Genomic DNA, 144,179 nt, shown 5'->3' on the forward strand with positions numbered 1-144,179 from the left:
TGTCCTGTTGCTCTTTGTGGTCGAGACCTTGTCATGTTATTGCAACATGGTGTATGTTCCTGAAGATTTTAATCATTTAAATATTCATATAAACATAAAATCTTGATTAAAATATTTATATGAATATATAAAACACTTAAAATGTATCTAACATTTAAATTCATAGAAATACAAAATGTTGGGGTTAAAGTTTCTTATTCTTATCAAAAATACAAGAAAAATAGTAATATTGTGAAATATTATTACCATTTAAAATGACATTTTTAAATATATAATTTATTCCTGATGGTAAAACTGAATTTTCACAGCCCTCAGATAGTCAGTGTCACATGATCTTTCAGAAACCGTTCTGACACATTGATTTGGTGCTCAAGAAACATTTCTTGAAACAGTTGTGCGGTTTAATATTTTTGTAGAAGCACTGGTCATTTTCAGCATTCTTTGATGAAAAGAAAGTTCAAAAGAACAGCATTTATTTGAAATAGAAATCTTTTGTAACATTATAAATGTCACTTTTGATCAATTTAATGCATCCTTGCTGAATAAAAGTATTAATTTCTTTAAAAAAATCTTACTGACCTTTAATCTTTGAATGGTAGTGTATATAATTGGACGTGAAATTCTTCACCTTTTTGCCTTCACTAGTTCACTTCAAATGTGAAACTACTCATTTTTAAAAGTCTTTAAAAGACTTTCAATTACTATGGCCCTATAAAAATGAGAAAATGCTGCTTAAAATAGTTTTGAATGGAATAAAGCAAGCCACACCGCAGGACACGTCAACCTCCCGCCTGCATTACAGCTAGAATTGCAGGTTACCGTGTAAGAGTTTAGACAGATTTCACTGACTGAAACACTGAAGCAGATTTCTGAGATCTTCATGTGAACACACACATAACAAAAGATCCAAAGTTTGCATTTTCTGAGTCTATGAAGAATATCTGTGTCACGATCTGGCCAGCTGGCAGGTTTCTCCTCCAGACTGTGAGTGACACACAAAGCTGTCATGTGTAACTGGTGACACAGTTCTCCATGCATGAGCGATGACGGGTCGTCTGTGTAAAACATAGCAGTCGCCACTCAGCACAAACAGACCTATTATCAGCGGCCTGTGCTTTTAGCATAGCAAAAGAAAAAAAAATCTATTGCCATTTACTGATCATACATTTACCCTGGGGTGGAATATTTTCTATGCTCTGATCCTGGACTCGTTTTCCATCACTCCATGGACAGCAAAACTGATCCCAGATCAGAGGGAAAACGGAAAACAGCACTTTAACCCAACAGAAACTGTGTCATGATCCTAAAACACTTCCTGCATCATATGACTATAACTTTTGCCAGAAGACATCTGCAATGAGGACAAATCCCTGCCAGCGGGGAGAAAGAGACGGTGGCCCTAAAATCTGGTCTAAAAACACAATGCTGAATACAAATAATATAAAGTAACAAACCACATGGTTGCATTATGTGCATTTTTAGGATTGTAAAATAAATTAGCTTATAAACACTATAAAGAAAATGCTTACAACATATTTTGTTGCTGATGTCCAAGACATTGTCAGCTTTTTGGCACAAAAACATCTGGTCACATTGCAGACACAAGGGGAAAAACAAAAGTTACAATACAGACTGCATTAAATGCTATAAATATAAAAAAAAAATTAACAAATTATTTATAATATATTAATATATTATATATAATACTGTGTTGGGTCACCACTTGATGTCCGATGTAAATTCTTGTTCCTGAAGCAAGGGAAACACTGAAGTAAGAGTCATAGAGGAATAGTTCACCCAAAAAATGAAAATTTGCTGAAAACATACTAACTCACTTCACAAGATGTTAATTGATGGACTCCAGTCATGTCGATTTTTAAATTACTGTGATGTTTTTATCAGCTGTTTGGACTCTCATTCTGACGGCACCCATTCACTAGAGGACCCATTAGTAAGCAAGTAATGCTAAATGTCTCCAAATGTGTTCTGATGAAAAAATTTTCATTTTCATTTTTCGGTGGACTTTACATGTGCTGAATCTTAATTTGATAAGCATTTATTTTCAGTCAGCTGTAGCTACATTATCCATTAAATATTAACTCAAATCAATATTTAATGTAATTATTTTATACTGCCAGGAGGAAGAAACCACCAATTGATAAGAGACATAAAACTAGCATTGGACAGCAGTCATTTATAGGCTACACTTCAGCGGTCAGTCATAATATAAAAATATCTGAATGCCACAGTTGTCCAATCGGAATCAAGTATTCTAGCAAGCGGCGTATTAAAATGATACATTATTAGGCTGGAAATTAGAGATTTGTGCTTTTTATATGCACTTCCATATGTCCGCCCCCTTCCCCCAACTCATAAATGGTTTTCTGAGCAAAGCTGAAATTGGAAATCTAATAAGAGCACTTTTCATTGACAACCGCTGGCTGAGGACTGAAGCGATTGGCTGCGTTACAGCTGTGAGAGTCAATCTCTTCAAGTGGAGTGAACGGCCACTGAGAGTCTTAGACAATACCACGCTGACAGAGAGACTATTTCAGTGTGGAGCGTGCCGTGGTGGGCTGATTGTCTCCGACTCGTTGTGGACGTGTTCATTAACCTCTGAGATCTCTCTCTGCTTCCCACAATAGCAGGACCATTCATTCACCAGCTGCGGTGTGATAAATGAAGGGCAGAGATAAACAGAAAGAAAGCACTGCTCTGACAGGATGAATGAAGCTGCAATGTGTCCAATCGGGCGCTAAAAACAAGATGCATCTTCATTAAATCTGTAGTATGACAAAACACTGGGACAAAATGGGAATAAATGTCAATGAATGGGGATTTGAGAATGTAGGTCACTTGTTCTTTCTTTCGCTCTCCATCTCTCACGGCATTGTCCTCTGAACTATACAATTCTTAGCTTCTTTCTCCCGTTTGACCCTCACATGACAGAACACACAGCCCTCGGATCTCCGGAGGAAATGACAGGAGTCGAATACTGAATTAATCTTCAAAGTCAAGTTATAAATGAATAGATAGATGTTAAAATTTGAAGGATCTAAAAGGACTCTATGTGCTACAAATAAAAGTCTGACCTTCTTGATTTTATCATGTTTACATGGCTGGCATAAATAGTCATATGATCACAGCTGGATAAATCCAGTTTGCCCCTCTGCAAAATGATGCCTATGTCAAAGCTCAAAAAGCAGCATGTGACCACTGAGAAAACAAAGAGCTACATTTTTGAATATAAAACGGATTATTCCATTCTAAAATTGCAGATTTCAAAGAATTGTTATTACACAGTGAGATAAAAAAAGAATAAGGAATGTATTACTGGTTTATGGGTTTTTCCCCTCTAAAAAAAAAATTGCCTGCTGGTTAAACAAATATTACAATCATGTTACTTTATTGTTTGCTATTTTCTTTTGGGTCTTATTGAGCAGCTGAGCAAATTTTTATTGTTACTCTTTGTAATTTCCCACCGGTTACAATTGTGACCAAGAATAAACCACATACTTTCACTAACATCTTTAAAACTTTGTAGGCATAAAGTTTATTGCATCAGTTGATCCAAGGAGAAAAATACATGTGCTCACATAGCATTTAACTAAAACTGTAAAAAAAAAAAATTTAAGTAATTAAAATAAGCGGAAATAAATTAAAAATATATAATAAATAAATACAGATATTAGATAAAGTATTTTAATGGAAATGAAAATAAGAAATGTTGGTCTGGCTATAGAGATTTAAAAGTTAATAAAAATGAAAAAATGTGAACAATAAAACTGAAAATATAAAAATAGCATACAGTACATAATAATAAATCACACCGTTTGGGATCAAGTGGGTTAATTAGCGATTGTTTAATTATTAGAGCTTAATGCTAGAATGCTTATATTGAGCTTACTGTAAAACTCAAAAAATATTAATTTCTTTCTGCATTAATCAATGTTTCTGTTCCGTCTGTGAACTAACCCAGTTCATCGAGCCACTGATTCAGGGACAGTTAAATGTGAACCCACTGGCAGAACGGTTGCCTTTACATCTCCTGAATTTGCTTTCCAAACCACATTTGCTCCCCTGCACACTACTTTGTCTCCGAGATGAGCCTGTCAGCCTCTCCTGCAGTGTGTGTGTGTGTGTGTGTGTGTGTGCGTGTGCGTGTGCGTGATCTGCCCCAGGGTCAGAGTAAGCCCTTTTTCATTTACGAATTTTAAACCTCAAACTCAAGTAAAAACATCTTCTATGCTGAAACACACACACACACACACCAAACCTCTCTGCTCCTCGCAAAAACTCATAAATACTTAAAAGAACTGGAAAAAATTAAAGTCAGGAACGTCTGGATATTGCTTTCGGGTGCCAGGGAGAAATATTCACTGGGTTTTATCTTATCGTTTATGTGTGAGAGAGAGAGCACAAGAAGAAGAAAATAAATGTGAGAAAAAAGAAAAAGTGTGTGTGTCCGTGTGTGCAATTAGCACATCTGTTGCTAGGTTCCAGGTGAGAGTGGCACCTTCAAACATCTGGAGGAAGGACTGCTCCATCTGCTCCAGTCCAGTGCTCTCTGCCTCTTTCTTTCTCTCCCCATCTTTGTCTTTCATTCTTATCCTCCTAGCCCCTTAAAATCTGAAATATTAGTTTACACAAATAAATACACATATATGCATAAATACATATTTACTTATTTATGTGTTTCAGTTGCTGCAGGAATTGTATGGAATTTAATGATTACACTTGATTACAACTCCAGTGAGCTTATTGTACTATTTAGCCAAAATAAAAAGAATTGTATACTATTTTTCAAATGTTTTGGGTCAGTAGGATTTTTTTTGACCTGAAAAAAGTAATAATTTTCAAAAAAATATGAAGCAGAATACAGAAGAGGATTAGGGCCAAGCAATAATAAAAAAAATAAAACCATCTCGAGAATAAACTCATAAAATGTTGAGAATAAAGTCTTTATGTTTCAAGAAAAACTCGTTCAATTTAAAGTAAAAAAGTTAAAAAAAAATCGAGAATAAACTCATTAAATTACGAGAAAAAAGTCCAAATGAAATGTTGGTAATACACTCATGAAATTTTGACAAAGTCTTTATGTTTCGAGAATTTTTTTTTAATTTCAAGTAAAAAAAGTCAAAATAAAATGTAGAGAATTTAAACTCATTAAATTACGAGAAAAATGTCGTTAAATTTCAAGAAAAAAGTCAATGAAATGTTGAGAAGCTCATTAAATTTCGAGAATAAATTTGAGAGTAAATACACTCGTGTCATGTTCATTTCATCTCATTGGAGGGTGTTATTCAGCATCTGCAGTGGCGGAGGGTGGAGAGCATCTCACTTTTGCTCTCCATTATTATATTTGTATTCTAACTGCATTGTTGTCACACGGTGTTTCTCCTATTTTCTGCGTCAGAACTAGTTTCAATCACTGATATCTGTGGTTTGTTATTAGCTCTGCTTAAAGAGCTCAGAAAAAATGCGTTTACTCGCAGGTCTCGATCAAACGACCACTAAACAGCGCTGCTGTGAGAAGCGTTCACCAAATCACCAGACTGGAATGATTTCTGAAGGATCATGTGACACAGAAGACAGAAGTAATGATGCTGAAAATTCAGCTTTGCATCACAGGAATAAATTACATTTTTTAAAATAGAAAACATTTATTTAAATTGTAATATTTCCATTATTTTACTGTATTTTTGGTAAAACATTTTTTTTTTTTTTTAATCTTACCGACCTGAATCTTTTGAATATGTTAATTATATTATCTTGTGGCATATATCTTGTGGCATCAAAAAATATCTTAAAACATACAGTAATTTTAGCACAGAAACGGCATCAGAATATTTTAGTATGTTTACATCAAAATTGTTAATGTAACCAAATGTGATTTTCTTTTTCTTCCTGAATAAAAGCTAGTTTCACATTTCTTATTTTAATTTGACCATTTTTAGGCATAAACAGGAGTTTGTTATATCTGGAGGTAAGCTGAGTGAAAGCTCGACAGACTTTCTATTTTGATTGACCTCTGACCTTCTCTCCTTCATCAATGACAGAATGACTAATTATGCAAAACAATTGAAAACTGTAGGGAAAAAAAGTACAGAAGGTGGAAACAAGATCAGCAAAATTTCTCGATTAAGAAAGCAGGCATCAAAATAACTCTAGCGCACACTCAGACTCAACTTTTGAGGAGGAAAAAAAAGTCTAAAGACATCAGACTCCAGAGGAAAGCGGATGATTAATGAACACCGTAGATCTCACAAACACTAAGTGTACGGCAAACAGAAGAGCATCCCCTTCCTTTATTTTACAAGAGTTTTGTACAGTCCAAACAGCTGCTGTGTTTCTAAACATCACTGATTTCTGAACAGCGTATAAACGACACAAAATAACAGACACAAAGGCAGAAACCAAAAGCAAAAACCCTGTACAGAGTCCTGTAAACAAACTAACACACAAAAAATAAAGAAAACCGGACATGAATCCACGGGAAACTCATATCTCTGCCCGCTCATGACCTCTGACCTTTTAGAACAGCATATAGAGACTGTTGCTAGGATACAAACATAAATAAAAGAATCTGTGTCAAAGGCTCCACATATTTAATGCTTCTTCATTAAAATTGTTACAATCTGTAAATCTGACATTTAAAAAGGTGCAAAAGAGGTTTTGTTCATTTGAAAAGGTTAAAAAGAAGACAAATGTACAAAACAGGATGAGCAGGGCAAGATCACAAGCTAATTTCCATACTAGATACGGAGGAACAAAGACGACAAAAACCGAAATGTCTTGATTGTTTAGTCGTGTCGTACTGAAGCTCTTTTCATGTTATCCTCTTGATATCCTCACACACACACACCAAACGCACCCAACCATCTGTGCCTGGGCAGTAGAGTGTGTTGCGCACCATGTGTCCCACTGTTATGTGTCAAACGAGCATCGGCTGGCTCATATGGCACTGCCCCCGCGCACGTACACACACGCACACACACACAGCGCTGACCTAGCCTCTTACACTCCAGTCTCAGAGTGTCTCAGCTCAACGGGAGCCCTTGATTCAAAGCCCAGAACTTCCACAGATTCAAAGTTCTAGTTTGACATCTCAAAGTGTCATGTAGATTCACCATCTCTGCAGCCGTTAGGGGCGGAGCTGATATGGAAAGAGGCGGGCTTCAGTGACCCTTCCAGTACTGGCTATAAGAACGTGAGTAGTTCAAGACTTTCTACTTAAATAATCAATAAAGTCCATCCATCTGTCCATCTATTTAAAGAATGGTGTGTGGCTGTTTTTGGAAATGGAATTTTAAAACACTGCATACTATTCAAATATACACACATACACATATGTATATGTGTGTGTGTATATATATATATATATATATATATTATATATATATACACACATACACACACATACATATATTAGTGTTGTCAAACGATTAATCGCATCCAAAATAAAAACAATTTGTATATTTATTATGTATATATAAATACACACACATGTATGCATATATTTAAGAAAAATATGCCATGTTTATATATTAAATATATTTATAACAGATTATATGTATATAAATATATACATGTAAACACATAAATATTTTCAAAATATGTACTGTATCGTGTGCATTTATATATACATAATAAATATACAGAGAACACACACACATTATGTAAACAAAAACTTTTATTTTGGATGCGATTAATCGTTTGACAGCACTAATATATATGAAAGATGAGAGTTTCTTAAAACTGGACTATTATTACTATTATATATATATACACACAAATATAGAATTAATTTTAAAAAAATTAGTATATAACTATTTTAAGCTCACTCTCTCTTGCTCCCTCATTATATTATATATACTTAATTATTTTTAAGCTCACACTCTCCCTACATGTGTATAATCACACATGGGGGAAAAAAGATACACATTTAATTACTTCCAAGCTATATATATTTGATATTTTTACATATTTTATAGATAGATAGATGTAGTAGTGCTAGTGTGGTATTCCAAACACAGCCTCTGTGTGTGTGCATTTATGCACGTTTAAGGGAGACGGAAGACAATCTTTTTGTCTGTGCTATGACCTGTCAATATAGGGGCAGCTGGTGTGTGTGATGAAAAATTCAGTGTGGGTCATCTGGGAGACAGGAACTCTCACACACACACACACCTGGCAGGCAGCAGTGGGTTGTGGGTTCTGTGTCTGTGTGCGAAAGAGTTCTGAAAATTTAATGAGGAGCATCAATTAATGACCTGCTATCTGTGACCCCATTTCCTTTCCTTCTTTTCCATTGCATTTTTGGGATTTTCTCTTTTCGCTGAGTTCCCAGGAGTCCGTCACTCTGACTGTGTGTTTTGTACCTAGATTTGTTGAGTTCTTTAAACATGTGACTACATCCAGTGGCGTCGCTAGTTTTGCTGGGCCACCTGTACTCAGTCTCACTTTTTTCCCCCCCTACTAGTGACATCAAATACACGTTTAACTGACAATTTTACCTGATGTGTAAGAATTCATCTGATAAATCTTAGTAAAAAAAAAAAAAAAAAAAAAAATCTCTACGTCACAAAACTTCATCAAAACCTGTGCAAAGCAGGAAACTGCTCATTTTGATCGAGTTCTACGTGGTTCTACAGAAGAACAGGTCAGTGTCAGGCTGATTGTCAGAGCATGAAGATCTTCACAGCGAATCAAGAGACTTCTTGCCTCTGGACACACCAATGAGCCGTCAGATTGGGTGGGGCCAATGTGACCTCAAAGAAAAGGCACTCTGGGAGTCTGTGTACAACTGGCACACAAATAAACGTTTGTATCTGTGAGCCTTTTGCCTCTTTGAAAAACAGGAGAAAAGGGACTCCCTTTTCATCTCATGACAAAAACGGGCGTGTTTTCTCAGGTGTGTGTATGCGGCTGAGCCGGACAACCTGGGAAGGGGAAGGTCCTTTGGAATCCTGGGATTCGTAGTCCAATCGAATTGACGGGCCTCTTCCTTTCATTTCCTGTTCCCTGCGTCTCTGTTCCTGTCGCAGGAGCTCCTGGGCCTCCAGGAGGACACGTGCATTATAGCCACCACCCACTGAGGAACTGCTGGATGCTGGGGGAGCGGAGAGGCCATTCCTGCATCCAGGACGAGGAACGGTGCGTGGGACAGAACGAGGTCCCTGGTAACTGGAATAACGGCCGCTGTCTTTAGCTGCCTGGAATCCGTCTCCTGCTGGACACGTCCTCTCCCACTCGCTCTCTGAGGCCGGGGTGGGCATCTTACGAGGGTGGCTACACACAGGGAGAAATGGGTAGGGTTTATTCCTACTGAAACAGGAAGTAGGGCTGGGACATATCATTTTTTATTTTATTTGCCAGTATCTTCTAGTTTACATCACAGTCCATCAAAACCGCACAAAATTGATAAAATCGAGCCAATTCCTTTGTTTATTAAGTATTAGGAAGATGAATTTTACTGGATGAAATTTTATTTACTTATTTTTTCCCTATTTTGCTTAAAGAGAAAAGTTGTTCAAACTGAATTATTTTATATTAATATTCAAATATACACTACTATTCAAAAGTTTTTTTTCATTATTTTCAAAAGAAGTCTCTTATGCTCACTATGTCTGCATTCGTTTGATCAAAATACAGTAAACATGATTTTTTTATTTATACAAATATAGTGAAACATTAATACAATTTAAAATAACAGTCTACTATATTAATATAATTTAAAGTGCAAGTTATTCCAGTAATGGCATTTAATTGTTTCTTTTTTATTTGCATTTAATTGTTCATTTTCATTTTAGTTAGTTTTAGAAATGTTTTTTTGTCATTTTGATTAGCTTTTGGTTCTTTTATAATAAATCTATTTATTTCAAGTTAAACAAAAAATATATATTTTTCATATTTTCTTTTATTTTAATGTTCATTTTATTTTATTTCAAATAACAATTTTTGAACAGTAGTGTTGTTGTTCTCATAGTAAATAGACAACATTTTATGAGATTGTTTAAATGTTTTACTCAATAAATAACAGCACCATTGTGTTACATTTCACAAACTCCCATACCGTGGCAGAGAGCTGTACTGTCTCTGAGCATGTGTGAAAGCATCTCTGGCTTCCTGCCTCTGTACCTGCACCTCCACAGACACTGAATGACGGCCAGATGATGTCTGCGAGCTGCAGTTGGACTGTAACACAGACAGGAGTTATTAACAGGTCAAACTAAAACAAACAGGTAAAAACTGAGTAGAGACAAATTTAGAGGAGAGAGAATTTGAGTTCTGGAAAGATCATTATGAACATACAGACACACAAACTAAGCACTTACCAGGATTCGGAGGTGTTTTTGTGTAGAGGTCTGTGACATTTGTGCAGAAATGTGTGTTTGAATCTGACATTATTACCAGTCCTATGACCTTTGGCGCATTACTGCTGTTAATGAAACCATTAGAGTAGATTATAACCCATAAAATATTCATGGAGTTAGTTATTACTCTTCATAACAAAATTACAGCTACATTATGGTCCTCAATAATTATTATAAAAAATATTACCCGTTATTCAAATGACCACATCATTAAAAAGACAAGCAATTATTTCAGGAACTATTTATCTCTATATTCTGCTTGACAATAATTGCCAATGCACAATATGCAAATGAAAACAAAAACTTGAGTACAGGTAAATGTCAGATTTTTCTGGTTTTAATTAAATTAAAATTTAAGTATATTCTAAAAAATATAAGTATATTTAAAAAATATTATCAAAATGTACATCCATTAAAATATTATTTATAATAAAATTATGTTTAAAATATATTATAAAATATTTTTATGTCCAGTGGTTCTAGTTTTATTCCTCTACGATCCAGTGATTTAGAGTGCATTCAAGGTTTATGTTCATCAGTTTATATGATCCGTGGAAATCAAACTCATGACCTTGGCGTTGCTAGCGACATGCTCTACCAGTTGAGCTATAGAAGCTCATCTAACATACATTATGGACACAAAGGAGAGGCTGGAATGCGGACACACAGCAGACGTTAGATGAATGTTAGATTAATGTTAGCTGGATGTTAGGTGAATGCTATGAACATTAAGTGAATGTTAGTTCATTTTATGGTGAGGGGATTTGCGGTGATAACATAATGAAGCACTTCTCTAATGTAATTCATTAAAAAAAATCATACACACATTTACACTTGGTCGGCACAGAACATAAGGGTGTAATTATAAACAATAAAAGACTCATTTAACACCACCTCTCTCTCTCTCACACACACACTGACAGCTTTGTTCCATACTCAGAACAGTGTAACTGCGGTAAATTGCTCATGACCCATAAGAATCCATTTCTTTTATGGCAACATTTACATTGAGTTCCCTGCTCTCGTCACGCTCAGTCAAACAGATGAATGCTGTCCCAAGCATGCTCAATCAAGAGCCGATCCACACGGAGAATTCCATTAACTCTAATGAAGGAGAACAGCATGCTGGGATTGATTGACACAGCTTGCCAGCCATGTTGCTGTGGAGACAGAGGTGTTGAAGGATGAAGGATGTGTGGAGCTGGGTCATTTAGCCCAGTTCATTAACACGCAAGCACACTTCACTGCCTAAAACAACATCAGTGTCACAGGAACGTACCATTTGTTTGCTAAACAGATTATGGCATTAAATTTCTGGTATGAGTTCAGTAACGGTATGAGATTTATAACAAGCGATGATGTTAATGCTGGCACACAAACACTCACGAAAAATGGTTAGTGATCAGAAAAAAGTGGATTTTTTTCTATTTATTCTCACCTCATCTCTCTGAGAATAAAATTCCATGAAGAAATGATGGACGTGTTTGAAACACCTGAATTGGATTTGATTCAGCTACAGAAACAAAACTGACTCATTAAAGCAAACCACCCATCTTTATTCTGTTGCCTTTTGTTTTACAAAAAAGGTTTTTAGGCAGAGTAAAAAAAAGGACTTAAGTTTATCATGGGGGTTTTGGACATTTGAAGACTAGGGAAAATTTGGGGACGAAAAAGGGGAAGGAAAAAGACATTTAATATAGTTACATAATCACTACCATTACAAAACAAAACAACAAAAATAATTCCATACATTAAAGCTGAGTGAATGAAAAATTTAAAAAGAGAAATTTACATTAAGGAAAATACACATAACACCGTGTAACAGTTCATCGCAACTCTCTCCCTGGAAAGATGATTACAAAAGAATATGTTAAAAACACACAGAAGAGATCCTGAAATTATAGTTTACCAAAAAATTTATATTCAGTCATCGTTTACTTTCTTCTGTGGAACAAAAAAAGTAGGTATTTTAGGAATGCTTGTACTAGGATAGGGAAGGTTAAATAGGGTCCAAAACAAATGATTTTCATTGTGTGGAAAAAAAAATAAAAAATCTTATTTTGTATCCCACAGAAACAAAGTCATGCATATTTGGAACAACATGAGTAAATCATGACCGAATTTTAATTTTTGGGTGAACTATCCCTGTATTAGGACTTTCTGCTTCATTTTATAGGCAAAAGAGGTTTAAATTTTCCTAAATTCAGATCATCATATTGAGTTCACACTCAATCCAGATTCGAATGATCTGGATTCAAATTCGATATCTTAAATACTAAACAATTTCAGTCTAAAAACATTGATTTTTAATCTCAGACACACACACACACACTCTTTCATCTTGCACACATACATTCAGCCAATCGTAGTTCTTGCCTTAATTCATGATCTGCTGAAGTCATGGCAGCGGTGATATGGTAGAACAGATGAATGGATGGGGGAACAGTCCAGATGGATGAACACATGGTGATGTTAGCATTGTTAGCGGATAATGTCAGTGTCAGAGGTGACATGCTCCTGCATGCAGTGGTCTCAGGTTAGCGGTTAGCATTAGCCTGTTCCTGGAGGTCGTATACATAACCGCCCCAGTCCTTGGACTTAGTCTTATCCTTCCTGGGAGCTCCCAGAGAGCATGGGGCGTACGTCCAGTGATCATGGGTGCATATACACAGCTCACACACTCACCCAGGGCTGCTCCAAGCTGTAGGTGCGGTGGCGATCATCTGGCTCTGCCTCTTCCTGCCGGACCTGCTGGAACTCCTGGCGTAAGCGCTGGATTCGGTCGTGGTTGCTGGGCGTCAGCCTGTTAGGAACAGGAGGAAGAGGGCACATGATGACACATTAGAACATTACATCATAATCCCTTTGATTCTATACTCTCCGGAATGACAGGTGTTGGAAGTGCGACCCTGTGTAAAAGGTCACCTAGTTATGCTCCACTACCTTTACGAGAACAAAGGTCAAGGTGTCACACACAGTGCACAGATGGTCCAGATACCTAAATGGGCAACAAACACGGCCTCTCCTACACTCCACAAGATCAGATGAGGAAAGCCTGCTGCAGAATTCACCAGAAACGGACAAGTGGCAGTTTATATTACAGTACAGACGTGCATGTGTGAGAAAGAACCAGACAGATTTCCTCTTATTAAAATTCCATAATCACATGTTGAGTGTTTACGATATAGAAGACAGCAACTGGGGCTTTTAACACATGAGCAGATGTCCAGTTTAAAACACACAGATGCAGTATAAACTTTGTCACAGGAGATGACTAGAGATAATTTAAGAACGCAGACTAATCCGAAAACATGCATGTGTCCCTAATATGAATATAAATATATATAGAAATGGTGTAGAACAATGTTTACTAGTAATTTCACAAATAATTACAGAAAAACATTTGAACATTTTCTTGTTAACTGTGCACCAATAACCTTTGTTTTATTTACAACTCCTTGTTTTATCTTCTATATTTGTATATTTTTTTAAATATATATTTATGCTTATGTATATACAGTATATATCTAGTTAAAAAATAACTATAACTATATATAGATGGATCTTTAACCACACACACACACACGTGTGTAGTTTGTCTATCTATCTATCTATCTATCTATCTATCTATCTATCTATCTATCTATCTATCTATCGCTTTGACATATTTGGGATAAGTGATTCATTTTACAAACTTAAATCAAATCAGCTGTAACGTGAGAGTCCTTCTGTGCAATTTCTTAAAAGAACTGGCTTATAAGAGTCATTTGTTTGTAAGTCAGAATAAACTAGTCACGATATAGGGTTGTTTTTGAGTCCAGCAATGCTTAACATAATTTCGCAGCATCCACGCCTTTGTATCCCATCACATTTCAGATTGCAAACTCACAACAGAAAAATAATTTCTCACATTTGCCGTGGCGGTGCAGATTCAGCATCGGCTCAGCGGCGCCACTGACACATGCACATAAAAATACATATAGGTCAAACATTCGTTCTAAAACCACAACTGAACTGTTTCTCTTGCCATTAAAACACTTAGACCTGATCTACAACATACACCAATCAATACAAACTCATCAAAAACACACAAATACATCAACACCATGGAGCCATTTAATCTAATAAGAGAATCAATGAAGAACTGCTGTAATGTTTCCTGAAAGGCTAAAAGAATAACCTTGCAACATCTAAATGCATTACAATGCCCAGATGAACAAAGAAAGCCAGCGTGAGTGTGTGTGTGTGTATGTGCTGACACGGCAGTAACAGTACCTGTGTGAAATTACATTTCCATTGTCAGCTGCATTGACTTGAACAAATTTGTTCTGTTCTGACATATTTCTTTTTTTACCAGGGCGAGTGCGCACATGCATACAGCATAAGCCAGACAGGATGTCCCTCTGACCCCATCATGAGATTACTTATTTCACTGCCAACAGCTGGAGCCATTTAAAACAGTGGCATAACTCTCAGATCAGACCGAGAGACTCACCGGAATTACACACACATTCACTCATGACACATAGAGGAGCTTATTTAGCGGTCATGTTTGAGTAGAAAGGTTTGTTACTTTACAAACTTACAAAACAACACTCAGTAGTCCATTCAATACTTTAAATCTGACGGACAACCATAAAATAATTACGAAAGCATGACACAAAGCCAGAAAATCCAATATAGTTATGAAAATGCAACATTCCTCAAGTGTGTTTGCCCATATAACTAGTTTCTTTATCATAATAAAAGTGATCTATTTCTGAACTCGAGAGCAAACGGCTTTCACAGTAGATCTATTGTGTGTGTTATGAATGACTGCAATGTACATTTGTGTGTACCTATGATTAAATGCTTAAAACTAATTCAAAATGTATAAAAATAGACTAAAATTACAGCCAGAGGGGTCAGGTAAATCTGAAAAAAATCTAACTTTGGTGACATCTTCAAAGGTAAAAATGATTCATACATTATTATAAAAATGCATGAAGTTCTCTTTTAGGAGCTTTAATGATTTGACTTCGAGTTAGTCTGTGTTTATAATAATTAGCTTCTATTAAAGGCATTTTATATATTGAGGTAAAGGTGTATGAGATTCAAAAGTAGAATTAAGAAAACAGACCCTCTTAAAGGGATATTCCACCCAAAACTTCTGTGGAACACAAAAAAAGCTATTTTGAAGAACGCTGGGAACCAAGCAACACTGGATCCACTGTATAGACAAAAACACTGAGACATTTCTCAAAATCTCTTCTTTTTTATAAGTTTGGAAGAACATAAGGGTGAGCAAATGATAGACTTTTCATTTTGGATGGAGTATCCCCTTTAAAGAGCATCACTTTCAACAGCGTTCCACATTCTCCTGGCATTTTTATCTAACAGCTGTGAGCTCAAAGCACCAGAATCAGGTCAAAGTAATCAATACACACCAAGCATGGATGAAAATGACAACGTAGTAATAACTTGTCTCTTTTATTACTTTAAATGAACAGAAAAGAGAGTTAGGAGTGAGAAGGGATGAAACCAGATATGTTTAAAAGGACTTTTCACAGGTAAACACACGTTTATGTGGGCACTTGTTGTTAATTTAGCCCATTATTTTTCTCCAGCTCTCTATAAGGGCTGCCATTTTGTGGTCAAGAAAGTGCGTCACAATCAAAAGTGCACTTCACTGTAAATTCATCGTTTATATGATTAAAAGGCCAACCCAGTGTAACACACCATCTGACATTCATCCTCTCAGAGCCTCATCTGGCATTCATCCTCTCACAGCCTCATCTGACATTCCTCCCCTCACGTTCTCATCTAGATTTTTTCCTCTCACAGCATCATTAGACATTCTTCCTCTCACCACCTCATCTGACATTCAGTCTCATCTAGAATTAATCCTCTCACAGCCTCTTCTAGAATTCATCCTCTCACAGTCTCATTTAGAATTTATACTCTCATGGTCTCATCTAGCATTCACCCTCTCACAGCCTCTTCTAGCTTTCACTCTCTCATAGTCACATTTAGAAATCACCCTCTCACAGCCTCATACTGCATTCATCCTTTCACAGCCTCATCAAGCATTCGCCCAGTGCATATAGAAGTCTGATTATAATGACTGGTATGATCTGCAGGACTCATTACCGAAATGGCTCATCTAGAGGATGCAAAGTCTCTGCGTACAGTCATGCAGCAAAGCTTTTAAAACCACTGATACACAAAAAGATAGATATGAGCAGATAAAACCTTTCTCTCTGACAGATCTCTTCATAAAAGGAATGAATGTTCCGCCCGAGCATATAATGCAGCATCTAATATCAATATGTAAATAGCTTCTAGCTTGTGAAAGGAGATTTGGAGACATATGGTCTCATCACAGCTCATAATTTGTTCTGAGAACAGTGTGCATGTGATGTCAGGAATTGTGATAATGTCAGTTTTAATGTACTTTAAAAGACCTCCAGTCGCCATTAGAGCATATAAGAGTCACTATCGCCGTGGTAACCATGCTTTCCTGCTGAAATGGACAGACCACATTATTTTGGGCAGTTCAATGCTTGCTGTAAGTGCACAAATGGAAAGAGTGTCACAAATGCTGCTGTGCACTCAACACCTTGTGAGGAAGATAAACATAAAAGCATAAAAACAAAGCATTCACTATAGACATACAAAATATCAATAATCACATCAGTAATGATCAAAATCATAATTATTTTTTGTTTAAATTACTGGCATTAGGCTGATATTTGAAGCTAGATTAGAAGTCTTGTTTCTTCCCCCATTTGAAACAGTACACCTTCTCTATGCCAGGTTACTGGCTATATCATAAACGTTGCATATAAATATTTTAGTTATCTGTATTCACATACTGATGTCAATATTGGTCAATATTCACAGTCACTTTAAAATGTGGATACAAGCAACAACAGAAAGAATATTATAAAAATCTTACTACAAACTTATTTCAAACAAATATAAACAATTCAGCACAAATGACTAAAACATAAAAACTATATCGTGACATATACACAGACCATTACCCTGATAATGTTTTTTTATTCTTAGCTTTTTATTCTATTAGTTATACTGTCTACATCTAAACTCCTTGCAAAGCTTTTCCGCAATTCACAGCTAATGGGTCTCTCTCAATCTCTTGAGTAAAACAAACAATATGTGCAGACATTACTGTATGGGAATATAGCCACTGATACACACTTAAACACAAACAGATGCATATCTCACTGCAAGCTGTGCATGTGTGTATTTGCGCTCACTGTAAACTGAGAACAGGCATAAAGTCCTGCCAGCTAACTGTTCTGCTGAGCGAGGTGACATGTAGACATGAAGAAAAAAAATAAAAACAAAACAGGCGCCAAGACTGTGGCAAACAATTTTACAATGCAGACCAGCTTACACACACACACTAGATACATCAAACAGGGATTCTGTTTGAATATTTATATTGTTCAAGCAGCTTTTACATTGATGAATTTTCTAATCCAATAAATGAAGCCATGGTAAGCACAAGGGATGACTTTAGAAAACATTACAATACACCCATCGCAGACTTTTTTAGTTAATTTTCTTACATTTCCTCCCTTACGTTTAAACATGCAAGCACATGAAGTTGTATTTCAATACTGACAGCTTCAATTAACTATTGTTAAGTCATTAACTCTTGGTAATGTTAGAGCTGTCAAGGCTTTAATTGTGGTTCTACACCGTACAGCACTCTGAAATAAACCACTTAGTTTTATTAAGGCGTTTAACTCCGCATATGACTTTCAGAGAGTCGAGTTACGTGTCGAGATCGATGTTCGTTGACACAGTAGGAAAACATCTTTAAAGGGGTTTGAAGGTTATAGTGAGTATCTGTTTAAATGATGGTGTTGTGTTTATGTCAGATGCGCTGCTAATTTGAAACATACGGGAGCATAAACTCTTCAGGCAGTGTGTGAGGAATGGCTCTAGTGGCCCATTGAGCCTTGAGTTTAAGTCACATCAAAAAACGACCTTCACATAAATACACTCGCACACAAACACACAGATGGTCGAGGTCCAGAGGTGCAGTTTAGGCTTGTGTGGGATCTGTCTTGTAAACGGCTCAAGAGGCCTTTGCGCACAGAGTCACAGAGACCTGTGTGTGTGTGTGTGTGTGTGGATAAACAGTTATGATTGATTTCAGCACCGTTGGAGGCAGTGGGGTTCAGCTCCCATGAGACACTGCGTAGCAAAGTGGCAGACAGACTTCACCTTTGAAGATAGAAGAATGTTTACGTGTGTGTTTCTGATCTGTGAACACTTGCAGGAACCACTCACTTTATGTCCAATTAGCAAATAAATCAAAAACAGGTTCAGGATGAGTTTGCATCTTCGTGTGTTTTTTTTTAAAACCACAGACAGTAAAAAATGAGAATATACAGACTTAGACAGTTGGAAACCATCAAAGAAACACAATAAACACCAATACAGTCACCACAACAAATAGCATATGAAGAAAAACATTTTTTATAAACCCACAGAGGCCATTTTGTTCATCCACACAGACCTACAAACACTAATGGTCAAAAGTTTGGAATAACTGCGATTTTTTGTCTTTCTATGTTTTTGAAATAAGTCACTTATGCTCACCAAGGCTGCATTTAATATAAAAATAACACTAAAAATGTGGGAAAAATTTTACAATTAAAAAAAAAGTTTTTAGTTATTAAGTTATTTGTAAGTTATTTTGTAATTTTTAGAAGCCATTACTCTAGTCTTATGTGTCACATGATTTTTCATAAATCATTCTAATATGATTTGCATTCTAATAATGTACAAAGGCATACTGCCATAGTATGTTTCTGTAAGTGTAATATTCTTTGATCCACACTGTTTTGTATGTGTTAAACCCCAAAGTGACTAAAAAAGTAGCGCACCTTTCCTCAAAAAAGCTGCCCAATTTGAGGTAGCACAATATTTGTAGCACAAATGTCAATGACACCTTAAAATTTAATACTTAATACTACAAGCAATAATGATGCAAGTGGTATTAAAATGGGAAGGAGGTGGACTGCTTCTAAAAAAAAACCCTGACTAGAAAATGTAATTACATTTGAAAAGAATTCAATGATTATAACCGAAAATTCCCTCCAGTGTGAATTACTCTCATATTAGTATACTTATACGTCCTCTGGGGGACAATATGATCTTTAGGAGCAAGAGAAATGACATTTCCGCAAATACGTCCATCAACGCTGCTTCCTGATGTGTCTGAGAGACTGAGAAAGAGCAGAGAAAACATAGCTGCCCTTCTTTCACCCTGACTGGACTAAAGTCAGCAGGAAACCCCCAGACCAGGCAACTATCAAGTATACAATGCTCAATGGACACACACACACACCTGAATATACAAACAGACAGGAATTCTAAATTGCCTGAAATATCCGGGTTTTGGCTTTGTTTTCCTATTGCCCTCTAAAGGCCTTATACCTTCTGTGTATTTGTATTGCTTTGACCGCTTTTTCTAGATCCCACCTCCTCACATGGCACAATTGGTAGATTATGTACAATGCCAGCACACTATTGGTCAATTACCATTTAATGATTAATTTCAGCAAGTGTACCACCACATTCACATATCGCATAAACTTGTATTAACAGATTACAAGAGCGAAAAACACCTCACTCGGTGCAGTTTTAGGTACAGCTGACTGAAATGTGAATGTAAAATGTAAAATTACACAAAATTTCCATGCTTTCATCCCAATGAGGATCACAATAGCTTAACCCTTAAATGCATGAATGTTTCGCCAATCATTATTACATATTCGGGTCTTTAGCAACCCGATCTCTAACTGCTGCAATAGCAAAAAACTCTTTACAGAAGAACAAAATAAACCATATTTCGTTACCTTTTGAAACTTAAAAGGGTTCAATTTGAGCAGATGATTTTACTATCGCTGTCATTGTCAGAGCGCACTTCTGGCTCATGTTCACGGTCTCAACCATATTCTCAAAACTATCGTTTTCAATCATATTCAATATTTTGATCACTGGCAGCTTATTCACCACATCCAGCATCAAATGACAGTGACATTCATATTTCATTACGTATAGTAATTGCTCTGCAGTAAAGACATTCAAACCAGTTAAATTTTTGCTGATGATATTCGTTTGTTTTATGCCTGCGGTAATTATGAGTGAAACACGACATCATTGTGTATCAAACAGTGCCACCTCGAGGAAAAAAGATGCATTGCACATATTGAGTCATCAGATATGTAAATATAATTGAGCAGGAAAAAATACTTACACATTTACATACCTCGGGTCTCTAGCAACCCTATACACTAAAGAGCCGAGGTATGCATTTAAGGGTTAAAAGTGAGTTTGTGAGCTAGTAGTTTAAAAAAGCATTCACACTAACAGCAATTTGCAAGTAGATTTGGAAGCTAAATTAACTAAATTAAGAACCTTAAATTAAGAGTTACCTATAGCTTACTTATTTTATACATTTATAAATATAATTTCATGGTAATTTCTACATAATACATTTAAAAAAAAAATTACATATAAAGTATATTGGCAGAACCTAGTGAAAAATTCTTTTTTTTACCATTAAAAAGTAATAACTCTTTTTAACTTTTTTTTTTTTTGAAAACACCAATATGGTCACCCTAAAACACAAAGAAAGTCTGACATACAAATTGACAGTGTGCCATGGTAATATTATTGGATTTTACAATGCTATTTACAAGTTATATGAAATGCACATGATTTTCATGAGATTCCAACATGCATCTAGGAATACCATATAATACCATATCATGTAAATTTCACACTGGCATCATACAGTAGTTTACATGTGGTTGCCATGGTTACAGGAATAATGTGAGTGAAGGGTGTGTGGTTCCCATGGTTACAGACAGGCATAGGTGAGCAGATGTGTGTGGTGTGGTTGCCAGGGTGCATTGTGGGTGAAGAGCTTTCATTAATGTGACCAAAAGATAAGGCTAATGGACTGGCGGTTTACGGGCAAGGAGTGCGTGTTTGTGTGTGTGTGTGTGTGTACTGCTGCATACTGACTCCTAATAGTATTAATCCTGTGCATTTAAGGGAGTCAGTACTTATTGATTTCTCATTACTTCTGCTAACACAATCATGTGTGAGATGTGTGCGTGTCAGATCGATAGCAGCAGAGTGATTCCCCATTCTGATCATTAGATCTGCTTTGCCGATCAGTGCCTTAACATTGGAAGGGGGGTTTATATACAGAAACATGTATATGTCTACGACACAGACGTGTAAACTAAGCATGTCAACATGAGGCTCAACACTAAAGAAAGCAAGACAAACAGATGCAAAGTGAATGCAGTAATAAAAAAAGTATTAGGTAAAAAAGTAAGCTTTGTTCTAAACATCTATGATTTCTTTAGGCAATGGTTAACTTCAATAGAGTTTGGAGTTTATATATTTCTAAGTTAATGGCACAGTCGTCTAAAAGAGCATTCACACTGAAAGCAATTTGAATTTGGATATGGAATTTACAAAATTCAATTAAAAGAAAATTTGAAAAGTCGAAATGAAATGTAAGTGGCAACAGAACGTATCGGAATTGACAAATCTGAGTGTAACAGATCCTCAAAAAAAAACAAAAGGTTCTATGCAGTATTTGTTGACTAAATCTTGCAACGTTTATGTTGCACTCAAAAACAGAGGCAAATAAATGTGAGTTTAAATGGACTAAAAGATCGGAGAAGCAGAGAAAGAAGTCTGTTGTTTCACTGGAAAATCAAGTTAGTTTCAAAATTATGAGGTCAGAATAATTACACAGATGAACCATTTGCAATAAAACCAACAACAAGGATTTGTAAAATAAACAGGGTGAGATTTTATTTCATGCTGACTTTAATGGCATTCTGGTAAAAGGGTAATAAAGTTCTTCCCACAATGATCTATAAATCTGCAAGGACAATAAAACGTGCAACTTTAAAGTTTTTCTTGACAAAAAATAATTTTTCTTGGTAATTAATGGGATTACATGGATTTTAATTTCATTTTCTTTAAGTTAAATTGAAATAAAGTGTAGTTCATGCATACTAAATTAATTCCAATTCAGGATTTGGATTGAAATTTTAAAAGCATTCTCAATTCACGTCCGAATTTAACATTAAGTTCCTGACACATTAAGCCATGGTACTAATGTGGTTGATGGAGGTTTGAGTTCAACCTGCAACATGTACCGATCCCTGTCCTATCTTTCTCCATTAACCATTCTCTAGTTTCAAATAAAGAGATAAAAGTCAACAAACCCACTCCTATTGCATTCTGGGAATGCCTTTTACTTTACCTGCATGCAACACTGCCTTAAATTTGAGCCAAAATCTTAGCATCTTAGAAAGTTGCATAATGTCAAAGTAGGCAGCTTGCTAGGGTTTGGAACAGGGCTAATGTCTTCACAGGAGAGATTGAGTAGGTGTGAGTGTGTGTGAGAGAGATCTGTTGCTATGAATGCTCTAATTGGCACACTGTTCTTCCTGTAACTCCAGCAGCCGGCCTGTTAGCAACACCTTGCACACTTCACTGTACCTTTCCACGTGTCAGTCAGGTCATGTGCTAGTGTGAAGAGACCTACAGAAAACACCCTGTTAACTGTCACACACAGGCTGAGGAAACTCCTACCAAGTGCTTCTGACAAAATCAGCTCATATTTATATTCAAGTCATGATTATGAGTTACAGCGTTCGAATATAAACTCCTAATGACTCATTCATCTGAGTGACACGTTCTACAGCAGCCATTAACAACACAGACAGTGAGATAATATTTCTAAGCTAATGTCTTATAAACGCACAAGCACACGCAGAGCTCACAGCGTGACTGAGCGTGAACGCCGACAACAGAACCAATTAAATCTGAACATGTAGTCGTGCACGCAGGGGGCCATTTTTAATGTCACACTGGAGTCACTTCTTCTCTCTGAAATATGAAGTTGCCTATCGCCAGTAAAACTGTCTGCAGCTGAACGTGGTTTAACGAAAAACCTCTGACTGCTATAAAAAAAGGCAGCTCACTAGGTTTTAGTTGCTTCAAATTCTTCTACACGTTTAAACCTGGTGTGTTTTGCAAAAGATCAAACGGTCGCACCTGACACCCTAGAATAAGAAAGAGGAGAACAAACCACACACAAACTTGATTCTTAATTATAGAATGCTAAATGCACCGAGAAAGCAGCCTACATACAGGGAAACTATATCCTGAAAGAAACAGAGGAAAAAGGCAGGGAAAGGAGAGGCGCGTTCACGACAGAAGAACAATGTTCTGTCAGAAAAGTAGGTCATCTTGTTGAGGGGTCAGAAAAAGGGCATCCACTCAATTCAGAGGAACTCTTCGATTCACTCTCTCTCACACACAGAGCTGACAAACCATCATTTCACATGCAGCAAAAATATTGCACACTGTAAAGGAAAAACTCCAAACACTGTCAGAGCGGTGGCACAGTGATCCAGGTTTGAGTCCAACATGCTACCGATCATATTCTACCTTTCTCCAATAATCATTCTCTAGTTTCTAATAAGTCAACAAACCCACCCCTATTCCAGAAACACTGCAAAGCATCTCTCTTAGGCCATGTTTGCACCTTGTATTAACCGTTAGAAAATGCTCATCAGATGATGTCAAATTAAAATGATATATATAGATAATAACTGGGAAGCAAAAAACAGTATGTTGCTACCAGGTATAAACAGGCCACATACCTCCTTTAGCAATTGCTTTCTAATAAAAGCTACAGAGACAGTCCCAGAAGCAATTAGGGACATAGTGGTGATCGAGGAGGTCTGGGATCTCGGTAACGTTGGTTTTTGGGTCACCCTGACTCGGTTCTGAACTTTCGACCTCTATTTGACGTCACGTCTCCAGCGAGTAAAATGTTAAGCATAAGAAGCAGAGAAGATCTGAAACCATATGTCACATTACACAAAATACACAATCTGATGTCTCAGTGGAATATTTAGCTTTTAACAGATGGTTATTATCCGCTAATGTCTGTTTATCGCTATACTCGGATTGTCGTCTGCATGTGTGGCCTCGTAATTAATAATCAGAAGTTGTGACAGATTAAATCCATTAGAGAACATTGAAAATACAGGATTTAGTTACATTACGGGAGGCCTGTTTGAGTTCACAGAGCGAAAGAGGAAGATTTCTTCTGTTTGTGTCAATTGTTAAATGTTAATTACACAGTATTTTCATTAATAACAGACACACAAGCACACAGACAGAGTTTTCCATGAGAGATGATTCTTTCTTTTGTGTTCCATAGAAGAATACGGGTAATAAATGATGACAGAATATTCATTTTTGGCTGAATTATTCCTTTAAATGAGCATTCATTTATAGCCAGAACAAGAAAGAAAGTGAGGGAGAGAGAATTACTGAGAAAACATATCCTAGTAATTGTCTCAGAGATAAATCAACATGAAAAGGGTAATGTAGCTCTAGATTGTGTTTAATGTCTTTTGATCCATTCATCATTAGAGCATCTAACTTGGCCCAAATGAGAGCTGGTTCAACCACCAGCGCTGTGGAGCTTCATTAAAGTCACCCCACTGCTGTTCATTTATAAACATCAGACCACAATCAGACACAAACTCTCAGTGGCTGAAACCACAGACCACCAGCTACTACAAACACACTGACCCCTCAGCAGATCTTTCCAAAACAAACCATGTGTGCAGTGTGTGGATGAGCCGCAGGGTCTGGAATATCAGCTGTGTTATGATAATGGATAAAATAACTTCCAATATAAACCCGAAAGACACATATAGCATCAAAAAACAGATTTTTTTTTTTTTTGCTCTTGACCTAAGAATTTGATGTGCTGTAACATTCACAACACAAGCTCCACCCAGAGCCAAATATTTAAACTTTGGCCTGTTTCATGGAAGAGTTAAGGTCTATTTTTGCCTCAGAAACACACTGAAATAAAACAAATCTAATTAATCTTTTACTATGTAGGATTTAATGAAGCGCTAGACAGTGACAGGAAAACAAACACTTTCTGTACTCTACTCAATATAGTTAAGAACCTTAAAATTCATTTAGCAAATGCTTACAATCCTCAAGTTGTGTTCATGTCTTTTCCCCAAAGACTAATTAATTCATCAAAGACTAATTGATTAATATTATTGAACTGGTCTAAAACGTCATACAGGTTATACATTTTTTGCTTTTACACCAGTGGTGTTCATGGACAAAAATGAGCAGCCTACAGAAACCCACTCATAATTGTCTTATGCTGTTATATTATTACCCAAATAATGGATTCAACCGTTTTGTCAACTTGTTTTCTTTCAATTGACCCTTTTCAGAGAGTTTGATTGCCATTTTTTAACGCTGGTGGACTTGAACTTGAAAAATGGTGTGTACTGACATCTCCCTGCGTTTGAAACAAGAAACCTTCTGATGTTCATTCATGTTTATTTTGTGCTATAATTAGAAAAGAGATGATCAGTTCACATGCTGCTTGAACTGAAGAGCTAAAGCAATCTGTCACGACATATTAAAGAGCCACAAAACAGTATTTATTGCTTGAATTTCTTAAAGACAATCTGAAAGCTGAGACTTTTTTCATACCTAAAGTAACCTGCTCTGTCTTGTCTGTGCGCACAGTTTTCTCTTTGCGCAATGTATTTTTCACTGCGTGAGAAGAGAACATGATGTGTGGCGTGAGAGGCGTGGTTTGCTGGACATAGCAACAGTAACGAAGGGGGGCGGGTCTTTGCGAAGCATCAATTAGCACAGGCTTTGTATTTCTTTTTGGAACTGATTGATCATAGGCCTCAATGATCTAAGCTTGAACAATGATCCAGAAATGTTTTTTTTTTTCCACTGAGAAAACTGTCAATGACCATATTAACACCAATTTTTACATAACACTTATTAATATTCAGCAACTTGGCTTATCTTAATTACAGGAATATTTTTGCTCAAAAATGAAATTCTGTCATCATTTATTCCCTCAGTCTGTGTTCACTGGACTCCAACGTTTGGTTTACAACGTTCTTCAAAATACCATCTTTTATGTTTCACAGAGGAAGAAACTCAAATTTGACATATGAGTGAGTAAATGATGACAAAACATTTTTGTGTGAACACTGAACTAGGCCAACACATGGAGGACAGCCAATCAAAAGTCAAACAAAAGCAAAAGGTCTTCTCAACACAAACAGCTAGAGTTCAGAGGGGAAACGATGATGATCCTGTTAAACCTCATTGGAAGAAACCATAACATTATCACTCAACATGAGATAAAACTAAATGCGTATCAAGTGTTCAATATGCCGTTTGTAACTGAAATCAATCTATTTTCCAAACCACAGAGGTGGCCTTTTTCCTTACAGTGGCACATCTAAATTGCTACCACTCATTGCTCTCCTCTTTACTCATTTATTTCTTTTAATTAGCAGTGGTGTCACACTCTCTTTATCCATCTGTGAGCTGCGAGTTTGTTTCTGACGCTTTGGTTTTTCTTAATCCGCACTTTTTTTTCCACGCAGCGTGCCAGGGAATGCTGATAATGAGCTTAAACTTGTGTGTGTACGCGCGTGTGTGTGAGTTCTCAGCATGAATGCTGTGGGATTAGTCAGATGTTTACCCTCTGTGTGTGTTTGGCTGTTTTAATTGGCCTCTGCAACGTTCATTCTTTAAAATTCCCTACAGGGCTCACAGTCAACTCAGCAAGAGTGCACACACACACACCGACACAACTAAAGTACGTCAGGAGGATTGTTGATTACACAGGGGCTCCTTTGCTGCGGTGGGAGACCAGAGACACGGGCAGTGGCCCCATGGTCATCAGCTCAGATGTGAACAGGAAGGGCTTAGCTATCTTTGCTCATAACGACAGAGAAAAAAATATATGCAGAAACGGGTTGTGTGTGTGTGCACGTTGTCGCTCTCTCACTCAAATCTAAGAAGTCAATTTAATAAAACCGGAGAGAATCAAATCCCAGCTCAGAGAGGAGGGGTTATGAGTGGAAATGAATAAGAGAGATTGAGTTTAATTCATTTAAACTGCCCGTCTCGCTCTCACTCACACACACCTCTCTTTTTTCTCTGATCCTTCCATTAACAATGAAATCCTCTGAGCAATTCAAGAAAAAAAAACATATCAACAGATCACAAGAACACAGATTAAACAGATTACAAACACACACGTTCTAACAAAGCCACATCAAACCTGGTGGGTGGACAGAGACCCCGCATAGAGAGAGATTTATAATTGAACTGACAACCTCAGACATGAGCCACATGCATTGCTTCATTAACTGTTGTTAGATTTATTTAATTCCATTGTCTTTCATTTAATTAATCATTTTTTTCTTTTTCGTCACCATTTTGTGTGTATTTTGACAGTTTTAAATACACACACACACACACACACACACACATATTTATGCATGTAATAAAAAGTAAATAAACATCAGACATTAGTGCAAAAACTTCATACACAGACATTCAAATTATATATACAGATATATAAAGAGATAGAAACCTTCACTATGCACAAATATCTCTCCCGAGACTCCTTACTTCGCATCTTAGAATCATCATTACACCTCAGCTGGACTTGAACTGGGTTTGTGTGTGTATAAGCCTATTATCAGGTTTCAAAAAGAAGTTCTGCTGACTGAACAGATATTTCTTGTTTACTTAAACGTTCTGCACTGAGGGACTTACTGGAACCATACTGAAGCTGACAGCCAGAATGCTACAACACTCTGATTTCTAGGTCAGATACGGTGTGTGCGTGTATGTATGTGTGTATAAGTGTGTGCCCGGCTAAATCTGTGACATTGTAAAAATGATTCTATTATTGTAAGGTTTCCACTATAACCTCTTTCACAACTGATATCGGGAATTGTTGTGAGCGTTCAGAGACCAACCGATGCCTCTAGATTGCTCATGTTCTGGACCTAACTGTGCATTTCAAGTGTTTACACAATACAAGTTTAAGCAAGAAAAAGGACTCGCTTTAGTTTAGGGCCAAATGAAAATGTGAAAGAAAAAAAAAAACCTCTTGAAATGACTTTATGGGAACCCTCGCTAGTAGAAACGTTTTATAAATGTGTCAAAAATCTTTACATTAAAAAAAGTCGTGTGCATAATGCTGATGCAAAAAACTAAATCTGAATGAGAAACAAGAAACATTATGCTCTGTTCAACAACCCGACTTTAAGTGCCACACTGAACTGTGAGAACATTCTCTCTAATTAGGGTGATTGATCAAAGAATTATTAAAAGATTAATATTAAAGGAAATGGTAAAAGACACTGTTCACATTTGTCACAGTTGAAGAGGATTTGCATCTTAAAAGTAAAGATAATGTTATTTTCCTACCATTATAAAGACACTAAAGAATGACTTCCTGCTGATGTCAATGTCATCATCATGGCATAAAATAACAGCTTCAATCAGTCTCAATATCTTCTCGTATCAGGCATATCGGAAAGGGGCTTTTCCGACGTCCACAGCTGTTTTAGCTACATGGTCTCAACTAGTTTGATCTGACAGCTTGCAATAAAGCTGATTGGCTGAAACTCAGAAAACAGGAAGCTATAAGATCACTATATATGCTATACGGTTTGTATAACACATCACACACACAATCCTACACAATGTTTCCTTCTGAAGCCCATAAAAACACACCCTCCCACACACTGTGCCCTCTTTAAGATCCACTTCCCATGCAGATTTGTGAGGATAATTCCCACAGTTCCATTCTCTGCATCTCCCTGGAATGACACCCATTTCCTGTTCCCTGAGGGTTATTACAGGAAGTGGCCTTCCTGTCTCTCTCTGCCTGTATTTGTTTTAGTCTCAAGAAAACATGCAACTCTGACACAACCCAAACAAAACATTCTCACAAATCGGGTTTTATGAAAGCCCTTGAGAATGCTTTCAACACCTTACACAACTCAAGGAGAGTGTTTAGAAGAGCATCTTAACTTCAGAATCTCAGGTTAACTCATTGATCGCTCAGGAAGTGGAAGGACTATTATATTTAAAAGTGATTGTTGTTACAGTAAATACCTGTCTGTTGTAGAAGGGTGTCCGTTGCGGGCGTTCTGTTTGTGTGTGTACGGTGAGTCTGGAGGCGTGTGGATCCGGTGGTACCCGCCGTGTTCCAGTGAGCCGATGCCGGCATATGGGGGCTCCTCAGGAGGAAGTGAGGTCAGGGTGGACTGGCTGAAGTCCTGGATCTCTGCATAATCTCGTTCTCTGGCCTGACGCTGACGAATCTCTCGCGTTTTAGCCTGGATCCTACAAAGACATACATTAAAAAAGGAATATGCACAGATTAAAAATAAAAATCAGAAAAAATAAAAAAACAACAGAAAGACAAGTAATAATGGACAGATCCGGATGAACATAACACTACAAATGAAGAAATGTCTTGATCTGGCGAGGAAAACGTGATTTATTCCAGTATAAATTAATGAAGTTCAATTTAGTTCAATTGGGCGTTAACCTAAACACCTGCTTGTTATAATGTTAATGCTATTAATATTAATTATTTTATTAGCATTTCTGGCATTTTTTTGTTTGTTTTTATTGATGCATTGACAACACTGTATACAATAATATATACAATATAAATAGACAATCATATTAATATATAAATATTCATATGTATATTAATTAAATAATGTTAATATTACATTATTTTATTAGCATTTGTAGCATCTTAATTTAAAAAAATTATATATATACACATATATATACACATACATACATACATACATACAAGACAACAGAAACTTTATAAAAACACAAAGAAAGATATTTTGAAAAAATATAAATAAAAAATATTTATTTTTCCCCCACTGACTGCAATTGTATAGACAAAAACAATCGTTTTTTTGTGTTCCACAGAAGCAAGTCATGAAGATTAGTAAACTAGTAAACGATGCCAAAATTTATTTTTTTATGAACTATCCCTTTAAACCTGAAACCAGTAGTTTCTTCATAAAGGACCTAAAAACATACTGAAACACCTTTCTAACCCCCATCAAAAGCAAGATGATAAATGAGTGCGTACGAGAGAGAGAGAGAGAGAGAGAGAGAGAGATTAAGGAAAAGATTGAAAGAGTGGGGATTTCTCAGCAGGGCAGAAGGGAAAACGGGAGGGGGTTCACATGGCATTATTAATAAAACAACATGAACATGCACACACCTGCAGGTGAACATTCACATGATGAACTTAAAACAACTAAAACATATTAGGCTTAGCTAAAGCATTAGTTTGCAAACACACACAAAATATAAAAGCATCATAATGCTTTAACAAAACACAATGATGACACAAACAACAGGACAGAAACAATCATTGAGGAAGAAGGTTAGAGGAAGTGGGTATGGTAAAGTGTCAGGAAATGCCTCTGATTAGAGGCTGATGATAGTTAAGATTAGCTCTGACTCTGTGTGTGTGTGTGTGTGTGTGTGTGTGTGTGTGTACCTCTCTTGTTCTTGTCTCATTCTGCGCATCTCTTCCTCCGATACATGAGTTTCCTCTGCCTTCCACTTCGGACCATCCAGACGCTCGTCTTTACGGTATTTCCCAAACCTTAAACACACACAAATGCATGTCACAAATTAATGGTATGTGACAATTCAGCAGTCTTCTCGATTAACTGTTCAAAAGCCCAATAACAAGTAAAAATATAAGTACATTTTATGTAAGTTGCATTCAAAAGCTTACTGCTTCAAAATACTAGTCACGTGTCCCTTCAATTGTAATGGACATTATGCTTCTGAAAAAAGCTCTTAAACCTGTCTGCTCTAATTAAACCACCGTTAAAGCTCTTAATCCATCTATTCTAATTCATTTAACAAACTAATCACTGTTTTGCAACTCTGCAAAGCAGAGAGCGCAAAAAGTCTTCTCTTCTCTGCAAATCTTTGTTTTATCAAGCATATCGATTCATTAATATTCCGCTGACATGTGCGAGGACTGAAGTGTGTGCGAGGAAGCTGAAAGGAGTTTCAATGCCTTTGTATGCCTATGAGTTCTGATATTCGGTGGAGCTCATTAATATGTAGAGCGCTCATTAATATGTAGCAGGTATCTTTGGCTCAGTGAGGCAGATGACAGCCATTAAAACACTCCACTGCCCCAGAAGCAGTCTAAAATATTCGACGTTTTCAAAAATGATTTATCTATTGCTGACAGATTGAAAAAGCTTCAAATGAGTTGGCGTTCTTGCTTTCTCTCCCCTCCAGTCTTCTCGTATCTCTCCCCTAAACTTCATGGAAACAAACTTTTACTTCGTGTCTTGGATGTGATTGTCCATTCTGCCTAGAGCTCAGGAACATACCGTCACTCCACAGAGCACAAAAACACACAGTCTATCAATATTAATTTAGATTTCAATCCCATTATTTTTTTAATATTAGAACAGGAAGTCTGAATACTAGTGAAATGCACTGCTGTCTACATACTGCACTATTTCAAAAGGTTTAAAAAAAATATATATATTTTTTATTTAATAAAATGCATTTAATTGATCAAAAGTTATATTTTTTTAAATACTAAACAGCACAACTACTGTTTTCAACATTAATAATAAGAAGTTTCTTGAACACAAAAACAGCACATTAAAATGACTTCTGAAGGATCATGTGACGCTGACTGCAGTAATGATGCTGAAATTTCAGCTTTTCCATCACAGGAATAAATTACATTTTCAAATATATTTAAAAAAGAAATGTACTATTTACAATATTTCACAATATTACTGTTTTTACTGTATTTTTGATATAAATAAATGAATGAAAATAAATTAAATAAATGCAGGCTTGGTGAGCCTAAGTGATGTCTTAAAAAAAAAAAACTTGGAAAATATTACTGGTGCCAAACTTTTAAATGGTAAAAAGCTTAATTAACAGTTTAATTAAACTTTAATAATGCTGTTTCTAGCTATTATATGATGCAAACACTGTAAATTAACATTTTCAATTAGATGTTTTCTATCAACACTTTTCAGTAATTAATATTTTCAAATCAATATATATTAATTTCATGCATTCTGGGACTATAATCGGACATCTAATGTTTTGGCTAAAAAAAAAAAAAAGAGTTCTTGATTTCAGTAAATGAGAATAATGAAGAAACTCTGTGATGTTATTTTGAACACCCTAGCAACCACCTAACAACACACCAGAAACCACCCAGAACACCTTTGCAATAGCACTGCATCCTGCCACCTTAGTAATGTGCTGGTGAGATTTGCCTATCCACACACCACTCATTTTCTTCACTCACATCTTTCACCAATTTTGTTGCTCTGCCTATTGTTGGCAGAGTCTTTGAGACGGAAACACGCCTATGATGCGTCGGTGGGCAGCTCACTAGGCTTTTTATTCTATTGTTGGGTTTTGAGGTAATTAAGGACATGAATAAAAAGTGCTCGGGGCTCATCTGCACTCTTATCATCATTATTCTTAGTCTCTTTTATCTGACACAAAAAGCTGTTCAGATCTGCTTTTAATTACCTGAACATCTCTCCAAGACCCTTGAGCATTCCTTTCTTTGTTTTACCCTTCTCTTTCTCTGGCTTCTTTTTGTCCTTCCCCCCTTTTTCTTTCTTCTTGTCGTTTTGAGGCTGGTTGCCATTGATCAGCAGTTGCTCGGTGACGGGAAGCGGAGTGAGATCAGCTACCGTGGAAACAGAATCCCGCCCCGATCGAGAGCTTCCTTCAGTATCCTCTTCCACTAATAGAAAAAAAAGAAAGGGAAAGCTGTTATTAACAGTCATAATCAACAAACTTTAAACCAGTTAATCAAATTAACAGCCGTTATCTCAACATGTGCCAAATATTAGTGCATTTCCTGATTAAACCGTACATGTGTCCATGCACTCCTCTTCATCCTCATTGGCTGTTGGCCTGTCGTACGATTTGTCAATTGCGGCTCGGAAGCTCTCGTTGCAGCCCCGCCCCCGTATGATGCGTGGCCGTGGCCGGTGAAAAGGCATGTTGCCGTTGAGCATCACCTCAGCGACGGCAGTCTGTAAACTTTCCAGAGAGCTGGACTTCTTTAGACCGAGAGACGGGCCAACATCATGTGAGGAAGAGCCTGAGGAAGAGTTCGCTAGTTAAACCACAAAGCACAATCAACTAGTCATGCATGCAGTCTGTCTGCCACAAATCTCAACTGTAACCCTGATAAAAGCAGCTATATTTATCTGAACGTTATGTGGAGTGGAGTGTGTGTATGTGTGTGCGCGCATAAGCTGCTATCGTGTGTAGTCAGCCATGAAGACGTGAAGATGCGTTTCTGTATTAAGTGATGAAGATAAATGAATGCAAGTGGAGGTAACGAAAGATTGCGTGAATTTATCTTCATCACGCAGCGCTGTCTTATTGAAGCGTGTCAGACCTCCCCTGCTATTTTTAAACATAATACAGTTGTGTGTTTGTAATATTGCAATATTACAATAAAATTGATCACATTTAATACGATTTTCAGAACAAAATGCTTTACAACACCACTACAACCTGTTGTAGCTCCATGGCAATAATATATAAAAATACAATAATTTATGTAAAGAAAATATATGTCAAATTGAAAATAAAAAGGGGGTCAGTGAGATTTTTTTTATTTTTTTTATATAAATTAATATCAATCAGCAAGGTTGAATTAAACTGATTAAAAGTGACAGTAAAGACATTTATGTTACAGAAGTTTCTATTTCAAATAAAATTCTGTTCTTTTGAACTTTCTATTCATCAAAGAATTCTGAAAGCAAACATATTAAGCAGCACAACTGTTTTCAATATTGATAAGAAGAAATTAATTAACTGATAATAAGAAAATTCTTAAGCACCATTAGAATGATTTTCAAGCATATTACAATGATTTCTGAAGGATCATGTGACACTAAAGACAGGAGTAATGGTTGCTGAAAATTCAGCTTTGCCATCGCAGGAATAAATTACATTTTAAAATATTCAAATAAGAAAGTCATTTTAAATTGTAATAACATTCCACAATATTCCCATTTTACTGTATTTTTAATCAAATAAATGCTGGTTCTATGAGCATAATAGACTTCTTTAAAAAATATAAAAATTGATTTATTTATAAATATCAAGTGTGTATTTTAGTGATTTCTGGATAATTTCATTGCTAAATTGCAGAGTATGAATGCTGTAACCTGTTTTAAGCTGTTCTGTTTATGAGAGTGGTGACAAACGGGACTAGGAAAGTAATCAGTTATGAAAGAGCAGGAAAAAATGATCTCAGCACTGAAGAAAAACAGGCAAGGATTAAATAATCCTTCAGTGTGGAATAGAAGTGAGTGTGTGTGCAGGAATAGAAGTGCAAGAGTGGTCATGCTTACCTGGGTGGTTTTCTGTGTAGTGTGTGAGGTTAATCTCATCAGCCACTGAGGGGCACACACACATACACATACATTGACAGGACGGTTAGTTTGACCATTCAACATGCAGCAAGCAACCAGGCAAGTATCACCATCAACAAATCAGACGACAGAAACAATCAGTCAGTGCTCATTAACAAAACGGTGTGTTTCCACAGTGATTCTGCTGATTCAGTTATCACTTTTCCACTGAGACCGTGCCGGTGCCCAAACTGACGTTTCCCTCCCTCCCTCCAAAAAAAAAAAAAAAAAAGCAAAGCGGGAAATCACTAACGTCAGACACCAAAATTATTCAAAACCCCAAATAAATGCAAATGCGAAAAACTCCAAATAAAACACACAAGTTGTCGACTGGCTCTGGAGTCAGTGGAAACACTGAGCAGATGTGCAGAAGGTTCTGCAGGATCCCTTGTCTGCACTCTGGCACCAGCTCCATTTCAGTGGTAAAGCGGTAAGTGAGCAACATCTAGCAGAATTGGATGAGTGGAAACAGTGTTCAGATTAGAAAGCACATGCACAAGGGAGACCAGTGCAGACTTAGTGACGGTGGAGTGGTGAATGGTGATGCCCAGAATGAGAGGCATTCTGAGAAGTGCTCTTATAAAGAGAGGAAAGTAACTTGAGCAATGGATTAGATTTCGGGGTGGGAATTTATTTACTGGGACCGACCTTTAGAGTATCTAGGCCCAAGCACTGTGTTTGGGACTGATCTTTATAGAGTATTTAGGTCCAATTACTATGTTTGAGATGGAGCTTTAAAGCATTTATGTCCAACCTTTAGAGTATCTAGATCTAAATAATGTGCTTCGAGTAGATTTTTTAGAGTAATTAAGTCTAATTACGTGTTTTGAAGACTGACCTATCACAACTACTGTTTTTGAGATTGACCTTTACAGTACTGAACTCCAAGAACTGTGTTTGGGACAGACCTTTGGTGTATCTGAGACTAAGTAATGTGCTTTGAGTTGATCTTTAGAGTAATTATGTCCAATTGCTGTTTTTGAGATTGACCTTTAGAGTATTTAGGTACAATAGTTGTGTTTGGGGCTGATCTTTTGGTCCAAGCACAGTGTTTGGGACTGATTTTTACAGTATCTTAGTCCAAGAACTGTGATAAGGACTGGCCGTGAGTGTATTATAGATCCAATCACAGCGATTTGGTCTGACCTTTAAAGTATCTAGGTCCAATCACTGCCTTTAAGACTGACCTTTAGAGTATCTAGGTCTAACTACTGTGTTTACTGTGCTCTTACAATGTGACTAAAGGTCATTTTTAAGACTGACCTTTAGAGTATCTAGGTCTAACTACTGTGTTTTGGGGCGATGTTTAAAGTATTTAATGCCAATCACTGCATTAAGGATTAATCTTTAGAGTACCTAGGTCCATGCTCTTGGACTTGCGGGTCTTGATGATGTCAAGTTGGCTCGCGTCTCCATACTGCTTGGTGCGTTTCTCAGACATGCTTTGCCTGCCAAAGCCTTCCCTCTGAAACACCCCCTCGTCATTAGCACTGGAAGTGCTGAGGGAATGAGAGAGAAAAAGAGAGAGATTAAATCCCAGCACAGTGTCCAGCCCTTGGCCCTGTTCTAATAACCGAGGCTCCTTTGACAAACAAAGGAAAGGCCATGGAATCAATTACAGCAGGAAGATCGTCAGAAGAGTCAGAGAGTTGATGCTAGAAATAGAAACAAAAACAATAGATACTTCAATAAATAAATTACAAAACTTTCTAAACTGTCCACTTTTATTTACCTGTCAGGAAGCTCTTGGTCCCAGGGTGGTGGCGGAGGCGTCTCCACAGCGAAACCCATGTCATCATGAGAACTGGATGAGGATTGGTCAGACAGCTGGGTGGGGAGAACATGTGGCCTGTCATCTTCAATTATGACCACGTCATCCTGAGGCATGTTCACCGTCGGCGAGAGCTGATAATGATCTACAGCGAGATAAGAGCAGGAAGGGGTGTAGGGACAATCAAATTATGTTATTATTATACAGTAATCAAGTAATACAGCTAATCCTGATCATGGTGGGGGGTTCGTGATGTGCAGATGGTAAAAATAAAGATGACAGTGTTATTTATAATTCATGCAAAAATAAATCACCTCATTTTGAGCAAAGCAGGTCACAGAGAATCACGAGCAACAGTGAATCATTTGTGTCGTACTCTGCATGTTGAGAGATTTACAAATTAAAGACATGGTGTAGTCCACTTCCCTTGGATATGCTTGCTTGCTCTTACATGCAGCCTGGAAGCAATTTGCATGGCTGATTTTCTATATCATCTCATGCAAAAAAAAAAAGGCCCTTTTTCCAGTAAATACAGAGAGAAAGTATGCATTTTAGAGAGATTGCTGTTAGCTTGTTTGTGTTTTTAATCTGCTCAAATATTTCCCACCCTAGTCTAAAATAAAGCCCATGAGAAACACTTTATTTTTTCCCAGTACATACTTCAATAAGTGAAACCGTGTGGGATACAAGCAATCACAAAATGCACTACGGTTGGGAACAAAGTGCTTTTTTAAAAAGAAATACTGTAATCAAACGATTCCCTTCATGCTCTTTAGCTTGTTAATGGTTCTTGAGTATCTTTTTCCGTTAAACACTGCACTTTTATTTTTCCAATAGAGATTTTAAGAAAGGTTTCATTAAAGCATAATAAGCCATGAATCAAACAATAACATTATAAACTTGGATTTGAAGGAAAAAAAAGACAAGAGTGTATACTTTACAGCTTTAACAAGGGAAAGAACTACAAACCCATAAAGCATTGAAAATTACATTTTTTATTTAAAAACAGTAGAAAAACATAAAAGTATAGGTGCATTGGAGATTTCTTTACAGAATCATAGGTAATGTAGTTTTACCTCATAGTTCACAGTACCTGCTCTTTAGGGTTTACAAGTTATCAACAAAAAAATTTTTTTTTTAGCAATGGCAAAAATGAATGGGATTTTTTCTTCCAGAAGATAACTAATGTATTCTAGTTCTCTCCACCACACAAATACCTAATACACTAATTAATTCAAAAACCAATTCAAACCCTCATAGCATGAGACATTAACCTGCTGTATGTTCATAGAGAACCTCACTCAAGCAGATCCAAATCCAATCAGCACACAAACAACAACATTACCCCATTACTAACACATTTGCTATGGAGGGTTTAAAAACATGTCTTTAAATGGATGGTCACATTCTGATCAGAGCGAGTCTGCATCTTTCTGCAGGAGTGCTTGTGGAGAGCGAGCAAGTGAAAGCCTGTCTGTGTGAGTGTAAATGGATGGTATGGTATGAGCGTGATTCTGCATATATATTGAGGAAATGCAAAAGCATATGCACGTCTGTGTGTGGCACCCTGCTACTGTCATTTCCCATGAGTGGATTCAGTTGTTGACAGGCAGGATAACAGCTCCGGCTGGGCTCTCTCTCTCACACAGAGAGCTTTCAGTGAACCTCCACAGCTCTGCATCTGTTTGTCCAGGGTAACACTCATATGTTTTGTGTTAGACCACATGTTTCATTCACACTGCAGCCCAGAGATGCCACTTCTACATCTGAAACCTGATGCTGCGTTCAAATGTGATTGCAGAGAGCATCTGGTGATGGTTAACTTGCAAAATAATGCAAATAATTACTTAATTGGGGGAAAAATTTAATAATGAATACCCAAACCCATTTGTTCTGATATACACTATATTGCCAAAAGTATTGGGTCACCCCCTTCTAATGAACATGTTTGACTACTTTAGTAGTTTCTATGAGTACAAATCTTAATGTTTAAGCATATAATGATATTCTAGGGAATTGTGTGCTTCTAATTGTATAGCAACAGTTTGGACAGGACCCTTTTCTATTCTAACATGACAGTGCCTCTGTGTATAAGGCACGGTTCAAAAAGACATGATTGATTCAGTCAGTGTGGAAGAACTTGACTGGTCTGCAGAAAGCCAAGTCCTGATCCCAGCTGAACACCTCTGGTGTGACTTTATATGCAGATCTTGAGCCAAAAACTCATCACCAAACACCAATGACTTGTATAGACACTATAAGGAGAAAAGTGTTGGGACACCCCCTTCTTTAGAACAGAAAAAGGCACTAACAAAACTGTGGCAAGAAAGATGGAAACATAATTCATGCATTTAAAAATTATATTTCCATCTCTGTTGCAACAGTTTTGGACATGTCTAAAATGACTGTACCTTTATGTACAAGTCATTGGTGTTTGGTGATGAGTTTTTGGCTCAAGGTCTGCATTTAAAGCTTGCTTACGTATGCGTGTCATTTTAATGAAGATCTGTCTATCCATCTATCTATCTATCTATCTACATTATAAAAATAACATTAATTCATTTAATTTATTATATTTGTTACTTTATTTTATATATAGTGAAATTGAAATATATGAAAGATGCTAAAAAATACTTATATTAAATGATGCATTTGATTAAAAATAAGATATTTACACACATAAGCTTTTCTCTAAATTTAGTTACATATATGATTGATCTTTTAAAAAGAAAACCATAAAAAAAATTGAAAAAGACATTTTACATGGCTTTTGAAAAGACCAGCTTAAACTGACAAAAAAAAAGCAAATCAGGTTACACTAGCACAGAAATGACAGATTTAGACCTTTAAGTGTGCTGGTGTTGTAACTCACTCATTTTACGATTATTTGTGTTGGCTTGTGGCCTCAGGTTGTCATCAAGCCCCTCGATTCCGTATAGCGAGTGTGAGATCCGTCGCTCATGGTCATCAGGAGACGGGCTCAGGGTCCGCTCTAACCCTCGAGGACTGCATCGGCTCTCACCCTGACAGAAACCAGAACAACAAGAACATCATAATTCAAATCACACAACCTCTGAAATTAACTTCTAAGAGATTTAACTGGCTACGATTTAAATTCTGGTTTATGTTGTGGTGACCAAGCGGTCAGAATCAGCTCTGGAGGGCTCTGGCTCATTCAGATGCAGACACTGAACACCTAGCATGATGGGAAAATCTTGCGCAGTTATGTCCTGCTCTGGCTAAGACAATTACCATCATTATCGGCCAAACTTTAATAGGCCTGCGACACAAAAATGCATGAGTCCATCATAGTTTTCCCTTCAGAATTACAGAAAATACTTCTAGAAAGCCCTTGTGGATAAATTCACGAAATGCAGTGACCTCATTGCCTGGTCTTTAAACGGATCAGACGTTCTCTAGAGAGAGAAAGAAAGAAAACAGCACATGGTCGACCTTAATGTATGCTGAAGTAGGTATGCTTTTTCTGCCTGTTTTTAAATTCAAAGCAAGATTAGAGGAAAAAAAATGTGGCATAACAAAATACGACCAATAATGAGAGAGAGTTGAGATGTAGCAAGTTTATTCCTAATAAAATGTTCTTAAGATGTTTTTAATGGAACGGCCGTTTCATTTCATCTACATAACTAATACATGAAGCACTATTCACAACTTCACATGAACCGTGATCAAAGCTGTCAGACTCTCATCTGCTTGACTCTTCTCTCTTTACCTCGGGGCGTTTGTTGATTCGTCTTGCCACAATCAGATGAATCATCCCTCGCTTGTTGCCCTCCGTTGACATGGACTTGCGCAGCGTTTCCATGGCGTCCTGGTTTGTCTTCCCTAACAACGACTCCCCATTGACTGCGATTAGCTGATCGTTTACTCGCAGCCTTCCGTCCTACACCAGGGAATGAGATTATGAAGACCATTCACCATTCAAGACATTTAATATACACTGTGCTACTCATAACAAAACTATAAAGACAACGACCGATTAACTGGTCAATCATTTATATAATAATCTTATGAACATGAATCAATTACAAAGAATACCATTTAAAATTCAGTAAGATCAGCAAGTGTGCGTGAAATTGATCAAAAGTGACCGTGAAGACATTTATAAGGTTTCTTTTTTTAAATGAATGCTGTTCCTTTGAAGTTGCTTAATCCAAATTAATTATGAAATTAAATTATTGCCGTTTCCACAAGAATACTGGGCAGCACAATTGATTTCAGCATTAATAAAATTAAGAAATGTTTGTTGAGCCCTAAACTTGCATATTACAATGATTTCTGAAACATTATGTAACACTTAAGACTGGAGTAATGGCTGATGACAATTCAGTTTGCATCAGAGGAATAAATTATATTTTAAAATATATTTAAAAAATAGTTTTTAAATTCTAATAATCTATATTTCACATTATATTTATTTTTGATCAAATAAATACAGCCTTGGTGAGACATGGACACTTGCTTTAAAAAAAAAAAACAGCCTCAAACTTATGAATGGTTGCGAATTTATATTAATATTTTCATGATGGAAAAATATAAAAATATCTCTAAAAAATTATAATATTAAAAATATATAAATATATATTCAAATATTTTTCCCTCAAAAATGTGTGCCATAATCATCAAAAAAAAATAATTCTAACCTTGCATGCTGCTCCTCCATTGATAATAGCCTTGACAAAGATGCCCAGGTCAGCGTGACTCTCTTTTGACCTGTTACCCTTGACACTGACTCCTAATCCCGCCGAGCCAGAATCACTCAGAGGCACTTCCAGCGTCAGGAACTCACGCATCCCGTCTGGGGTTAAGACCAACTCCTCGTCTTCTACCTTCTACAGAAACAGACAGAGACATTACTGTAATTACTGACTGTATAGAAAGAAATAAAACTTGGTCGTCAAATAGCGGTTTCATTTACTTTATCAAAATAATTATTTTGATAGAAAACGGGAGAACAAGGACAGCCTGGAGAAACGGGTTCATTAGAAAGAAATTTATATCTTCATGTTAAGACACTATCATGTTCATGACCTCTTAGACCGAGCGCACACTAAAAAAATCGGTTGTTCAGAGACATTATATAAAGACATTTTCTCACCCTCATGTCGTTCCAAACCCATATGACTTTCTTTTCTGCGTGGAACACAAAAAGTGCAATTCTCAGGAAGCCTTATTTGAAAAGAGTCACTAGTGCAATTCTTCAGAATGTTCTTTTTGTGCTCCACAAAAAGAAATAAAGTCACACAGGTTTGGAATGACATGAGGGTGAATAAATGATGACAGAATTGTCATTTGTGGGTGAATTTTCCCTTGAAAACATGACAGGATAGCTTGTTTCTATCTCGCAGTGTACAATAGACTTTAAACACTATGAACCTGTTTTACATTCAAGTCACTCTCCTGTCCATGATGTATGTCCCTGACACACACAGCTGCCATTTTCACCTGCTTCTGAAGGAAATGCAGCACATGTAAATGAGGCAGCTTTCATAATAAATGATGCCCGCCAAACCTCTGCTCTCTGATTCAGACACAGATAATAAACCCATTACTTCTGATGCTCTTCTGACCTCTCCAGTGACTCCCTCATGTTAGCGGCTGTCAGTGCGTGAGTGTTTGTGTGGGAGAGAGATGAGACAGCTTTAACAACCATCTACTGAGTGACTGCTCTATAAAGTCTATCTTTATTGAGCTTTAATCACCTTCACTGTAATGGAACAACCTCCGACACACAGACACACACACACTTGTGTTCAGAAGGAAATGGATGGCTTTCATTTAGTTCTCTCCTGCTCTCTGGACCACCACTGTTAACGCAGATCTTATCAGCCTTGAGAGGTTAATGCACAAACAGTGGCGGGAGAGACAGAAAGAGGAAAACAGACAAAAAGAGGAGAGAAACAGGATGAGCTCACAATGAGCTTTCACACTCACAGTGTTTCTGAAGCATAACAGCTGCAGCTCTATACAGACCAAATGTTCGAATTCAAGGTGCGCAAGTCACATTTAAATCAAATAACTGATATTAGATTTAATAATCACAACCAGATGAGCATGTGATAATAATGAGTAATTTACAGAGAAAATCACAGCAACATAAGTCTATTAATACAGCAGAAAGATACAGAGGTAATTAAAGGCTTATAATCATCCATAAATGACTGAAAATGAAGTGAGAACATGAATTTTAATTTTTGGGTAAACAATCCTTTCAAGAAACTGCAAGTGCTGGATCAGGATCATTAAAGAACATCAGAGACACATGCACATTCTTTACTGAACAATTCCACCGAACCTCTTTGTTAGCAGTTCTTCACATGTACAGATGTAGAGAAGTATGAGCGGGTGTGAAGATGTGTGTGCAGTTCTTACCCATTCTCTTGTGTTCTGCACTGCTGGTTCTGTGTTCTAAAGAGAGTGAGGAAGGAGAGGACTATGGTAATACTGCAACTGAAAACCCTTAATGGTAAAAACAAACATGCACACAGCGCAACCAAAGACGGATCTTAATATCACTCCACCTGGGGTTAATATCATATAGGGCGAATTCAGTTAAATTGGATTTTTGCCTATGATATGAATGTGAAAAGTGACCCAATTTTACCTGGATTGACCCTTTTCGAACTGAGGTAAACCAATGACATTTTTAAAACACTAGTAAAATGAAGAAAGTTGAAATGAAAATGGCTTAAAAAGCTAACCGAAATAAAATAATCAAACAGAAATAGTCCTCTTTATAGGGCTCTCATTGAAATGCAAATGGCAAGAGTGTGTGAGGAAAATTGCAAAACTTAACCTTGACTCAAACACACCACTTGTCAAACAAGCGTGGTGAGACTCTAAATGTCAGAGATGCTGTTCAATATAGTGATGGACAGTTTTATGAAGACATTAGCAGAAGTATTTCACACCTCGACACTCTCACAACTGTCACTCAAACACACACACTTCCTCACCATCTCTCTGGGTAGAAAGGCCTCCTCCTGTCTCAGTACCAGAAGAGTCACAGTCCCGCCCATGGGCGTCGCCCTCAGCAGAGAAACCACCTCTTCCTGACCACGCCCATTAAGATCCACCCCATTGACCTGTAGCAACCACAAAATCACTCGTTTGTGATCTGAGCGTCATCATGATAAATAATAATGTATCATATATTTACACTTTATTTATTTAAAATCATTTTATTATTTAAAAAAACATAATAAAAACGTCTTTATTTTCTTTTCACCTCTAGCAATCTATCCCCTGCTTTCAGTCTCCCATCCTGTATGGCAGCTCCTCTTGGCAGAATGTTCTTCACGTAAATAGGGGCAGAGCCTCCAAGAGGGACATCTCTTGACGTGATGCTGAACCCGAGACCTTCAGGCCCTGACAGACACAGAAAACACACAGTTAAAAGACAGACCTAAGGATATATACACCTATCCATTTCAACCTTAGAAACTGGTGCTGTATGATTAAAACCGTGTTAAATGACCATTCATAGATTTAACGCTGCATAACACATGTCTGCTGGTATGATGACACTGGTAAAGCCAAATGATGAGAGGGATAGCATAATATAAAATAAAAAAAAGTGAATACATTACACATGAATTAATCCAAAAATAAATTCATTAATTTAAAAAATTGAAAATGAATAAGTAAATAAATAAATGTAATATTAAAGAAAATCTGTGGTGTCTACATTCAGGTCAACTGCTTGTTCAATGATCAATTTGGGGGGTTCGGTGCCTTGCTTAAGGGTCTCGCCTCAGTCGTGGTATTGAGGGTGGAGAGAGCGTTGGACATTCACTCCCCACACCTACAATCCCTGCCGGACCTGAGACTCGAACCTGCAACCTTCGGGTTACAAGTCTGACTCTCTATCCATTAGGCCACGACTGCCCCCAAGAGTGCAATGCAGTAACACTTTACAATAAGGTTTCATTAGTTAACATTATTTAAGTACTTTAGTTAACATGAATTAAGAATGAACAACATTTCTACAGCATTTATTAATCTTAGTTCATATTAATTTCAACATTTATTAATGCATTATTAAAATTAAAAGTTGTGTTTGTTAACATTAGTTAATGCACTGTGAACTAACATGAACTAACAACTACTGTATTTTTATTATTCTTAACGTAATGTATTGATCGTTTGTTCATGTTAGTTAATCCATTAACTAACATCAACAAATGACACCTTATTGTAACGTGTCATACCAAAGATGCTAAATACTTTTTTTTTAAAACTTATTACATTATATTATTACAATATTGTTATATTATAAAAAAAAATATTATGCTTTAGAAAACCTTAAATGCAGCTTTTGTTATTAACATATGTGACCATGAACCACAAAACCAGTCATAAAGGTCAATTTTGTGAAAATTTACCCTTGAGATACATAATCTGAAAGCTGTATAAATAAGCTTTGTTAGGATCGGACAATATTTGGTCGAGATACAACTATTTGAAAATCTGGAAACTGAGGGTGCAAAAAAAAAAAAATCTAAAAATTGAGAAAATCACATTGAAAGTTGTCCAAATGAAGTCCTTAGCAATGTATATTACTAATAAAAAATTAAGTTTTGATGCATTTATGGGAGGACATTTACCAAATATCTTCATGGAATATGATCTTTACTTAATGTCGTAATGACTTTTGGCATAAAAGAAAAATCTGTAATTTTGACCCATGCAATGTATTTTTGGCTATTGCTACAAATATGTGACCTTGGACCACAAAACCAGTCTTAAGTGTCAATTTTTTTTAAATTACGATTTATACATCATCTGAAAGCTGAATAAATAAGCTTTCCGTTGATGTATGGTTTGTTATGATAGGACAATACTTGGCTGAGATACAACTATTTGAAAGTCTGGAATCTGAGGGTGCAAAAAAATTTAAATATTGAGAAAATCGCCTTTAAAGTTGTCCAAATGAAGTTCTTAGCAATGCATATTACTAATCAAAGTTTTGATATAGTAACGGTAAAAAAATGTCAAAATATCTTCATGGAACATGATCTTTATTTAATATCCTAATAATTTTTGGCATACAAGAAAAATCGATAATTTTGACCCATACAATGTATTTTTGGCTATTGCTACAAATATACCCCAGCGACTTAATACTGGTTTTGTGGTCCAGGGTCACATATCACCTCTGGTCTTGGAAATAGTATTTTTATATTATATTATATCATTTTTAAGTGCCACTGTCAATCTGTAATCTGTACTGTTTTACTACATAATATTTCAGTGTCAGTTGAATAATTCAATTTAGAGTACATTTGAAAGGACTGCAGTGTAAAAGCATTCATTTAGCTCTCTAATTTTTATCCCACACATTTTTGAGTCTGCTTTCTGTGTTGAATTTTTCTCTGTCTGCACGTGAGTAACATCAGAAGCTTGCTGCTTAGAGAAACAACAGGCTACAGCTTGTTGATGGAGACTACAGGACTGGAACAGAAGCCACCTGGACTACATGGGGTCTGAAAGGCAACACAAGATCGCGACCTATCGACCCAACAGACTGGGCTTAAACCTTCCGAGGTGCAGACATTGGAGACTATGTGAGAAGGCTGAGATAAGAGCATCTGAGCGTGAGAGAGAGAGAGACTGAGAGTGAGAAAGAGAAAGTGGCCCCACAGGTTGAGTTCAGTCACACTTTTCAAAAAGAACACTTGCGAGTTTTCCTGTGTGTGTGTGTGTGTGCGACTCGGGTCCAATAAAACACTGAGAGAATCAGACAGCCATATGGAAACACATCACACTGACACGCGGCGCTGCCTAGCAACGCTCCCTGCACCGCTGTTCCGTAACCTCACCACCACCCCGTGCACCCGCTGGGCCACCTGTCCACACACAGGTGCCAAGACTTGTGCCAACTGTTGTCAATCATTTCACATCCCACACCTTTACAGCAGGGACACACACACACACAAACAGGAAGGAGCTGTTGGCAGATAACAGAGCAACATTCTCCCAGCTGAATCAGTACAGCAGACTCTGCAGGATGGGAAATATGCTCAGCAATAGACATCTGGATTCATTAGCACAGCCTTAATCATAAACAGGGCATAAACCATATTTTAACACAGCCACATTGCACATTAACTCATTTTAATACAAATAACAAACAAACATAATTAAGTTATTAAAAAAAATTATATATAAAAAAAAATGTTACAATAAAAAAAATTAATAAAAGGGCTTTTACAAGTTAATTTAGCACAATTAATTATATTAAAGTGTGTTAAAATTATAATGCCTATTCAATCATTTAATTGTCTAAAACAATAATTACATGTTTTCATTCATCTTCAAATTAAGCTTTTTAATATATGCTGTAATCAACCAGTATAATGTGTAGTTTTTTTAAATCAAGTGACAGTCATTTATTATTAATTTAGAGAACACAACAGGACGCCTTTACTGATACCTTTTCTAAGCTGGATTCCAAGTCTCCGCCCAATTTTCTTTGTGAAGCCGGATGTGGGGGTGGGGCTTAATCCTCTTTGGGGAGAGGAGGCGTGACCTGATGGAGGTTTCCCTGATTGCCCAACAGGATGATGGATAGGGGAACTGGTGTCCAAATGGTTATTCGGTGGGTGTGGCCTGTGTTGCGCCAATCGGTGAGCGGCGTGATCAAGGTCGATGGGGTCATTGGTGAGGGAGTCAGGGCTGAAATGTCCAGAAAGGTCAATGTTTGCTCTGGGGTTGTGTTCATTATGGGATATCTGCTCGTACTGGGATCTCATGGTGGATGGTACCACGTGGAACAGGATGACGGGAGAACACATTGCCTGACGAAACATGTTCTGAGCTCTGAGAACAAACAAAAACACACAAACATTCAGGTTTATGAAATAATACCATACAATTAATATTCAGTATTAAAAATGTATTTAAAAAAATTAATAAAACGTGTGTATTTGTACATTTATGTGAGAGTGGATGGGTTTTAATCAGAATGTCAGAGAAAAGAAGAAAGATGAAAGATGGAAAGGATGGATGAACGAATTAACAAGTGTAAGAATGGATGTATAAACGGATGAACAAATGGAAGAATGAATTAAATGAATGGATGAACAGATGAGGATGGAAGGATGGATGAATAAATGGATGAATGAATGGATGGACATCTGGATGAATGGATGTATGGATGAATGGGACTGATAGATGAACGTCAATGGATGGATGGATGAACAAACAATGGATGGATGAACAGATATGGATTGATGGATGGATGAAAGGATGGATGGATGGATGGAGAGATAGATGGAAAGATGGATAGATGCACGAATGGTTGTATAAATGGATGAATGTGTGGATGAACAGGACTAATAGATGAATGTCGATGATGGATGGATTAACGTAAATGGATGGATGGATGGATGAATAGATGAACGTAAATGGATGAATAGATGTGTGGATAAACAGGACTGATAGATGAATGTCAATGGAGGGACAGATGAATGTTATTGGATGGATGAATGAAAAGATAAGAATGAATGGATGAACATAAATGGATGTGTGGATTAACAGGACTGACAGATGAATGTCAATGGATAGATGGATGGATGTATGGATGAGAATAAAATGATGTAAGGATGGATAGATGAATGTAAATGGATGGCTGGATGAATGCATGGGTGAATAAATGTTGACTGACAGATTGATGAACGGAAGGATAGATGAATGAATGGATGGATGAACAGATGGAGGACCAAATGACCGAGCAGAACAAATGAATAGATGACATGAAGAGTAAGGAGTTAAATGGACAACAAGCACTCTGTACACATCAGATGTCAAAGGTCAGAGGTCAGGTCTTACTGCTCAAATCTGACATTCCGCAGGTCTCCATTGTTGATCCGAATGATGCAGTCATTCTCCTGAAACAAACCCTGGACATCAGCCTTTCCTCCACGCTCCAAACGCTTCACCAGCAGACCCAACGTCCTGCAGCACACACACACACACAGAAACACTTAATCTAAAGATTTCTGAGATGTATTATTTATTTAGTCATAAGCATCATCCATTTGAAATGAAACATTAATTTGATTGATATCGAATCGAAGAACTTGAAATTAATGCAGCATCATAAAGCACCTCTGAACGAAAGCTAATTCCTCAAGATAAATAACGTTCTCCATCTTTATAACCCTGCGTCCTGTTGCTGCAGCAGCTCGCCCGGAGAGAGATGCAGATCACAGATATAAAGCTGCTTTTAGCTAGATTGGTTTGCCTGGTGACCGCTCACATAAAGATGCTGTTTAGATATTCTCTCTCTTCTGGACAGACTCTTATGGACTCTCTGCAGAGGATTCAATGACTCTTGAGTCACACAAACATTTAGTCATCTCAAATCACACACGGATCACAGAACATCAGCTGATGCAGAGGAAAGATATTCAAGTAAACTAAAGCAGAGCTCTTGCTGGATTCAGGATATGCCAGGGACCAAAAAATATAATAAAATTAATTTTAAATGTATTAAAATTACTACTCAAGAACATTTGAGCTAAACATTAACAAAAAATGTTTTTTAGCACTGGTGATCATGAGCAAGGTCTATGTTCAGTGGTTGAGTTTCCCAAGCTGAAAATGATTTATTTTATATTACTTTCGGCCTTTTATTGATTTAATAATGGAGTTTGGTGGTTGTTACCTGCGGTCTCGCCCGCTGAAAGGCACCACATGGATACCAAGAGGACCTCCGTCATTGGACACTTCCACCAATTTCACAACATCACTGGAGGACCGAGGGGAAAAAAAGAAAACAAACCATCAGAGAGAGTGAATAAGCATGCAGTTCTACGTAAACACCAATAGAGGTGGAGTCAAACAAAGTAGGGCAGAGCCAGAATGCATAGGGCAGAGTGAAAACATGCAAAGAGTCAGAATGCTGCGTTTCAGCTGTCACACAAACTACACTTTTGCATCTATATAGACATTTTATTTGTTGGTCACGCATCTATACAGACTAAAAAGTTATAAAATTGGTCTTAAATGTGAGATAGCGTTTTAATCATTATGTTCATCAAAGATTCACACCAAAACACTCATTTTGGCATCAATGCCATCACATCTAGAAAGTGACAGACAGAACTGTGAGAGACTCGAGTGAGAGCATAGATGACAGTTTATGAGAGATTAATTCAAAATATTTCAATCTGATCTCAGCGTTTAGAAAAGAGTCATATTTTAGAATAAAACTCAAGAGCCGAAACATTTCATTACCTGCAAATCAAACTGACAGCATGAAGGAGAGATTCACATCAAATAAGAGACAACCACCGCTGCTGTCAGTCAGAGCATGTGTGTGTGTGGTACTTACTCCAGAGATCTCACTCCCATGTGATCTAAACATGTATCTGCACGTCCCACTGGCTCAATCCTACCGTTCTCCTCCTCATCCTGCAACAAGAAGGAAACCGCTTAACTCAATGCACTGCACTCAACAAAATCCTTCAAGAAATACATTTGACATTAAAAGAACAATGTAACATCAATAAATAACAAAAGAATCACAATGTATACATGACATGGAAGGACCTGGGTGAAGATTTCTTCTTTTTCTAAACAGTTTGAAGGAATTCATTCTCCGTTTGTACTTGAGATGTTTCACCTGATACACCATGGATCAGGTGAGAGGAACACAAGAACTCATGCTCACTACTGTGTCACCTGATTATTTGAGTATCACTACACTAGCCCTGACACACACACACACACACACACATTAAAGTTTCAGTAGCCAACAGGTCCGTGTTCTGCTGCCATGACAACACTAATATGTTCTTGCATACACACTTTGTAAGGCTCTGAAACCTTTGATTGTACCTAATACTGTCATACAATCTGTTATTAAAAAAAACTGATACACACACATAACTCTAGATGCAAACACAACACTGGGCCTGAGACAGTTTACATGCATTATTCAGCTTCAAGGGAGCAGTGACTGAACAAAAAGAAGAGGAAAAATGAAAGAAATGGAGAAAGAGAAGCATAAGAAAAAAACTAAAAAGAAAAACTAAAGAAAAAAGACAAAATATCCAATCTACAACAAAAAAAGGATAAGGAAAAGATGACATGAAAGGAAAAAGAACAATAAACAAAAATAAACAAAAAATGAATACTATGAAAATAACACAATAGGGAAAGAAAATAAATAATTGAAAAGAGAACTAGAAAAAAGAGATAAGAAAAATAAAATAAGAAAAGGGGGAAAACAAAAAAGAGAGAAAAAATGACAATAAAAAAAGAAAATGAAATGAAAAAGGAAAAGAATCAGAAAGTGTAAAAGGAAAAAAAAGCAAAGAAAGAAAGAAATTATTAAAAATTAAACTATAAAAGAAAAGAAAAAATAAAAGTATAAGAAAGATAAAAAAATAGGGAAAAAAAGTAACAGAAAAAGCTGAAGAAAAAAAACAAACTGTTTTTCTCCTTTCTCAATGTTTTGTTTAATTTTTCCCTGAGTTGTTTCTCCATTACGCCTGTGGTTTATAAGTCTCTCCACCTCTCTCTATCTATCTATCTAGGGCAGTTGGTCAATCACTGTTTTCCTCCGTGACCGAGGGTTTTCAAAAGTGTAATACAGTGGAAAAAAACAATGGAAGGAAGTGGAGAAAATAGCTGTGATACACAATACACCCTCTACGGCAGACATAAACATCACGTCTTATATAACAGCTGTCTGATATGACAAAAGTGTGTGTGTGTGTGTTTGACAGCATAACTGTATCAGAACGACACCCCTGGCCTTCTGACAAAATCCAACAAGCTTGGAATGATCAGAGACGGTTGCCAAGCCATTGTCCTGCTCGGATCTGATCCAAACCTTTCTCTGTGCAAATGCATATTGCAACCAGCGATTGTTTTCCACGGTGACTGAGTAACCAAGTATTTTTCTGGGACTCTCCTAAACTGAAATGACTAATAGCGCAAGAAAGCAGAGACTGAACAGTCTGTTTCTATTGAACGCACATCGTTTCCCTCACTGAAGCTGTACATTAATATATGCTTTCATCAGCAAAGCCCGATGGGACAAACACACATTCACAGGATAAAGACTTCGTCCTAGTTCAGTCAATTATTAGTTAATGTTCGAGCGTTACTCCTGCTCTTATTCAGGTGAGCCTCACTTCAATTTGCTGAGGTGTTGCTATGCATGACAAGAAATGGGGAAAAAAGTAAAAGAGGAAAGTTTAGTCTGTCACTCTTTTCCAATATTAATTGGTGAAAGAATAACAGACCGACCTCTGGAAGAAGAGGGTGAGAATTACAGAAAAAATAGTCTCTGTCTACCTACCTACATATCTATCAAGCTATCTGCCCATCCACCAGTCTATCTCTCAATTCATGTAACGTCTATCTACTATTCTATCTACCTGTCTCTGCACCATCTACCCATTGATCCACCTGTCTTTTCATGTACCATCTATCTACCCATCAACCTCTGCCCATTTATCTATCTACCATGCATCTAACATCTACCCATATATCTACCCGTCTATCTGTCTACGAGTCTATATCAAACTTTCAATTCTTCCATCCTTCTACCTGTCTTTTCATGTACCATATATCTATCCATCTACCTGTCTCTGTCTATCCATCTACCCATCTTTTCATGTACCATCTATCTACCTGTCTATCCATCTACTTGTCTATCTACCCATCAACCCGTCAACCTATCTGTCCATCTGTCTACTTGTCTATCTATCTACCATCCATCTAACATCTATCTACCCGTTTATCTGTCTGAGTCTATATCAAACTATCTATCCATCCATCCTTCTACCTGTCTTTTCGTGTACTGTCTATCTATCCCTCTACTTGTCTGTCTGTCTGTCTATCCATCTATCCATCTATCTATCCATTCATCCATCTTTTCATGTACCATCTATCTACCTGTCTATCTACTTATCAACCTATCTATAAACCAGTACATCTAAACATGGTACTTTTTCAAGTACCAACTATCTATCCACCTATTCGTCTATATACCCACCTGCCTGTCTGTCTACCTACCTATCCGTCTATCAGCTCCACACTCAGTAGACTGACAAAGTGAATATGTATATCAGAATAAGGAAATACTGAAGAGAAAAACTGATAACTGAGATACAGCTGACCTACAGCAGCACCTACTGGAGAAAAACTGAGAGAAAAAAAGAGAGATCTATATATAGTCTTATCTCATTAGCAGTCTAAAGCTGAGAGTGATTTATAATCGCTGTTTTACCTTTATGATTAATTACACACACACACACACACACACACACACTCTCTTCTCCCCTCCTCCACACCAGGCCTCTCTCCCTGGATCTTCTCTCTGATACAGCACACATCTCTTCTCTCTCTACATACTCAATGCAACCGATTCCACTATTCTTCAGTTCCAGTCAAGAAAACACAATATAACACAAATACACACAGGTTATTAGCATCATTCAGACCTCATTAACAAACCTTTCTTTTAAGCAGTACAATAGTAGTACGAGTCATGGCAGGTATCTTTAATAAAGATTTTTTAAATATATTTAGATTTCTGTTTTTTGTTTTGTTTTTTAATGTACATGAAGCATTGAGCTACAGGTAGTTTTGGGGTCAAGACTCACTGTAAAGTGGGACATGTTTTCTCCTGTCTCAAGAACCAGCGTGCTGTGCCTTCAAGAAACATCCCCTAACCATTTCAAGTGAACAAAAAAGCTTTGATCTGCGAAGACTGTGGTTTTGCTGTCAAGTCCAATTTAGTTTTTAAGTGTGCCATCCTTTAATAGCAGCCTTTTTACAAAGTCTGCATTACATTGTGACATATTCACGAAACAATCTGTGCTGAAATGTGTGCATTAACTTTTTTTAAAACTTGGAGACAATTTAGCTGTTCTTTCCTAACACTGGGATCTTTCTGAAGGATATGGAGAGCAGCAGGCACCACACACAGCCAGAAACGGCTGAGTTTGATGCACTTTCACACATTTTACTGTTATTTTCTCTGGTGTTTAGCAATAATAGGATTAATCCAGCTTTCCACTGATTGCCCAACCATGATTGGCCCAGCCAAGTATTTTATGTCCCAGTAGACATCAATGACATACATTTTTTGTTTATGTATTAATCCATCTCACGTCAAAAAAGTGTGGACGTTCAATGATTAATTTTTACAGCCTGGTTTCAATAAATGCTCTTTTTGTACTTGGCAGAATGTTTTGAAATGTTGATTTCTTAAGAAACATGACGCTTGACATTAGGGTTGCACAACTAATAGAAATAAAACTAAATGGCTTAGTGTGAATTTCAAATCACAAAGACTGCGGTTTAGTTTTTTTTGAGTGATTTAGAGTTATACAACCGTACTTAAACCGCAATATAAATATGAAGATCTAGATCATTACAGTCCCAACCTGTTCCTGTCGCTCCAGCCAGCGGTCCACCATGGGATGATTGGCACTGAGTGAGGAACGGGCCTTTTCACGCTGAAATTCTTTCTGATTTGACCTCTGCCCTGCATCACGAGGAAGACTACGATATGTGTCAACACCTCGGCCCTGTAGAGAGATAAATTATATTACTACACTGTTAACTCCCTGTTAACTGTTGTCTACTTAGTTAAAATGATAATGATTCACATGCACATGGATGGTCAGATTGCAATTTAATATACCAGTAAACCACCATGTATGCCCAAATATTTTTTGGTCTGTGAGGAGGACACTGTGCTCATAGCTAAGAAAATGCTGTAAATCAAAGCCTCATACTACAAAGGAATAACCAAGATGAGAGAGCGAGCGTGCGCGAGCGTGAAAGAGCGAGCGAAATCCATAACTCATTGTCTGGTGACTAGCATTGACATAAGCATTACTCTGCTAGAAGGAGAACAGACAGAGAAATGATGGTCACATCAGCAAATGCATTAAATGAACCCACACACGCACACAATAAATTTAACACACAAACAGCAGCACAACATTCTCTGCCATCACACGGCTTGTTTATAGATCTCTTACTGTTTGTGAGATGTGGGGTTGTGAACCCTTCAGAAATGACAGTAAATATTCATAGAGATGTCATGAAGGGTGATGTGACCTCTGCCTCTAAAGATGACAGATTTATCGGATATGATCTGAGAAACGACACCAGCAGGAACCTGATGGCCTCCAAACAGCAATACAGCACAACTCAGAGAGTAAATCCAGCCGCCCACTTAGCACTCACCACCTCTAAATATCTTGACAACCTTTGTGGTTTTACACAACATTAATAGAGCGCAACAGTGCCAGCTCACTTTAACCATGGCATTGGTTTTGGAAGCATTTTTTCCACTCATTTTTTAAATATATATATGCAAATATTAGATTTTTTTTTTTTTAAATAATATATTTAAAAATATTTGTAAAAAGCGTATTGAGAGAGATTATTTGTAAACTTCATTGAAGTTTGGATTTCCTGCTGAGCTCTTTTGGTGCAATTTATTATTTATTAAAATATTAGTGCTGTCGAAAAACTAATCATGATTAATCTCATCCAAAATAAAAGTTTTTGTTTGCATTATATGTGTATTGTGCATATTTATTATGTATATATAAATACACACATACTTCATATATTTTGAAAATATTTACATATTCATATTCTTATATTTTATATTACATAAACATATTTAACATATAAACATAACATTTGCCTTAAATATATACATGCAAGTGTTTGTATAATAAATATACACAGTATAAGCACATATATTATGTAAATAAAAACTTTTATTTTGGATGCGATTAATTGTTTGACAGCACTGTAAAATATTTATTAAAATAATGCAAACTGGTGTCTTCATCAAAAGAATATCCATCAATTTACAAACTCTGAACTCACAACAGGTCTGTCATACATGGGTTTAAATATTAGTGTTAAAAAGGAGAAAATGAATAGAATTTTTGCTCCAGAACCCAACTATTGTACTCGGCAAGCAAACCGAGAAGTTCATAAATGGATAGTTCACCCAAAAATGACAATTCTGTCATCATGCATTAACCTTCCAAACCTGTATGAATTTCCTCTGTGGAAAATAAAAGAAGATATTTTGAAGAATGTTTCAGCTGTTCAGTCCAAACAATTAAAGTCAACGAGGTCCAAAATAACACATGATTGTAAGGACAATTAAGGTCAAAATACATTCTTTTGAAGAAGAATAGGGAAGTCTAATAGGGTTTGGCATGACATGAGGTTGAGTAAATGATGACAGAATTATCATTTTGGGAGAAATATCGCTTTAAGGCATTTATGTTCTTCCACTATAAAGGTTTGGAGCTTAACAGCAGCTTCATACCTTCCTCTCCAGACTGTTGGTGCCGGTGGAGAAACGTGGTTTCAGGAAGCCGGCGGTTGTGGACCAGCGCGTGGGATTTTTTCTGGAAGGTTCTTCGGGTTGCGAACCAGGCTCAGAGAATGACATTGCTGTCAGGTTCAACAATGCAGGATCGCTACTGCGACGAACATGCAAAGGCATGTCTGTGAGAAATAGAGAGACCGAGACACAGAAGGTCAAAGCTTCCACAGCAGTGGCACATTTCAAACTTTCAAAGACCTAGACTACATTATGAGAGTCTCTTCATCTGTCTCTTACTGGTTCGAAGCGTGGATGTGGTGACCTCTATCTCGCTGTGGGGCAGGTACGGTTGGAAGGCAGACAGTGGGGTGGAGGTGGACAGCTCTCCAGAGAAGAGCTCAGGCGACTGGGTGCCTGTTGAACTCGCGCTGGTGCCGTCACCTCCAACATGAGGCTCTTGTTCATCAAACACTGCCACCAACTGCAGAGAGAAACACAGAGACAGAAAGAGGTGTTTACATTTAAGAGCATGAAACTCTAATAGGATGGCCCTCTGCCCCGAGATCAGTGTGACAACATTCTAGTTGATTGAATGCTCACTTGCTCTTTCAGACCAGTCCTGTTTCACTTTGCTACTAAATATGATACATTCATTTTTTTACATCCATTTTTTTTTTTTTTCAAATAATATATATATTTTTTAAATATGTATTTCAAATAAATTCTGTCCTTCTGATCTTTCTATTCCTTAAATAATCTTGAAAAAAAAATAAGTTTTTGTTCGGTTCATAAAAACCTTACACAATGCAACTTTTCAACATTGATAATAAGAAGAAATGTTTCTTAAATGATTAAATCAGCCTATTAGAATGATGCTGAAAATTCAGCTTTGCCATCACAGGAATAAATTATATTTTTAAATATATTAAAATAGACACTAAAATTTAGAACTTTTTCATTAGCTAAAATGCAACAGGGCCTGATATGAAATGATTATTGTGGGACACATAGGCGTCATAACATATAATCTGACCAGTGCCAACAACCACAAGAGACAAGAAAAATCACATACAGCCAGCTTTTCACGTGATTATTCCTTGGAAACTCTGAAACATAGTTACTCCTGAGTACGAGGAGTCATGTAGCTTTATGAAGTCTGTAGAGAGCTTGAGCGTGTGTGTGGTGTCCTCATTTAGAGCAGGACGCTCTCATCACTGTGTCCCTCAAGACACTAGTGTGTTTGGGACAGAAGGCAACATCTCATGCTACAAAGTGAACATCTGGTCTCAATTATGCGTGTGTGTGTCAACATGAATGATAATGCTTGAGGCACTGGTTCAGTGGGTGGGTTGAAATGGTTGGACACAATCAGGCTGGGACTGACTGATGGAGGTCTGGACCAATCACAGAAGTGCTGCTGAAGGGCACATGACCCAGAATCCACAGGGATGGTCCCCCTCTGAGGCGTTTCATGAGTGTGTTTTGCAACCCACAATCTTGGATGTGGGAAATAAGAAATCGAAATGTGTGTGACCCTTCTACATTTCTTAAAACTATTGCTAATGTCGGTTTTGTATATAATTTTTTAAGAAGAACAGTCTGGATTATCTCAAACTTGATGGGTCTGGAAACATACTCGTGGGAACCGACATTTACGCAACTATTTGAGTGTGTTTGTACATTACACGTTTAAAACTTTGCATTGTTAGAATTATATGACCAGTGAGGCTATCAGTGTTTCACAGCAGATCTTCAGAGTGCAGCCAGAGCTACAGCTCAGATTGTTCAGAAAGCACACACACATTTGAACAATTTATTTAAATTTACTTCCTGAATAAAACTTTCCTGATAATTTACTTAACCCCATGTCCACTAAATGGACAAAAAACCATCACTGTGTCTGTCACGTGACACTGTTCCCCAATATTACAATATAACAGTTTTACTGTATTTTTGATCAAATATATCCAGACTTGGTGAGCCAAAAAATAAATAAAAAATACATATGCATACACTTACATATTCACCATTACGGGGTGAAACAGACGTCTTGCTAAACACATTTTAATTGGTCACAAGAAATAGGCAAGTTCATCCAACAAAAAATCTTTTCACATGTACACACTTACACAAGTACATGATTTTTCCCCTCTACAGAAACTAAAGGGCAGTGCAGTGAAGAAAAACAGACGGGAAAACAATGGAGATGAAGGTGAAAGATGTATGAAGACGTGAGGAATGTCTTTAGCTGGAGTGTATTTCTTGCCGCTTCAAATAATCCAAACCTCAACGAACTTTAGCATTACAAATAACACTGCAGTGCTGTTCTTCATAAGGTTGAGTAATTATTTACTGGTTACCTAAACAAACGTGACATCTCATGTATAATTGGAAATACACACACACACACACACAGTAGCATTACAGCCGAACCAGCAATAGCAGCATTGAGAAATCCCTCCATGTGTTTCACAATGACTCTAAAAACAAGAACTCACTGACCCAACAACACAAATCACATCTTACAAACACATCTTCACACACACACTGGAGGTCAACAGAGGTTTGTATGCGCCAAGTGTGCTGACAGGAAGTTCCCAGGAGAACATTTGTATACTTCCTGTGAGGATATTCATTTCCTCTCTTCAAAATGTTATGATCTTTGAACTTCACAATCTGTTGAACCCATCTCTCTCTGACACAAACACAAACACACACACTCTGCCCTATAGCCTAGTTTACACATAACTGACCGTATGAGTCTGAACCGACCAAAGGAGAGGAGACCACAGTTTATCTTCTGCTGAACAGTTACAGCTGTAAAATCTGATTGGATGAACAATTTTCAAAGCTGTTGTAAAACAGCCAGCACACACATACACAGAAGCTTCATGTGCCCCTTCAGATTCAGGTTACTGCATTTGGTATCAAGAAGTGGTGGGTATACACTATATTGCCAAAAGTATTGGGTCACCCTCTTCTAATGAACATGTTTGACTACTTTAGTCATTTCTATATTTCTGTGTGACTGTAAATGCAGACCTTGAGCCAAAAACTCATCACCAAACACCAATGACTTGTACATAAAGGTACTGTCATTTTAGACACGTCCAAAGCTGTTGCAACAGAGATGGAAATACAATTTTTAAATACATGAATTATGTTTCCATCTTTCTTGCCACAGTTTTGTTAGTGCCTTTTTCTGTTCTAAAGAAGGGGGTGTCCCAACACTTTTGTCCTTATAGTGTCTATACAAGTCATTGGTGTTTGGTGATGAGTTTTTGGCTCAAGGTCTGCATATAAAGTCACACCAGAGGAGTTCAGCTGGGATCAGGACTTTGCTTTCTGCAGACCAGTCAAGTTCTTCCACACTGACTGAATCAATCATGTCTTTTTGAAGCGTGTCTTATACGCAGAGGCACTGTCATGTTAGAATAGAAAAGGGTCCTGTCCAAACTGTTGCTATAAAATTAGAAGCACACAATTCCCTAGAATATCATTATATGCTTTAATATTAAGATTTGTACTCATAGAAATGACTAAAGTAGTCAAACATGTTCATTAGAAGGGGGTGACCCAATATTTTTGGCAATATAGTGTATATTTCAACCAAATTCTGGAGTGTTTCTGTGGTAATTTTTGCCCATTCTTCCAGTATAGAATTTGTGAGGTCAGGCAGTGATGTTGAAGACCTGGCTCACAATTTCCATTTCAGTTAATCCCAAAGGTGTTCGATGAGGTTGAGGTCAGGGCTCTGTGCAAGCCAGTAAAGTTCTTCCACATCAAACTCATCCAACCATGTCTTTATGAACCTTTCTGTGTGCACTGGGGAACAGTCATGCTGGAATAGACAAGGGCAGGTTACAGCCTCGCCCACCAGACTGCCAAACAGAGAAGCGTGATTCGTCTCTCTACAGCAGATGTTTCTGCTCCAGAGTCCAGTGGCAGCATGCATCACCCCACTCCATCCAACGTTTGGCATTGCACTTGGTGATGTGAGACTTGCATGCAGCTGTTCGGCCATTGAAACATTCCATGAAGCTCCCACTACACAGTTTTTTAGGCTGATATTAATACCAGTGGCAGTTTGGAACTCTTCAGCCTTATATAGAACTAAAACAATGCCAATATTACAATATATAATAGGGCTGTGCAATTAATCGAATTCGATTATCATGCGCATCTAGTCAGTAAAACCGGTTTCTTGATTAGTAGTTAATCACCATCACCTGCTTTCAAATGGAGCGGGATTTACTACATAGAACTGTAGTTCACTGACAAGCTAGGCAATTTCGTGTTTATAATCGAAGGCGATTCGTCTGCGTTCATAATCGCGTTCAACGGTGCATCCGGTTTTGTGCAAGAGCAAAGGAAATCCGCGTGCGAGCGGGGAGATTCGCGCTCGCGCATTATACTTCCACGCTACAAAAATGCGCTCTCGACATTTGGCAGTAAAATAACGCTATATGTTTGCCTTTTGCTACTTCACACAGACTTTGCCTTCTCATTTCACAACACCACCGTTTCTAGACCCATTTGATTGTACAAATGGTATTGCTCTAATGTGCAAAACCAGTTATTCATATTTTAATGTTCATTTTCCCAGACAAGAAATTTCAAAAGGCATGTATATCTGCTAAATGTCGTCAACATTTAAGAGTGTATTAGCATAGTGATTGCCTTAATGGGATAATTCACCCCCCAAAATTAAATTTCATCATCATTTTCTTAGCCTGGGCTATATAAAGACATTTTAGACCTGTACTTTCTTTTGTGAGAAAGAAACAAAGAGAAACAAACAGTCGCAGGTAGTCAATGACTTTCATAGCATGGGAAAAAAACAACTACAGATAACTAGCAGCAAATGCTTGGTTACCAAATATCTTCTTTTGTGTTCAACAGAAGAAAGCAAGCATGCCCGTAAGGGTTTGAATCCCTTAACTCAATCCCTTAAACCAGTGTCAATGAGAGCAAACAGTCTCTCATGTCTCACTGCTTCAATCCCTCATGAGGCCTGTTGCTAATGGAAACCAGTTTGTGTTTGAGACGGTCACACCAGCTCACAGCACTTCAATTATAAAAGCATCTATGCGATGATTAACTGGCCACTGGTTCAAGGGAAATCTTGGTCACGCTCTGCATGTACATACAATCAGGACCAAATGCAACACTGCCTGCAGCACCAATTCACAGACACTTCCTGTTAAGACCCCACCACTCACACACTTCCTCAAGCCTCCACACAAACAAGATCTCCACACGTACATTGTCTGACCAGAAGCAGCACGTTTAGATGCTTTAACGTCCTGTTTATAACCGACGACCGCTTCCTGTCCAGTAGAGGATTGAGGACGTTATCACAGAAGGGGGTAGAGTAGACATAAAAGAGCTGTGCGTTGCTCAATACCTGACAGAGGGCCAAACACTAGCAGTTTCATTGTTCATTAAGACAAGCCAAGGTGACAAAAAAGGGTTGGGGGGGGGGTTTAGAGAGAGAGAGAGAGAGAGAGAGAGAGATAATAGTTTAAGCTGAATCTTTGGCACTCTCTACTGTCTTACAGCAGAACTGCATAGTCAAAGTTTTGATTTGTTTTTTTGTGGTGGCCTAAAAAAGTTTGATTCTGACAGAAAATAATTTTAGACTTGCTCTACAGTTTACACACACACATATACATACACACACATGCATATATGTTAATATGAGGCTGATAAAATCAAGTAACAATCTAGTTCAATTAATTTAGAAAATGTATGTTTCATTTTACTAAACACAGACAGGGCTTAGTTTAAGCCAGGACTATTTAAGCAGCTTTTATACAAATGCCTTGGAAGAAAACGTTACAGGTGTGCATCTTGAGAAGATCAATGGCACGGACATATTTTAAGATATGTCACAGCAAGATATTTTTTAGTTCAGACAGCTGAAACATGCATTTTAGTCTTGGACTAGCCTTAAGCCTTGTCTGTGAAACCAGGGGATTATTATTTTTTTTATGTTTTATAAATAAGTCTCTAAAGCTCGCCCAAAAATGCATTTATAACCAAAAACAGTAAGAAAGTTCGAGTAGTATAGTGAAATATTTGAATATATTTTAAAATGTAGCTCATTCATATTCTTATTATTATTAACTATAAAAATGGTTGTGCTAATTCATTTTGTCTTTAGCATTTCTTTTTGAGGATTCTTTGATGAATAGAAAGTTTATTTGAAATAGACATTTTTAAAAGTGTTAGTTCTTTACTGTCACTTTTGTTCAATTTCTGCATCACTACTGAATAAGTATTAATTCCTTGATTCCTTAAAAAAAAAAAAAAAAAATCTTAAGTCACCATTATTTGTATAGCGCTTTTTACAATGCAAAGGGTAGTAAAACTGGAAAAACTGTAACCAATATCATTTTATGACTCCAAAACATAGACATGAAGAAATATAAAACAGAAATGACTACAAACTAGTTTTAGTTTAAGTTTTGAATATTATACCTGTTAACACAGTAACTTAAGATACCTTAAAATTCTAAAACTAAAATATAGAATAGGCTAACTATTCTAAAAAACTAAAATAAGATACTATAAAAAAGTAGAAAATATATTTTAAAACAAAACATGTAAAACATATTTGAATTATTAAGAACACAAAACTAACCCTGCTGTGTGTGTGTGTGTGTGTGTGTGTGCGCCTGGGTTTGTGCGTTTAGCCTGAAATGGACTTTGGTTTACCACAGACAATAATAAAACTGGTTATGGACCATTAATATTAGACAGTCCACATCTGTGCAGAGAGTTTTTAAAATACACGTGTGAGTTTTTGTGCTGTTGTGTGATTTTAAGTTGAATGAATCACACTAAACCACATTGCAGCAGTATTTAGGCACTTCCTGTTTGCGGACAGTGTTTCCTGTGACCACAGGTGCAGCGTGAGTCATTCAGTAAATCTGTGTGACATACCAGGATGTGACGTACGCACTGGCTGATAGAAGGTATGGCCTTTTTAAGGTAAGACTAGACACTATCAGCTATAAATGTGTGAGCGTAACTCTGGTGGAATGATCTCACACACTCCCTGAGGCACAGATGTGAAGTGTCTTTTATTTCACACAGAGAACTAAAATAACACACACACCCAGACACACCCACCACATCAAACACACAACTACATTCTAGCAAAGTGTCTGTGGTCTCAGTAAACCGATATCATCTGTTCTGGGTCAGCAACATGCTGCAATGTGGAGAAGACAGCATGCTAATCGTGTTTGACCAGAGGAGGGCAGAGTTACCCTGCACAAAACCAAAATCCCTCCTTGCCATTTTAATCATTCATCCATTCATTTTGCTCATGAAATATTCACAACTGTTTACTTTAAAGACTCTGAATTTACAGTACAACTAATTAGATATGCGCCAATATAACAATTCTGCTTGGTACCAATAAGCCATTAATTATGTTCATGTTATGGTCAACAACTGATTAGAATTCTATACTATTTTTAGAATTCTATACTATTATTGAGGGTGGAGAGAGTGTTGGTTATTCACTCCCCCACCTACAATCACTGCCGGACCTGAGACTCAAACCCTCAAGTCCAACTCTCTATCCATTAGGCCACGACTGCCCCAATAATAGGACTAATAATAATAATAATAATAGAATAAAATAAACTGATTAATTAAATGTCATTGGCATCACAACATTTTAATTTACAATATGAAAATGTATATTTATTTTATTTTTTGCTAAAGATTACAATCAACAGTGTTATTAAATTATTAATTAATTTTTAAAGATCACATTAAGATAAATCTGACTGTAAAACATTATTGATCATGTAAAATTAAGTACCCAATATCAAAAGATGCCATTTAAAAAAAAAGAAAAAAAAAGATACTATACTATGTAAATACTATTGGTAGCTGTCTAACTGGTAGCTGAAGGCATTAGCACATTCTCTTAAAAACAAATACAAAAGCAGTGGAATGCGTAGAATGCTTTATGAATGATGGAGGCTGGAATTCTGTGGAAACCTGTGGAGTTTCTGCAGATGTAGATTCCATACAGGTCTAGTGACGCCTCAATAAAAAGAATCACTGGAGTTCAGAGCAGTGTGTGTGTGTGAGTCCGTCCTAAATATAGGGCATGGTTATTGGGAGACAACAGTCATCTGATACCTGTAACTAAAATATGTACTACTAAAGCAACACACAGGAGCGCTGCCCCTTTTAGAAGAGAATGCTAGCAGTGTGTCAGTGAGTGTGCGTGCGTGTGTGAGTGTGCGTTTTCGTGACAAAAGAGGACATAAATTTGTATAATGACACCGGTATGACATAGGTATAACAAGGTGAAGGTGTCTTTTCAGGACATTACCCCATGTCCCCACTTTTCAAAACGCTTATAAATCATACAGAGTGAATTTTTGGGGGGGAAAGTAGAAATGCAGTCTCCTGTGAGGGCTAAGTTTAGGTGTAGGGCAATAGCACATACAGTTTGTACAGTATAAAAACCATTAGGTCTATGGGATGTCCCCACTTTTCACAAAAACAAACGTGTGAGTGTGTGTGTGTGTGTGTGCATGTGTGTGAGAGAGAATGCATGTCTCACTCTGTCTTTGTCATCAACCACATCACACAGAACATCATCCAGGTCAAGAATTCCTCCATCACCGTGTTCCAGCCGGTACACCTGAACCCAGTACTCTTCACCCTGAGAGAGAGAGACACAGAGATGACATGGTGAACTTCTGTTCGACTTTAGTTTAAGTGAAAGTATTTCTACACCCCTGGACCTCACACACACTCGCACAGACTCCATCAGGACACTCTAATCAGTGAGGAAGAGCACACACACATAATGAGGGTTTAACTAATCAGGATAATGCACCTGAATCTAGACCATCACCCAGACAGGACAACACACACACACACACACAGGTCATTACCACTCAGCATGACACCCACCAGACAGACAGAACACCACACACACACACACACACACACACACACACACAAACACGATCAGCACATAGCTACAGACAACAGAGAGCCACAGAGACAATGTGAACCGAACTATGGAACAGCAACATCTGTCAATCAAAACTGAAATGCACTTTCCAGACAGGGGTCCGTAAAAAAAAAGAAAAAAAAAGGAATTAAAATAAAATTAAATAAATCGCAGTAATAATCCTTAATATAAAATTATTTAATATTCAACAGAAATAAGTTTAATATGCAATAAGTAATATTTAGAATATTTTAGAGAAATAATACTACTACTATAATATTAACTATTATTATTATTATTAATCAGGGACCCAAACCATAACTGTAGGAATGATTTGAATATAGAGACGATTATTAACAGAATTATGATTCATTAATAATAATAATAATAATAATATTAATAACAATAAGAATAATGATGATGATGATGATGATAATAATAATAACACTGTTTAATATACACTGAATAAACCATATTTAATGTAATATTTTATAGGAATAATAATTATTATTATTATTATTATTATTATTATTATACTACAACTAATAATGATAATAATCATTACCATGATTATTATTATCATCTATTAATATATTAAATATTACTCATTTGTTGTATATTAAATATTATTATTATTAGTATTATTAGTATTATACTAATACCAATTATACTAATACTAATATCAAAATTCATACAATAAATTAAAAAGAAAACAATATAAATTACTACATATTAATACAAATACTATTTATTGGACAAAAATGATTGCAGTGCTGGATCATTCTTGTTCTATTTTCCTGGAAGAGTTTTTATATTAAGAATTTTTTTCTCATATCAGACCTCGAAGCATACAGACATGAACTAGCCACAGTACCCCCAAATATGATTTTATGATTTTTAGCAGCTTAGAAAAGAGAAATTACACCTCTGTAACATAAATGGTATGCGCCAAACTTCAGGGGTTTTGAAAAATGGCAATAAACTCTAATAAATCAATTTAAAAACCATCAAAGCATAAACAGAGTTTCATCACTGAGTCAAAACAGTCTACAATGAATAAGCAACTGCTTCATTTTGTAGGCCAAATCATGATGTCACAATGTACCACAGCTATGAACCAATCAGTGCTGACTCTACCTGCTTAGCCCAGCCCTTTTCCTCCCCGAGTCTCTTCTCTTCCACATCTCTAACCATCACAAACCGTCTTTCTCCACACACAAAAGAAACCAGACCAGCTTAAAGTCGCTTTCTGTCTCCTCATCATTCCTTTCTTCCTCTCAGTTGAGAAACAAATAATACCAAACGAGGACGCGTTCAGTAACGTGAGAAGTTCACTCTCAGAAAGACTAGTGTGTGTACGCTGAGAGGATTGTGCTGTCAAAGACAAGTGTGTGTATTTGATACGAGAGCCCATGTCTTATTGAACAGCCGAGGAGGAGAGACATGTACACAGCAACCGGATATTCAAACTTACTTTACGCTGCTATCCTAACTGTGTTTGCGTGGGTGCATACATGTGTGATGTTTATTAATGCTTTGGTAATGGAATCCATCGTTTCTGATGCTAATAAAGCTTCTTAAAATCTCCTGACAGAGAAAGCGCATGTCCGCTAACCCAAACATGCAGTCCAACAAGGGAACGTCAGTCTCCCCCAACAGAGAGCAAAGTGTTTTCATGAGAAAGAGTCTTTATGAAGCCTCTTTTTCCAACAAACTGGCTCTCTTTCTGCAGGATACAGGAAATAAGAGTCATTTCGCAGTGCTAACTCACACACACTCATGTTCAGCTTAATGAGTGTTTACTCTAAAGAGGAGCACGGGCATCTGAAATATTTCAAAATGTGACAAACAACGGTAAGGAATGTGTTCTTACCGTTTGCTACATTTTGAGGCATGAAAATTGGCATGTTTTTCACAGGCTGGTTCAGAATGTTTACAAAGAGTTGTCAGGAAAACAGGAATTCACACATCATCTACAACATACTGCAATTCTGTGGAGTAAATGCTTTCATTTGATTCAGTGAAGATCCTATAACATTCAACGGATGAGGAGATCCAGATCAAGAAGTGATTCAATTTGACTGGAGAAGATTCATTCGAATCACTTCTGAAAAGAGATTCAATTTAAAGGTGACATTTTGACAAAAAAAAAAAAAAAAAAAACTAATTAGGTATGTAACGATTCACTCAACTCACAACGCGATACGATTCACAATGCTAATTTCACAATATGGCTTTCTCGTTATTTTTTTTTTAACAAAATGAGATTTAAGACAAATTATATACGAAAAAGTTTTGCTTGGACAAATTGCTGCACTTTTCTTTGCGAAGTTGAAATATGTCAAATAACAACATTAAATTGAAATTTTAAGAATCAAATAGATAAATAACACAAATAAAAGAAAACTCTCTAGATAAACAAACTGAGGAAACCACTGTATTTTAATGACAATCCAATATGCTGCATGCATGCGCAGTTTTTAATCTAAATTAGATTGTATAATCAAAATTTAAAGCAAAAACAGAATGGTCTGACTTTAGTTTTGTGAAACTACACTAAATGCAAAAGCAAAAGAATGCAAATCCACTCTCTGACAGCAGATGGCGCTTATGGAACAGCAGAAATATAGCGTTTCCTTGGTTACCTCTGTAAACAAAGCAGAACTGCGCTCATGAACACAACTTTATATGGAGGCGAGATGAAAAGAGAAAACACATCTAAACCTTTCTAAAGACAGTAAGTTCACCTCAGAGATGCATTCATATAAACGCCTACCCCTGTGATTCGTTCAACATCTCAACCGATTTAAATAGTCACATATTTGTATCGATTTTCAACGGTGGTGGTGTATCATCCCGAATAAGTATGCCTTTCATGGGTTTATCTCTCCCAAAATTGTAAACATTGAGCCTTCCAGGCATCAACAAAACATTTAGAGAGGCTTCAATCTATTTCCAGCTCAACCAATAGCGAGAGTTTGGGGCGTGGCTATTGTAGAAGGCTGCGCCAGACGGTTTAGCCAGTGTGGCAACACGGCTGACATGTTGAATGGTAAAATTTATTCAGATTCGGTTACAGAAATGCAAACCAAAATTCAAACACTGGCTAAAATACGCACACACAGACAATAGGCTAAAACAAAGGTAAACACTGGTGGTGCTTTTATAAGATAAACTAAATATTTGGCCTTTAATCGAGACACCAACATTTATTTTAGTTTATTCTAAAATCACGTTAGCTCTTCACTGTCAAGCACCAGATAAAATAATAATTTTTGTAAAGATAAGAATAATCGTAAGGGTGTGTTGAGTTTAAGGAGTGGTTGTAAAGGTTGTTTAAAAAAATGCTTTTTGTAATTCCTCTAAGTGACATTATTAGTGCAGAAACAATATAGTTCATCTTTAAGAAGAGTTATGAATAAGTTCGTGATGCATGTGATTCCATTTAAGAAGTTAAGATTCATTAAAAATAACCTGGAAAGGAGATAGAAATTCAATATAACAGATTCAATTAAGGACTAGATTTGATTCAGGAAGAAAACATTAAACTTAAAAAGAGAAGATTTGAATTTAATTTGAGAAGAGATGTGATGTGATTACATTAGAATCGAGATGTGAATCAAGCAGCTACAGGACACTATTTCCAGAGACTTCAAAAATATAAATCACAGAAAATATTCTGAATCTCTTCATGCATTTCATGCTTTCAGCTACTGTCTCTTTCAATGGCTATTTGGCTGAAATAATAGATGCTCTGATCGGGGGGGGGGATTAAATGCATAAATTCAAAGACTCAATATTGTCAAAAGGCTTATGACTGTCAATTTATTAATTAAATAGCATAAAGAAAATAAGACAAAAAAATATTTAATTATTCATGCCCACAACCTGTACATGAAATCTGTAATAAAGTATTTCCAATCATCAGAATTAAGTATAATCTTCAGTTTGTGAGTTTTGACTTCAATATAATATTGAAATCATAATATAATGTTACATTCCAAAATGTTTCTTAATTATCATCATTTAGGGGCATTTTCTCAGCAAATTATTTTTTAAAAATCAATTATTATTCAATTAATTAAAGCAATCGTTCACCCAAAAATGAACACAAAATAAAATATTTTGAAGAATGTTGGTAACCAAACCATTATTGGACACCACTGACTTTTTTTTTTCTTTCTTCTCAATACAGTTTTTACATACAAACCAGCAACTCTCTGGTTACCAACAAACTATCCCTTTAATCTACAAAATAGTAATTAATTCCAAGTTAATTAACACCAAGGCTTAAAACACCCTTAAAATCTCACCACTAATATCGCTTAACCTTTGCTCCACTCTCCCTTTCATAAGCGTATCTGTACACAAGCAGAGAAGAGCAAATCCCTGTAGCACAGCTGCACTCTTACATAACGCACACACAATGATGTTTTCAGATTTCTGCATTTTCTTTCATTGTCTTCCTTTGTCAGCGTTTCAGAACAGATGATCCTGAACCCATAAACTCGCTCTCCATCTGAGAGGTTCTTCCCCATGAAGCACGCACACATGCACTGAATCAAACTCATTTCACTGAGACTCAATTAAGTCACATCCATTAATGCCTCGTCTAAGAGTTAAAAATAGAAAGTCCGTTAGCACTCATCTGTCATCAGCTGGATCCGCAGGCAAAAGGACAGACTCCCAAAATGACTGTTAACCTCGTAAAAGCAGTCACAGATTCAGCACAAGAAACACCAGCCCATTGATTATTTATTTACTCATCTTCAGGTTGATCAAAACACGTAGGACTTTTTCTCATGGAACACAAAATCTAATTTTTTTTAAGAATCGCCAAGTTAATTATTGCAAGTGAATGAGGACTAGGGATGTCAAGCTTCAAAATCGTCTCGTGTAGCCAGACCTTCAGACTGACGGCTGAATGTGATGTCTGAGGCTGAGACTAGCTTCAAATTGAGACAAAAGCACCATAAAGTAGGGGCGTAACGATACACGTATTCGTATTGAACCTTTCGGTTCGAGGCTTTCAGTTCGGTATGTATTACAAACCGAACGATTCGATATGTTGGACTACTCCTATTATATTTGGAAAATAAAAGAGCTTAAAGTGTGTGAAATATAATGTTCTCAGTGCCATTGCGCTCAACAAGGCAGCCCAAATGACGTAAGAGGCAACGTACTGTCTGCCCCGCAATAACCTCCCCTTGCTGGGGTGCGCCGAAAGGCATGATCTTATATCGACGATAGCCAGAGATAGTGTCAAAAACATCTACAGTTGGCAATATTAAGATATTTGGTATTTCCAATTAATGTAGGCCTGTTACATTCTTATTTTTATTAGGCCTATTATTATTATTATTATTATGAAGTTACTTTTATTATTAAACAAAAATTAGGCTATTTAGCCTACTCCTCAGTTAAAATGTAAAAAAAACAGGTCTATTATACAATGAATTATAGGCCCACAATTAAAATATTAACACTGCAGTCATCAATAAAAATCATTGAAATAAAAAGCTTTAGCCTATTTCAAGCAGCGAATTTCAAAAACAACCTGTTTAACACGAAATACGTTTCTTCATTTCTTTTCACTATGTACAGCAGTGGTAATTTCGTTGACGAATAATGTGTCATAATTTTCGTTAACGACACTTTTTTTCACTGACTACAACGAGACGATGACGAACGAAAACTCTTTTTGAATGACGTAAATCTATCTATAAAAACGAGACGAAAACGATTTGGGAAGCGATTAATTGAGAACGAATCTGCTGCATAGAAGGTTAGATGCGGACATATGAACTGGCGGGATATAAGCTAAAATACACTTGCTGCACAGCGCATAAAACGTTAAAAAATGTCAATATGTGGGAGTAAGAGAAGAGCAGGCATATGGATAAACCTGACGATGCAAGAGAGAACTCAAATCGGTCCGGTTTTCTGAGCGTAGACACTGAAGCATACACACACAGAAAGCGCGTCTCACAGCAGGTGAGTACTCTTTCACGTCGCATGAACGGAGAAATACACACAAAATGATGTCAAAATGTCCGTTTTGACGAGAATTCTCGTAAACACAGTTGATTACGCCTTAAGTGAACGTAAACAGTGGAGAGAAAATGTATCAGTACATTGCATCCATTGCATCCGTGTATTCAGTTTTAAAGGGATAGCAGCCTAATTTAATTGTTACTGTCCGAGTCATTGATGTTAATCAAGCAACAAAAGAAAGACATACAATCACTCACTGCTCTTGATTGAAAAACTTTAGTAGCCCTAAAGATTAATCTAAATGTATTTATATAAATAAATATGTCTGCTTGAAAGAATGAAGAATATGGTAAAGTTGTTATAAAGAATGCATAATTAGCCTATATAATCATTGGTATTTCAATAAAAAGAAGACCGTGTTCTTGTTCTTTATGAGAAGTGGTTTTATTTAATTTTAACAAAGGCATGTTGTGTGTCACTGCAGTTAAATCGCAGTCTATCATAATAAAACCTATATAATGAGTTTGAACATTTTAGAGAAATGCTTAATAAATGCACTGTAACTAAACCCATTAGACTTTAGCCGACTAAATTTACTGTAGATTTAGTCGACTAAAACTAGAAACAATTCAGATGACTAAAATATGACTAAAACTAAATGGCATTTTAGTCAAAAGACTAGAACTAAAACTAAATCAAAATTTGCTGTCAAAATTAACACTGATATACGGCCACAAGAGAAGTATTAAGAGAATAAATGAAAAGAGTTAGCTATATGTCATTATAATGTTGAAGTGATATCCTTTGGATTGCCTTCATGGTTTAAAACAGAACTATTTCCAACACTATTTCTTATTGGAAGAAAAACAGTAACCAATATACCCCCGTATCGAGCCGAACCGTGAATTTTGTGAAACATTACACCCCTACCATAAAGGTATTATAAAGGCAGCCTAAATATGAATTGGGTGTTATATTTACATTTTTCTAAATATGACAAATTAATTTATTATTTTTGGCCAAGCATTTTTTTTTATAAAACGTGACTAACAGCAAAACTGGGACATTCATAAATGTCATTCAAAAATAAATCTAAAAATATAGCTGCAAGCAGCGATGACGGGCCCAAGCCGTCAGCATACGCCACCCCGGTGGCATCGATAAAACGGTGCCCAGCGAGCACAAGCATCACAGTAACCCTCTGGCAGTTTGGTTTTAAGGGATACGGCAATTAAAGGGTTAATCCAAACCATCAACTCTGTGAAACACACACACACAGAACAACATATAAAACTTTAAATTCTGTGAAAATATATTTTTCATTGGTAGTTGATGTTAGTTAATGCATTTATTAATGCTAACAAATGAGAAATTATTATAGTTACCAAAGGTTTTAATGATTTATAAGCATTTTTTAATTATTTATTTTTCCATTAACTAACATTAATAATTTTTTCTAACACAAATGAATAAAGTAAAAAATATATTGTTAATATTTAATGTTATTTGTGAATTAACCAATGTTAAAAAACAATATTATTTAACTGTTGTTAATTTACATCATTAATAAATATATACCATTTAATGTTTATCAAAATCAATTCCAAAATGTGTTAATATATTATTACATTTTAATGTTTTATCTTTTGAACATGACTATTTTTCTAATATTACAAATATTTTGTTCATTGTTAGTTCATTGTAAGTTCATACTATCAATGAAGAATTAACATGCTGTAAAAAATATATTTTTCATTGTTAGTTCATGTTAATTAATGCATTCCCTACTGTTAACAAATGAGACTTAATTAGAAAGTGTTATCAAAACCTTTAATGCTTTAGAAGCATTTTTTAAGGATTTTCTTGAGACGTTTAAACAGACCCTCTCTCTCTCTCTCTCCCCCTCCACACTCACTGAACTCACACAGTCAGTCACCCATCCAGTCACCCACCGCAAACATTAGAAGCAGTGACAGGAGATCTCTGATAGTTTTTAAATTTTCTCCTCTCCATAGTGTATTGTAAATTCATTAAATTAATCACATATCTCAGACTGTCTTGTTCTGTGTATGTAATTTTTTATGAAGTGTTTGGAAGCTGCTCTTAAAAGATAAAAAAAAAAAGTTTTCTCTTTTTTCTGTAACTTTAATAAATTGCCATTAAAACACCGTTCAAGATATCCTAAATCCGTCCGCAATTTAGCATCTTCAGTATTTTGGCATCATGAGAAAAAATGTTTGGTGTGATTTCTGTGTTTCTGCTTGAAGGAGTATGAATTTGTTTACAGCCTGTTTAAAAAAAAAATCCACATTAAAATAAATATAGCAGACTTCCTGTTGGTCGTAGCTAATGACTGTAAATTAGAAAGTTGTCCGGATTAATAAGAACAATTTATGTACCGAGTTTGGTGTCTGTAGCTATCATTATATATATAATCATTAATAATTATATACCATTTAATGTTGATCAATATTAATTCCAAAATGTGTTTATATATTATTACATTTTAAAGTTTATCTTTTGAACATGACTATTTTTCTAACATTAAAAAGATTAATAAATGCTTTAAAAAAAAATTTCTTTGTTAGTTCATACTATCATGGAAGTATTAACATGCTGTAAAAATATATTTTTCATTGTTAGTTCACGTTAATTAATGCATTTCCTAATGTTAAAAATTGAGACCTTATTATAAAGTGTTATCAAAATCTTTAATGATTTATAAGCATTTTTTAAAGATTTTAAAAAACAGACCCTCTCTCTCTCTTTCTCTCTCTCACCCACTGCCTCAATCCACACAGTCACTGACAGCCCACCCCACCCCACCCCTCACTCAGAGGCAGACTGGCAGGAGCTCTCACTCAGCAGTTTAATAACTCTCTGATAGTTTTTTAATTTTCTGCTCTCCATAGTGTATTGTAAATTCATGAAATTAATCACATATCCTCAGACTGTATTGTTATGTGCATGTAATTTTTTATGAAGTGTTTGGAAGCTGCTCTTAAAAGATAAAAAAAAAAAAAAATCTATTTTTTACAGTAACTTTAATAAATTGCCATTAAATCATCGTTCAAGATATCCTAAATCCGTCCGCAATTTAGCATCTTCAGTATTTTGGCATCATGAGAAAAAATGTTTGGTGTGATTTACGTGTTTCTGTTTGGAGGAGTATGAATTTGTTTACAGCCTGTTTTAAAAAAAAAAACACTTTAAAATAAATATAGCCGACTTCCTGTTGGTCGTAGCTAATGACTGTAAATTAGAAAGTTGTCCGGCTTAATAAGAACAATTTATGTACCGAGTTTGGTGTCTGTAGCTAAAACTAACCCCCCCATTTTTGACAAAAGGTGGCGCTATAGAGTGCCTCTTCCACGCCCGTTTATGAGCTTTTTCCAGTGTCTAACTATCATTAATACTCATATGTGTGTTGAGTTTCATGACATTCTAAACATGTTATCTGCCTCAAAATCACCAGAAACGAATTTTCAACTTTGACACGTTGCCATGGCAACATAAGTTTAGATATCAATATTCCCTCCACAGTTTTACATCGGCCGTGTTTTGACATTATTCTGGTGAAGTTTGAAGCAAATCGAGTAAAAATAAGATGCTGAATTCAAAGCATTTTGAAAACGACACACTTCCTGCAGCCAGTTGGTGGCGCTATAACTTTCAGTCATAATAGTCACATCTATCCGATCGGCATCATACAACGAACAAATCACTGAAGTTTGATCTGCATCATACAATGTATGTGGACGTTATTACGCATTTCCTGGGTCTCATTTTTCGCCATAACTTCATCGCCTCGCCACGGGCAAACCGTTCGACATATCAAAAATATCTTCGCAATTTAGCGTCCCCAATGTCTTGAGATCATGTTCACCGAGTTTGGTGGCAATCGTATGGAAATCCTCAGAGGAGTATATCAAATTCCAGAGCATGCGCTTTTTAAACAGCCCTGAATAGCCGACTTCCTGTTGGGCGGAGCCTAAAACATGCTGCACGGAAGTTGTTCAGCTCAATGAGTTCTATATGTGTACCGAGTTTCATATGAATACGTGCAAGTATGTGTGAGCTATACATCAAGCTTTCTGACAATTTTGCAGGGGGCGCCGTAGAGCCCCTGTGCCACGCCCGGGTCCCAGCCTCAGCGGCGTCCTAATGGCCGCAGGTTCCAATGTGTGTGCCAATTTTCAAGAGTTTTCGGGCACGTTAAGGCCCCCAAAAGTACCCGGATAGTCGAAATAAAAAATAATAAAAAAAAAAAAAAAAAAAAAAAAAAAAAAAAAAAAAAAAAAAAAATAATAATCCTTAGGGGAACAATAGGGCCCTGCGCCTTACTGGCTTGGGCCCTAAATAATTTATTTTACTCTTTGTTTAGATGATCATAATGTTTAAAATGCAACTATTTTATCATGGACTTCTATATTTGGGACAAAGGAATGCACTAAAACATTTCTTGACAGTATTCATAAACTGATCATTATTTCCATGTTAAAGCATATAACTGATAAACCAAAAAAATATTACTACAAAATTTGGTCTAAATAAATTAGAAAATGAATAGCTTTAATGCTATACATGAATTTAGTCATCACAACATCATAATGTACAGTTACTGTATAAAAATGTAAAAACGGAAAATTAAAAATACAATAAGCAACCGATAGGGTACCAATGTATTGTGCATCCCCACTTGTATAATAAAAGCTACAAATAAAAATCCTTTGAAAAGAAACAATATAAAAGATGAAAGTTTTAATGTGACCTTAAAAAGAAACAAGTTATTTTTAGTAAAAATGAAATAAAAGTGCCCTCAGCTGAGGAAACACCCATATATACACTGAACCCTGTATGTTTATACACACACTCACAGCTGCTTATAGCAGAAAGCTACCGTCTTTGACTATTCCAGTGCCATTGGTGCTGATGTTTTAAATATCGTGACAGAGATCTTACAGACACGACCATATAAAGACACAATCCCTCCATCTCTCCCTCTCTCTCTCACACACACACAGCAGGAGATTCACACAAATGCAAAAACCATGCTGTTAAAAGCAGTCGCCTGAGGAATAGGTCCTTCATGAGCTTCATGCAGATTGAAATACCCCTCTGTGGATCTCATGCTATTCAGAATAGCTTGGCACCCAGATAAACAACTTGCACAAACACTTTACCGACCTACAAACAAACACACACAAACACACTGTGTTCACTTGTATGGGCAGGTTTTACTACCTTTTTGGGGACAACATTTCTGAATATACCCAAAAGAAAAGTAAAACCTGTCAAAACTAGTAAAAATCTTCATGAATCTCATGGTTATCTTATTGGAAGAAAAACAGATGTGAATGGGAAGTATACAAAGTTATGTGTGTTTCCTAAACAGAAGATGGGGGTCAGTCTGACATTTACACTCAAACAGACACTTAATGAATGTCTGACAACTAACCAACTTAAATCACATGGGTCTGCACAGCCCATCTTAATGTATCACTGTCGCTTTAAGAGGTATTGAACCAATGAAGTGTGTGACCCACAGCAGTACAGAGAACTTTACACCACAGTTGTGTCCAGTCCCTGCTGTTTTCTTACAGGCATTACTGTGTGTGTGGTGGTCTGCAGTGTTTAAGGCATGCAGTATAGTTTTGGTTAATATAAGTGGTTAATAAAGTGGTTAATTTGGTCTGTGTATGTGAATGGTGCTCTATGGGGTTTACAACATTTTACATCGCAAATATTGGCGTAGACTTTTAATTGGTGCAGTAAAAAAAAAAATCCCAGAACCTCCATATACATACAATTCACTGAAGTTTCCATCTTAAATTATAGCAAAACACCAGCAGCTTTTATTAATTTTCACACAAATTATGATTACAGGAGCAGATTATTAATTAATAAAGACTTATTTTTGTTCTTGCACAATAATATTCAACCTCAAAGCCCTGTTACCCCAGTTCATGATTTGTAAACTAATACTGTTTGCATCACATAAGTAGCTCCATATGTATGGCTTTTGTGATGGAGTAAACTTGCTTGGTAGCTCACCTGGTACAGCATTGCAATTGCAATTCAGAGCACTCTGTATCAGTGAAAACACGAGTCATGTTCAAAGAGCTCAAAGACTTATTATGGTACAGTTGCTTCAGCAAATGCATTTATATTTCACATTTGCTTTTAATAACATTATCAGTTAGGTTTAGGGTAGTGCTGCTCACCCAAATATTTAATGTCTGAACCAGCGCAAAATGTACAACAACCAACTTTACAGAATGCTGCCAGAATTCTGGATAAAACTGAACACACTCTTAGCACAACTCACTGAATATTTTACAGTGTAAATGTTGCAAAATGTACAAGAAACAATGTAATATTTCACAGACAGTTTTGCCACAAGCATATTTTTCCAATGAGACTGAATTGAGTTTTCTAAAAAGGTTATCTGAGAGTTTCTCCAATGAAAGTTCAGCAAGAGGCTGTGGGTCTCTGCAGGGAACTTACTAACACCGTTTTCCAAAATATCCTCTAGGACACCAACAGCTTCATTCCCTGTGGGCAAATCTAGGATTCAGTAGAAATATGGGGACCCACCAATAAAAAAAACCTCAAGATTGCCTATGCCACAAAACACTACATACAGTCATTACATACACAACATTCAAACTGACAGATGTTTTCAAACCACATTTACAGGTTATACTTATGCTAAGAGTTTCTGCATTTCTTTATACGGCAATAACTATACAATAAAAGCTTTATAGTAAAACAAAACCTCTGGTGGCCTAGAGCACAGTGCCTAGTTGTCAGGACAGGGAATTACCTAGAATCCCATGATAATGATTCCTCGGTGAGTTACCTGTTATAGATCTACACCAATTAAAGAGACATACTTTTTTAAGTGGCTGCCATTCTTTGGACTGTACAACACTAAATTGGCTGAGCATGGTGAATGTATATAGCAGTGCTTCAGTAACTTTCATATGGATTTTATTTTTTCCCTAAATGTAACAACCAATTTTAGCATAAAAATACATGTAAACAAAATAGATATGACTGCAATATTACAAATATCAAGCACTAGAACACAAAAAGACAGCCAGAATCCAGTTCTATAGGCAAGAACACATGCATCTGAAAACCTGCCAACCCCCAGCAACAAACCAGACACGATCAGCTGGGATGGCTGAATTTCACACTAAATGTTCACTGGAGAAAGCAATATTATGGATAGAGGACACTATTCATTTTGACCAGAAGTGACAATTTGATGTTAAAAAACCTTAATGATTTGCTTCCTACAAACACGCAGCTTTTCTTGCCACAAAATGTTAATTGATGGACTGACGTTGTGTGGATTCTTCTTGTGATGCTTTTATCAGATGTTTGGACTCTTATTCTGAAGGCACCCATTCACTGCAGAGTAGAAATGCAAAAACAAATGATCCAAATCTGTTCCAATACAGCTTGGATGGCCTGAGGGTGAATACATTTTCATTAAATTTACATTAAAATATTCCTTTAAAATATTTACAGACAACAGATCAGCCCTAAATTCGAACCTCACAGTCTCACACAGAACACCTCTGTTTGTGTTTGGTCTAAAGAGTAGTTACAGTCTGAGCAGCTGAAAGACTAGAACCTAGAAAGAGAATAAAAGCAATGCGAGCAAAAAGAAAAAGGCGAGTTGAATGTAGTTAAAGAGTTGCAGACGTTATTTGGGGGAAAGAGAAAAGCAAATGGAATGTGTGACAATCTAACAGAACCAAGGACACATTCACAAACACCATCCTTGTTTCACTGCCTGTCTCTCTCTCTCTGACACCCACTTTACTTTATTATTCACACGACTTCCTGCAACAAACTACAAATGGACATCAGCATATCAGCTACATCACATCAGCACTCCACTTCCTTGTAAACAGCAACATTCTCTCAGCTGCACTCCACACCATCACAATACCAGTTAAATCATCTCAACAACACTCTACACACACCAAATAATCATACTGACTTATCCTCATAATAACAGCACTCCAAATCAGCATAATATTGACTATTGTTATAATAAAGCTCCAAAATTCACAAGCAGGGCTCAATATCATTACATCACTTGCTGACCAGTGGATCCTCTGTAGTGAATGGGTGCCGTCAGAATGACTGTTTTATAGAAACAATTATAAAATAAGGACCAATTTTATTCGGTTTAGCTATAACAGCTGAAAATGAAATTATGTAACCTCATTACAGATGTAAATTAAACACATTTTTGCTGGAAACATATAGTGATTTATAATTTTCAAACCATTCTAACTGATGCTTCTGATATTTTCACAAATATTTGCTATTTCGGTAAAACTTCTTCCATTGTCAGCTAGATAAATTTATCATTGGTGACGTTTAAGTTAGCAAAATTTGGAATAAATGTTCAATACATAGAAAACTAAATTATGCAGCCTACATTTGTAAGGCATGACAACACATGTACAACATTAGCAAATGTAAGATGAACATGATAAGATTGCAATTAACGGTAGAGCTGCACGATTCTGGATAAATTGAGAATCACAATTTGTTTTGTCTCAAATAGAGATCACGATTCTCCCACGATTCTGAACTAAACAAAATAATGTGTGACAAAATATGAATTGCTGCAGTCTATTTAAAAGTGTTTCATTTAAATTAATTATTAAACATTTTAATCTATAATACAGTATGGCCCGGTTTCACAGACAGGGTTTAGACTAAGCCAGGATTAGATCATAGTTCAATTAAGAAATTTAAGCAATTTTTATAAACATGCTTGGGAAAAAAACATTACTGGTGTGCATCTTGAGACAAAACAAAGGCACTGATATATTTTAAGATCAGTCAGAGCAAGTTTATTTCAGTTCAAACAGCTCAGATTTACATTTTAGACTAGGACTAGGCTTAAGCCTTGTCTGTGAAACCCGGGGTATACGTATTTAAAATATAGTGTATTTAATACACCAATTTTTATTATTAAAATTATGAAAAACTGGTTTGTATTAATGATTCAATGACAAATACCTCACTTGTTTTATTAATGGATGAATCAGTGTTTTTGAACGAATCTCGAATGAATGATTCAATGACAAATACTTGTCAAAACCTAGTGGCGAAACGATTCAATCGACACAAACGTTATTTGAAGCTTCACTTACTTTCAAAAGATGAGTGGCTCTATTTTGATCGCTACCATAGACATCAATGTTTGTAGCTGAACTATAAACTTTTATCCCAGTATTTCTATGAATGACTGTAAGACAGAAATAATACTGTGTAGTTGAAAAGACTGTTTGTGAAACTTTTTCTTACCTAAACACGTTAACTGCCTGCTCTCTGGATCAGCAGCAGCGCGAATGCAGATTTGAATGTTCCGGTATAATCCGGTTTTAATAGACACGGGCGAATCGATGTCATTTAGAAATTAGATTGCGTGGGGTATTTGAATCAAGATTGCGATCTTTTAACGATTAATCGTGCAGCTCTAATTAACGGTTGAGTCAGATGAGCCAAAACTGGCCAAATCTTACATTAGGTCATCCTTAACTTCATCATAAAATCAGATTTTCCATAACAATAACACTTCATATGATTATGATTATAATAAATTAACTATAATAACTTGAGACTTAGGAGGAGCTTCTTCCCCAGGCCATCAGGCTCCTAAACTCTAACTCTGTGTCATAACATCACTTGACTCCATGTTAATATCACCATATCAATAAGCTATTCATAATTTTTTCTACCTCATATCGCTGCTATTAAAATATCCTGTACAACTTTTTTGCACATTCCTCTTATTACCATTTAAGTCAACAACATACTGACCTGCACATTTTTATTTTTTATCTTTTATTTTTTCTACTTTTATTTTTCTTAATATTTGTATTCTATATAATTGCACTGTCCTTGGAGCGGACCTGACTTACAATTCACTGCTGGTTATACTCTGTATAATTGTGTATGTGACTGTATAATTGTCTATGTATATTAACTGCTCCATCACAATGGAACATCTTTAATAGTCATCATAACAGCTGTCATCGTACACATATACACTAACAGATGTCCTGTTTAAGAGAAAACACAGTGGCAACAACATTCATTTAACAATAAATCATCGACTACACACACACACACACACACACACAGGTGGCCAGCACTGAGAACACAAACAATTCTGCTCATATGCTACTAAAAGAGAAAATTATTTATTCATGTGAACAAACATGCTTTTGTCTCCCTCGCCCCTGCTCTCTTAACTCATATATCGAGCTAAAATCTCTGAGCTTCAGATCATTTAACTGTAAAAGCAGCGTATTGAACGCTATTAGTCTAAGTGCTGATCCTGAATGCTGATTTCTCCCCGGTGCAAACTAGACTTTGAGGTATTCTGGGGATCTGGTGGTGGAAATGGTGGTCAAAACAGCAGCCCAAGCTATTAACCTCTACATTTTTTTTCCATCTCATACTACATATCTATGGACATTACTGGATGCAATAGCAATTATTTTTTGCGAGTTGGTGATTAATGCTGGGACACAGTTTGGACAAGTTTATGTTTAGAACCTGAACCAACCTGTTTATCAAACCCGTTTTTGCTTTGTAAAAGAATTATTGTTAATATAATATAACCTGTCTCAAAAGTTCAGACTTCATGGATTTGTAGAGGGAAAAACAGAAGATACAGACTCTCAAATTCAAATAGAACTAATCTTAATTCAAGTCATTTAGTAGTGATTTAAGCCAGGTGTTAAAATCTAATCATATTTGCACATATACTCCAAATTAAGAAACTATACACTATATAGGCAGCAAAACATAAATCAGGAGAAACACAAATGATTAGTTCATCTGAGGCTTTCCATTCATTTGTCACGTGACAGAATAAATGAATCATGAATGAGCCATCATCTTGGATTTAGTTCAGAAAACCGGTAAAGGCCCATTCACAACAAGAACATTAACTATAACTATATTAGTGTTCACACCAATGTACAATTACGTTCTGTTTGCTTTAGCACTTTAAATTTGGATTCTGATTGGCTGTCAATGTTTTTTAGTTGGGAAATAAAAACATTCTGAAAGTGATTCCCACGATATCATTCCTCTGTGTTGTTATTATTATAGCTGTGCTTTCCATACTCTCATAGAATTAGAATAGTTATTAAAACTTCACGGTTATAGCATGAATGGCCCTTAATGCTATCAATGCTATACTAATGTTATGGTTAAGGTTAGGCATTAATATTTGTTTTAAAGTTGTGTATTCCTTCAGCAATGCTAAAACCAATGAAATCTATAGAATTGGCTGTGGGGCGGAGTTTGCGCTTAACTTGCATGGCAGCGCCCACGAAAAGTAGTCATTTTCTAAAAGACTGACATTTCTAGAGTGTTGTAATGATATTTCTCTAAGTCCTTAAGTTTTTTATGAGTAAAACTTTTTTAAATTAGCACCCAAAAAAAAGTATCAAGTGCACTTCTAGAGCTCCATATACACTGCTAGCGACGCGACGAAACTAATCAACAAAGCTGAACGCCCGGAACTATGCGCGCGGACAGTGAGCTCTCGCGCTAAACGAACAGCTTTGTTGATTCTGGAACGAGAGCGTTCCGTTTTTGTCACGTCGGTCTGTAGAAGTGTAGAAAATGCACGGTTTAAATAACGAGTAGAGGACATATTAATGATCACTGTTAGCCTAGCAGCAGCAGCTCTCATCAGCTCACTCAAACAAAGCGCAGGACTCACGTACACATAAGAAAAGTTCAAGACATATTTGCATCACAAAAAGCAAAAGGATGCTTCAGTTGCAGCATGTAAACAAAAAGTCAATGTACGTGATATCGCATTCTAGTAAATGCTGTCATTTCTAACAGGTCCCAAAGTAGAATAATAACGTTTCAAACGTGGAGTAAACTTCGCTCTCTTATATATTACTTAATTTGCCCCATTTCTCACTGGCTCCCAGAAGTCTGCTGTGGACATAAAGAACAAAGAGGAAGGTCCAGCACACTAGAACAGAATAAAAACACAAAACGCTTTATTTCCTGGGGAATAACCCCATTCTTTCCCGAAGTGTCCGGACTGTCCCAATCCCTTCCCCCGCTCACTTACTCGGTCTCGACACCGCCATATTTGCAGCCCTCACCGGCGCAACTATGTTTCCAGAGGATACAGAGAAACAGCATCTCACCTTGGCGATCGCTCTCCTGTATCGCATCGCGGCCTGCTGGACGAGCGAGTACACTTTAATGTTGCCATCTCCGCACGGAACCACGACCCGAGTTCTTCCAAAACACACCGTCACTTTCATAGCTCCAACTCTCCTTAGACCTTCCCGACTCCGAGGGAAACTCGGGATCAAAGGCTCCCGTGCTCTGGTGTCCAGATCATTAATAACCTTGGCGGCTCAGTGTAAGTTACGATCGGTACTCGTTCCGTTTCATCGCGGCGGGCGCTGTGTGGCGGTGTATGACCACCTGTTTAGTGTTTGGGATCTGTGTACGGGAACCGCGCCGTGATCAGCAACGAAAACGGGCTTCTTGCGCCCTCTAGCGGGGGGTTAAACGACACTGGCGCAAAGCGTGTGCGTGCGTATGTACAAGTTTAGCTGTAATTGTGTGATCGTAAAGTCAAACTAATTTAACATTCACAATTCACGTTTTCCATTTCTTTTCTTTTTTTGAAATGTCTTCACATATACAGTGAAATATGTGAATATCAGTTTGTGTACCTGTGTCATTTTGTTTGTACTGTTGAAGCTTCTGTCATCAAAACAAATTCTTAGTATGTGTAAACATACCTGGCAATAAAGCTGTTTCTGATTTTGATTCTGATTCTGTGAGGGTTTGGTTAGTGTATAGAGGTTCATTTATGAGATGCAGAAATGGAATCTCAATCACAAGTAGACTGCAAATTAAAACCTTGTGTCTGAACAGGGAAGTATGTTCTCCAAATATTGTGACTTGACTTGATTTGATTTGATTTGACTTAGACTTGACCTCGAAAGACTGAAAACAACCAATCAAACACCGAATGAATGAATGAATGAATAAAAACTTTAAAATAAAGAAGTGACATTTAATAATAAATTGAGGAAATAAGATATCAGTTTAATAATAAGCATAAAAATGGAAATAAATTATGTATAAATGAATATACATATTTAAAATTTAAAAATTAAAACTAAAAAATAATTATTTTAAATTTAGTTAAATAAAACAATGAGTTAAATTATTTTTAAATAAAAAATCTAGTAAAATAGATAAATAAATACATATATACATAATATTAAATGCACATTTTAAATTGCATTTAAAAACTGTTTGCCGTTTCTTCCTTTCTTTATTGTTATTATTATTATTTTTATTTTGTCAGATGCTTTTCTTTATCTATTTGTTAATCAAGTGATACTAGACACAGTTCACTTGTGGGGGCAACCAATCAACTTGGCACTCAATTTTAAGAGCAACTCTTTCTCTAAAGTTAAATATTAATTTTTTCAATTTAAAAACTGATTTATTTATTTAAATTTTCATGTTTGAAGTATTAAATCTATAGATTATTCAATAATTCTGTTTTTAAGTGTCTTTCCTAGTCCTCCATATGTCAGTGTGTGAATGATTTAGTCTGTTGGCATTGGTTTCCAAACATATGGACAATTATGGATATATGTATGATTTTGTGTGTGTCACATTTAACTTTCTGCTTGTAGGGCAGAGCTGTACTAAAATAGAAACACTGGGCAGTGAAACTGCACACGCACACACCGAGGGCCTGATACAGATTAGTTCTACACACCCAGTTGAGTGAAGCTTTAGTGGAACAGCTGTAGGATTACGTATGCTTTGATCTACGTAAGGCACAATGACCAGATGCTGGAGATCCATTACTGAAAATCTCTAGTAGAGACCTCTTGTACCAACTTTCATGCCACAGTTAGTGAGTCTTCAGACACGGGGTCAGTGCTGTGAGTCACTGTCTGCATGTTTAGAGCCATGATGGTTTTTTTTTTATTTTTTATTTTTTCAAAGCTGAAGGTAGAGCAATTTTTTTTCTTCTCATAAGCATGTTTAATGTATCAGCTCAAACAGTGGGCTGAATCCCAGTGGTGGAGTCTACAGTGGCTCATCATTTATGGATGAGCATCTGCTTTTCGCTGACAAAGTCAGTGGTCTCCTCCTGTGACTGTTTCTCACTTGTAAGGAGTTGCTAGTGTGGTTTCCAGTGTAACAAATCTGGCAAATAGTTTCCAACAAATGCAATCAACACTGACTTGTGAGGTCTTTGCACAACATGTGACATTGTGACCAGTTGCTAACAACAAACAACTAACAAACTCTGCCTGAACTTTGACTCAAAAACTTGAATAATCACATAACATTCTGTCTGTCTATCTATCTATCTATCTATCTATCTATCTATCTATCTATCTATCTATCTATCTATCTATCTATCTATCTATCTATCTATCTATCTATCTATCTATCTATCTATCTATCTACTTACCTACCTACCTACCTACTATCTATCTATCTATCTATCTATCTATCTATCTATCTATCTATCTATCTATCTATCTATCTATCTATCTATCTATCTATCTATCTATATCTATCTGTCTGTCTGTCTATCTATCTATCTATCTATCTATCTATCTATCTATCTATCTATCTATCTATCTATCTATCTATCTATCTATCTATATCTATCTATCTATCTATCTACCTACCTACCTATCTATCTACCTACCTACCTACCTACCTACTATCTATCTATCTATCTATCTATCTATCTATCTATCTATCTATCTATCTATCTATCTATCTATCTATCTATCTATCTATCTACCTACCTACCTACCTACCTACCTACCTACCTACCTACCTATCTATCTATCTATCTATCTCTATCTATCTATCTATCTATCTATCTACCTACCTACCTACCTACCTACCTACCTACCTACCTACCTACCTACCTACCTACCTATCTATCTATCTATCTATCTATCTATCTATCTATCTATCTATCTATCTATCTATCTCTATCTATCTATCTATCTACCTACCTACCTACCTACCTACCTACCTACCTACCTACCTATCTATCTATCTATCTATCTATCTATATCTATCTATCTATCTATCTATCTATCTATCTACCTACCTACCTACCTACCTACCTACCTACCTACCTACCTACCTATCTATCTATCTATCTATCTATCTATCTATCTATCTATCTATCTATCTATCTATCTATCTATCTACCTACCTACCTACCTACCTACCTACCTATCTATCTATCTATCTATCTATCTATCTATCTATCTATCTATCTATCTATCTATCTATCTATCTATCTATCTATCTATCTATCTACACATTGTATAACATTTGTGACAACTGAGAGACAATGCTATTCTTCTATCGCAAGATGGCGCTATTTCATCAAACTTCTGTATTTCTATTTGATTTAAATTTATTTAAGCTTATTTTTAATAAATGGAACAGGATGAATTTTTTTATTTTGTTGGGTCTTGATGATTTATTTTTTAAAGCATTTTTTTAAAGCAAGTTGTTTCTATAAATCTTTGTGGTAAGTCTGATAAGTCTGAAACACTTTTTACTATTAAATTCGATTAACTATCATCATGAAATTGAAGCATCAAAGGCATTAATGCATTACGGAAATCAATTCGCTGATCAAATGGACCGTTGAGGGCATTTGGTGAGTGACAGCGGCCCCTCGGCGCCTAGGCCCCGCCCTCTCTGTGTTTGTGTGTGTTTTTGGGGCCTCCCTCCACATTTCCCAGGCTCATCATCAGAGCTGACGTGGGCTCTACGTGTGCAGCGAGTCGGGCTTCCTCTGCACCCGTAACGAGTGACGAGACTCTACGTAAAAGTCGGGTAAGTTATTGTTGGCGTGTCGATCTGCCGCCAGAGAGGATCTGAACATGAGCGCAGGAAGACGAACATGTAGCTGCTGTTAAATTACTTTCTCAATATAATATGTTCAGCGAGGCGAAGGACGCGGTTCTTGGTGAAACCAGCGCTGACAAGAAAATAAACCTGAGAACAACGAAAAGCGCGCAGATTTAAAGTGTTCAAATTAATAATCAGAGTTACTGTGAAATATAATCTAAGTCACAAAACAAAAAGATCAAGTTAAATGTAGAGCTGGCGATATTAAAAATTCATTGAGGTTGTGGAGAATGACGCAGCTTGGTCCAGAACTATGCAAAAAAAAACAGTACCTAACATAAAACAGAACATACAACTTTGTTGCAAGTTGCTTTAGTACAGTTCTTTATTTATTTGTAAGCCCATGAATGTTGCAATAATGTATGTCATATCCTCGTGCCACCGTTTGCTGTTACATAAACGCGAGCTGTTCAAAGTTTGCGCGCGTTTGTTCTGTCAATCCAGCGAGGAAACACCCTTAAATCAACACTAGATGGAATAATCTCAGCATACTAAAGCAATTGAGTAAAATATGTTTCCTCATAAATTGTATGAGTCTGCTTATCTCGAATAACTGAGAAGTTTGTGCACTGGCCAAGAATCGTTCAGACAGAATGAGGAAGTGCACGCGGCCGTTACAGCTCGCGCAGTGTTTCGTGCACGCGCAATTTTTAATCATAATAAACCATCAGAATTACAATATATATTCAATTTTACATTTTTTTTTGTAGTCACTTAACTCTTTTATTTGATGCATGTAAAAATAATGACGTTTAGTATAGTTTTTTTCTACAAGTTAGTTATATAAGTTTCTCTTACCTACTCAAGCCCAATTAGTAAATGTTATTAAAGCTTTGATCCTCTGTTTTACCATAAATTTGTCATGAATTTTTCATTTATATATATATATATATATATATGATTAGGAAAAGCTGATATGTCAGCCTTATAACATGAGGGTAAAACCACACCGTGTAAAATAAGCAACTGCTTCACAAGTTTCACAAATGTATGAATATTTTAACACAAACACTCACAAACTCAGAACAGTTTTTGCATCACATTTTGAACCTCTAGAATGGCAAACAATGGGTTAAAATGATGGATTATTGCAAATGCAGTAGGGCGTTTACAAATCTTGTGACGCTCTGACTGCATTTCCTCTCTGCTCTGCTGCTAGGCCGATCGCCATGGAAACTGCAACCATGACACAACAGGAAGCCAGTGCAACTGAGAAAGTAACAAGTGAGGTACAGTAAGACTCTGACTCACTCACACACACACACACACACACACAGGTACAAGCCTTACACAGATATGACACCTGTTGCACAAATCATGCCACACTGAAACACAAATGCACTGATGTTTGAATAAACTCAGGAAAATGTTTCAAAATCTTATTTACAGACACTATTACAAATTCCATGGTGATGCTTGGTTTCAATTATTGCCATGAGATGGTTTGATTATTGTATTCATAGGATTTATGTGGATCTTCAGGTTATTTAACATGGTAATGCATGATAATGATGTGTGGTTTCTGACTGCAACAGTTACAGATTAAATGTTAAAAAGAGTTTAAACCAAACTGTGCAAAATGTGGGGTTTTTTTTTTCATTTCAAAGGGTGTTGTTAAACAACCTGTTATTTTAGTATTATTTTATATAATTAAAGATTTTTATATAGTTTTTATTTTTACGTTTAATAATAATTTATATTTCATAATAATGAAATTGTTTATTTTATTTTATTTCGAATTTTAGTCATTTGTATGTGCTTTTGCTATTTTTTTTTTTTTTTTCTATTTTTCTATTTTGATTCAATATTAAGCTTTAATTTATTTTTATTGCAGTTTTAGTAATTTTAGGACTTCTATTTAAATGTATCTTATTTAAGTTGCCAACAGTGTTACTTTTGTGTCATTCCAATACTAATATAGTTTTTTTAAATAATTTCAAGTAAGTTTATCAAGTAATTTATTTGTTGTTGTTGTTTTTATTGTAATTTTTAGTAATTTATATATATATATATATAGAATAAAATGACAAAAAATTACACACACATATATATATATTTATATAATTTATTTTTTTTAGCAATTTTTTAAATTGCTAAAAAAAAGTATCTCAAGGTTTTAAAAGTATCTCAAGGTAAACTTGTTGTCAAGTTAGAATGTTTCCATGGCAAGGAACTGAAATAAATTTTTTTATATATTTTTTTTCAAGAAATTAATTTTTTTTTTTTTTATAACCATTTTAGTTTTAATTTCACTTTTCATTAAGTATAACAATTCTGGTTGCCAAGGCAAGATTTATAGCATTTGTTTAAATTTAAGTTTTTCATCTAACATTTATGTTTTATTTTATTACAGCTTTGTTTCAATTCACTTTGAAAACAAATTTTTAATAGATTGAATAGTTAACAATAAGAACACTGGGCTAAAGAGTGTCCGTCTCTGTTTCTCTCTCAGATGAATGAGGGTGTGTCTGTGGTCTCATTACCTGATGGTCAGACACTGCAGGTGCAGGGAGTCATTCAGACCACACAGCCCTCTGTTATCCAGTCACCTCAGATACAAACTGTGCAGGTACACACATGCAGGGTTTATATATATATATATATGTTTAATACATTTTTATAGGACCAGTCTAAATGTAAACCTTAGTAAAATGTACCATTTGTAAAGTCCACACTTATAAAGCTGAAATGTGTGCTGATCTGTGAACCATTGAAGCACAATCCTGTTATTCATTTACCTGTTCCTTCACCTGGAGAGACTGACCAATCACAGCAGTTAGAGTTGTAGCCAATCACAGGGCCCGGGATCAATGGGATGAAGGAGAAGCAGATTGACACAGTAACAAGAAGAGTGAGAGTAGCTGTACAGCGCAGTAATGAGATTTGAGTAATGTGAGAGTCAATGCATCTGATCTTGTCGCTCACACGCACACAGCCCACGTCAGACAAAACAAATCTGCTCAGGAGGAGATAGAAGACTCATGGTCACTGGCACAATTGTCATATAAAGAGAACAACTTATGTAAAATCAGTTTTTTTATGTATACAGTGCTTTTTTAAAGGGATAGCACAGCCAAAAATTCAAGTTATATTAATATTTAAGCATTCTCATGTCGTTTCAAACTTGTATGACTTTTTTCTGTCATCAATACCTCACAAAATATATATTTTAAAAGAATGTCCTGTATAGAATATCCTTTGTTTTCAAAGAATATCCTGTACATTGAAAACTCTGCAGAAATAGTAATTCACTGATCATTTTTCCCTCCACAAATGTGTGTCTGGATGTTTTCAGGTAGCTGTTGATACTGGTGGATCGGGTACAACACCATCAGATCCTCAGAAGAGAAGAGAGATTCTGTCCAGGCGACCGTCTTACAGGTGAGATCTATTCTTGAGCAACATTGTTAGCATTATTTATGAACTATTATAGTATTTATTGGTGTTTTGAATGACCTTTTATTTAGTATTCAGGTTTCATTTTAATTTTAAGTTTTTTGTATTATTTCTAAATATTTTTATTTGAGTAATTTCAGTATAATTTTAGCACAATTTAGTATTTCTAAAATGTGTTTACATTTTTAAAGTTATATTTTTCATGTAATATTTACATTGTATTTCATTTTAGCTTTGTTTTACTTACTGAAAATTGTAAGTTTTAATAGTTTTAGTTAACTTGACCTCATGACCTGACATCATTCAACAAAACACTCCAAACCCAATAATACCCAGAAAGCCACACACCAACAGCACACATCATTTTTTTTTTTTTTTTCAGAAATTCCTGAAATTTAGTGACACATTCTGATATTTTAAATTAGATAAGGTTAATGTTTTTATTAATATATGTATTCTCAGGAAAATTCTTAATGAGTTGTCATCAGATGTGTCTGCTGTGCCTAAGATCGAGGAAGTGGAGGAAGAAGCCCTGGCCACCTCCAGTGTTGCCACAGTGATGGCACCATCTTCAATCTATCAGACCAGCTCAGGGCAATACAGTACGTCTGAGCACATTACTCACAAACTATTATGTCTTTGTGCGGTATCAAGTATAAACTGAAGTAATTACCCTTAAAATGACGGGTTTTGTTGTTCACTGGCTCATTCTTATGAAAGAGCAATACATTACATAGATATTGCACAAATGCTTCCCAACCCCTTATCGTGTTATAACAGGTGTTTGTGCAGATTCAAGACTAACTGTCTTATTTTTTTGTGTCTGTGCAGTTGCAATCACTCAGGGTGGAGCGATACAGCTGGCCGGCCCTGGAGGAGAGGCCCTGCAGGGGGTTCAGGCGCTGACTCTTCCCAGCCCCGCCACACCGCAGCCTGGGGCCACTATCCTGCAGTACGGCACCCAGCCCGGAGACCCCGGGCAACAGCTACTGCTCACAGCTGGACAGGTGTTCGTTCAGGGTAAGACACTCCAACTTTTATCAACTTTTCTAGTAGAAAATACTTCTTTTGTTTCTGAATTCAGGCAGGAAGAGGTTAAATGTATTTTTCAGCATGTTATAATTGTTATAAATTTTCAGCACTTCAGCATTTTTAGCATGTTATAAAAACAAATGTGTGTGTGAGCTGTGTTTGCTGACTGTGGGCTCTGATCATGGAAGGACACTGAAACTTGTTTGACTTGTTTTATTATGTGCTGAAGTTCCAGACTTTGCAGGAACTGAGAAACAAATGGTTAAATGTGACGTTGACAAACTACGGTTGAAAATGATATGATTGATATGCAAAGATAAGGGTTCAGCATGTCAACTGACTCACTAATTATTGGAAATCCAACTTTGAATGTGAGCTTTGATTAAATACCCTTAATAACTATAATAATAAATGTACCATGAATATTTAATATGAAGACTTATGCTGAACAAATCATTGTCTTAATATTTTGGTCCTGTTATCCAGTAGAATATCTAAACATCCTTTAGATATTGAAATTTGTTTTCAGCAAGATATTCAGCAAGATATTTTTTATTATTTTATTATTAATTATTTTAGATCTTACCCTATGGGCAAACTGTTTTTTAAAATTCTTGTTTTATGAACATAAATATAAAATAAAAATGCAAAATTTAATGAGGTAAGAAATAGTTTTAATACAAATATAAATATAGTACTTTGTAGTACTTAATTTATATAATATTTAATAACAATATTTGTAATTAATTATGTTTTAATATTTATATATGTGACCCTGGACCACAAAACCAGTCATAAGGGTCCATTTTTTTTAAATGTATACATCATGTGAAAGCTGAATAAATACTGAAATCAATCATCTCTAGCAATAAATCATCTGAAAGCTTTCCATTGATGTATGGTTTGTTATGATAGGACAATATTAGGCTGAGATACAACTATTTGAAAATCTGGAATCTGAGGATGCAAAAAAATCTAAATACTGAGAAAATCACCTTTAAAATTGTCCAAATGAAGTTCTTAGCAATGCATATTAAAATACTTATATAACTTATAATTTAATTACATACTAATTACAAATATTTTTTTATATATTTATGGTATGAAAAAATATACCTGTGCTACTTAAGACTGGTTTTGTGGTCCAGGGTCACATATTTTAGTTAAATTTATTGTTTTATATAAGTATAAATTTATATTATATTTTATTTTATAAATAAATAACGTAATAATTTAATGTATAATATTTTATGGATGTTTACATAATTTTACAACAAGCAAAACAATATACTTATGAAAACCATGTTTTTTTTTTTTGTTTTTTTTTCTAATTCTATTTCCCAGGGGGTCTAGTCTAATGTTTTTGTGTGTGTTTGTGAAGTTTGAATCAAAGTAACTAAAAAAAATGTTTAAAACTGTAATATTAATAAAGGGATGGAATAGTTAAAGTACTGCAGCACCGAGCAGAACAGATTTCAGACCTGTTGAAACAGATATGATTTAGAGATATATTTGGAGTCATTTATCTATGTAAACAGTGTGATAGGACGACTGACGTATGAGTGTGTGTGTGTGTGTGTGTGCCATTTCAGATGCCTGTGTTAGTGTTATGAGGTGAAATGGGCACAGTATCCTTTTGTTTGTGCTGAAATGCTTTTACATCAAACTCAACAACTCTTCTCTTCTCTTCTCTCAGTCAGTTTTAATTTTCCTCAGGTCATGAATTTAACTAAAGTTTAATTACAAAGCAAGTGTCCTTTTACACACACACATACACGGGTGTGGGGAGGGCATTCTCCAGAGACAGTGTGTTATTTCCCTGTGAGACTGCTGTGATGTCATAGTGATGTCAATGCCCTTAATAGTAATCTGACTGAGAGAGAGAGAGAGAGAGAGAGAGAGAGAAAGCGAGAGGGAGGGTTAAAGGCAAAACACTAAGTGTCACAACTCAGACTAAGATAGTCAGAAAGAGTGTATGAGAGAGAAACTCAGTCAGTGAACCAGCTGAAAGGAAGAGAGAGCTTTAAGAGGAAATACAGAGGAAACAGAAGATAGCGCCCAAAACACAATCACAACTGGATTACTACAGCATAGAGATGGCAGTGACTGGGGAAGAGACGGAGTCAGGTGAGAGAGAGAGAGTGTGTGTGTATGTGTGTGTTTTATAAGGGAAAAGCCAGCGTGATGCTAATTTTTTGCATTCTAATGCATCCCTGAAGTTGTGTATTTTTTCATTTGGTAAATAAGCTACTAACAGATGAAAAAGGAGGATTTCTTTCTTTTTTTTACTAGTAAATTTTAAACGATTCTGTGGTGTAGTATTTTTTCCATATATTGTATGCAATCTCTCAGTTAATATGCATAAAATAATATGAATTTAATATAATATTAAGTTCATATAATAATAATGCAACTACAATATTAAGTATAATTATAAATATAGTTATTCTTATAAACATAAAATAAATAACACAACAGTAATTATAAAATGCTATTTATTTTTTAAAAGGAGTATAGGCTGCAGAAAATGTCAACAATCTCAAAAGTGTTTAATTTAGTTCTAGACTATAATAATGAATTATAATAGCAAATATCACTATTAATAAGTGTTTATTGCAGTATTTAATTCCTGCAATGCTGATAAAAGCAAAGTTTTATCATGTGCAATAGTTTGTAAACATTCTGAGAAAGTCAGTTCCCAGACAGTGGAAGAATGACACATGTTTTTGTGCTTCTTTTGGTTCTTTCCTTGTATGTGGTTGAAACTTTCTTCTCAGTCGTAAACACACTCATTGACATTGTGTGTTTTACGAAATCAGGCTGCAGAATGTTCAAACACATGAATCATTGAGAGAGAGGCAGACAAAAGCAGCGAGAGAATGAGAGGGGAGGGAGGGGGGGGCTTTCTGTTTGACGTCAGTCTGTTTCCTGGAAGCGGGCCGAAGCCGAGACGGAGGGAGAGGGAGAGGCGGAGAGAGAGCAGGAGTCGGGTGGGGGTTTGGGCAACGACGCACGCAGTGACGTCAGCATTTTGTCACTGTCTGATAACAAACGCACACACACATACATACACGTTAAGTCAAAGCATATCCAGTTTGTAAAAAGGACGTTTACAGCTGGGAACATTGTCTGATAACAGCTTTAAAACGGTTTGTACTGTACCAGTACTTCAATTTGCTTTTTCAATGTTGCATTAGGTGTTTTTAATGTTGTTGTGGGTGGATGTGAAGTGTTTTATATAACTGCTTGTTGGTATTGTTTCGGATTTATTGCATAAAGTCCAATTAGACCTGCTTTTTTAGGCCTGGTCACTAGAAGTCACAGCTGATTGGTTAGATTCAGTTTTATGTGTCTTTTTATTGGTCAGATTAAACATACTTGGCCAATGGCTAATTTTCAGTAAGTGTCCAAGTCTTTCTTCGCTATTTCAGTATTAAACAAAAAACAAACAAACGACTATAATATGCTATTTACTCGAAAATAACAACTTACTTTATGGACTCCCATATATATATGGATTTTTTTTTTTTTTTATTCTAACTATTGTCAATAATAACGATTAATCATACACTTATTTATTTATTTTGGTGTCTTAGCTCAGTATTTTAGTCTAATTATTATGGATAATAATGATAAATCATGCACTTTATTTATTTTTATTTTGGTGTCTTAGATCAAACATATATCACCATTGATATATATATATTTCATTTATGAGTTTTAAGATACAAATTAAAGCTCTTGCAGATGAAGTAGATGATGATGATTATTATTATAATGATATTCTGTTTTCTCAAGATAACAGCTATGTTGCTTCCATATTTTTAGAAATAATAATGATTTTTATTATTGTTGTAATTGATTAAATTATGTGGGCTTATACACTTACAATAAACATGGAATTATGCACCAGAACGAGAATTGAAAAAAATAAAGATAATTTTTATATCCTATTTTAAAAACCTTCTCTGTGGACTCTGTTTGCTTCCAAATGTTTGGAAATAATATTATTAGTATATTTGTAGCAGTAGCCAACAATACATTGTATGGTTCAAAATTATTGATTTTTCTTTTATGCCAAAAATCATTGGAATATTAAGAAAAGATCATGTTCCATGAAGATATGTTGTAAATTTCGTACCGTAAATATATCAAAACTTAATTTTTTGACTTCAACTTTTTATTGGTAACGTTTTACAATATGGTTGTCCTTTTTGACAGCAGTTATTACATTTTGTGTAGTGTTTATTTATAAATATACTACTGTCCATTTTAATTTCTAATGCATTGATGTTACTATGTAGACATGAACATTAACTATGATTAATTCAAATTGTACCCTTTTTTCTGTCAAATAATGCATTTTGGTGTATATTTGTGCATGTAGCTGCCACAGGAGACATGCCCGCATATCAGATCCGCTCCCCGTCATCACGGTTCCCACCAGGCGTCGTTATGGCAGCGTCACCGGGGGCCATGCACAGCCCACAGCAGAATACAGAGGAGGCCACACGCAAGAGAGTAGTCCGCCTGATGAAGAACAGGTACACACACACCTGAGTCATGTGCTTCAACTAATGGACTGATGTGCATGTTCGCATCTGACCTTTTATTTGCATGTTGCAGGGAGGCAGCGCGTGAGTGTCGCAAAAAGAAGAAAGAATACGTGAAGTGCTTGGAGAATCGTGTCGTTGTGCTGGAAAACCAGAATAAGACTCTCATAGAGGAGCTCAAAGCTCTTAAAGACATCTACTGCCACAAACCAGAATAACCCTCACAAACACTGCGCAAGGACTGTGTGATTCACACACTACCTGTCTCTTCTCTTCTTCTGTTGCATCGCCTGGATTTTAGCGTGTTTTGTTCATTTGTTTGGCCAAATGCTTTTTATAAGAAGTTGCTAATGTTGCTTTGAGGATGCTCCTCACACACACACACACACACTTACATTTTAAAATGGGTGTATACTATTGCTGTTCTCTGTGTTTTGAAAAAAAATGGAACTCTTAATTGATTTGTGTGGAAAAATATGTTTTTCTTTTTTAGATTGAAATCAGAGCAAGCAAAGGAAAGGCATAAGCAGCCATGTTAACTGGCTACACACTGCACACATAAACTTGGTGTTAAGCTAATTTTTGGTTTGTACAGAATTTAGCAGTAAATCTAAAGAAAATACACTGTAAACCCATTTGAAGCCACATAAAATGATGGATTAATAGCAGCGACAATCTATTCAGTAAACCTGACTGACTCTACAAAGCTATTAATTACATTTTGCATTTAAATTTGGTCCTTTTTCTCATGTAAATTAGATTTCAATCAAGTTTGTACATTTCAATTTGAATTTTGTCATTTGTGGTTCTTAAAAAAGAAAACATTTAATGTAGTACCCCAGAAATCACTATATTTTTAGTATAGAGTCACAACTTTAGTTAATGCTGTTTATGTGTGCAGTGTTAAATGCCTAATTGTTAAAACGCAACACTTTCCACTGATTTTTATTTTTTATGTAAATGAAATTATGTGCATTAGATCATGGATGAATGTAACGGTGACTTAAAACTTTGTGAAGAAACATGACAATGTTGACGCAAGTGTTTAAACGGATAATACACACAAAAATGGACAGTTTGTATGCTGTATGCGTTTCTTTCTTCTGTTGTACACAAAAGATGACATTTTAAAAAATGTCTAATTTTTTTTGTTTTTTTGACCATACAATGCAAGTCAGAGGGGTCCAGTGTTGTTTTGGACCTCGCTGTCTTACATTGTGTAGACATAACCAGTTCTTCAAAATACCTTCTTTTGTTTTCTGCAGAAGAAATTCATACAGGTTTGGAAATTACATGAGGGTGAGTAAATGATGAGAATGTTAATTTTATAGGTGAACTGTCCCTTTAAGACCACTCCTAACTCCCTTTATTATTATAATACTACAGATTTTTCATTTAGCACTCATTTATTCAGTTTGTAGAATAAGCACAACTATGTAATTTGCTTCGTCTCTTGGTAAAATTAAGTCATTTTGTTTTACTATACCATCTCAATATGCAGAGACAAACTCTAAATGAACCATTTGTAGGTTGATTGCTCTGTTTGTTTGAGCATGGCAACATTGGCTCAACCAGTTGAGTGGTTTTGAGGCGGATCTATCTGTTTGTTAATGAAAGACGGGGGGGAGTGTTTTGGAAACCTGTTTGAACATGTTTATTATTTTTTTTCAAATCCAATTTGTCAAGCTAGAGGCAGGGAAATTACTCTTGCTTAATTTATTTGTGCTTCAGTTCATATAACGTGAGGAACAGCACATGACTTTTGCATGAACAAAGGAAAAAGGTGTAAGATTATGAATTGTGAACACCATACTTATAGGTGGATGTCACAAATGTTGCTTTTGATGTAATATTGTATATTATTTTAAATCTCAGTAATTTGTATTTCATTGTTTATGATGGTAGAACAGTATTGTGAAAGAAAAGAGGCTTTTGTGAGTAATAAGAATGCAGATTCTCTAAATCAGACAAGTGTTATTAACTGAACAGAATTCCTCATATTTCAGCTGTTAGGATGCCGGTGTGTGTGTGTGTCTTCTGTTTTCTCAGACTATGCTAGTCAACTTTATCTTCACTTACAGCCAATCACATTTCTGTGTTTCTATGATGTACTATTCTATGAAGTCTGGGCAGAAAATGGATTTGGTTTAATATTTAAATAGCTTATGTTTTCAATTAATCTCTCAATTAGACTGATGATAATATAACAGATTGTATGCCCTGCCCTTTTTTAACACTGTACAGAATGCTGATATCTATTTTTAATAAAATATTTTTGTAAATGTATATGATCTTCCTACATGGTCAGACCTTAATTTTGAGAAGCACTATTAATTGTGTGTGTAGACTGCTTAATATCTAGATATGAGCTAAACCAAAGTCTAAATATTACAACCTGGTCTGTTGGCTGATGGGCTTTAGGTACTTTTCAACTAGTCAAGCTGGGAGATCAGCTTGCTAACCAGCTAAAGCATATGAACACCAGCTGGGAGACCAGTTTGAATCACCTAAGACCAGGAAAGCAGCTTAACCTATACTTCAAGATGGTTTCAGAAAGGTATAGCTACTCAAAAATAATACAATGAAAACTTTTATCACTACGTTGGTTTCTTCCTCTCTCTTTCTTCCAAATTCTTAACTGTAGTATTATGTAAATTACAAATTACTTTACATGTACAGTTAAGTATAGTTAATCAGTTTTGCTGGGTGCATTCGAGCTGTTTTGACTTTTGTAGTCAGAAGTAATATATTTTGTATATTTGAATGATCTAACAAGAGTGTGTCAACTTCAAGCTGTTTGAGCGCTAGAATGTGCTGCATCATGCGTTTGGCACAAACAGATAGACATGGAAAATTCCACAGTATATGAGCGCGCGCTCTACAGCTCGCCAACTCGGTTTCTGTACGACACTGTCATCTAGTGGACGTTCAACAGCAAGAGCTTAAAATTATATATTTTTTATGTTTCTAGTAATTAAACCAAATGTTAGTAATATCTTTGTTAAATATATATTTAAAATCTCAATTGTTACTATTATTATTACGAACATTTGTCAAATCCAATTTGGCCAAACCCCTTTCATTGCATAAACGTTCGAAAGTTAAAGTCAGAGCCGTTGAGATTTCCCAGAGGTAAACTAATGCGTTAAAATTCCAAAAACTCCTGTAATTTCCTCAACTTCCTGGCGAATGTGCTTGAGGAACACTGAAATGAATGCGCTTCAGAACTGCTCCGTGACACGCTTTACTTCCACATTCCTCGAGACATTCCTCAGTTCCTATGGAAGCCTATGGGAGTGTTGCAACTCTGTTTCTCAACGGCTCTGGTTTAAATTAAAGTATTATCGAGTCTGCGTATGACGCTATTCTACAGATGTTCTTTTAGAACCTTACTGACGCAACTGTTTGAACACGTTTCTTAAGCACAGACGCGGGCAACGCCTCAGTTTGGAGAAAACGAAAGTCAAGCAGTTCTATATGTCTCTACGCAGCAAAATGGCAGAATCCAGTGTTCCATGGTCTCGGGAAGAATTTAACTGTTCAATCTGTCTGGATTTACTGAAGGATCCAGTGGCCCTTACCTGTGGACACAGTTACTGTATGAGCTGTATTACAGGATGCTGGGATCAGGATGATCAGAAGAGAGTCTACAGCTGTCCTCAGTGCAGACAGACCTTCACTCCAAGACCAGTTTTAGGTAAAAACACCATCCTGACTGAAGTGGTGAAGAAACTCAAGACAGTAAAACTACAAGATGTTCGTCCTGCTCAGTGTTACTCTGGATCTGGAGATGTGGAGTGTGATGTCTGTACTGGGGACAAAAATAAAGCCGTCAAGTCCTGCCTGGACTGTCTGAACTCTTATTGTCAAAATCATCTTGAACAACATCAGACTTTCTTCAGAGGTAAGAGACACAATCTAATGGACGCCACTGGACGACTGCAGGAGATGATCTGCCCTCAACATGATAAACTGCTGGAGATTTTCTGTCGTACTGATCAGCAGTGTATATGTTATCCTTGTATAATGGATGAACACAAAAACCATGAGACTGTGTCAGCTGCAGCAGAGAGGACTGAGAAACAGGTATGAACCGATATTTATCTCATATCACGAAGGATAGCTAGTTACTTGTTTTTAGCATGCAGTATGATTCAGATTCATGATTATTTGTTATTCCTACAGAGACAGTTGGGAGAGATGCAAAGAAAATACCAGCAGAGAATCCAGGAGAGACAGAAGGAGCTTGATGAGCTGAGAGAGGCTGTAGAGTCTAACAAGGTGAGTTTTGAGCAGAAGAACAACTGCTGGCTGCTGAAGAGCTGTTTGAGACTCAGCAATTTACTCAATATTTTTTTCTGATTATTCTGACAGTAAATTAATGCAATATAATTTAACTAGCGATGTGTGGTAATGATGCTTCTTACGTCCATTTCGGAGCACCAGAGGGCAAACATTTCAGCTGACAGCTCAGGCATTTAAGTGGAACTGAAATGAGGCATCCAAATCTGCGTTCTGATTCAGCCCCGTACTTACCAGTTATATAGGGGGTTTCAGTACCCTAGTTAGGACTCTCCTCCAGTCAGTCAGTGAGGAGCCAGTGCTGGAGCTCTTTCAGTCCCACTGAAGCCCACTGTGGGGAACAGGCTGTGAGGCAGCAGTAAGAGCTGAGTGAATGGACTGATTCTAATGCTTCTCTCTCTGTGTGTCCTAACAGCGCTCTGCACAGGCAGCAGTGGAGGACAGTGAGAGGATCTTTACTGATCTGATCCGCTGCATTGAGAGAAGCCGCTCTGAGGTGACACAGCTGATCAGAGATCAGGAAAGGGCTGCAGTGAGTAGAGCTGAAGAACAACTGAAGCGACTGGAGCAGGAGATTGAAGATCTGAGGAGGAGAGACACTGAGCTGGAGCAGCTTTCACACACAGACGATCACATCCACTTCCTCCAGGTAACAGAGATCTGATGAACAGGACAGTGGTCTTTAGGAAGAGAAGAACATGTTTTACAGAGATTGTGTTTCTATCAAATGTTTGTGTCTTTAGCTGGTGTTTCTATTGTGTCTGTGTAGAGTTTCCAGTCTCTCTCTGTTCCTCCTGGATCTACAGACTCACCCAGCATCACTGTCAGTTCTTGTCTCTCTTTTGATGATGTTGGTAAAACTCTTTCTCATCTGAGCAAGAAACTGGAGCATATCTGCAGAGAGGAGATAGAGAAGATAGCTGGTAGAGGTAAAATACTACACTTTCCTATTATGACATTCAGATATTGCTATGCTTTGTATATACCAAATATTAAGTTATTACATGATACAGTATGCATTATCTAATAACTTAATATTTGGTATATACAAAGCATATAAATATCTGAATGTCACATGGTTTTGATAGTTTCTCTTTATACAGTATGTGGATTATGACACAGATCTGTTGGTTTCCATAGAAACATATATTGAGATCATTCCTACCTCTGAACCCAAGACCAGGGAGGAGTTCCTTCAATGTAAATCTCTCTGAACAAGTTTTAACCTGCTCTATATTAAAATAGTATATTCTAAAATACATAACACTATGAACACAAACATCAGTTCATGAATAAAGATTCTTATTTCACATTAGACTTTATTCAAATCCGTTGTACAGTCAAACCAAAATTTATTCAGACACCTTCAACATTTCTCACATTTTCACAGTTTATCCGCTATAGTTAAGAAAATGGTAATAAAATATGACAAGAACTCAGAGTTAAACTGTGTCAGAACAAATTCATCTTGATAATGTCAGATAACTTTGATAGAAAGGTATGTAATGAATTAGTTTGAATAGCTGTCAGCTCTCAACTGTTAAATTTAATTACACAATTAGATAATACCAATTTAGGTCAACCAATTACCAAGCAATGCTTAATTTTGTTCAGTCTGTGGTGTAAAAAGTTTGCATTAGCGATTTAAGAAATATATTTAAGCAAAGTGATGTTTTATTAACAAATTTTGGGAGGAGCACGCGCAGATAATTAACACGGCCAATTCATTATCAGCAATTAAACCACCTATCCAATCAGCACGAGGGAGAATCCCTATAAATAACCAAGCAGTCTTACCGTCATTATCTCTCGTCTTCCAACATCCCTCCACCACCCCGACTCCTCACCTTCAGCTGGTTCCTACCCCAGCACGGGGAGGAGCACTCAGGGGGGGAGCACTCTGGGTCCGGGCTAAATGCCGAGCTCAGCTCGTACCCTCTCCCCGGTCGAGGGGAGTACCCCGGGCTCGGGAATGATTACCGAGCTCGGAGCCCTCCCCCTGGACAGCACGCCAAATACGCATAAACTTGCTCTGTTATTATTATATGTAAGTGTGAACTCGTGAAACATGGTCAGGTCAAAGTGTCTGAATAATTTTGGTCCCAAATTTGTATCAATTTTACTGGTAGTCCACTGTATGAAGAAGTTTTGGGTATGTCACAGCTTACTTTATTATGCTATCCTCACTTACATGAATGAACTATAGTGTCCTGCACCCACTAGTAAAAAACAAAATCAAAAATGATATCTGGTGTCTGAATAATATTTGGTTTGACCGTATACCTTCATTACTGAGTCAGTTTATTTTACCACACACCAGCTTACAGTTTGTCTACAACTTTCTACTAAAACAAACTTTATGGACTCCCATATATATGGATTTTTTTTTTTAAATTCTAATTATTGTCAATAATAACGATTAATCATACACTTATTTATTTATTTTGGTGTCTTAGCTCAGTATTTTAGTCTAATTATTATGGATAATAATGATAAATCATACACTTAATTTATTTTTATTTTGGTGTCTTAGATCAAACATATATCACCATTGATATATATATATATTATTTATGAGTTTTAAGATACAAATTAAACCTCTTGCAGATGAAGTAGATGATGATGATTATTATTATAATGATATTCTGTTTTCTCAAGATAACAGCTATGTTGCTTCCATATTTTTAGAAATAATAATGATTTTTATTATTGTTGTAATTGATTAAATTATATGGGCTTATACACTTACAATAAACATGGAATTATGCACCACAACGAGAATTGAAAAAAATAAAGATAGTTTTTATATCCTATTTTAAAAACCTTCTCTGTGGACTCTGTTTGCTTCCAAATGTTTGGAAATAATATTATTAGTATATTTGTAGCAGTAGCCAACAATACATTGTATGGTTCAAAATTATTGATTTTTCTTTTATGCCAAAAATCATTGGAATGTTAAGAAAAGATCATGTTCCATGAAGATATGTTGTAAATTTCCTACCGTAAATATATCAAAACTTAATATTTTGACTTCATTTGGACAACTTTTTATTGGTAACGTTTTACAATATGGTTGTCCTTTTTGACAGCAGTTTTTACATTTTGTGTAGTGTTTATTTATAAATATACTACTGTCCATTTTAATTTCTAATGCATTGATGTTACTATGTAGACATGAACATTAACTATGATTAATTCAAATTGTACCCTTTTTTCTGTCAAATAATGCATTTTGGTGTATATTTGTGCATGTAGCTGCCACAGGAGACATGCCCGCATATCAGATCCGCTCCCCGTCATCACGGTTCCCACCAGGCGTCGTTATGGCAGCGTCACCGGGGGCCATGCACAGCCCACAGCAGAATACAGAGGAGGCCACACGCAAGAGAGTAGTCCGCCTGATGAAGAACAGGTACACACACACCTGAGTCATGTGCTTCAACTAATGGACTGATGTGCATGTTCGCATCTGACCTTTTATTTGCATGTTGCAGGGAGGCAGCGCGTGAGTGTAGCAGAAAGAAGAAAGAATACGTGAAGTGCTTGGAGAATCGTGTCGTTGTGCTGGAAAACCAGAATAAGACTCTCATAGAGGAGCTCAAAGCTCTTAAAGACATCTACTGCCACAAACCAGAATAACCCTCACAAACGCTGCGCAAGGACTGTGTGATTCACACACTACCTGTCTCTTCTCTTCTTCTGTTGCATCGCCTGGATTTTAGCGTGTTTTGTTCATTTGTTTGGCCAAATGCTTTTTATAAGAAGTTGCTAATGTTGCTTTGAGGATGCTCCTCACACACACACACACACTTACATTTTAAAATGGGTGTATACTATTGCTGTTCTCTGTGTTTTGAAAAAAAATGGAACTCTTAATTGATTTGTGTGGAAAAATATGTTTTTCTTTTTTAGATTGAAATCAGAGCAAGCAAAGGAAAGGCATAAGCAGCCATGTTAACTGGCTACACACTGCACACATAAACTTGGTGTTAAGCTAATTTTTGGTATGTACAGAATTTAGCAGTAAATCTAAAGAAAATACACTGTAAACCCATTTGAAGCCACATAAAATGATGGATTAATAGCAGCGACAATCTATTCAGTAAACCTGACTGACTCTACAAAGCGATTAATTACATTTTGCATTTAAATTTGGTCCTTTTTCTCATTTAAATTAGATTTCAATCAAGTTTGTACATTTCAATTTGAATTTTGTAATTTGTGGTTCTTAAAAAAGAAAACATTTAATGTAGTACCCCAGAAATCACTATATTTTTAGTATAGAGTCACAACTTTAGTTAATGCTGTTTATGTGTGCAGTGTTAAATGCCTAATTGTTAAAACGCAACACTTTCCACTGATTTTTATTTTTTATGTAAATGAAATTATGTGCATTAGATCATGGATGAATGTAACGGTGACTTAAAACTTTGTGAAGAAACATGACAATGTTGACGCAAGTGTTTAAACGGATAATACACACAAAAATGGACAGTTTGTATGCTGTATGCGTTTCTTTCTTCTGTTGTACACAAAAGATGACATTTTAAAAAATGTCAATTTTTTTTTGTTTTTTTGACCATACAATGCAAGTCAGAGGGGTCCAGTGTTGTTTTGGACCTCGCTGTCTTACATTGTGTAGACATAACCAGTTCTTCAAAATACCTTCTTTTGTTTTCTGCAGAAGAAATTCATACAGGTTTGGAAATTACATGAGGGTGAGTAAATGATGAGAATGTTAATTTTATAGGTGAACTGTCCCTTTAAGACCACTCCTAACTCCCTTTATTATTATAATACTACAGATTTTTCATTTAGCACTCATTTATTCAGTTTGTAGAATAAGCACAACTATGTAATTTGCTTCGTCTCTTGGTAAAATTAAGTCATTTTGTTTTACTATACCATCTCAATATGCAGAGACAAACTCTAAATGAACCATTTGTAGGTTGATTGCTCTGTTTGTTTGAGCATGGCAACATTGGCTCAACCAGTTGAGTGGTTTTGAGGCGGATCTATCTGTTTGTTAATGAAAGACGGGGGGGAGTGTTTTGGAAACCTGTTTGAACATGTTTATTATTTTTTTCAAATCCAATTTGTCAAGCTAGAGGCAGGGAAATTACTCTTGCTTAATTTATTTGTGCTTCAGTTCATATAACGTGAGGAACAGCACATGACTTTTGCATGAACAAAGGAAAAAGGTGTAAGATTATGAATTGTGAACACGATACTTATAGGTGGATGTCACAAATGTTGCTTTTGATGTAATATTGTATATTATTTTAAATCTCAGTAATTTGTATTTCATTGTTTATGATGGTAGAACAGTATTGTGAAAGAAAAGAGGCTTTTGTGAGTAATAAGAATGCAGATTCTCTAAATCAGACAAGTGTTATTAACTGAACAGAATTCCTCATATTTCAGCTGTTAGGATGCCGGTGTGTGTGTGTGTGTATCTTCTGTTTTCTCAGACTATGCTAGTCAACTTTATCTTCACTTACAGCCAATCACATTTCTGTGTTTCTATGATGTACTATTCTATGAAGTCTGGGCAGAAAATGGATTTGGTTTAATATTTAAATAGCTTATGTTTTCAATTAATCTCTCAATTAGACTGATGATAATATAACAGATTGTATGCCCTGCCCTTTTTTAACACTGTACAGAATGCTGATATCTATTTTTAATAAAATATTTTTGTAAATGTATATGATCTTCCTACATGGTCAGACCTTAATTTTGAGAAGCATTATTAATTGTGTGTAGACTGCCTAAAAAATTGTATCTAGATATGAGCTAAACCAAAGTCTAAATATTACAACCTGGTCTGTTGGCTGATGGGCGTTAGGTACTTTTCAACTAGTCAAGCTGGGAGATCAGCTTGCTAACCAGCTAAAGCATATGAACACCAGCTGGGAGACCAGTTTGAATCACCTAAGACCAGGAAAGCAGCTTAACCTATACTTCAAGATGGTTTCAGAAAGGTATAGCTACTCAAAAATAATACAATGAAAACTTTTATCACTACGTTGGTTTCTTCCTCTCTCTTTCTTCCAAATTCTTAACTGTAGTATTATGTTAATTACAAATTACTTTACATGTACAGTTAAGTATAGTTAATCAGTTTTGCTGGGTGCATTCGAGCTGTTTTGACTTTTGTAGTCAGAAGTAATATATTTTGTATATTTGAATGATCTAACAAGAGTGTGTCAACTTCAAGCTGTTTGAGCGCTAGAATGTGCTGCATCATGCGTTTGGCACAAACAGATAGACATGGAAAATTCCACAGTATATGAGCGCGCGCTCTACAGCTCGCCAACTCGGTTTCTGTACGACACTGTCATCTAGTGGACGTTCAACAGCAAGAGCTTAAAATTATATATTTTTTATGTTTCTAGTAATTAAACCAAATGTTAGTAATATCTTTGTTAAATATATATTTAAAATCTCAATTTTTTTTATTTTATTATTACGAACATTTGTCAAATCCAATTTTGCAAAACCCCTTTCATTCATTGCATAAACGTTCGAAAGTTAAAGTCAGAGCCGTTGAGATTTCCCAGAGGTAAACTAATGCGTTAAAATTCCAAAAACTGCTGTAATTTCCTCAATTTTCTGGCGAATGTGCTTGAGGAACACTGAAATGAATGGCCTTCAGAACTGCTCCGTGACACGCTTTACTTCCACATTCCTCGAGACATTCCTCAGTTCCTATGGAAGCCTATGGGAGTGTCGCAACTGTTTCTCAACGGCGCTGGTTTAAATTAAAGTATTATCGAGTCTGCGTATGACGCTATTCTACAGATGTTCTTTTAGAACCTTACTGACGCAACTGTTTGAACACGTTTCTTAAGCACAGACGCGGGCAACTCCACAGCTTGGAGAAAACGAAAGTCAAGCAGTTCTATATAGCCCCTTTCACACTGCACGTTGGTCCCGGAAAATTGCCGGAGTGCCTTCTGTGTGAACGCAACCACGACCTAGTAACATTGCCGGGTTCTGTCCCGGAATCAATCCCGGAACGAAAGCCGGAGCCAGCCAATGCCGTAACGGATGTGTCGTAGTGATGACGTAGTTATCGTGCGACTCTACTCTTTTCAATAATACCGCCCTGCAGTGCCAGAGGGACTAGTCTGTGTTGTAAACTCGGAGAGCGGTAAATAACAAAATAAAATACTAAAATAAACAAAAACGTGCGCAAACTGGAATGCAGCAGAGACCACGGAGCTCCTCAGTATCCGTGCTGAAGCCGAGATCGTTCTGAGTGGAACGGTACGTGATGCTGTAGTCTACGAACAAATAAAAAACAAAATGGAACAGCGTGGTTTCTCGAGAGGGAAATCGCAAATAATAAGCAAGCTGAAGTCTTTGCGCAAGAAATTCCACCAAGTGCTGGATCACAACGGAAAGAGCGGCAGCGGAAGATTAGACTGGCCTTTCTACGATTTATGTTACAATATATGGGGAACAAGCCACTCGGCTAAACCAGTAGCGTTACTGGGCAGTATGGACTTGTCTTCGCGTAGGAGCGAGGAACACGAGTCGTCAGAAGAACAGGCTAATTCTGTCGTAGTTGCCGCACCTTGTACCGTGGTGTCCACAGTTTCTTCCAGCCCGGAGACCGTGGAAGACATGTAACGTTACAGACAAAGCAATTCAGGTGAGTTACATAACCTTAAGCTATTGTGTTCCTTGCTGGAAACATTGTAAAAAGCTTTCTGTACTATGTTTGGGTCCCCAAATATCATTGTGTTTATGCATTAAGCCAAGTTTAGGTGTTTACACTGCCTGTTGCCTTTACTTTGTACCTTGCCTGCCATGTATCACGTTTAACTCAGGTTAATAAACCACATTGTGCTTTGTCTTTTCAGAATCCCCTCAACCACTTCCTGCAAAGAAGGCCAGAAAACGCCAGTCCAGGAGTGACTTTATTGTTAAAGAGGCTTTTTTGAAATGGACAGGGACTTTGAGGAGAGGGAACATGTTCGTTTGGAAGAGCAGAGGGAGTATGAGAAGCGACTGAGGAGGGAGGCGAGTCAAGCAAGAGAGGAAGAGCTGGCAAAGCAGATGGCGATGCTGCGTGAGCTACAGGAGACCCAAAACCATTTTCTGGGCGAAATTCTACGCCGTATGCCAGCACCAGCACCCTGTCAAAATCATCTTGAACAACATGGGACTTTCTTCAGAGGTAAGAGACACAATCTAATGGACGCCACTGGACAACTGCAGGAGATGATCTGCCCTCAACATGATAAACTGCTGGAGATTTACTGTCGTACTGATCAGCAGTGTATATGTTATTTGTGTATGTTAGATGAACACAAAAACCATGACACTGTGTCAGCTGCAGCAGAGAGGACTGAGAAACAGGTATGAACCGATATTTATCTCATATCACGAAGGATAGCTATTTACTTGTTTTTAGCATGCAGTATGCTTCAGATTCATGATTTGTTATTCCTACAGAGACCTTTGGGAGAGATGCAAAGAAAATACCAGCAGAGAATCCAGGAGAGACAGTAGGAGCTCGATGAGCTGAGAGAGGCTGTAGAGTCTCACAAGGTGAGTTTTGAGCAGAAGAACAACTGCTGGCTGCTGAAGAGCTGTTTGAGACTCAGCAATTTACTCAATATTTTTTTCTGATTATTCTGACAGTAAATGAATGCAATATAATTTAACTAGTGATGTGTGGTAATGATGCTTCTTACGTCCATTTCGGAGCACCAGAGGGCAAACATTTCAGCTGACAGCTCAGGCATTTAAGTGGAACTGAAATGAGGCACCGAAATCTGCGTTCTGATTCAGCCCCGTACATACCAGTTAAATAGGGGGTTTCGGTACCCTAGTTAGGACTCTCCTCCAGTCAGTCAGTGAGGAGCCAGTGCTGGAGCTCTTTCAGTCCCACTGAAGCCCACTGTGGGGAACAGGCTGTGTGAGGCAGCAGTAAGAGCTGAGTGAATGGACTGATTCTGATGCTTCTCACTCTGTGTGTCCTAACAGCGCTCTGCACAGGCAGCATTGGAGGACAGTGAGAGGATCTTTACTGATCTGATCCGCTGCATTGAGAGAAGCCGCTCTGAGTTGACACAGCTGATCAGAGATCAGGAAAAGGCTGCAGTGAGTAGAGCTGAAGAACAACTGAAGCAAATGGAGAAAGAGATTGAAGATCTGAGGAGGAGAGACACTGAGCTGGAGCAGCTTTCACACGTAGACGATCACATCCTCTTCCTCCAGGTAATAGAGATCTGATGAACAGGACAGTGGTCTTTGGGAAGGGAAGAGCATGTTTTACAGAGAGTGTTTCTATCAAATGTTTGTGTCTTTAGCTGGTGTTTCTCTTGTGTCTTTGTGTCTGTGTAGCGTTTGCAGTCTCTCTCTGTTCCTCCTGGATCTACAGACTCACCCAGCATCACTGTCAGTTCTTGTCTCTCTTTTGATGATGTTGGTAAAACTCTTTCTCATCTGAGCAAGAAACTGGAGCATATCTGCAGAGAGGAGATAGAGAAGATAGCTGGTAGAGGTAAAATACTACACTTTCCTATTATGAGAAAAATAGGTAATACGCACTGTATCATGCAATAACTTAATATTTGGTATATACAAAGCATATCAATGTCTGAATGTCACATGGTTTTGATAGTTTCTCTTTATACAGTATGTGGATTATAACACAGATCTGTTGGTTTCCATAGAAACATATATTGAGATCATTCCTACCTCTGAACCCAAGACCAGGGAGGAGTTCCTTCAATGTAAGTCTCTCTGAACAAGTTTTAACCTGCTCTATATTAAAATTGCAGAATAAAGTCATATAAAATTATATTCTAAAATACATAACACTATGAAGTTCATGAATAAAGATTCTTATTTCACATTAGACTTTATTCAAATCCGCTGTACAATCAAACCAAAATTTATTCAGACACCTTCAACATTTCTCACATTTTACCACACACCAGCTTACAGTTTGTCTACAACTTTCTACTAACAAGGTAAAACAAGTAATTGTTTTTTATTTTAATGATTGAAATTTGATAATTTACATATGGATTGTATGCTCTATCTCCATTAGATTCTCATCATCAACTCACTCTGGATTTAAACCCAGTGAATAAAAAGCTCCACCTGTCTGAGATGAACAGAGTGATTGAATACGCTGACACAGTCCATCTATATCCAGATCATCCAGACAGATTTGACTATTGGGAGCAGGTGTTGTGTAGAGAGAGTGTGTGGACGCTGTTACTGGGAGGTGGAGTGGAGTGGTGTGGTGGATATATCAGTGTCATATAAAAGCATCAGCAGGAAAGGACAGGCTGATGAGTGTAGATTTGGATTTAATGATCAGTCTTGGTGTTTATCTTGCTCTGACTACAGCTGCTCATTCTGGCACAGTCACACAGGCACTAAACTCCCTGTTGTCTCCATCTCCTCTAGAATAGGAGTGTATGTGGATCACAGTGCAGGAACTCTGTCCTTCTACAGCGTCTCTGACACAATGACCCTCATTCACAGAGTCCAGACCACATTCACTCAGCCTCTCTATGCTGGGTTTGAGTTTAGTCCAGTATGTAATAGCGTATCAAAAGTTAAACTACGTAAATTATAAATACGATACTACTTGATTCTACAAATAAAATACCTTATTAAAGTTTGAGCTTCATAATAAACCAGCGACTTTGACAATGATATATTTTACTTTCTAATAAATAAATCAACACTGATCATTGCTCATGGAAAAAAAAAAACTTGCCCAATTTCTGAAAAACATATCTTCTGATATGTTTTCACGATGACTGTTGAGTATAAGAAAGGAATGATTATTAAAATTGACTTTGACAGTAACACAAATAATATCAGGCTATATACACTGTGTATGTTCAGGTCTTCAGAGACTGACAGAATTTCACATTCAATAGCCCACGGTGTACATTGTTATAAAATGAGTTTTATAAAAACACTTGGACTAAGTTGAAGTGACTTATACCCAGCTGTATCGCCCTGCAAGTTTCTAGGTTTCACACATGTATTCTATATGTGTTCTATTTCAGTAAAATGTGTTCATTTGATCAAGACAATTTCTGTAAATTTTCCAAGAGACACCAAAATTGTAATAGTTAACAAGCAAGCTAGAGCTTATTGGTCTACTTTGTTGATCGGTATCATTAAGTCAAAATACATTTTGCTTGATTAGTTTTGATTAGAGTCATAAAACCTCAGTGTATGTTGTGTATTTTCACATTGTGAGTGTGTGTTTCTGTTGATGTGTTCTATTTTACCACAGAAAGCACTGTAACTAAAGGATTTATTAAAGGATCCAGTGGCCATTCCCTGTGGACACAGTTACTGTATGAACTGTATTACAGGTTACTGGGATCAGAAGCGAGTCTACAGCTGTCCTCAGTGCAGACAGACCTTCACTCCAAGACCGAACACGGTGAACAAACTTCTCTGTTTGTCTGAGAGGAACAGAGTGATTACTTGCACTAATAAACTGCAGCATCTCTGACACAATGACCCTCATTCACAGAGTCCAGACCACATTCACTCACCCTCTCTATGCTGGGTTCAATTTCAATGCATTATCTGTATTCTCTTCTAGAACAGAATCAAAGGTTAAACTGTGATTTAAAAATATAGATGATTCAGTGATTCAGCAAATAAACTGCATATTAGAAGTGTGAGCTCCAAAATAAATTGGCAACTGTAAGATGTTCTGAAGTCTGCTGAAATGACACATGCCAGATTTCTGAATAAACAAATAATGATTGTAGAGTATAAGAGCTAAATGTATGAATATCAATGACAGTCACCAATGACAGTAGCAGTCCAATCAATAATAATACTGTCTTCACACAAGATTGATGAAATGTATAATTTGACACATTAAGTTATTCATTACTATATGTGTTGTATTTCAGTAAAATGTAGTCCTTGATTTATTTTCAAATGGGCAGGACAAATGTACAATCATTTCTCTCAGATTTGGTATGTAAGAGCAATTTAAGTTAATTTATTTTATCTATATAGTTTCTGTAAATTTTGCAACAGAAGGTTTTGAAATATACCTATATTGTAAAATACAGCAAACTAGCACTTATTCTACTCTGTTAACCAATATCTACAGGTTATACAAGGCAAATATGAATATGAAATCATAATAATCAAGTGTAAGTAGTACAGTATGAATAAAAGTATAATTATTTCTCCAGCAGATATTTTACTTTATCAGCTTTTAATAGGAGTCATGAAAGTTCTCTGAATGTTGTGTATTTTCACATTGTGAGTGTGTTTTTCTCCTGATGTATTTTGTTTCACCACAGGAAACACTCGTGAGTATGGTTCACTTATTAAAGAGCAACTCTCTAAATTGTCTCATTCTTGTCTATATTGCAAATATTATTTAAATCTGGACCATGAAGAATACTCACTTCTGAGGGCACATGACATTTTAACTTAAAGGGATTGTTCAATAATGACATTTCTGTCATCATTTACTTGTTCCAAACCTGTTTGAGTTTCTTTCTTCTGTTGGACTCAAAATATGATATTTTGAATAAAGTTGGTAACAACCACTACACACTTTTGTAGTATTTTTTTTCCATACTATGGAAATCAGTGGCTACTGTCAACTGTCCAACAATGACACTAACATTAAATAATGTGGAAACATGCATGTTTTTTCTTCTGTTCTGTGGAAAACAGTTTTCAATGAATCTGTTGGCATATTTTCATCCGTTAACACAATCCCAATCTTAGCATGAATTTAACAGTAATTACACAGTTACACATAATATTTACTGTTTATGTAATGTTGTATATTAACTATTATTAAAAACATAGTATTTTTAACATTAATTATGGGACTCTAAATATTTTGAAAACTATATAAACATTTACTTAACAAATATTCCAAAATATTATTGGAATAGACAGCCAATTCTGTCATTTTTAGACATATTTTAAAATAACTTTTAATAGTTAACTACATTTTACATGCAGTTCCCCTAATCTCCTTCACTCAGCATGTTTCTTTGACTGTTATTGTTCACACCGACCGCTAGGTGGCAGAGTTGCTACTTGAATATAAACGGAGCAACTAGAGCACAAATATGCACCTGTTTTGTGGATAAAAAGCCGCTTAACTGGTTGTTCATTCGTGTGTCATGATTTCATCGTGCTAGTTCAGATTAAGGTAGTTCTTGTCGAAATAAATACCGAATGACTTTCCAATTCTGGTGTTTTGCTCCGCTGGAATGAATGTTCAACGGAAAGGCCTCAAAACACAGGCGTACCCGTTTCTATAGCAACGCATAACACACGCGAGCAAGTCATGGTCCGCAGTAAGTGCTTTATTCCTAACATATATATTTTTTAATTTATTCCTATAATAAAGCAGTTATTGTATTATATGCCTCTTTAAATAAATGATAATTATTCCTAAATAAACTGTTTTATAAAAAAAAAGTGTAAAATGCTTTCGCGGTTTAGCTCTTGGTAAACTAATACTCTCTCTCCCTTGTTTTGTGATCAGTCAGCGAGGATCTGATCCGCCGCAGAGCAGAACACAATAATGGGGAGATCTTCTCCCTGGAGGAGGTTTCCCTCCATCAGCAGGACATCGAGAGGATCGAGCATATCGACAAGTGGTGCAGAGACCTCAAAATCCTCTACTTACAGAGCAACCTCATCCCTAAGATAGGTAAGCAGACATTCCTGTATATCAGTGCAAAAACAACCAATAAATGCATGGCCATTTTTATTGCTTTGAACTCTGTTTATGCAGAAAATGTGGGCAGACTAAAGAAGCTGGAGTATCTAAATCTGGCACTGAATAACATAGAAGTCATCGAGAATTTAGAAGGTGATTGTTTTAATAAATTGCTTTTCATTTGTGCATCGCATATGAACACATTGCTAACTGTTTCAGTTTTTGTGTAAACGCATATATAGGATATATAAATATATTATTATTATTTCTTTTATGCTAAATTGCCTGTGATGCCCCTCTTTTGTAACTTGCCTTGTATAAAATTAAACAAAAATAAAAGAAAACATAAAAGTAAAGCAAGTGATATCTGCAATTTCTCAAAGTCAGATATTATATTATTATATTACCAATTATTATAGTATCAATGAGATACTAATGCAGTTTTTATTATTATTGTGAATTTTGTTAGTTTTAGTAATTTTGTGAATTTCTATGCATTAGTTTTTTAAACATGTCTGTATGGTTTTTAGTTTTTTTTTTCAGTTTTAGCTCGAGTTATCTTGGTACATCAAGTTAAACTAAATGAAAATGAGAGATGTTTCCTTTGCAAGTTAACGCTTACTTTATTTCAAGTAACAAAAATGTTTTTTATGGTTTTAGTTGAATTATAATGAACTAATTAATTATTTTTTTTTGAGCCATTTAAGTATCTTTTAACCAACTGGTCCAATGATTCAATTCTGAACACTAGAAAATGTTCAAATGCTTAATTTTACCAGTATATGTGTTCATCATTTGAAAATTAATAGCTCTTTTTTTGTGAAATGTTTTGCTTGAAAAGTGTGGTGTAAAATAGGTATTTCATTATTTTGTTGCAAATATACTGTATTACAGCTCTAACCAGGCTTGATTTTTGTGTGAATAAGTTCAGTGTATGCATGGAACTGTATAAAATATATGTGTGTATTTGTGTGTAGGCTGTGAGAGCTTACAGAAACTAGACCTGACGGTGAATTTTGTGGGTAAGCTGAGCAGTGTGGAGTCTCTGAAGCAGAACCTTCATCTCAGAGAGCTCTACCTGGTGGGAAACCCCTGTGCTGAATTTCACGGATACAGACAGTATGTGGTGGCATGTCTGCCTCAACTACGGGTACTGCACAGAGACACACATAGAGAGACATTTTTAGCCTTGTGCTATTTATGAACGATTGTCTTTTGTGCTTTGCAGTGGTTGGATGGGAAAGAAATTGGGCGAAGTGAGCGCATTCAGGCCCTGCAGGAACTGGATGCAGTGAGGAGTCGTGTTTTAGAACAGGAGGCGGATTATACAGAGAAAAGAGAAGAACAGAAAAGAAGTGGTTTGAAAGAGACAACAGAAAAGCAGGAGGATCCTCAAATAAATCAGTGAGTGTCTTTAAGATAGCTGAAGTTTGAATAACTGAATTAATAGAACTAAAAGACAATTTAGGTGGAACTTAAATAGATTGCACGCTGAAATTGATCTTTTTTGCAAGGTTTTACACAGGTTTTATACCGATACACCCCAAAACTACCTTTTGAAAAGTTTTGAAGGTTCTTGGAAAGCTACATTCACAGAAAATTCCTCATAATATAATTTATTTTGAAGAAATGTCTGTGAATATGAACATACTATGGTGTATTGTAAAAAAAAGAGGTTTATCTGCTTTAAACCAGACCTGTGCATTTTTCCTTTGATAAGCTTTAACTGTGATTATTATTTCACACAGATTGCTCTCTGAGAGCCAAAATGGGACCCATCAGAATCCAGAATCAAGCTCCAAGGCTCACACAGACGCCGAGGATAAAGAGAAGGAATTTTGGGAAAAGCCGTGCCCATTCACACCAGAATCCAGACTAGAGACCCATCGCCATCTGGAGGACAAAAGGAGGGCCAAAGAGAAAAAGAGGTACTAGCCAACTTAGAAAAAGAGGACTGAAATCATTGTAATGGTATCTATAGCTAAATATCCCCGTGATGCCCCCGTGATCTTTACATTTTTATGAGATAAAGGAGAGAAAGACATTAAGCTTTTGCATGTTTTTTTCTGTAAACAGCTTTACTTACTGCAGTCAGTTCTGTGTTTCTACAGAGAGAAGCCTAAAAACAAAACACTCAGAACTCTGATCAACGCAGATGGACGAGTGCTGAACATCAACGAGCCCAAGTACACACACAAAAACGCACATACACACACTACTCCTGTGTAGCCATACAGTATGTCAGTCCAGTCCACTTTGCATATTATTCTAGCTAAGGACCACCCCCACTTTAGGAAGAAATGATCTGACAGAAAGATATTTTCTTTTACTTGCTGCTTTTACTTGGGCAGAATAATGTGCAAAGTGGACCTGAATTTATGCCAACAGTGAAAAGTCTGGCTACATGAGACTAGGGCTAGCAAGACAGTCATATTAGCACAAGTGATAACACGAGTCTATTTATAGTGAGAAACAGGGAATCAACAAAAGGTAAGATGGCTGAACTAGGTCACAGGAGAGATACAGTATATCATACACCAACAGTGCCTCACTCCAACCAGAGATACAAATGATACATACTCAAACATTACAGTACCAGCTTGATTTCGGAAATACTTATTTCATGTGATCTCTACCTCAAAGGTTGGACTTCAGTCTCACTGAGGATGAGAACAACTGCATGCTTTTGGATTTACATGTTTACAGGTACAGACACACTCATTCACTCACGCTGGTTCTTGTCTTCAGCACAAAATGATCAAGTCGTGATTTATCAGTATACTTTCTTTCTTTCTTTGGGTAAACTTTGAGTGTATTTGGATGTCATTTAGTAACTTTTCTTCTAACAGCATCCAATCTCACATTGGTCTCTTCTGTGCCGTAGGCATATGGACACCTCACTGCTGGATGTGGATGTTCAGCCAACATATGTGAGAGTGACCGTCAAAGAAAAGGTAGACTATCCATCTCTCTCTCTCTCTCTCTCTCTCTCTCATCTGATGAGTTTGACCTTTAAAGCTGATTACCCAGCAGTAAATCTACACTCTTTATTCTGCCTCATTTCCTCACGAATCTGCCGCAGACCAGCACAAGTAACGGTTCTCGCCTCACCACACCATAGATGTTCGTGCATGTGTGTGTGACTGATCTCAGTATTGATGGATATGTGTTTATGACTAGTGATACTGTAGATCACTTTTACAGTGGCAAGTGCTTGAAACCCCACATTAATAAAAGTGTGTGTGTGTGCGCAGGTGTTCCAGCTGGTTTTGCCTGCAGAAGTGAAACCCGACAGCAGCACAGCACAGAGATCCCAAACCACCGGCCACCTGCTCCTCTTCCTGCCTCTGGTACAGCTCATTACACCTGAAACACACCTTTCAAACATCCTACTGATGTTTTTTAACATAGTTTTCATTCCAGTTTATTCCCACATTGACCATGTTGTGTAATAAAACCAAATTCAGAAAAGGTAAGATATCAGCTTGCATTTGACAAATAAAATCACTGATTTTGCTGATTAATTGTCAGTATGTGCAGCATGAATGTCAACAAGAGAAATCTTATTAAATATAATATCTGGTAAAATCATTCCCTTCAAAATAACTGCCATAATGTATGTGAAGTACTTTCTGAATGTTGATATGTCCTGCAGTCTGACATGCTGTCCTTTACATAAAACTATTCTTAAAAGTATTTTCTTATTTTTATCCATAGGCTTTTATAATCTGATATTAATAATGCTGCAAGGAAACTTGTATATTTTAACAATTCATTTGTCATGCCACCAGACATTTTAAAATAAATAAATATGTCAAAATAAGTCAAAAATATGATTGAAACTTACGCTAAATGTGAAAGAAATGGTGGGCATTTACAACACTTAAAATATAATTTTCTTATACATTTATGTTCACTGCTGTTCAAAAATTTGAGGTTGGTAAGATGTTTAATCATTTTTAAATTATTTTGTGCTCACCACAGCTACATTTGAGCAACAATACAGTAAAATAGTAATATTTCATTTAATAATGTTAAAAAATATATTTTTTTTATGTATGTTTATTATGTGTGTTTATGTATGTCAATTACCTACTTGAAGTGCAGAGAAACTGGAATTGGAACCTAACAAACTAAGTAATTGCTTTCTGATAGTGTAGTTGAATTATCAATCAATTTGCGATTTTTTTTCAAGGATAACTTTTTGTACACAAATCTAGACTGTGTAAAACCTGTCCTTAAAACCTGCTCTGATATATTTGTGTTTTTTGTAGGCACGTGGAGAGATTAAACCAAAGAAACCAACTGCCAGGCCGACCACTGTTAACAGTAACCAGAATACCAAGAATGAGACCAGGTAATTCAGTTGCAGTTCAGCTGCCTTCCTATGTGAACGTGTGTATACACGCACATTTGTTCATGTCTTAACAGTATGATCCTCCTGATACCTTGGTATTTGGTGGCCTTGGTGGGGGGGTCTGGGTTAGTTTTAAATACTGCTTCACAAATATACTTATCAGAATTCTGCTAAATATCTTTTGTATTCCAATAAAAAAAGAAAATCTATCATTCAGATGACATGAGGGTGAGTAAGATGGTGACAGTAGTTTAATTTCTGGTTGAACTATCCATTCAAGATGACAAAAATCAAAGTTGTGTCCTTGAGCACTCAACCGCAGGTCACTCCAGGGACGCTGAGCTTCAGGGGCTTTGGAGCTAAGTTTCCTAAAAGACTAAATTGCAGTATGTACACACATACAAGCTTATCTGCTTTATAATTGATCTCTCTTTATAAACCTCTCTCCCTTTCTCTCGTTTTCTCTCTGCAGTTTACAGCGGGAGGTCTTGTGCGGTCACTTTCACACTGAACAAGATCCCTTGTGTGTGTGCAGGCACCTCTAATGGGTCTTAATGCATGTTTGCATTAACCCGTGTGACTGTGGAATTAGTTTGTTGACTCAAAGGTTTTATTCCATTGTGCAACCGTGTGTCTGTGTGTGTCCTTCAGTCGGTTTATCAGCATAGTAAGTGAAAACTGGGGTATAACATTAAAGACCTAATAAAAATGCAAATAAGATGCAAATAAACCAATTACTGTTATTCCGCTCACAAACACAAACTCTTCTGCCCTGAGTCCATCCTGATGGATGACATCATCTGAACCTGATTACTCCTGACCTCCTGACACACAGGGAGGTCAGATGTTCTTGCTCTTATACACACACACACACATGCACGCTTGTGTTATTATTTACTGAGACCCTCAGGTCACACACACACAATAATGCACCTGCGTTTGTGTACCTGCCCCTGAGGAAATCAGTGCACTTTCTATAAACCATCTGTGTGTGTGATAATGTACCCGCTGAGGCACTGATTGGCTCGGAAAGTACAGTATAATCGCACGCTATCAGTAATTCAGAGTCCAATCAGGTTTCAGCTGCCGCACTAATTACATTTTTAGTGATTCATTCTTAAAGCATGAGCGAGGCGGAAGCGGAGATAAAAAGAGTGACTCTAAAACTGTACTATAAATAATATGCTATGTATTATTAGTGTTATTGTGTAGAGTCAAAGAGTTCACCAGAAATCATTAGATTCCCATCCTAGCACAAAGTCTAAATAAAGCCCTGCTGTGTGTTGAAGTCACAAGCCTTTCGGTTTGAGTCTACAAGAAGTCAGGGCTGATTTATCTGCTATCAAGATTGGTAGGGTTAGCCATCATACTGGGATTTGTGTTTCTGTGTAAGAGGCAGAAAGCTGTAGCGCCCGCAATACTGTTCTGTTGGGGAGGCCTGCGGTACAACATGCTGTAGTGGATTAATGGACATTTATCAGCTTACATCACTGCTTAGTGCTTGTCAAGCAATGACTAAACATGGTTTCCATTGGCTTTTACTTTCTTAATCTGCACAGAGGATCCATAATGAGCCATTAAATGAATTAATTAGGGACTTTAAGCAAACAGCTGCTGATAGAATGACAACGGCATTCTGCAAAAAAAAAGTTCTATTGCGCATACGTGATTAACTTCTACTTTGTCACGTTGTACTGTAGTTGTCTACAGGAGAATAGCTCTTTTAGGTAACAGATTAGGTAACATTGTTTTATGGGAATTAATCACAGTTGGTTATGATTTAAGGTAGGGGATAATCAAATCTGGCTCGCAAGATCCACTTTCCTGCAGAGTTTAGCTCTAACCCTAATCAAACACACCTGAGCATGCTAATCAATGTCTTCAGGATCATTAGAAAATCACAGGTAGGTGAGTTTGATCAAGGTTGGAGCTAAACTCTTAAAGTGGATCTCGCGAGCCAGATTTGAGTATCACTGATTTAAAGGGATAGATGACCCAAAAATGAAAATTCTGTCATTAATTACTCACCCTCATGTCGTTCCAAACCGATAAGACCTTTGTTCATCTTCAGAACACAAATTAAGATATTTTTGATGAAATCCGAGAGCTTTCTGACCCTGCATAGACAGCAACGAAACTACCACGTTCAAGGCCAAGAAAGGGTGATACAAGATTTACGTTGGGGGTTATGATTACATTGTCACATTGTTTCTATATTTTGTGATAATGACCAGCTGACTGCAAAATATTCCTTATTTATTATTATTTTAACCTGCCCATACTGCATATTATGTGTGAATTTTGTGAATATTATGTGTTTTCAAAATATCTCATACAGGTTTGGAACGAGAGTAAATGATGACTGAATTATCAATTTTGGGTGGACTATCCCTTTAAGATTATGAAGTCTTTTAAGTTAAAGTTTATGAAAAACGTTTTTCTTTAAAATAGGTTCACAGATGAATCATGCACAGTAAAAATTAAGACATTTATTCAGAAATTAGAGTCAAATGTGTCATTAGGGTGCGTCTTGGTGGTGGATGTGGTTTGGCAAAGAGCAGGTGGGAGAAACTGACTTTGATTTAGCAGAAATTGTGCTGACTGAACAGTTAGACTAGAGTTATAGACTAATAAATTCTTAAAGCGCAACAAAACGGCAATCTCAGTCAGATCTGTCTCTCTGCAGGCCAGCACCAGGGCGTGAATTATTGGAGGTGGATCCCGGTCTGGCTGGGAGTCTGGCCAACATTGTTCCCAAAGGAAAGGAGTCTTCCCACAAGCCCCTGCAGCTCTCCCAGCCTCACCAGCGCTGTGGCGTCGAGGAGAGGCCCGTGTCAAAGGACTTTGTGGACGATCCTGAAGTGCCTCCTCTTATGTGAGCGAGACCGAAAGAGAGAGAATATGCCATGATATGGCACAGCAAGAGAGAATAAGCATCATCACACTCTCTGCTGAGCTTGTGGAAGTGTGTGTGTGATGAAATAATGTGAGATATATTTAGTTCTCTTCATTAGACGTATAGTTAAACAGATGAGTACTTGTCAGTCTCATTAAAGCTTGCTGAATATTTCACTGCTACACATCTTTCACTTTCAGTTTGTTCTCTCTCTATCACACACGCACACACAGATACTCATTTATTGACTTACAGGCATGCCTGTCTGATATAAAGAGGAGGTGTCTCTAATGCCGAGTCTACTCCGGATGTGGGCATCATGTCGGGACAAAACTAAATGGCTCCCATTAAAATCAATGAAGCTGTCCCCAATGGAAATTCCTGTTTTGTTTAGTTTTTTTATTCAGTTGATAAGACACTCTTTGTATTTTTGATGTGCTGCACAAATTATTTTCCCTTGAAATTATTTTGTTTACCAACATCATATGTGTAAAATGTATTGTTATGAATTTTAGTTGTTATATGTTCTACTTTTGATGGTTCCATCAAAACCAGCTTTTGATGTTTCTGGCCTCTGACCTATTATTTGAAATCATCATTTGTTTCTACTACAAGTTGTCGTAGCAATAAAATTGTGTAAATTATTTTGTCTTTCTAAAACACCTTCAGGCCATACAAAGACACCTCCTTTATTTCTATAGTGCTTTATGCAATACAGATTGTTTCAACGCAGCTTCACAGTAATATTAAACGGATAGTTCACCCAAAAATGAAAATCTGACGTTTATCTGCTTACCCCCAGGGCATCCAAGATGTAGGTGACGTTGTTTCTTCAGTAGAACACAAACGGAGATTTTTAACTCAAACCGTTGCAGTCTGTCAGTCATATAATGGCAGTCAATGGGACCCACGGGTTTGAGAGCCAAAAAAACATACACAGACAAAACCAAATTAAACCCTGTGGCTCGTGACGATACATTGACGTCTAAAGACACAAAATGATCGGCCTGTGCAAGAAACTGAACAGTATTTATATAATTTTTTACCTCTGATCCACCGCAATGTCCAGCTGTCTTGAGCGTGTTCACAACATCCGGTGTGTGATGCGTTAACGTGCTATGGCATAGTATATGCATATGCAGAAGCGATCTTCTTCTTCTTCCTTGATGTTTAACGGCGGTTGGCATCCAACTTCAGTTATGCTTTACCGCCACCTACTGTACTGGAGTGTGAACCGGAGCTAGACAGAGATAAACTATAACTAGAAGGGAGACTTCCATCTCTCTTTTTCCCCTTCCCCTTTAATTAATAATGATTGAGATGGCCATGAACTTCCATTAACTCACCACCAGAGGCCATTCGCTCACCACATGAAATACACTAACTTTTGCATGCCACCTCAGACTACAATTCCCATCATGCCTCATACCTGGGACTGATTGCACTCCACACCTGCATCTCATTAACACACACACATAAAAGCCATTCACACACAGCACCTCATTGCGAAGTCTTGATTTGCCCCGGCTGTCATTTCTGAGTGTTATTACCCGTGTTTGTGTTATACCTCTCGACCCTGGACTGTGTATTGTTGCTGATTGTTAATCAATTCTAAAACAAGTTCAATTCAGCTATAAGCAGCTCCATAGAAGGTAACACTATCAGTTGAATGTTAATTCAGTTTAGTTCAATAACAATTGTCAATGTTGCTAAATGAATGAATTATGAAACAAAATTGGATCTGTTATAAAGCAGCTCAACATAAAACAACAGTGTGATCATCCAGCTCATTTAAGTTTACAGTGAACTTTTGATGCCAATGAATTTTGCATTCTGCCAATTAATTAAACTGTCAAGGCTGATTGTGTCTTTAGTTAGTGAACATTCTGAGGTGACCAACAGCTTCAATGCCACTCTGGACAGCCTTACATCTGTTGTCACCTGATGGTGGATGGCACAACTACATCATTTTGAGTCAGTAAAAAAAGGTCCTGCACCTGCCAAGCAACTCCCATTGAGATATTACTCCAGGTATTACATCAATTATGTTCAAAAGTTTTTGGGTTAATAATGTTTTTTTTCCCCATTTATCAAAGAATCCTGAAATGTTTCTTATGGGCATATTTGAATTATTTCTTAAGGATCCTGTGACACTGAAGACTGCTGAAAATTGAGCTTTGCCATAAATACATTTTGAAAAATATAAAAATGTATTATTATATTTAAATTGTAATAGTATTTCACAATACTGCTGTTTGTTTTTACTTTCTGTTTTATCAAATTTATGTTTATCATATACATGCCGCCTTGGAGACCTCTTTCAAAAACTAAAATTAAAAAATTAAACTAAGTTTCTGGTCACTTGCACATAGAGGTTATTTTTCAAGATCTGTGTTTATGTTTAAGTTGGCTAATAGTCAGGATTTCTAATCATAGGCTTAAAGTCATATGTATTGTTGTGCTGCTTTCCCCGTCTTTCACTTTTCTTCTTTTATATGTTGGAGGAAGGTAAATGCTGTTTTGTGTGTGTGTGTGTGTGTGTGTGTGTGTGTGCATGTTTATGTGGTTTATGAGGACACAAATTTGTATAATGACATGGGTATGACAGAGATATTACAATATGAAGGTGGTTTATGGGGACACTGCCTATGTCCCCGTAATTGAAAAGGCTTAAAAAACATACTAAATAGTGTTTTTTTGAAAATCTAAAAATGCACAAAGTCTCCTGTGAGGGCTAAGTTTAGGTGTAGGGTTGGTGTAGGGCAATAGCACACACAGTTTGTTCAGTATAAAAACCATTACGCCTATGGAGAGTCCCCATAAACCACAAAAACCAACATGCGTGTGTGTGTGTGTGTGTGTGTGTGTGTGTGTGTTGTGTGTGTGTTCGCCCAGAAGAGGTCAGATGTGTACATAACTGCCAACGGATGAGCTCATTTCTCTGCAGTATTTCTATTTTCAGGAAAGCAAGAAGATATACTCACCCTATAGTTCACACTCCTTATACAGTTCACACACACACACACACAACAACAAAGATCAAACACATTGCAGTACACACATTCTTTACAGCTCACACTCGGGGTCAGCAGGTACACAGCTTTCCTCAGTGTTTGAATGTTATTCTTCAGTATTGTGTCTGTGTCCTTTCCTATGCTGCTTTATGTGTGTACAAGTGAATTATCGGTATGTGCAGATGGGCTGTGCAGGTTTAATTTCCACTTTTATTAAAAACTCCTGTCAGCAGATGAGTAATTTACATTGCTGCTGACATTTAAACACCCCTGTGCTGTGCTGGATTAAAGCCATTTTAGAGGCGCTTCAGAGAACAGAGTAAAGCCATTACATATGAAAGAGCACCATTTAGAGATGATTTGAATTAATGACTTTGAGGCTAACCAGATTCTAAAAAAATATACAGTGGGGGGGCAATAGGGTTGGTTTATATTTTGCTTTTCTAATATAGTACAACATTTTTCTTTATGAATTATATTATCAGCATAAAAAATTGACTGAAAGGTTGAGTTGAAAAATTAACATGAATGTCTTGGTTGTGTGTCTCAAGCTCCACAAGTTTATGGAAAACTTGATGGTGATATTCATGTTGTAACAATGTTATGATTTGAGATAATCCAAAGAGCATCTTTGTTTTAATGGAAGCAAGAATATATAACAAGAACAAAAATTTCATTATTTATTGACTTTGAAATAAGTCATAAATACACTACCATTCAAAAGCTTGGGGATGAGTAAGATTTCTTTGTAAGAAATTAATCCTTTTTTTTCAGCAAGGGCCAGTAAAAAATTTTATAATGCTACAAAAGATTTTAATTTTTAAATAAATGCTGTTATATTGAACTTTCTATTAATCACAAAATCCTGAAAAAACATATTAAGCATATTTTCAGTGTTGATGATAATAAGAAATGTTTCTTGAGCATCAAATCAGCATATTAAAATGAATTTTGGAGGATCATGTGACGCTGAAGACTGGAGTAATGATGATGAAAATTCAGTTTTGCCATTACATGAATAAATTAGATTTTATAAAACATATAAAACATTGTAATTATATTTAACTGTATTTATGTTTTTGCTATATATTTTTGTTCAAATAAATGCAAAAAATAAATAAATAAATAAATATTCACAGTTTGTCAGACAATTTCTTAACCAAAACATTTGTGAAATGCATTATTAAAATGTGAATAGGTTGAAATATGCTGTAAGTGTACTGCACTTCACGTGCTTTTCACATTAGGAACTGCACACCAAAAGTTAATTCTGCTCCAGATGTGTGTGTTCACATTAGACTTATTGTCCTAATGTATTCGAATGTCAGGTTTTGGAAACTGTTGCAGATGAATAAAACATGATGATTTAATGTAGCAGCTGGACATAGACTGAATTATTCAACCCCTGTCTCCCTGACAAAGATGCTCTCTTTTCTTTCTCTCCTCACTGCCTCTTCAACTCCCTTGGCTCCGCTGTTCCTCCAATCTCTGACAAGGAGAAGATGCTGTCTGCTCTGACTTTCCAAGAGCCTAACTGATGTTACTTCACTTTTATTGATCGGTTTGTCTTTGCTCAATCTCTCTCTCTCTCTTTCTGTAGCTGTAGAATCCTTCCATCCAGAGGGAAGTGTACGTCAGATGGTGGTGGCACAGGCTCTCTAAACTAAACTATGGCCGCTCTCTGTCGTTTTGAGGTTAACGGCATCTTGCCTAGCTGCTTGACGTCATAAGCACTTAAATTTATGGTTTATGAATCATAAAGATTTATAGCCGTAATCTTAGGCTGTGTTCATAGAAAGAGGAATCAAGTAGGCCTGCATCTAACTGATTTGTCCCAAAAGAGAATTGGAACTGGATTTGAAATGACATAGGTCAAAAACATAGATGATTCTGTTTTGATTCATAATTTAATATGGTACTGGGGTCACCATAGAGTGTCCCATAAAGCAGTTTATTTAAGCAGAGCTTTTCGGTGGTTTTTGAGTTTAACAATGTGAATTTACACCTTTGTGGACAGATTGGATCATTTTAGAGCTCTGGTCTTTTGTGTGTGTGTGTGTGTGTGTGCAGAGAGTGTGTTTCAGCAGCCATCTTGACTAGCCCTGTAAAAAGCATCTGAATTCAGCAGAGAGCAGTCAGATACTCCCACTGCACAAGAGAGACTAAAAAACGCCAACAATGAGGTAAAAAACTCCCCCAAATAATCTAAATCAAATTGACAAACATGCACATGTATGCACACAAAGGAAAACAATCAGCCTTAGTTAAGACGGCACGTGTACTGTAAAAACCCCTGTATGTGCTGAATATTCGCATTTGCTCTGATGTGTGAGATTTGAAACCTAAGAAACTTAATTCTCAGAGAGAGTGTAAATCTCATTAATGATAAATGAAATCCTGAGAACTGCTTCACTGTGGGGTTCTCGGTTTCTGTTTCAGTTTAGAGTGCTTTATTGCAGTGTTTCCCAACCTTTTTGGCCTTTTGTACCTCCACATCCCCATCGGTAAGGCTCAAATGCTCCAACACCAAACCAGAAATGTGTTCCTGTATACATCATATTATGCTGAATATTGTTTGTCGTTATCATTGATATCTTACTTCACTTCACTTAAAAAAACAAAACTGAATATATATATATATATATATATATATATATATATATATATATATATATATATATAGCAATAGTGTGAATGGGATAAAAAGAGACAAGTTGAAGAGTTAGATTTACCACTCATTTTACGTCATACAGTATGTTGGCAGGTAGTGAAGGCATGCTGTCCTTGAATTGTATTTCTATATATTTTTCCCTCTTTTTCTTTATGTGCACAAATACAAGGCATCTGCAGATTCCAGTCTGTCAGTATGAGACAGACTGAGCAGAAATTAGAGAGGCTTTCTGCATGGGACAGGAGATGCTGGGTGAGAGGAGAAATTTGCACCACAAAGCAATGAGAGAGAGATACATGTCACTGCAACCATCTGATGCTGAGTGTAGACTTATGCGCTGTTCCTGCACTGAGGGTTTGTATAAAGTTCTTAGTTTTTATCATTTCAAACTGACAACACATATAAGATTTTGAAAGTGAAAAAGTATAATATAACAATAGTTTTTTTCTTATCAGTTATGTACATTAGGATTATATGTTATATTTTATGTTGATAAATGAATGTTTATTGCATTATTTTAGTGTCAAGTTTTTTTTTACCATTATGGTGCTTTGTATTTGTTTGCATGACACCTTCAATATGTTGGTATTAAAGGGTTACTCCAGCCCAAAATGAAAATTTTGTCATTAATCACTTACCCCCATGTCATTCCAAACCCGTAAAAGCTTTGTTTGTCTTCGGAATACAATTTAAGATATTTCGGATGAAAACCGGATGGTTTGTGACTCTTCCATTGACTGCCAAGTAAATAACACTGTTAAGGCCCAGAAAAGTATGAAAGACATAATCAAAATAGTCCATATGCCATCAGTGGTTCAATCTGAATATTTTGAAGCGACGAGAATACTTTTTGTACGCAAAGAAAACAAAAATAAGACTTTATTCAACAATTCGTCTCCTCCACGTCACCGTAGAGCCATTTTGGAGAGTATCCACTGAACGAAAACTGAGTATGCTGTTCTGTGTCAGCCGCACCACACAGATACGCTGTTTTCGTTCAAATCAAAGAGTAAATAAACATAGAATACATATCCGTGTGGTGCCTTCTGGTTTTCATCCAAAATATCTTAAATTGTGTTCCGAAGACGAACGAAGCTTTTAAAGGTTTGGAACAACATGGGGTAAGTGATTAATGACAAAATTTTCATTTTGGAGTGGAGTAACCCTTTAATCTCAGCTTGTGGAAAAGCAACGTTTGATAAGCTTGGATCTTCATGTGGTTTTCTCATTACCACCTGTGTTTTTTTGGTGATTGTCAGTATATTACAAAGGTTTAAAAAACATAGTACTTCAGTTGGTTGGTATCAGTTAAAAAATTTAAGTTAAATCCTTAAAACTATTTTGATGCATACCTGCAAAGCTACAGTACTGTTAAAAGTTTGAGTCACTTGTGTAAAAATGCTGTAAAATGAGGATGCTGTCAAATAATAATGTCATAAATAGATTTTCTTTATCAGTTAACTTCTTTTAACTAAATTAAATCAACATTTGGTGTGACCATCCTTTGCATTTAAAGAGACTTTTGTTTGCACTTGCGCATAGTTTTTCAGGTAGCTTTGCAGGAAGGTTTCTTGAAGCATCTTCGAGACGTTGCCACAGTTCTTCTGGATTTAGTCTGTCTCAGTTTGTTCTGTTTCTTCATGTCATTCCAGACAGACTGGATGATGATGAGATCAGGGGCCTCATTTATCAAATGTGCAGAACATTTGATCTAAATTTGATCTTACGAGCATCTCTCGACTATGCATACGTGTGATTCATAGAATGAACGAACGAACAGAAAACGCACGTACACATCTCTTTCAGATGTGAAATCTATGAATCGCAAATGATCTTGAACTTGCATGCAACTGAATGGCTTCAGCTCTCTGCCTTGTGAACGACTCCTAATTAATGTCGTTAACATATAAAAGATCACCAATCATCATAATTTAGAACAGCGAGCTGCGAGAACAGCTTACATTTTCAAAAACCTGCAGTACTCCGACAAGAAAAAGTGCGTACGTCTGCTCAGACCCTGACGTGACGCTAAGCGCTTTTCCACGTCAAAGCCAGTTTTTACAAATATGAGAATTGGCGTGGATTTTAAGCGTATATAGGCTACTCTAAGATCAAATCTGTGCGTGCGCACACTTTATAAATGAGGCCCCAGATTTCTGTGTGGAGTACTGGCTGTTGTCAGACTCCTTGTGCAAAATAAAATCTCACAGGATTAATTAATGGCAAAATGAATGTCTGGAAATGTAAACTGATATTTCCTGCTGACACATTACAGCAAAAGATAGAAATAACTGACTTAAAACCATTTTTTTTAGCTGGTGAAAATAGTGTTCTAATAATTTTGGCCACCACTGTATGTCAATTTAAATGTCATAATGTATGTTTTTTGTTTGTTTGTGTTTTTCATATGAAAACTAATAAAAACAATTGAAGAGGACCATAAGATAAATGTTTACTATTATGCAAAAGAGCCACTCTTACATTTTTCCGTCCACTTTCAGATTTTTTAATCTGATGCTTTTCAGATCCTCTGGACAGAATCTCAGCGGATGCAGTAGATCATCGAGGAGTTGTTCGCCTACTGTTTTATAAATAAATAATGAATATTTGGACATCCATTTGACCTTCTGCTTCTTGCATAATATATAGCAGAGACTAATACATATAATCACTTATATAACACACCTAAATTATGTAATCTGTTCATTTGTAGATCCTCCAAGATCTGAACTGGGTGTGTCATATAAGAGAGACATCCAAAACATGCAATGCTCCTCCAGGACCATGATTGAAAACCACTGCTGTAGAAACACAAGTGTGATCTTTGATGTGCACTTTGTGACTCTGTTTAGGTTAAGATTACCAGCAATCCACCCGGGAGGAATTCGGGTGTGCTATCTTCCGCCGTGTGATTCACGTGAAAGCATCTCCAGCAGCCTCTTGGTGGTTTTGGGTTGCGATGGCATGCACAATATTGTGTTGTCGAGGCGCAGAGATGCTATGTCAGTAGTGTGTCACGTGTGTCTCTGTCTCGCGGCTGTGTCTGAAGCCTCCTCCCTCATCTCAACGAGCAACGGCAGCGCGAGAACAATTCCAATCAGCAATCATGTGGTCGCGCGGAGAATACGGTAAGGCAGCTCCGTGTGTGTTTGTGTGTGTACAGCTGACAGCAGAACCGCCGTTATATTTATGATTTCAGACATCGTGTGTGTTGCTCATCCCGGTACGGGCTGCAGGCGCGAGCCGAGGCGATGCAATTGTTGCACGGCGTTGTTGCGTATGAACCAGATGCTTTTTGTCAGCGCTGTTGAGCCCATCGACATTTATAACCGCACATTTTTCCATTTAACCAGGCGTTTGTGATTAGATATGGGAATCGTAATGAATTCAACGACTCGCGTTCTGATTTCGGTTCCATTAGTAGCCTATAGACACTAGGAAAGAGTGAAATCTTATTGCATAATGCCTTCAGAAGTCTCAAATAATGAAACCGTTGTAGATTTTAATAGAACATATAACAATTCCTGAAAAAATTAATGCACATAGCACCGACTTTTGTATAGGCTACTATATAAAGTACTGAGCAAAAATAAAAATGGTAACATATCTGATGCATTAATTAGGCTACTTATTTCTAAAACAAAATATCATCGATTACATAAATCATTTTGAGAAGCCTATATTTAACTACATGTTGCCATATGCCTACAATAAGTACAAAACAACACATGAACGGTTCTTGTTTAATTTCCAATCCGACGTGACAAAAGTAATTTAAGTATTTATTTGATTCTTTGAGAATCGGCTCATACGAGTCATTCGTTCGGGAATCGGATAACTGTGGTCGCGCTTTATCTTTTAGATTCACTTAGAAGAACCGACTCGTGAATCGGAATACTCGTTTGTTTTTCGCTGTATGTTCGGCCGTGGTGTGGCGTTGGTGAATGGGAGTGCATTAAACTCTGTTTGTATGCTTTTCCGTTCACATCAGGATGCACATTCGAGAACCGTTCCGGCAACCGAACGTCATGTATGAGTGCGCGCGTGCTTTTGACAGATTTGAATGTTTTTTTTTCAATCCACAGCCCATCCTCGCGCCTCCCGTCCTGAACGAGGTCCTTAAATGACCCACGATCACTGAGGAGCTCGCGCTTTCTCTGTCCGGATCATGGCATGCGCCCCATCCCGGACTTCCACACGCGCGGCGCCGAGGCTCGAGAGCAGTGAACATGGGAATCAGGTCCAGAAATGCCACTAACAGTGCCGAGGACTCGCGCGAGCGGAAGAGCGCGCTGGCCGCAGACCTGGAGCAGTGCGCGGGGCAGGAACGGGACGGCGCGCTGCTGCTCGTCGGCTCGGGCAGGGAACCGGACTTCAAACGGGGCTCGCAGAACATAGGTCTGCTCGCTAAGACGCCCCTGGGCTATACACGTCCCGTGAAGAGGAATAATATCAGGAAGCGACGGATTCAGAACCTCATCTACGACGCGCTCGAGAGACCACGAGGATGGGCGCTCCTCTACCACGCGTTTGTGTAAGTGAACCCAGATGCATTCCACACCCAAAAGCGCCCACACACACAGAGGGAACAGCCCAGTTAATTATAAATTACAACAATTCAGTTCAATCCAATTTATTTGCACAGCCCCTTTCATTGTTCCAGCTGCATCTTTACAGTGAATGCAGCTCCATAAAGCTCCCTAAGATTTATAATAGCTGATAAGTGAACCCAAAAAAGAAATGAAATGAAATGCAAAGACATGGAAATCACATTTGTGTTTACTGAATCCTGCTAGAATTGTTGTATACAAACAAGTAACCAAATACTCAAGATTAAAGGAGCAAATGTCAAAGTCTAAGAGTCATTCATTGGAAAAATACATTCTGATTGATCAATAATATGAAAATTGCGGTTCTCTTTAATGTCTATGATGGTTGTAGCCCTAGTTTTGTATATTTACAGTTGTGTAACTATGTAGAGAATGATAGCTTGCCTTTTAATGAGCAGGAAAGCAGTTGTTCTGAGTTTTGTGCTTTTGCAATGAGCATTTTGAAGTGTGTAATGTGTTCCAATTTGTGCTGGAGATCTCCATGGTGCTGAAACAGACCACAACCTCCAGCTGCTACTACTAGAGCTGAGTGACCAGAAATCAAAGCACTTATACCTGTCTAGCAGCCGTTTGTGGTCATATAACAGCGCCATACGTTCACTGTAGAGCCAGAGATACTGCCTGTGATCATTGTGGCGCTGTGATAAGAACACTGTGTGCTAAACTGACAAAGTGCCGCTGGTCTGTGGAGCTGTCCGTGGTCCTGATATCAGTACTGGTGGAGCGATTATACAGCACATACAACACATAAGTGACTCTTATCTTAGAAAGGCAAGAATACATGTTAATGCTGTTTAAGTGGAAATTGTTCTTTGTCAGGCATTAGAGTGCAGATGAAGCCCCAAGCTTGACACTAAACCTCTGTAGTCTACACACAAACAAACATATTATTCATGGAATCTGCATCTGCAACTCAGCACAGATTTTCCCCAGTGTGTATGGTTTCTCAGACTGTATCAGGGCTTTTAACCAGGCCCTTTGTATCATGTGAGGTTAGTCCACAGCATATTAATGTGAATAATTGATTAAAAAACTCTTTATGTGCTGAAAAGTGTTGTGGCATATGTGTGTGGTTTGTGTGTCTGGATGTGTGTATTTGGGAGCAATTTGCAGTTAATAATTCAGCTTGCCTCCACCCTACTGTAGCAGTGTATCTAGAGGAAGGCTTAAATTAAGTTGTTAAACATAGGGTGGGACTTCCATTTTTATAGTTTTTTTAATTGATGCTTTTGAAACAAACAAGTTTAATTGATGCTTTTGTTAATCCCAGCATTGCTAGTATAGTCTCTGTGGAGCAAAATAAAAACATCTGCTGCAAAAGTGAAAGAAAACAAAAATAGTGCAAAATTAATTTAAAGATTACATATGCAGTGCAATAAACATAAATTCTGCAATAAAATAAGTTTTGGAATAAGTATTCAAATCTTAATTCCCTGTGTAAAATGTGTAGTACAAATATATATATATATATATATATGTGTGTGTGTGTGTGTGTGTGTGTGTGTGTGTGTGTGTATGTATGTATCATGTTTGTATATTTGACTCATTTCATTGTGTAGTATACATTTATAGTATATAGTATATACAGTATGTATTGTCACATCTTTTAATTTTATATATATACACACACACGAAGAGTTAATTTGCAAAAACCGATAAACGCCACTTTAAAAAAAAAAAAGCGCTGATTGCTGCGCATCATTCTACACCTATAGCGTGATCTGAACCCTAAACAAACTTTGTCAAAAATGCCTGTATTGTCCACTTTCAAGGCTTCGCGAGTTCATGTTTTACTGCAGAAGCCGACAAGCACCCTTGTTGTTTTTGAACAGAAGCCGATAAGTCCATTTTAGCGAATCAGCATGCTGTATTCAAGTCAGGTGACAAGGCTACTTTCACTTTGAAAAGACGTGCTAGCTGAGAGGAGTTTCGTCAAAGCTGACTAAAAGTGATTGAGTATGGATAATTTTGACGAACTTGATGAACCTGTGATATCTTCTTCAGGGCGTAAAAGGAAAATAAAAGCTGAAACGTTTTCATGGAACCTTGAAAAGCAGCGCGTTACAATGCGTGTAATCACATCCATACAGTCTATGATCACAACAACAATAACATTTGTCAGGCATCTACATTGTCATCTGAGGAGATTACAAAGATTAAACGAGTGTTTTTTTTTTCTCTAAAACATGAAATGTTGAGTTATCTGCTTTTGCCAAAAAAACGACTGTTGGAGTTATCTGCTTTTGCTATAAAACAAACTTTTAATATGTAAAAAAAACATACTTTCAATGAACTTAAATTTTTTTAATTGCCTGTATTTAGTTATTATTACTTAATAAAAACAACCCAACTGCAGATTGATTGATATTACTTGGAATGCGCCAGACAAAAACGCGATTTCTTCATGGAATATGTTCCATGAAGATATTTTTCTAATTTTCTACCGTAAATATATCAAAACTTAAAATGCATTGTTAAGAACTTAATTTGGACAACTTTAAAGGTGATTTTCTTAATATTTTGATTTGTTTGCACCCTCAGATTCCAGATTTTCAGCCAAATATATTGTCCTATAATAACAAACCATACATCAATGGAAAGCTTATTTATTCAGCTTTCAGATGATGCATACATCTCAATTTAAGAAAAATTGACCCTTGTGACTGGTTTTGTGGTCCAGGGTCACACACAAATATATAAAGTGACCTCCATAAATATTGGAACAGTAAAGACAAAATTGTTCTGTTGGCTGTGGAGTAAAGACATTTACAAATATGATTAAAAGATGAATATCAGCCAAAACTACAGAATGTCACATTTTATTATTGGGTGATTCAACACAGATGTTTTACCAGCTGAGAAGTTCAGCACTTAGAGTTTCATCCCTCTATCTGTTGTGAGCATGTTGCATTAATTCTTCAGATATTAAAAGCAGGGAATGTGTCGCATCAGTTATATCCATTACTTCTGCATTCTGAATCTTGCATTCGATGACGACACACACAAACCAGGATGAAGATGAGGGAGCTGACTTTAAGAGAAAAGCAAGCAATTTAGATGTTAAAAGAAAAGAGGAAGTCAATTAGAGCTATAGCAAAAACAAAGGGCATGGAGAAATCAAGAGTTTGGAAACCACCAGCAACCAACAACGACCTGATCAGCTGAGAAAACAACAGTAGTTGATGACAGACAAATCATAAAAGCTGTGAAAATGAACCCTAAAAGACGTGTCTTTAAAATCACCCACAACTTCCAGAAAGCTGGGGTGATGCTCTGACAATCTACTGTACTCAGGAGACTTTGACACAGAATTACAGATGCTACACAGCAAGATGCAAACCTCTGAACAGCACCAAAAATAGAAAGGCAAGATAAGAGTTTGCAAAAAAGCACAAAGGTGAGCCAGAAGAGTTTTGGAACTGTGTTTGTGGACCGATGAGACAAAGATGAACCTTTATCTAAGTGATGGGAAAGCAAAAAAGGGAACTGCAAATGATCCCAAGCATACAGCCTCATCTGTAAAGCATGGTGGAGGTGGTGTCATGGTATGGGCATGCATGGCTGCCTCTGGAACAGACCCTCTCAACTTTACTGATGACTTAATGTATGATGACAGTAGCAGAATGAATTTGGAAGGGTACAAACTAGGGATGCACGATATTATCGGACTGATATCGAAATCGGCCGATAATGACTTTAAATGTAAATATCGGCATCGGCCTGACATGCAAAATTATGCCGATATGTCTTGCCGATAAGGGGAAGGGGTTAACTCGCATGTGCTCAGGGTGTGCTAGCGATTAGATCACGTCAGCAATGTGGCTCATTCTTGAAGCAAAGTTTTGTCTGAATGATGAATAGATTGACTATTTTGGATCGCTGCATTTAATGTGTGAAGGCATGTACAGAATGACGCGTTCGGTGTGGGATAGAGTAAACAGTTATAGCACAAGCAGGGACAGCAGTGACAGCCTCCCCCAGGTCCTAATGCCCGTTCGGTAAGTAGTTTTAATAGTAGGGGCGCAGTTGGCCTACTTCTAATTAAATTAAAAGTAAAATAGCCTACACAAATAACATTTAGACTGTGTTTCTGATTAAATAAAGCAATAATTGATGTAATAAAATAAGTATGTTTTGATTTAATGGTCAGAAGCTATAGCTTACATGAAAAAAAAAATCACAAACATGACACTTGTAAATTAAATAATTTTATATATACTGATTTATTCATTAATGTGTAACGTTTTATTTTTTAAACAAATCATGACCTCTAAAAGATTTTCAGAATTTTTACAACTCTTTTGTTCTAGACCATCTACAAATGTTAAATCTTAAAATAAAATATTAGGGTTAACACTGCATCTTTCTGGGGGAAAAAATGCAGCGATTGATATAGTTGATTTATATTTATTTTCAAAGCTTCAATGTACAGTTAAAAAACCTTTATTATTTTTTATTTAATTCTAATAAATAAGTTCTTGTTAAAAACTAACCAAAATTAATAATATTTTGCTTATAATTTCTGCACAGGAGAGACTTGGTGTTGTTTCCAAACAAAAGGAAATATATCGGTATCGGCATCGATATCGGCCAAAATGAGTTGAAAAATATCGGCATATCGAATATCGGCAGAATTCCAATATCGTGCATCCCTAGTACAAACCCATCTTGCCTACCAATATTCAAGAAAATGCCACCAGATTCATTGGGAAGTGCTTCATATTGCATCAGGACAATGACCCAAAACACCCTGCCAGTTCAGTCAAGGAGTTTATAAGGGCAAAGAAATGGAAAGTCTTAGATTGCCCAAGTCAATCTCCAGATTTAAATCTGATTGAACATGAATTTCACCAGCTGAAGAGGAGAGTAAAGGCAGAAACTCCCCAAAACAAGAAACAATTGGGATTGGCTGCATTAAAGGCTGGGAAAAGCATTTCAAAGGATGAGACCAAGAGTCTGGTGATGTCTATGGGTCACAGACTCACTGCTGTGATTGTGCGCAAGGGATCTGCAACTAAATAATAGCTTTTAATCTTTTATATCTGCCTTATGTTCAACTGTCCCAATACTTATGCTCACATCAATGAGTGGGATGGACTCTAAAAGTGCTGTTCTTTTTATTTGGTAAAACATCTATGTGTTGAAACGGCTAATAATAAAACGTGCCATTCTGTAGTTTTGTCTCATATTCATCTTTTAATCATATTTGCAAATGTCTTGACTCCACAGACAACACAGCAATTTTGTCTTTACTGTTCCAATATTTATGGAGGTCACTGTATATATTTGTGTGTGACCCTGGACCACAAAACCAGTCACAAGGGTCAATTTTTTTGAAATTGAGATTTATGCAGCATCTGAAAGCTTTCCATTGATGTATGGTTTGTTATGATAGGACAATATATTTGGCTGAGATACAACTATTTGAAAATCTGGAATCTGAGGGTGCAAACAAATGAAAATATTGAGACAATCACCTTTAAAGTTGTCCAAATGAAGTTCTTAGCAATGCATATTAAGTTTTGATATATTTACGGTAGAAAATTTCAAAAATATCTTCATGGAACATGATCTTTACTTAATATCCTAATGATTTTTGGCATAAAAGAAAAATGGATAATTTTGACCTATACAATGTTTCGTTGGCTATTGCTACAAATATACCTGTGCTATTTATGACATACAGTATATATATATATATATATATATATATATATATATATATATATATATATATATATATATAGTGTATAGCTATAAATATACACAATATATTAAAATACATGAAAAACATGACAAAAAAAATCTTATATATATATATACTATATACTATAAATATATACATCATAATGAAATAATAAAATATAATATATATATATATATATATATATATACACACTATGTAATTAAGATCTAGAAATGAATTAGAATATTTAAAACTATATAAATATATACACAACTACAAGTTATTAGAGAGTGGACACACTATAAACATACTACACAATGATGATTTACCTTTTATATATTAATAGATATTTTCAATAATTAATCATTTGATTTTCAGGCTGCACCTCTAGAGGCATAATTAGCTGTATTGCTGGATGGGTGAGCCAACTATTGGTAACTTCCTCTAGATAATTGCCTCAGTTGTTCCCATAGCGATGGGGTGCTTGTGGACTGTCGGCTGATATTAGAAAAATATATCCAACCAGCACACTTTTTATGTCTCTGTCTGGCATCTTTAAACTGAAATTGCCAAAGCCAAGCTGTCTCTGACAGGTCAAAAGTCAAAATGTGATGGGGAGTTGTGAAGTGAATAAGAGAGAATAGAATAGGGTTTGTAAATCATCAATAAGTTGATATAGTAATGGTGGGATGGGATCAGCAGAGCAACTTAGCTCAGTAAAAAAGAGGGTTTGGATTTCTTATGTCCATTATACTTGCTCTTTAAAATTTGACAGGATATGTCTGATTTTAAGCATTGAGTTATCACTTTGCCTTTGGCTATCGATTAGTGACCGCCAACGTACAACAGGAAATTGTAAAGCATATCTCAGAAATTCCTTGATCTATATCTCAAGAAAGAACATCCCGCTTTTCTTGAACACACAGAAGATTGGAGATTTATCTTGTATAATATGTCAGCTTGATGCATAAGGCTGATTTACTCAGAAGATTAAGATGGTGACGTTAGTGTTGTGAAGAGTCGCTGGCTTAATTAAACTTTCCATGTGCTTCATTAAATGAGTTTTGGAAAGGTGTTAGGTCGTGTATGAATAATGGTTGAAGCAGATTACATAAGTCAGGGAAATTATGATTAAATGAAACCACACTCTTATATTACCTAGGATATATGAAGTCAAAACCTTCAGCCGGACTGAGTTGTAGGGTCTGATCATAGCTTGTGGGTAACAGGGGCCAAGGCCACTGACTGCACTCTTGGCTAGAAACTCTAAGTGGAATTTGATACTGGCAGCTAAATCACACTAACACAGGGAGCTCAGCGAATACATAACGTGAAAATTTATGGAGGTTGAATATGACAAGCTGCAGCGCTTCCAAATGGGATGGTGGTAGCAGCTTAATGGTTAAAGATCTGAGCTAGTAATCTGAAGGTTGATGTGGTGATTCATAAAGTGGAGAACTACTGGGATCCTCCATCACTATTTCGCCCTTGAGCAAAGCACTTCACCCAGGGTTGCTCTGGGTGGGCAGTTCCTGTCATAAATTTATTGTTAAGTTGCTTTGGGTAAGAAAGTGTCAGCTGAATGACTTATAAAATAACATGCTGGATGGATTCAAGTGGGCCAATGAGGAGTGAGTTGCAGTAAACCAGTCTAGTAACGGGTGGCTGCCGCAATGCAACGATAACTGAAGGTCAGTTGGACATCTAGGATAGTGTCCAGGGTTTTTCCTCACCTGGTGGTGATTGACTGTGTGACCTTCAACCCATAGAGAGAAAGAGGACATGTGGGGGAGGTTGTGACTGGTTCAGATGGGAGCTCGTTGTCTTTCCAGTTTCACTGCTGATTAATGTTGATTCATAGCTTTCTATAGCAAATAAAACCATCCACTCCTAGGAGGTGATCCCACCTAATCCATTCTCTCCATTGATCCAGCCATTATCCATAATTAGAACAAATGGATAACTTTTTCTAGTTTTATTATGTATATAATTATATTAAAAAGTATCTGATATTTATGTATTTTTACCTCTTTCCACGCCAACATTTTTTTTTAAGTACCCAACCACCACCAGCATTTTTTATAATTTTTACAAAATTTTCAAGGCCCCCAGAGTACTTTGTTGTATGAATATCTGAACATGCAATATGTCAAAAGAAAGAACCAAGCCTCTGCTTTTAAACAAACGAACGAACAAAAACATTTTGTTCTTTGTGCTTTCTTCTTATCATCACTTGGATGTGGGCAAAGCTACATTTTGAACAAAAAGCTGAATTTTTTTTTTTGTAAAGGCCAATGCCTGGATCGGATTCAGAACAATGATCAATCTACTGATTGGCTTCATCACTCTGTCTCCTCTCCACCAGTAAGCTGGTGTGTGGTGAGCGTTCTGGCGCAATATGGCTGCCGTCGCATCATCCAGGTGGATGCTGCACACTGGTGGTGGTTGAGGAGATTCCCCCCCTTCTATGTAAAGCGCTTTGAGTACCCAGAAAATCGCTATATAAATGTAACAAATTATTATTAATTATTATTATTATCAATACACAGATGGAGTAGATCGAGTCCATCAGTATCACCAAAGCTTGCATGGTCCTATACCACTTTGTGGGAGCCCTCTACCATATAAAACATGGAAAGTCAGAATATTCCATCCGTAGCGGGAAAGCTTTAAATATGGTTTCATTCAGAACATATTGATTATCTCTAATATGGACACCTAACATAATATGATATTTACCATCTGAATCTAACCATGTCATGTCAACAAATGGAAAAGTCAGCCATCTATTAATTATCATGTTAATTACTGTGCGCCTTTTTTTTCACTACTAAAGCATAAAAATACTATAATATGTTTGCAGATATTTAGGAAACATGTTAGTTCACATACTTGTTTCTCCGTAAAACAACACTACAGCCAGTTATTCTACTTTGAAATGTGAGCCTCGGCATCCAACTAAAAAGCTCTCTGTGACCAGAGCCATATTTAAATGCATAAATATCAAACTATATTCTTTTATTTACGATAGATAGGTCATAAATAGGCCTTGGTAGGGTCTTTTGCTTGGTTACTAGAGCTTTCTAGGGTGTTTTAGCTGGTTGCTATGATGTTTTAGGTACTTTCTAGGTGTTGCTAAGGTTTTCTGGTTAATTACTGGACATTTCTGTGCTATTCTAGCTGGTTCTGTCTTCAGATCAGCTAAGCATAATGAGCTCAATTGATAGAAAAATTTGTTTCTTACATTTGCAACAGGTGATTTAGGGACTTCAGTTTCCTTTTGCCTAAGCAGCAGTTTTACAGTGGGATAAAACTGGAAACACTAACGGCAGAATCACCTCACACATTTGCAGAAGGTGCAAAGCCTCTTCCTCCCTAAACTGCGTTACCCAGCATTCTGAGGCCACATGGTGATTCCTCACCTCTAGTTGGCCTCCTCTGCGAGTTTGTGTGTGTGTATGTGTATGTGTGTGACCTTCGCAGTCAGATAAAAGGTTAAAGGATTGGTTTCTCAAAGTGAGAGAAAATCCATTTATGTCATATATGTACAGCTCTAGACCAATGTACTCTGTCTCTTTCTTTAACACACACACTCTCAATGTGGAGGTGTAAATATGTTTGTGTGTGCTCTCTGCGGTTCTGTAATTCACAGATCATTTTATCACGGCAGGTTGTTGTGTTACTGAGTGAGAATGGAAATGGCGTGCTGTCAGAGAGGGAAATCCGTGTGTGCGTGTGTATGTGTGTGTTCAGATATGTGCCAACAAAATAATGTGTTCTTCTTTTTGCTTAGCAAACATGTTTGTCAAAATGAATTAAAGATGCTGAAGAAGGTGGTTAGCTCATGGCACATGGTGCTCATCTGGGCAGCTTGAGTTTGAATCTAACATTTCTCATTCACATTCCCTACCTTTCTTCCTATGATTTAACGTCCTTCTCTCTTCCGAACCTATAAATAAAAAAGACAAGAATCCACAATAAGGTGTGCATAACAATAATTCTTTGCAACAACCGAATAGACTCAAGTTGTAAGACTGAATTGTGGCTTTTACAAGTAATCTGGTTCGTAAGCTTTGTCCTGGAGACATATTCTCACTATAATATGTGAGTAGTGTAGAGTAAATGTTGCCTGAAGCGAAGTGCATTTTTTGTGTGTTGCTGCACTCACATATTCCAGTCCTCATGTCATGTTATCTCTATAGTCTGTTTTCATTAGTGAGAAATTTCCCATAAAAGAGGCCAATAATTAAATGGCAATTTTCTGATAAATTCTTTAGCCTAATATGATAAGTGTATTATTAATATTTATTGCAAAATGGTTAAATGGATATTGTTTGTAGTACAGTATACACAGTTGGATTTAAGTTGAAATTATTTGAAAAGTTTATTTTAATAATATATTCATTTTCTAATATGATTCACACAGGGGGAGTCGTGGCCTAATGATTAGAGAGTTGGACTCGTAATCCAAAGATTGTGAGTTCGAGTCTCAGGTCTGGCAGGAATTGTAGGTGGGGGGAGTCTCTCCACCCTCAATACCACAACTGAGGTGCCCTTGAGCAAGGCACCAAACCCCCAACTGCTCCCTGTGTGTGTGTGTGTGTGTGTGTGTGTGTGTGTGTGTGTGTGTGTGTGCGCACACACTTTGGATGGGTTAAATGCAGAGCACAAATTCTGAGTATGGGTCGCCATATGTCACGTCACTTGATAGCCCCCCCCCCAAAAAAAAATCTGATATCATTTATCTGATCACCCTCAAATCATTGTAAACCTTTATGACTTACTTTCTTTTGTGAAACATAAAATATATGTGAAAGGCAGTGGTGTCCAAACAAAATTGATTTTTATTGTATGGGAAAAAGCTTTTTCAATTTATTTAGAACATTTTATTATACATCTAACATATGGAGGATTTTCAGAAACTATAGATTATATTAATGAATATTTAAAATGTGAGAGAATTTTATATGTAATTTTGATATATGAAATTATATTAATATTGTTTTTAGTAAATGTTGGAAACTGTAAACAGAACTTGAAGTTCTGAACATGAACTTATTAACAGTTTGTTGTTTTATCAAACTAAAGAAATTCTGCTTTTTTGTAACTGTGTTGAATTTCTTTGAATTGCAGTTCAGTAAATTTAGAATTCTGTGGGGTGTGGCCAATTAAATTCCAATTCTAGATCATGTATTTAAAGCAGTGGTTCTCAACCCGCAGCCCGTCACAAATCCAAATGCGGCCCACCATGCTGAACACAATTAAAAAATAACTTCCAGTTTTACAATTCATTTTAGTTTTTACATTAATTTAAAAATGTACTAAACAAATATAAGATGTAATGTTTTTGTTATGTAAAATAATTTAGTTTTTCATATATTATTTTCAGACATGAGCAGACCTATGTACTCCTGTAATTAACGTCACGCATTTAACGAACACTTAAGCTCGCACTTTGGCAGAATTCAACTGAAATAGTCATCAGCAGCCATTAGTTCAATAAAATTAAGCATCAGAATGGACAAATTTGTTAGTAAAGGAGAAAAACGAAATGTGGAAAATGCCAGAGAAGGAACACATACAAACAAGAATAGTTGCAGCATCAGCAGTGAAGGTAGGAGAGTGCTGGACTTTCAGCATCAACTTTCGGGTTTGCCCTGCCACTCACTTGAAGATGTTCAGGCAAAAGGAAACACTCTTACTACACAGCAATCATCCTTAATTGCAGAAATGTGGCAAAACATCTCTTGAGAGAACCTCAGATGATTAAATTCGAAAGTACTTTTCATATTTGGATCAACATACATTTGTGGATGCACATTTTCTGCAATGTCACGCATCATGTCACGCTTACCGACTGCAACAATCTCAACGTCATTGTGCTGTTACTCCTTTCGAGCCAAATTTCACAAAATTGGTCAGCTCCCAACAGCATCAGGTGTTTTATTAATGTTGAGTAGAATTATTTATTTTTTATTATTAATTATTATTTCAATAAATGTAATCGTTTAGATATCATAATATTTAGGCTATAATATTATAAATCTGGTTAGCTTGTATTGGTGACGTAATATGTAAATAATATGTGGCCTGTGAGACTTGCACTTGGACCATAGTGCGGCCCAGTGGAAAAAAAGGTTGAGAACCACTGATTTAAAGGGAACCAATTCTTAAAGGGACAGTTCACCCCAAAAATCTCTCATCATTTACTCACCCTTCCAAACCTGAGTGTTCATTTAAATCAGTGGTCTCAATTCCTGGAGGGCCACAGCTCTGCAGAGTTTAGCTCCAACTCACGCCTGCTTGGAAGTTTCTAGTAATCCTGAAGAGCTTGATTAGCTGGATCAGGTGTGCTTGATTAGGGTTGGAGCTAAAATGTGCATAGCTGTGGCCCTCCAGGAATTGAGTTTGAGACCAATGTTTTAAATGTTGACATTTTCTAAACCTGTTTAATTAATGCAGAAAGCAAACTCCTAAAGACACATGAATACAGCAGAAGTAGAAGTAGGTACTCTCTGTACAGGAGAACGTAACCTTCTGAATACAGAATTCGTTTGAAGCATTTGAAGGGAAGCATAAAACGATTTACCACTGATTGATCTTGGTGAGTTTAATGAGGCCATGAGCGTCGGCTCTGCCATCCACACACACACATCTGCCTGAGTCAGGTCTGTCTGGGTAAAAGAGTCCCCAAATGTACTGGACAAGCAACCAGGTCCAATTCCCTCAAGCTCCAAATCTTTGCCTACTCTGACAGAATGACTTGCAATAAATCTGAAATGCTGCTTGTCATGTGAAAGAAGCGGTCATTCAGCAGACTTTTTTATCCAAAGCAGCTTACGGAACATTTATTACAGGGACAATCTCCCTGGTGCCTTGCTCAATAGCACAGCAGTGATCGCTCATGAGTCATTCTGCTTTCTGGCTCTAAGTTTTATGCGGCATCGCCTTTCTAAGAAGTTTCGTTGCTGTTAAGTACTGGTGAAGTAGGGAATATGGTCAAAAGTGAGCAG

At 36.6% G+C, this 144,179-nt stretch overlaps 5 protein-coding genes and 1 pseudogene across 11 annotated transcripts in view; 5 read left to right on the top strand and 1 right to left on the bottom strand.

The window, feature by feature from the left end:
* Positions 1 to 7,681: 7,681 nt before the first annotated feature.
* On the bottom strand, positions 7,682 to 83,475 carry pard3ab (par-3 family cell polarity regulator alpha, b). 2 transcript variants are annotated; one of them, XM_079380150.1, is made up of 25 exons: positions 83,146 to 83,475; positions 64,529 to 64,630; positions 56,230 to 56,413; positions 55,933 to 56,114; positions 54,011 to 54,154; positions 49,939 to 50,018; positions 49,270 to 49,353; positions 48,432 to 48,557; positions 47,035 to 47,420; positions 43,828 to 43,967; positions 43,556 to 43,684; positions 42,972 to 43,007; positions 41,243 to 41,431; positions 40,312 to 40,482; positions 39,454 to 39,604; positions 36,543 to 36,726; positions 36,167 to 36,309; positions 34,751 to 34,795; positions 33,253 to 33,483; positions 32,901 to 33,120; positions 30,865 to 30,972; positions 29,439 to 29,669; positions 13,062 to 13,179; positions 10,076 to 10,197; positions 7,682 to 9,291 (listed from the first exon to the last, which is right to left on the bottom strand). In XM_079380150.1, exons 1-25 carry the CDS (start codon positions 83,263 to 83,265, stop codon positions 8,886 to 8,888), a joined length of 4,032 nt encoding a protein of 1,343 aa, XP_079236276.1. In that variant the 5' UTR covers positions 83,266 to 83,475; the 3' UTR covers positions 7,682 to 8,885. The 2 variants fall into 2 exon arrangements, with proteins under 2 accessions (XP_079236276.1, XP_079236277.1); XM_079380151.1 differs by lacking the exon at positions 34,751 to 34,795.
* Positions 83,476 to 86,758: 3,283 nt separating this feature from the next.
* Positions 86,759 to 98,215, top strand: LOC306846665 (cAMP-responsive element modulator-like). Of its 4 annotated transcripts, none has more exons than XM_079380202.1 (8): positions 86,759 to 86,863; positions 88,098 to 88,167; positions 89,391 to 89,507; positions 90,234 to 90,319; positions 90,797 to 90,936; positions 91,166 to 91,354; positions 95,754 to 95,910; positions 95,993 to 98,215. In XM_079380202.1, exons 2-8 carry the CDS (start codon positions 88,108 to 88,110, stop codon positions 96,135 to 96,137), a joined length of 894 nt encoding a protein of 297 aa, XP_079236328.1. In that variant the 5' UTR covers positions 86,759 to 86,863; positions 88,098 to 88,107; the 3' UTR covers positions 96,138 to 98,215. The 4 variants fall into 4 exon arrangements, with proteins under 4 accessions (XP_079236328.1, XP_079236329.1, XP_079236330.1 ...); XM_079380203.1 differs by having other exon boundaries at positions 88,039 to 88,167; positions 95,993 to 98,209; XM_079380204.1 differs by having other exon boundaries at positions 90,843 to 90,936; positions 95,993 to 98,207.
* Positions 98,216 to 99,276: 1,061 nt separating this feature from the next.
* LOC306845788 (E3 ubiquitin/ISG15 ligase TRIM25-like) lies at positions 99,277 to 110,970 on the top strand (annotated as a pseudogene). The gene is made up of 11 exons (XR_013786002.1): positions 99,277 to 100,005; positions 100,105 to 100,200; positions 100,637 to 100,870; positions 100,991 to 101,150; positions 101,362 to 101,421; positions 103,477 to 103,633; positions 103,716 to 103,857; positions 109,222 to 109,455; positions 109,582 to 109,741; positions 109,914 to 109,973; positions 110,294 to 110,970. The product of XR_013786002.1 is annotated as an E3 ubiquitin/ISG15 ligase TRIM25-like (transcript).
* On the top strand, positions 107,835 to 109,360 carry LOC306846670 (tripartite motif-containing protein 16-like). 2 transcript variants are annotated; one of them, XM_079380215.1, is made up of 5 exons: positions 107,835 to 107,881; positions 108,093 to 108,409; positions 108,536 to 108,591; positions 108,688 to 108,783; positions 109,222 to 109,360. In XM_079380215.1, exons 2-4 carry the CDS (start codon positions 108,175 to 108,177, stop codon positions 108,742 to 108,744), a joined length of 348 nt encoding a protein of 115 aa, XP_079236341.1. In that variant the 5' UTR covers positions 107,835 to 107,881; positions 108,093 to 108,174; the 3' UTR covers positions 108,745 to 108,783; positions 109,222 to 109,360. The 2 variants fall into 2 exon arrangements, with proteins under 2 accessions (XP_079236341.1, XP_079236340.1); XM_079380214.1 differs by having other exon boundaries at positions 108,093 to 108,591.
* Positions 110,971 to 113,290: 2,320 nt separating the features above from the next.
* Positions 113,291 to 121,950, top strand: LOC306846662 (dynein axonemal assembly factor 11-like). Its single transcript, XM_079380199.1, has 12 exons — positions 113,291 to 113,564; positions 113,756 to 113,923; positions 114,008 to 114,085; positions 114,910 to 115,082; positions 115,161 to 115,336; positions 115,681 to 115,860; positions 116,044 to 116,118; positions 116,576 to 116,638; positions 116,817 to 116,886; positions 117,187 to 117,282; positions 118,207 to 118,289; positions 120,976 to 121,950. The coding sequence occupies exons 1-12, from the start codon at positions 113,555 to 113,557 to the stop codon at positions 121,166 to 121,168; spliced, it is 1,365 nt and encodes a 454-aa protein (XP_079236325.1). The 5' UTR covers positions 113,291 to 113,554; the 3' UTR covers positions 121,169 to 121,950.
* Positions 121,951 to 131,099: 9,149 nt separating this feature from the next.
* The window catches only part of LOC306846657 (potassium voltage-gated channel subfamily KQT member 3-like), a gene marked incomplete at both ends in the record, with an annotated part of 57,513 nt that continues 44,433 nt past the window's right edge, over positions 131,100 to 144,179 (top strand). The window contains one exon of the mRNA XM_079380191.1: positions 131,100 to 131,404. Coding sequence (XP_079236317.1) covers positions 131,100 to 131,404 — 305 coding nt within the window. The remainder of the gene's footprint in view (positions 131,405 to 144,179) is intronic.

Source organism: Barbus barbus (assembly GCF_936440315.1).
Source record: "Barbus barbus genome assembly, chromosome: 26".
Lineage (NCBI taxonomy): Eukaryota > Metazoa > Chordata > Actinopteri > Cypriniformes > Cyprinidae > Barbus > Barbus barbus.

What these genes read in the sequence shown, in the direction of transcription:
- LOC306846665 (XM_079380202.1), top strand. Translation starts at nt 88,108, where the DNA reads ATGGAAACTGCAACCATGACACAACAGGAAGCCAGTGCAACTGAGAAA. An exon ending in CTCAGATACAAACTGTGCAG is followed by an intron (nt 89,508 to 90,233) that starts GTACACACATGC and finishes GGATGTTTTCAG; the next exon opens with GTAGCTGTTGATACTGGTGG. An exon ending in GTCCGCCTGATGAAGAACAG is followed by an intron (nt 95,911 to 95,992) that starts GTACACACACAC and finishes TGCATGTTGCAG; the next exon opens with GGAGGCAGCGCGTGAGTGTC.
- LOC306846662 (XM_079380199.1), top strand. An exon ending in CATGTCTGCCTCAACTACGG is followed by an intron (nt 115,083 to 115,160) that starts GTACTGCACAGA and finishes TGTGCTTTGCAG; the next exon opens with TGGTTGGATGGGAAAGAAAT. An exon ending in GAGTGACCGTCAAAGAAAAG is followed by an intron (nt 116,887 to 117,186) that starts GTAGACTATCCA and finishes GTGTGTGCGCAG; the next exon opens with GTGTTCCAGCTGGTTTTGCC.
- pard3ab (XM_079380150.1), bottom strand. Translation starts at nt 83,265, where the DNA reads ATGAAAGTGACGGTGTGTTTTGGAAGAACTCGGGTCGTGGTTCCGTGC. An exon ending in CCAACAGTCTGGAGAGGAAG is followed by an intron (nt 54,155 to 55,932) that starts GTATGAAGCTGC and finishes ATCTCTCTACAG; the next exon opens with GGCCGAGGTGTTGACACATA. An exon ending in GTCCAAGAGCATGGACCTAG is followed by an intron (nt 34,796 to 36,166) that starts GTACTCTAAAGA and finishes TGTGCCCCTCAG; the next exon opens with TGGCTGATGAGATTAACCTC.
- LOC306846670 (XM_079380214.1), top strand. Translation starts at nt 108,175, where the DNA reads ATGGACAGGGACTTTGAGGAGAGGGAACATGTTCGTTTGGAAGAGCAG. An exon ending in CAGAGAGGACTGAGAAACAG is followed by an intron (nt 108,592 to 108,687) that starts GTATGAACCGAT and finishes TTATTCCTACAG; the next exon opens with AGACCTTTGGGAGAGATGCA.